The 142,234-nt window shown below is 44.7% G+C and overlaps 2 protein-coding genes across 3 annotated transcripts; one reads left to right on the top strand and one right to left on the bottom strand.

The window, feature by feature from the left end:
- Positions 1–217: 217 nt before the first annotated feature.
- Positions 218–75,598, bottom strand: MARCHF6 (membrane associated ring-CH-type finger 6). Of its 2 annotated transcripts, none has more exons than XM_047094093.1 (26): positions 75,364–75,598; positions 56,052–56,148; positions 55,190–55,263; positions 52,417–52,560; positions 47,639–47,711; positions 43,510–43,678; positions 40,615–40,804; positions 38,937–38,998; positions 38,162–38,194; positions 36,951–37,002; positions 33,744–33,802; positions 32,397–32,477; positions 32,100–32,168; positions 31,946–32,020; positions 30,506–30,640; positions 28,414–28,533; positions 27,531–27,631; positions 24,920–25,057; positions 24,115–24,319; positions 21,030–21,099; positions 18,170–18,351; positions 16,123–16,257; positions 10,940–11,029; positions 8,149–8,281; positions 6,646–6,781; positions 218–3,168 (listed from the first exon to the last, which is right to left on the bottom strand). In XM_047094093.1, exons 1-26 carry the CDS (start codon positions 75,380–75,382, stop codon positions 3,078–3,080), a joined length of 2,733 nt encoding a protein of 910 aa, XP_046950049.1. In that variant the 5' UTR covers positions 75,383–75,598; the 3' UTR covers positions 218–3,077. The 2 variants fall into 2 exon arrangements, with proteins under 2 accessions (XP_046950049.1, XP_046950038.1); XM_047094082.1 differs by having other exon boundaries at positions 18,170–18,366.
- Positions 75,599–128,091: 52,493 nt separating this feature from the next.
- Positions 128,092–139,431, top strand: CMBL (carboxymethylenebutenolidase homolog). Its single transcript, XM_047094103.1, has 5 exons — positions 128,092–128,446; positions 129,610–129,717; positions 135,129–135,271; positions 137,298–137,389; positions 138,681–139,431. Exons 1-5 carry the CDS (start codon positions 128,232–128,234, stop codon positions 138,858–138,860), a joined length of 738 nt encoding a protein of 245 aa, XP_046950059.1. The 5' UTR covers positions 128,092–128,231; the 3' UTR covers positions 138,861–139,431.
- Positions 139,432–142,234: the final 2,803 nt, after the last annotated feature.

Below are 142,234 nucleotides of genomic sequence, written 5' to 3' on the forward strand. Positions count from 1 at the left end.
AGAGCTTAAAATAGTCCTGAAAGTGAGAATGAGTAGCTAACTTGCGAAGTTGACAAAACTGCCAGTGTTCTTAGACCGGCACTACATTCTCGTGTGTGTGTGTGTGTGAGTGTGTGTGTGTGTGTGTGTGTGTGTGTGTGTGTCGGGGGGTAAACACAATACAGTGGAGAAATGTCCAGTGCTTCTTCGTTTTAAAAAGTCATGAATTCAACCTAAATTCAAGAATTACACTTTAATAATAGCATTTGCCAATACAGAAATGACATCTCTAAGACCAAATCATTTAAGAAAAAGTTATTCTCTGTTACTTGAATAAGGGAAAGAAAAAACACAAGGATCCACAGTAATAACAGCTATATTAAATGTTGAAATAAAAATTACTTTTTGTTTACATCTGGAATTGAGATGTCCAATTTCCACGGTTTCTCCAGAGAACTAACAGGAAAAAATCACCTAAAAACATGGAACTTTTTTAAGGCTAGCTATACATAAACCTCACATTGGTATTTTCTTGTTTTCATCTCAACTATTAGCTTCAACAGTTTAAAACTCAAACATAATTTGCTAATAATGACAGATGCACACCTCATAATATGACCATTTGATAACTGATCATGTGAAACTTACTCCCAAATGCTGATTTGTCTTCCATTTATAAACAATTAAAAATAAAGCAAAATGGTCTTCTTTTGTAATTAATTTCCTTGAAGACGGTTTTAGCCCAATGTAAAATGAAGCAAAACTACACTATTTTTTTTTTTTTATTCTACATGAAGGGCAGCAATACTAGAACTTTCTGAACCAGAGGTTTCAAATGTTCATGAGACTATTGGTTAATAATAAAATTCTGGTGCTGCCCATGTAAATGTTATGTCAGCAAACGCTTTCCTTATGAAAGTTTTCATCTTATTAAAAACAGGACAGAGCACAACTGAAAACCAAGAGGAAATCCTTAGATACAACAAGATAAAGTATCTGCCGGTGAAATGGAGGGCAAGATTCTCACCATTTGTATATGTTCATATATATGTATGTTTTTCTTTTCAGTTTTTTTTTTTTACAAAATATCTGATAAGATTCATTTAAAATTTTGTAGAATAACAATTTTTAATTTTTTGTGGTATCTGCCTAGCTCTCTTTCCGATAAAATGGATAAATGTGTTCAATGACTTTATATCAAGATCTATAAATTCTCTGAAAATTTTAAAAAGAAAGCTAAATTAATATAATCAAGTTCTATGCCCAATTGATAATATTTTTCTCCCAAAGAGAACAATTTATATAGACACATACCACGATAGGTGGCAGTACATTTTAAAATGCTCCTAATTTTTTAAAGTAGGATTCCATTTCCACATAAATGCAGGGCTAGCAAAGACCTTATTTCAAATACAAGGGAAAGGACTGCTACAAAGTGCCAGAGGGTGTTCACACTGAACCCCATGTCAAGCTTTTTTTTTTTTTTTTTTGATACTGATGTTTTACACTATATTTTAAGGTAAAGTAATTACCACCTCAGGAAAAACTGTTGAAATGTAAAACAACCAGACTATGTCTGCTTTTGTGGTAGCTTACGTTTGGCTGACTTTCATATTTAAAGAATCTTCAGATTTAAGTCTACAGATTTTAATACTATATGGAAACTCTTTAAGAGTTCCTGAAGACCTCTGCTGCCCATTTTCTCTGACCACATTCAAAACACAAACACCACCCTTACGATATACCATTACCATTAAATACTGGGATCGTGTGTCCAACTGTTGTATTGCTCTAAATACTTCATTCTTGAAGCTTTGGTTCTCAGGGAAAACCAGATCTGTAAGTGTTCAGTATTCTGAGATTTTACAGCACATTTCCAATGAAACACCTTCTTCACTCCTATGTTAAAAAGGCCAGCTCGAGCCAGCTTCCTTCAGGACGAGTAAAATCAAACTGGTTTCATTTGTAGTTTTCTTCTGTAAACAAAAAGCTCTGGAAACTTTGGGATTTACTCATGGAAAACTAGGAGAAACGGACTCCCTAATCCTGACCCAACGGGGTGCCCCAAGCAGCAGGACCAGGTGTTCTAGGCTGCCTTCCCTGGTGCTGCCGATCTAAGACCACAAACGACGTGTGCATTTAGCTAACACCTCAGTGTGTCCTAATTCCAGTATGATGCGGTACTGTTGTTGACAGTATTCTAGAAGACTTGCGATCCGGCATGACTTTTGGCTACTGCTGCCAAAGAGAAAAAAAACGACAGCTGTGTGTGGAAAAGGGGGGCTGGAGAGAACTAAGGAAAACGTTCTTGTGGACTTTTTTTTTTCTCTAAGTATAGACATGCCCCGAACAAGCACAAAAGCCCAACCCCTAATGCTGATCACTAGGAATATTAAATTATCAAAATTAAAAATAATTTCCTCACCTAGCACAAGATACTATACAATATTATAAACACAGACACATGAAAAAAAATCAGGCAGTAGAAAATGTACAACAGCTTTGGTGTTATACAAAATAACTTCCAAAAACGATCGACAGTGAAGCACAAAGTCCATGTTCTCTTACCACAGACACTCCACTGCTGATTTCTACTTGTTTCCTTTCAAGTTCTTGGTAAGGTCTGAACAGCCAAGAAAGACAGAATGCACAGTTTACTTAATAAGAACTGCTAGGAACACCGGGATACCGCGCTCCAAAGGACGTCGTGAAAAAGTTTTGCCTCTGCACTATGGCTCTGTGGCACATTTCCTGTCAAGATCACAGCAGGTCCAAAATAAAGTGACAACTAGATTTAATAAATTAATATACATTTTGTTTAAAGATGTACAATGCACATTCTGTTTAATCCACGGTTTTAGGGTATCCAGGAACTTCTATTTACACATGTACAGACCTCAGACAGCAACGATGGTGGAAGATGCAGGAAGGGCGGCAGGGCCCTGCACGCTGCTTCTCCGAATGCTGAGAACACAAGTCAAATACAGTTAACTTAAAAACAATGCCGAGAGATCACTGGGAAAAGTCTCCCAGAGAGAAGTCCACAAAAAAGGACACGTAAAGGCAAGGGGAAGGGCAAGGTAGCTGAGACAACCACTTTATTCTTGGGACGACTGTGCAGGTGGTGGAGATGTGCCTTGTTTGCCAGATTTCCGTTCGTAATTCACGAGGCGTTGGCCCACAAGGTATCTAGGTTGTAAAAACAGGGTGGTTACTCTCTCATATGATCCCACATATTAAAATATTCTTCCTAAGAGCAGCCAGTGATACATTTTTTGAATGCAAATCAGAGCACTCCCACTTAAAACCCTTCAGTGGTCCGAAGGGGAGCGTAGAATGAACACTGGCAATAGGCACATAAGCAGGCAGCTCACGGCGAGGCGAGAGCAGCAAACGTCGGAAGGCCTCGGATCCCAGGCAATGGCGTGCGTCCTCTGGCCCGAAGGCTGGGGCTCTCGTGCACACGCAGACACTGGGGGGTAAGACACAGTCAACTGACTCAGGGCATTTATCTGTTAGGAATATATTCTAAAACAGCTCAGAAGACAGATCTGAAGAAACAGAAGGCTAGGTAGAGAGGAAAGTGGATCAGAATAGCTCTAGTTCTAGAGAAAAGGAGAAACCCAAGGGCAAGAGTCTCAACGAGGTCAGAGGGGAGAAGGCAGAGAAGTGAGCATGTGCAAGGGACAGAAGGAAGGAGGTTACGGCCCAACGACAGAGCGTTACACGTCCCTGAGTCACGTGCCGCGATGACACGGAGGTCAGGGCAAAGGGTGCAGGGCTACAGCACCAGACACAGAAGTGACCACGGCTGGCGTGACCAGACACCACATCCCCAGGACAACAGCGGCGGTTGTGGAGAAGCAGGGGGGCCTCCTGACCCTGGGGCCCGGGCTGCAGGCTGAGCCTCGGAGGACAGTGGGTGAGAGCCGACTGTGGCCACGAGCGGCAGGAGGCTGGGGCACACGGTGCCCATGTGAAGTCAGCGCTGCAGACCCACGAGTGGCCACTCGGTCCTCAGCCACCTGTGCGAGCACGGGACAGCAAAGCCGGCACGCGACAGGCTGGCCCGGGAGCCGGGTCTCTGAGACCCAATTTACTTACTCGCCAATAAAGCGAGGACAGCAGTACTGTGCCCCGTGACTGCTGTACGAAATAAGAAGCACACAAAAGCCACGGCAACAAAGGCCTGGCATGTGCTGGACTCAGTGTAGTGACTTTCACTTTTCACCATTACTTTTGCTCCTTTGACTTTCACCACTTTTCCACCAACACACACCAGCCTCACTTGAAATTGTGGCAGTTTCTGCCGAGTAGTTTCACGTCACTTTTTAAAGCATTTCACTAATCCTATTGCTTCTTCATCCATGATCCCACGGTATAATCCTCGTTCTTTTTCTCTCACCAATCCTTTTCCTGATGTTAACTACTCCTTTCCCTCACAGTTAGTTCCCCCACCAGTGTATTTTTAACTGTGACGGCTTATCCATGTTTTAAACAATGACAACTGGATGCCAATGTATCCTGACGCTAATGTCAGGCACTGCCTGACACACCCATAATCACAAGATACACCAAGTCATGCCAAAATGGGGTTGACGTTATGGCAATGAAAAAGCAATAAAAAGCAGAGACAACAATGATTTTAATTCATTTGCCCAGGACCAAAAAGGAACTCAGTGCAGAGAAAGGAGACTCTGAGCCCACCGCCCACTCTCCCTAATGACCGAGCGCCCTCTCGTGCCCACAGCCCGCCCCGCACACCCCACGAGTAGAGCCTGCTCCCTTTCCGACGCTGCTGGACCGGCGGAAACCACGGCACCCGAGGTGCGGCCTCAAGGGAGCCTGCCCTTCACAGTTTGCTATGCGAAGAATGAACGTGGGAGAAGAGCGTACTGGGCTGCGGCAAAAGAGCAGAAAATAATGAGTAAGACATGCTCCAAGGTAGGCAGGAGAGACCGCTGGGACAGACGAGCAGGGTGGGGGGACAAGGGTGAGGAAGAAAGCAGCAAAAAGCCGAGGCCATGTCTCGTCTGCACTGTCTGCAGAATGTACTCGTCGGCCTAAACGAGTGAAGTGAGAAAAATGGGACATTCACCATTGAAATCCCCTCTCTGTTCTTTCCCGGTAGACAGAACTTTACAGACTGCCCAAGTATACTTGGGTTTTTTGTCAGTGAATGCTTTGGAAAAGCCTTGAACACCCTAAATTTCATCTTTTTTTTTTTTTTATTCACTTAAATTCAAGTGAGTTAACATACAACGTAGTACTGGTTTCCAGACTAGAGCCCAGTGAGTCATCACTTACATATAACACTCAGTGCCCATCACAACAAGCACCCTCCTTCACACCCATCACCCATTGACTCATCCCACACCTCCCCTCCCCTCCAGCAACCGTCAGTTTGTTCTCTGTATTTAAGAGTCTCTTATGTTTTGTCTCCATCCCTGTTTTTGTCTTATTTTTCCTTCCCTTCCCCTATGTTCATCTGTTTGGTTTCTTAAATTCCATATATGAGTGAAATCATAGGATAATTGTCTTTCTCTGCCTGACTTATTTCGCTTTGCAGAATACACTCTATGTGTCGTTGCAAATGGCAAGACTTTCTTTTTGATGGCTATTATTCCACTGTGTATATGTATGTGTGTATAGACAGACACACACACACACACTCTTTACCCATTCATCAATCGATGGACATCCGGGCTCTCTCCATAATTTGGTGCTGCTATAAACAATGGGGTGCATGTGCCTCTCTGAATTAGCATTTCTGTATCCTTTGGATAAATACCTACTAGTGCAACTGCTAGGTTGTAGGGTAGTTCTATTTTTAATTTTTGGAGGAACCGCCACACTGTTTTCCAGAGTGGCTGCACCAGTTTGCATTCCCACCAACAGCGCAAAAGTGTTCCCCCTTATCCACATCCTTGCCAACATCTGTTTGTTTCCTGAGTTGTTAATTGTAGCCACTTCAACAGGTGTGAGGAGGTATCTCATGTCTAAACGAGAGTGTTGTTAACAATGAAACAAGACAACACGTGTAAACTGGGACTCTTCCTGGCAAACCAGGATGGAATTATATTATAAACTCACTCTCTCTGCCAGCCACCATTTGGCTTTGTTAGGACATGGAAGGTCAGACGGCTGTTATCCCCAGAACGTGTTTTCCTTGGCTGTCCTCAATCTCTCATGGAGCAGAGGTCACAGTTTCCCTCAAACAGAGGCCCTACAGTACTTCTGTAGGAAGCTTACAGCCTCTCTTGGCAATGGTCAGAGTGATCCAGTGGCCCCTGGTTGCAGGTAGAGCTTAGGTGGGCCAAGTCCTCATACAGGCTTATTTTTACCTAAAACTATTTAATGTACCGTCAGACCAAAACATTAGGAAACAGACTAAAAACTATTTAGAATGGGCATTAAAGCCTTCCTCCCTTTACTTGCTTCTCCCAGTCTTGTTCATCTCCAAAAGTGACAGCTCCCTATCCCCAGTGGAATCCTTGATAACACTGTCTTTTACATCTTACATCCAATCTTTTAGCAAATCTTTAATTCTACCTCAAAACGTATCCAGAATCTGAGCACTCTTCTCAACTATGATTTATCACATTAGAAACAAAAATTAAGAGAGACATCTTAAAAACAGTTAGATAAACGGAAATCTAGACTTACTTGTCATTTTTAATATGTTCATAAAGGCGCTTAAACTGGCGGACCTGAAAGGACAAGATCCCCATCAATACCACAACCATCAGTAAAAACGGATAAATTCGCCGATGGACCAAGTTTTGCATTTCTGCAGTAACACCTATAAAACAAAGAAAGGGCAAACTAAGTGTATATGGAATGACCGTGAAATAAAAATATGTCCTTCCCCCGGGAGGCAGGGCTGGGAGGTGCTTAACTGAAGCTGATACTTGCCACGTGAAATGCTTTAAATAAAGGCCATGCTGGGGCGCCTGGGTGGCTCAGTCGGTTAAGCGGCCGACTTTGGCTCAGGTCATGATCTCACGGTCCGTGAGCTCGAGCCCCGCGTCAGGCTGTGCTGACCGCTCAGAGCCTGGACCCTGTTTCAGATTCTGTGTCTCCCTCTCTCTCTGACCCTCCCTCGTTCATGTTCTCTCTCTGTCTCAAAAATAAATAAACGTTAAAAAAAATTTAGAAAAATAAATAAAAAAAATAAAGGCCATGCTGGAACCATCAAGAGGATGTTCACCAGACAGGAACAATGAGACTTATTCTTTTGAAAGGTCATTGTGGCCACAGTGTGGAGAGTGAATTAGTGGCGGTGGCTTCAAATTAGGGAAACCAGACAGGAGGCCACTGAGGTTAAGGTAAGAGCCACAGGGGGCTGGGGCAGCGGGACTTGGGGACCATGTGAGTAGGAAGGTGACACAGATGACCTACAAGGTTTCTGACCCATGCAAATTCTGGATGGTAACACTAAGCACTAAGAGACGGAATTCAGTAGAAAAAAAAGATTTGGAGGGGAAACTTTGTGCTTCTGATTTTGAAAATATGCTGGGTTTAAGGTCCTGTGAGGACCTGTGAGCACGTAATTGACAAGCTAATATCTAGCTGTGGGGCGTCTGGGTGGCTCTGTTGGTTAAGCATCCGACTCTTGATTTCAGCTGAGGTTATGACCTCACAGTTCATGGGTTCAAGCCCTGTGCTGGGCTCTGTGCTGACAGGGCACAGCCTGCTTGGGATCCTCTCTCTCTCTCCCCCTCTCTCTCTCTTTGCCCCTCCCTTGCTAGTGTGCATGTGCGTGCTCTCCCTCTCTCTCTCTCTCTCAAAATAAACTTAAAAAAATAATATCTAGTTACTAATATAACAACACTTCACCTTGATTTTACAAGTATGGGATCACAGCACTTCTAGTCAGGAGAAGACAACCTGAAGGAAAGCTGTACCTATTTTGAGGACAGTGTAAATGTCAATACTTCCTCACTTGCCTAGAGAAAAAACTGACTGTATCAAGGAAGTTTATGATTCCCCAAATCTTGCCCTAAGTAGTCAAATCGAAGAAAAAAAGTCTTGCGAAATCACTGTTTTAGCTGGATTTATATTCACAAATTAATCATCTGGAGCCAGACAGCCTATGGCACTGGAAGTGCCGAGAAAGTAGTGATGTTAACAGGTGCCGTCTCCAGCTCCCTGGCCAGCATTACCCACCTAGTAAAGGAACGACGCCAGACGCGATGACGTAAGGTACGCACAGGGAAAGCAAGAGCACAGAGATCACTGGTGCTGCCAGTTTACGAATGATATAGTGAAGGTCGATGTTCCGGATGCCATTTGCATAAACCTGAAACGTGAGGGAGAAAATTAGAAAAAGGGAGACAAGACAAATTCCCCCAAGTTGACAGAGCAATCTCTACTGAATCCAAGCCACAGGGAGTTGAATCTATTGGCGATTTTTTCCGAAGTCAAGACAAATTCTGAACACAAATGTTAAGTACGGTGCCCACAAGTCGTTACAGAAATGCATTTATTTCCTTACACTTTGAGGTTAACTCTGCAAAGGGATGAAACAATAAAACACTAGTCTAGAATCCTAACTATACTAGCCCTGCACTATACAATACTGGATACACCCAATAATATGAGGTGAAGACCACATCATAACCCCAAACAACTACTCACATATGTGTGTAAGAATGATCTGTGTTATTAATCAAGATTACGTTCGTTTTATCTGAATATGAAAGAAAACATTATAAGCAGGGAACATGTTTCTGATAAGCTTGTATAAATCAAATTTTAACCGAAGATATTTTACGTGAAAATTTAGTAGGAAAGAATTCTATGGTGAATTCTTTTTTTTTATGTCAAGAATTTCTCCAGTATTTTCATTATCTTATCCAGAAAGTTCTAATGAATAGCACTTCAGAGGAAAGGATGAATAGAAGTGGGAAAACCTTGGGAATAACGGAAAATAAAGATGGTGAGCAGAGGGGGACAGAACTGAAGACCTCTGTTCTTGCTTTCTCCCCAGCACCCCGCCTTCTCCTGGCCCGCAGCACACAGTATTGAAGCACACTTCAACCAAGGGCCACAGCGCATGGACATGCTTGACAACAGGCTCAACCCTCCAAAGGCAACCAATCCCGAATGAATCTAAACTGATGCAACAAGACATCCCAGTGTTTCTCAACCATTCTGTTCAAACTTAACACACACAGTATGAAAAAAGGACGTCTCAGAGAGCAAAATATTACAAAGATCAACAATGTTTCACAATGTCCAATTGCGACGAAACCCTCTTCTCCACATTTCTTGGCAAGGGCCAGAGTCACACCTGGAGACTCCAAAGTGGATGCAAACACACGGCCACTTCCTGGCGCTCCTACCCCCACAAATCTCCGGGGCCAGGATTTTTCTGACAATTTTCTTGTGCATACTGAGCTGGGAACTACTGTCTTTATCTCCTATACATCTGTTTCCTGCAACAGAACGCCGAATCTATTTGACGCTGACCTAAGGATAAGAGGATTGTCCACAAGTACGTTTTCTTTTTTTTTTTTTTTAATTTTTTTTTCAACGTTTTTATTTATTTTTGGAACAGAGAGAGACAGAGCATGAACGGGGGAGGGGCAGAGAGAGAGGGAGACACAGAATCGGAAACAGGATCCAGGCTCCGAGCCATCAGCCCAGAGCCCGACGCGGGGCTCGAACCCACGGACCGTGAGATCGTGACCTGGCTGAAGTCGGACGCTCAACCGACTGCGCCACCCAGGTGCCCCCACAAGTACGTTTTCTAGTCAACTAAAATTTAAAGAAATAAGTACCAAAATCTGTTATGTTGGCTATTTTAGATAGAAATCTTCCTAAAGCGAATTCTCATACTTCCCAGCCTTATTACCAGAGTACAGAGGCACAATGTATTTTTTTCAAGGTTATCACCATAATGATCAAGTTATCGGACAGTTCCATAATACGATAATAACCTACATGCTATGTAATAAAATATTCCCTAACAGCTCTGCTTTTTTTTTCATTGTTTTTATTTTGTATTTTAATTATTTTTTTAAGGCTTTAGGACATGTTTTTTAAGTCTTTTTTTTTTTTTAAGTTTATTTATATTGGGGGGGAAGAGAGAGTGAGCCCAACAGTGCACAGGGGCATGTGCAAGCGGGGGAAGGGCAGGAAGAAACGGAGAGACAGAGAATCCCAAGCAGGCTCTGAGCTGTCAGCACAGAGCCCCATGTAAGGCTCGACCCCACGAACTGTGAGGTCATGACCTGAGCTGAAAGATGCTTCATCAACTGAGCCACCCAGGCGCCCCAACGTTTTTATTTTAATTCCAGTTAGTTAACATATAGTGTTATATTAGTTTCAAGTATACAGTATCAGCTTTACTTTTTAAATTATTTTTTCCCCTGCCCTTGATTTACTGTCTTGAACAGTAACCTCTTTATTCGACTACAGATTTAGAAAACTGAGTACCAAGCGTACATCAGAACTTCCCTGAAACAAACCACATGTACTAATTTTTGCCTTTACTTCGGAGCTTTAGGTACTGTAAGCCACTGGTTAAACTTCAGATAAGGGAAATCTTGGGACGCTGGGTGGCTCGGTTAAGTGTCCAACTCTTGATTTTGGCTCAGGTCATGATCTCAGTTTGTGAGATCGAGTTCTGCATGGGGCTGACAGCACAGAGCCTGCTTGAGACTCTCTCTCTCCTCTCTCTGCCCTTCCCACGCACTGGCGTGTATGTGCTCTATCTCTCTCCTTCAAAATAAATACAAAAACATTTTTTAAAAAAAGGAGAAAGTCTTAAGAATGGTTGATGAAAATTCATGGTGATAAAACAGCAAACTGTCTTCTTAGAAAAAAAAAAGTTACATATACTTATTAGAGAAAATGCAGAAAACTCAAAGGTGGAAAATGAAACTGAAGCACCCCAGCAGCCAAGCACCACCCCTGCCCCACCTAGTCTCTCCTGAAAGCGAACTCTGCTCACCTGCTCAATTACTGTCTTTAACCACCACTGAGGGCCCATCAGGGTTATAGCTGCGATGATTTTGGCATGAAGGACTCCAAGTGCCCAGTCCTAGGAAATAAAAACCATTTAAAAGGTGTTTGTTTTCAGCAATAAACCCAGCAGACAGGCTATACATTTTCTTGAATATTTCATTTCAAAACAGAAGTCTTACAGGATTAGTAACAATTTTACAGAAGATGAACATACACTAGAAAAATCCAGGGAAATTTCCCCCTAAGAGCTCAAGTTCAGTCTTTCTAATGAAACTCATTCTATTATCTTTTAGAAACCTACATTATTTCCCCAGGAGAATGAGGAAACGTGTCAACATTAACGGGGATCTCAAAAGCAAGTGAAACAGTGCCATGATTTTACTTCATCAACCGTCTTAAGCTGTTGCCTTCAGCTGAGCTAACACTACATCAAAACAAGCCTGTGGAGCCATGTTTGGCCTGAAGAAACCACCCCGAAGGCTCAGAGAGTTTCCAGCTCTAGTACTGCTGAACTGTTATTAGAGCCTCTACCGCCCATGCCAGCTCTCCACCAGGCCGCCAGAAATATCACCACCCCCATCACAAGTCAGATCACATAAGGACAGTCTCCTGCTTACAACTCGGAAGTCCTCCTGAGCATGGCACATAAAGTCCTTCATAACCCGGTCTCTGGGTTTGTTTTTTTAATGTGTTTTTTAAAAAGTAACACATTAACATTTAGATGTACTCTTACATAAAACCAAAACCTTTGCAGAGAAGGCTGGAGTCCTCTGTGACTACCAGCCCAAAACCCGATCGCTCCCCAGCAATGACCACTGTTAACGTACCCTCCACGTTTTTTCCCCTGTGCGTTTACTTGTATCTATATATCTACGTCCCATAGAAATGATGCAGCATCATTTTTATATGAACTTTGCTCATACTGTTTGTCAGCCCTCTTCACTGTCTACCATCTTCAGGCTGATGTGATTTACTGCTCTGCTTGGTTTGTATTCTGAGCACCTTCTTCAAATGAGGTGAAAGGCTGATGTATGCACTGAATTCTTGCTATCCCAAATATGGCTCTTCACCCTGACAGACAAATGGCTGAATGACATTCTGCCTCGGTACAGGAAGCCTGGTTTTTGTACCTTTTATTGCAATTGTCTATAAATGCTCTTCTGCCGTATGGTTTTGTGTGTTACAGAAAAAAGTCCATTACCAATATGATTTTCTGTTTCGAGGTTTATGATTTCTCTTTACCTTTAGGACTCAGAACTATCTTACCAAGACATGCCCCAAATTTTTCTCATCAATGTCCATTTCACCAAACCTGATGAGCTCTTTTAACCTACAGAATCAGAACTTTCTTCAATTCAGTTAAATTTTTCTATTTCATTATACACCACTCATTTCTGCACTCTGGAGCCCTTATTAGGGGATGTTAGTTTCCCTGGATGTACTCTCCAAGGCCCTTACCTTTACCCTCAACTTCCGACTTGTTCAGTTTGGCTCTGTGCTCTGCAGTGGTCTTCCAGAAACACAGTGTGAACCTCAATGGTGACGACCCACGTCTTCAATTCACCTGCTGAATGTCTGAGATACGTGCTATGTAGCACCACAGTTTCACTTTGTTTTACTGCCACTGTGTGTGCGTCTACACACATACTGCCCTTGATCACCTGTGTTTTTATTCTTCTATTTGGATGCTCAGGGTTTGGCAGGCATGTCACTGGGCACGTGTTCTCATCGCTCTGCCAGACCTTTCTTTCTGTGGTTGCTGTGCACCCCCTTAGATCAAGCATTTGTTATTTTTCTCTGCAGGTTCAATGAGGCTCAGGTCAGACTAAGAATATCCTAAAGGTTACAAAAGGACGTTTTAGCCTTTTAGACGTTCGGATAGCAAGCCCCTAGTCCCCTACTCAGAACATGGTGAAGACTCCTTGCTTCATTCCGGTGCTGTCCCAGGCCCCCAGGCAGGGGAGATTTGACTTGCAAATTCAGCTTTCTCTTGGCCTTTGGAGTCTAGAAGACACCCAGGTGAAGTTCATTTTCACCTGAGGAGGTCCACAGATTGCTGAGGTTCAAGCTCTTTCAAGAGCCACTGATATCCAGTCTTTTCCCCCAGGACAGGACACACACACACACACACACACACACGGGTCCCTCTGCCAGAACTCCAAGGGCCCAGTCTCCCATAAATCTGCAGCCACTTAACACGGGAAAGGCAAGCAGCTTAGAGTCAGCTACGGAGAAAGAGCAAGCTGTTCTTATCCAGAATTTTAAGGACACCATGCTACGCACAGCCATCTACAACTTGTATTTTTCTCCTACTTACAAACATGACTGACAACTCGCTCTAACAAAACACACAACTCTACTTCCCTCTTTTTAACGGCTACGTCAAGTGCCAAGGCAAAAATATATCACATTTTCTTTAGGCATTCTCTGCTGACGGACACGCAGGTTGCTTACGATGTTGGCATGAGAAACAATGACATGGTGGAGACAGCCCGGTCTGTGCCTCCCGCGCATGTCAATGTTCCCTTGCCGCGGATTCCGAAAAGTGAAACCACTGGGTCATAATACGTCAGTATTCCCAAAACCGGAGCGTTTCCAGTCATTCTGCAGACGGACGATGCTGGGTGCCGTCAACACCACAGGGACACACGTGTAACCACGCAAGCTGCATTTACTGCTCGCTGCCGTGAGCGAGGAAGAGCACACCGTCTGGGGAGCGTGGGGCGCTCGGTGAGAGTGCTGGAAGAGCTGACTGTAGGATTTCGGTTGTGTGAAGTGATATGGGGGAAGGAAGGGCACAGGGCTTTGCTCCGTGTCGGATGCTCTTAGAAAGCAGAGGTGATCTATCCTGGGTATCTTAATATATCTTGCCCAGAAGCAGGGACCAACTGAGGCTAAAACTGTAGTTAGTAATGCAGCAGCGGCTAATGACGTTAGCCGGGAACGGGGGATGTTTTCTCATTTTTGTGGTTTGGACAATGCTCACGCTTTGCCCGTGTTCAGACATGGTTTTGAAAGGGTCTTGTTTTTGTCTGGACCCGTCACGGTCACAAAGTGGTCTTGTGTGATGCTGATGTTCTGTGAAACTGTTTCTGCCGGGAGGAGAACAGCAAGGCCCAGCCGATGCCAGGCCAGCACCTGCACGTCAGGGGTAATCTGCTCCGTCTCAGCGCCGCCCACTGAAATCGTACCTGTCTGTGGCATCTGCAGTGATCACTGCGTTAAGGCAGCGTCTGACTGACCCTTCCACAGTAAAGCTGTGTATTTTCCTTCGGGATACCAAGTAACGTGCAAGATGACACTTGGCCACCATTTAAATAACTGCTTCTGCATCGTGGTGGTGTTGAAACACGCCTGCAAATTCTTCTTCCTAGGTGCTAGGGGTCTACGCCGCCTTCCCACGAACCTGGGCCCACCTCCGCGTCTTGCCTGGATCCACTACAACGGAGTGAAAATCAATACCGTGGGAATTCCGAGATGAGCAGCTCCTACCCTGTCTGTTGGGACACTTGTTTCTCTCAAGTAAAAGTAACAGGCCCCACTTCCTGGAGGCTACCCGGCTGTGAGGAAGCCCAGGTACATCCAGAAGCTCCAGCCGACAGCCCAGTTGGGGTAAAACCAACAACCGGCACCAACCCCCACATGTGAGCGATGACCCTTCCAAAGGGTTCCGGCTGCTGCTGTCAAATCACACTCAGCTACTGTCTTCCCAGCCGAGGCCCCACACAACATGGAGCAGAGACCAGCCAATGTGCCCTGTCTTAATTTCTGACCCACAGACTGTGTAGACAAAATAAATGGCTGTTTTAAGCCACACCGTTGTGACATAACTTGCTATGTAGCCGTAGTAACTGAAGACCCATCAACTTTCACTTGACGGGTTCAGCATCCACTAACAGTCTTTGCTGCAATCACCTATTTTGTGAACTACTGCAAAACAGTGATTTTTCTAATTGTTACTTCCTCTACCTTTATTAGCTGGTATTACTCCATAAAAAAAATAGCTTTCCTTCAGTCACTGATGCCATCTGACTACCCTGCAGTACAGACCTCACAGAAAGACGTCACACGTGCTTAACTTTCCCTTTGTTTCCCACTTCTCCAAGTCTAATCTAGAGCACACAGGATTATAGACAGCTCCACACATATGCTCTGTTTCACCACGTGGTCTGCCCAATCCCTCTTTCCTTGAATACACTTCTTCCTTTCTTGGCCACTCCTTTGTACTCTCTTCTAGGTTGTCCTAGACCTTGTCTCGTACAGAAAATCATACGTAACTCCTAAAGCCAGGATAAATACCTCCTACGTGAGGCCACAGCAGCCTGTACTGCCCCAATCACAGTGCGGCCCACCTGGCACCTGTCTCGCCGATCGGACCATGAGGTCCACAAGAAGTTCCTGCATTGGACTCATTTCCATCTGAGTTATATAATACAGGGTTTTAGCACACATTAGAGCACGAAAGTAAGTTATCTGCTGCTAAGTAAAGTTTGTGGAGTCTCTCCATCTGGAAAGTAGAGGAAGGGAAATACATCCTGCATAATTTTCATTTCCAGTAAATCTACTCTCATACACTAAGAGGAAATAGAAACAAGGCTGAAAAGCCTATGAATGACTGAATCAATGCCTAGCTCTTCCCTTATGATCTCTTAAGAACTTGAAGTCTAGGATGCTAATTTCAGGCTCTAAATACTATAGAAAAGTAGTATTTTTCTCCCCCGATAGCTTTAAGACCTTTGCTGTGATCTACATAGGTTCCCTCAGAATGCTCTTTTTAATAAACCTGTGACTTTGTGAGAAAACATGCTGTGAGTATTCAAAAATGTAAGTTACTGCTTAAAGCCTCAAACCTAGAAGAAGCAAGGTATCTCATCTTAGCTAATAAGTGAAAAAACCAACACGTGTTAGTCTGTACCTTTAAAGATCAGGTGAAGCCTAAATAGTGACATTTTAAGCTATAAAGACCTTTTAAAGGAGTTAAATGACCCGTATATTTTGAAAGCAATTAATTAAAATGTCCTATTTAATCAATTTTATAAGGGTTCCCAGAATAGAAAAAATCAGTCTTTCTAAACAAACTACTTAAAATCACTTTAAAAAAAAAAAATCACAAATTTTTCTGATTCCAAATCCATAAAGAAATACCATGAGCAGAAGTCATGCACTTACCTGCCACGGGTAAAAAAGAGGAGTCTGATCCAAGGGAACCCGCAGGGGAGCGACAATAACCAGCTCAAACAGGAGCCCCAGCAGGAGCGGGACAACCCCGGCCAGCAGCACAGCGACTATCAAAGTCTTCATGATCTGCCGGCAAATGAGGCCATGTCACTAGAGAGTCTTTCTGGCTTTTAGCTAAACTCTATTCCACTTGGAACTTTATTTTTCTTCTTTAACCTGATGCCTAACAGAACAAATACATTACCTAAACACCTCACATACATATTATATCATTAAATGAATATGTATATCAAGCTCAAGCTATAATAAAAGCATGAAATTATTATGCATTTTTGCTTATAAATTACAGAAGTCATTATTACATATATTAACCAGGTGGCTGTGCTGTTTTTCTCAAACTCATTCTCAGAAGTAGGCTTTCATTTGTCCAAGAAAAGCTACTGATTATCCCAGGCTCCTAATCCAATGAAGCCAACTCACAGGCTGACCTGTAACCCCGGAGGCGGACGGGTACAGGAGAAGGGCTCTGTAGAAACCCCAGTGAAGGTAATTAAACCCGTTGATCAAACTGGCTCCCTCTAGAATCCTCTGTGGCCCAACAGAACTATGATAACCAAAATGTCCTCTATCTGTGTTGCCAATACAGTAGCCATTAGCTACATGGCTACTCTGTTAGCACAGCTCTAGAATTTGGACAAAGCAACAAAAAAAATGAAGATAAAGTCAACACAGAGAAAACAATAGAGACTATGAAAGCACCACTACAGAATCCTGACAAAGAAATGAGTGCTTAAAGTGGCCCTGATGTCTGATGACCTCCCTTTCTCTTAATGTAGCCTCGGTGAGTACATTTGTTTCAACAAGAGACTAACATGACGTGGGTCATATAAAATGCAGTACTTGCTTTTTTATTTTTTATTTTTTTTTAATTTTTTTTCAACGTTTATTTATTTTTGGGACAGAGAGAGGCAGAGCATGAACGGGGGAGGGGCAGAGAGAGAGGGAGACACAGAATCGGAAACAGGCTCCAGGCTCTGAGCCATCAGCCCAGAGCCTGACGCGGGGCTCGAACTCACGGACCGCGAGATCGTGACCTGGCTGAAGTCGGACGCTTAACCGACTGCGCCACCCAGGCGCCCCAGTACTTGCTTTTTTAAATGGCATATCGATAACAGAAAACAGAAATAGAAAATTACCAAATGAAAACTGGTTATTAGCTGGTTTCCGTATTTTAAATATATTTAAGCGTCTCATTATCTTGTGAAATTAAACAGCAATTAAGCCCCTCCATTCATAATATATAATAAATCTCAAGTTTTTCTTTCAACACTAATATTAACCTTTTAGTGAAATTAAAATCTAGATTCAGATACAAAACTAGGGTTATACAAATGAAGAGGCATAAGCAGTGGCCTACACCTATTTAGCGAGCATAGCCAACATCACAATCAATCAATAAATCATCACACATGGACGGTCATCTTACACTGACGTTTTCCCCCACCTCTGTGCAATTAGGTACTTACTGAGTAATAATTTCCATTACTTACTACACTTTCACATTAGCCAAGACATTCTTGAATCAGCAATAGAAGTGTGTAATTAAAGGAATACCATTTATATGAAAAACACAAACTTAATCCTGAAGTCAAGATTTTTACATATTCAAATAGATCAAAAAATCAAATTTTAGAAAAAATATCTTAAAATGTCTACTTAGACTGATTTTAAATTCTAAAGAATATCTTATACCTTAACATTTCCAAAATAACTTCTAATTACATTACTTACTTAAGGGCCCTACTGGATCATGTAATAATATGATTTTCTTTTGACCCTTGAATTCATCCAACTGTGGTTCTCAGAATGAATCAGAAAGCTAATGTCTTAAAGGAATATCCCTTCTAATTAAAAATAAATCAACTCTCGACACCATATGCATAATGAAGAAACAAAAGTGAAAATATTTAAATAAATGACTAAAAATGTATCCACTACTCCTATCATACACCATCAGTTCTGTAGGAGAAAAACCTACCATGAGGGACCACTCTTTAACCTTCTGGAAGATCACTCTGCGTCCCTGTGGCATCCAGGCCACCAGCACCGTCACTGCCCTTATGGTTAGCCAGCAAACATAGAGACCACAAGCAGCTGTGTAGAGCTCATGAATTTTGGCAGTCCCCGTCCAAAATGACATTAACCAACGGCCAGCAAATACTGAAAACAGAAAGGCTGATAAATGAGATATGTGGCTATCTATGTAAAGAGAACTATAATCTTGATGTCCTTCTGTTAGTATTTTCAATTATTTCAATCATTTTAAGTGATAAGTAAAAAGACATCACATTTTGATATGTCAATGTCTTCATTAAAAATAAGTAACAATAAGCCCCCCACACACACACACTCTAAAGAATGCAATTATTTGATTAAGACACAACTAAAACACAGGAGGAGGTCAGGGGACAAGCTCTCCTGTGACATCTACTCTGCCCGGCCCTGTTGATTACCTACTCTTTCAGAATGAAAACGACTGAGGAGGTTGTTTCCGTTGTTTTTACCACCAAATAAAATCATTACCACATAATATGACAAAAGTGGGGAATTTAGTTATTATTTATGCTGTCAATACCTTCAACATTTAGGAACATTACAAGTAAGTCAGATTAACTTTCTTTCAGTTGGTTTGTCCATCAAGACAGAAAACTAAGCTTATTTTAATATGAAATGGGCATAGTCACATTTTAAAGCACAATAATCAAGGAACATATTAATTCTCTTAGAAAAAAGATCCAAATATTAAACAGATTTGAAAAGTGTCTTAACTTAAACAGATTTGAGAAGTGTCTAAATAACTGCCTCACACAAAGAGTTAATACAAAGAAATTCTGTAACGAACCCATAAAAATCTAACTCAGGCAAGACCATTCCATATGGTAACTTTCTTCACTTGGTTACTTTTCAATAAGGCTAGAAAGAAGAGCAAGGCCCAAACGTCTTGCGTATTTTTCTATGGATCAAGTTCTTGTTAATACAGTGTTATTTGTTATTTTTAAATACCTAAAAGGAGCTAGTAGCTGTGCTGAGCATTCTCCATATATTATCTCAATCCTCCTAAGAACCCCTAAGCAGCCACTATTTCCATTTTGAAGATTAAGAACCTGGCCCAACCAAGGTCCCATGAGGGTGGAGGCTGAATTTGAACTCATGCCTTGACCAATGAACCACAGAGCTCATGCTCTTGACCAATGAAGCACTCTGCCTCCAACTGAACTAAAGCAGCTCAACAACTAAGTCTTACCAGCCACACTGCTGGCACCGACACTTCTCTGCAACCTCACAAAATGGTTTGGATGTGAAGATAAGTTATTGTTAAAGACAAATACACATAAATGTTATGTGAAATAAACACATGTGAATGTTAATTTGAAAAAGATATAAAAATCACTACTGGTAATTCTGTAGAAATGTTTAGTATTTTATACACACACATATATTTACATATATTGCTATCCCAAGGTTTTTTGTAGTTGCTGTGGTTGTTTATAGTTGGGTGGTTTTTAAAAATCTGATGGCCAGTTTCTATTCCATACTTCACACACTTCTACCTAAGTGCTTCTGAGAGGACGGGGTTAAAATTTTTAGTTTGTACTAAGTTATCATCAGCTGAACTGAAGCTACAGAAAACTAACCCAGAGTGAGATTAGATTAACAGGGGAATATTTAGTTAACAATCTTCAGTGAAATTAAAGTACTTTTACTAACAAATTTGGATACTAAAACTAGGTTTCCTTCCTTTAACTTTTCAGTAATTCTGATAAAGACATGAAAATAGAACATTAAAACCACAAATGTAAAACTGTCTGAAGTTCAAAACCCAACTTTTCTCAGCAATGTATTTACTATGTTGCACCCAGCCGTTAATCAAACTTTGTTGAGAGCTGTGATATGAGGAGTAGTGAGCTTCCTACGAGCATAGTTCTAAAGGTCAAAGTTTATTATTCAGAAGCAGTTAAAAAAACAAACAAACCACCTTTATTTTTACCATTTTAAGTTAAATCACAATTCCTACAGATTAGAGAATATTCTCCTTATTTTTAAAAACCTCACTCAAAACTAAATTTCCTACTTGTTCCTTGACCTTAGCCCTCATGGAGAAACTCAAGTATTCAATACAAATCAGATTTAGAACATTACAGAAGCAGTGCTATACTTGAGATACTAAGTCAATACACATTTATGTACTTGTAAGCATGAAAAGCATCTTCCACTTAATGATTATTTAAGTGGCTAACACAGATCAGTAAGAATCAGGATTTTCCGGCTTGCTCTAAACAGTAACTGGGAGGGTGGGGGCAGCAAGCTGTTCCTGAGACTCTGTCACTGGCTCTGGGCTCGACTCCCATTTACTCCTGACCTTTGCAGGGCATGACAAACTACTATATTCATCCACAGCATCTCACTTGTCAGATGAAGAAATGCTGTTAAGCTGAAATTTAAAGATTCGTATTTGTGGACACCAGACAATAAAGGGAACCGGTCTGGCTTCATAAAGGTGTCTAGCAACAAGACGCAGGGGACTGGAAACATACAGTGAAGGCAAACGTGATCAACGTCAAAAGACTGACTTGAAAAAAATGACCTAAGCCACACAGGTGATTTTTTAAAGACTACGTCCAAGAAAACTGAGTGACCATATGTAATTTACTTCTAAAAATGAATCAGAAATTATACCTCGATTTTGTCCCCCTCTCTTCTAAGACAAATGACTCCAAGGAGATGGAGAGTCCTAAAGAGATCAATAGCCCACATTCAATCAAAAACAAGGGGCAAACTATTTCAGGTTTATACCTGATGGAAGATACAAAGCATCTTTTCACGTCATTAGCTCATACCTGGTAAAGTAAGGCAGATGAGGCTGGCAATCAGTAAGGTTATACACATGAAGACAATCAACAAAAATATCTGCAAGGCAAAACATAAGAGGGCATAAGGGATTCAAATGTGCTCAACATATTTTAGGACACCCCTCAATGTGTCAGCATAATCTTCCCAGTAAGAAGAAATGGCTTTTACTCCCAGGTTTCCTTCCATTTCACATAAAAAGATTTTTATTTTAGGTAAATTTACCTCTAATTTCAGCTAAAAGTAAGTGTCTATTTTCAGACAATCAGATACATCAGCAAGTAACAGGGATGTATAATTTGTAATCAGCATAAAGTAAAACACAATCAGCTTACATGTTTCCAAATTAAAACTAAAAACATACAATTTCTTTTAAAAGTTTACTTAGGGGCTCCTAGGTGGCTCAGTCGGTTAAGTGTCCAACTTTGGCTCAGGTCATGATCTTGCGGTCTGTGGGTTCGAGCCCTGTGTTGCGCTCTGTGCTGACAGCTCAGAGCCCGGAGTCTGTTTCGGATTCTGTGCCTCCCTCTCTCCGTCCCTCCCCCACTTGTGTGTGCACGCTCGTTTTTAAAAGTTTACTTATTTTGAGAAAGACACAGAAAAAGAGTGCCCGTACGTGCAGGACAACAAGGTCAGAGGGAGAGAGGCTCCCCAACAGGCCCCACACAGTCAGTGAGCACACAGCCTGACTCAGGGCTCAACCTCCCAAACCTCGAGATTATGACCTGAGCTGAGCTAAAGAGCTGAACACGCAACCGACTGAGCCACCCAGGTGCCCCAACACTCACTTTGTAATCACATTCTCAAAAAACAAGTTTTCGTGAAAAGGAAAGCTTCCTCTCTAACAGCGCTGCCTAATTAGACCTCTGTGACTGATGACGGAACCTGCGCTGGCACAAGCGGCCGAGCACACGCAACGTGGGGTCACCGGGCAGTGACGGCCACACTGTCTTTACTCTGCGTGTGCTGTTACTAGAAATGTACTTTCCCCTCACCGACAAAACCGTGATGTATTTAAAGTGTACAACGTGATTCGCTGTACGTACACATTGTAAAGGGATTCCTACCAGTGAAGTAATTAACACATCCATCACACCACATCCTCACGAGTTGTATTTACTTTTAATTAAGTTTAAATGTGAACTGTCACGTGTAGCGGAGGCTCCTGGACAGACATGTGCGCATGAGAAGCGAGCAGGCTGAGAGGAAAGTGGCTGCCCCCGGGGCAGAAGAGGAGCATCTGCTGCTGGCCTTCTCCCTCACCAGGCCCAGAAGGGAGAGCTCTAGAGGGAAGACGGAGAAGCACCCACCATAACACTCCAAGAGGAGCCTGTCGGCCTTCGTTGCCTGAGAAACTCCTACCGACTGTCTCTCATCTGGGCCGGAAAGTACCTTTTGCCTAAGAGCCTCATCTCTCACGACTCCCCCATCGCTCACGCTCACCTGCATACACCCCACCCTCTGTTTTTTTAAATGCTTATTGACTTATTTTGAGAGAGACAGAGAATCCCCAACAGGCTCCGTGCCATCAGCGCAGAGCCCGACATGGGGATCGATCTCACAAATCCTGAGATCGTGACCTGAGCTGAAATGAAGGCTCAGACACTTAACCAAACTGAGCTACCCAGGCGGCCACCCCCCGCTCCTTTTTTTTTAAGGTAGGCTTTACACCCAGTGCAGAGCCCAACACGGGGCCTGGACTCATGACCCTGGGGTCAAGACCTGAGCAGAGACCAAGAGTCAGACATTTAGGGGTGCCTGGGTGGCTCAGTCGGTTGAGCGTCCGACTTCAGCTCAGGTCACGATCTCACGGTCTGTGAGTTTGAGCCCCGCATTGGGCTCTGTGCTGACGGCTCAGAGCCTGGAGCCTGTTTCGGATTCTGTGTCTCCCTCTCTCTCTGCCCCTCCCCCGCTCTCTCTCTCTTGCTCTGTCTCTATGTCAAAAATAAACAAATATTAAAACAAAAAAACATTAAAACAAAAATTAAAAAAAAAAAAAAAAAGAGTCAGACCGACTCAGACAGACTGAGCCACCCAGGCACCGCCCCCCCCCCCCTCCACCCTCTAGATCCACTTAATTCCCTGCAGTTCTAAACTTACCATGTCTAACCTGCCTCGTGTTTTGGCATGTGCCTGGCATGGCCTTCCACTTCCGATTTTATTCTCTGGCTGGCCTAACTTTAGAGACTTAAAAGCATCACCTCCTCCCTGAAGATTCCTGAAGGCTTTCTGAAAAAGCGTTTTGTGCAGTAAGGACTGACCAAAAGTGCAACACGTTACTTATCCAGCCAGTGAGGTGAGGACCAAGACCTGACCATCAGATTTAACGAAACAAAAGCCACTGCGACCCTTGTCAGGAACAGTTCTGGTGGGGCCTGGGGGAAAGTTTTGCTGGGACAAGACACTTCCTTAACCAATCCGCTCTTTAGTTTCAACAGATGTAAACATGAGATTACTACTCAATCTTGCCATATTAGGAAGAATATTAAATAGGGAAAACATTAAAATGCCCATTTCAGCTCTGACACATAACTGAAATATATCAATAATGTTAATTTCTTATTTTCACCAGGGTCTTTAACACTGCTCCTTTCAAACAGCAGAGGGAGCAGCAGCATAGGGAGTCCCAACACTGTGAGCCACTTATGAGATCTGATCAACTTACCTTAGGTTTACACATATCACGTTGCTAACCAGAGAGCTGGGGGCTCTTTTCAGGAGACTGCGAGATAGTTCTATACAGAGGACTACCTGCTCCTAGCACCAGCCACAGCAGCAAATTTCTCAATAGAAATTGGGGAAAAACTTGACTTCTGGTGAAGTCTTTTTTTAATTTTTTTTTATGTTTTTTTTATTTTTGAGAGACAGAGAGAGACAGACTGTGAGTGAGGGAGAGGCAGAGAGACAAAGAGGGAGACACAGAATCCAAAGCAGGATCCAGGCACTGAGCTGTCGGCACAGAGCCCGACATGGGGCTCAAACTCATGAGCTGCGAGATCATGACCTGAGCCAAAGTCAGATGCTTAACCAACTGAACCACCCAGGCGCCCCATGTCTAAGTCTTCTAGTACCTACCCTGAGTGGAAAATTTAAAGGCCGGCGATAAGGCTGAAAGCCAACAGGCCCCCCCTGCTGCAGTATGGCTTGGTGGGCTGCATGCAGGCCTTCCCCCACCACGGGAATAGCATTGTTGTTTCGAGCGTGCTGATTATTGTTAACTTGTTGGTTTGCACTGTTCTCGTTTTCTTCCTGGTCTCCCAATAAATAGGAATGCAGATCCCTGTGTAAAAATTACATCAATAAAAATTCTCTCTTCAGATCAGAATAAAACAGCAGACAGGAGACGTACGTTCTTATTATTCCTTAAGGTAGAAAACATACAAGCAGAATCCATACACAGCACTATTAATCCCCTCACTGTGGCCTAAACGCTGGTTCCTGCTTTAAATTGAACTTTTCCAAATTTACTATTCATGTCCAAAACACCCTGAAAATTCAGTCCAGTGCCTGTGCCTATTGTGGCAGGGAACTCAACGCGCATCCGTGGCGGCAAAAATGAGATGGCGGAGGCTGCAGGGGACACCTGCTCAATCCGATACAAGCCAGTGCGTACTTCGCAATAAGGAATCAGCAGAATGCCACACATTCTCTGGAAAAACATTTAAATCACAAAGATTCAACTTCAAGAGGGTAAAAATGTGCGTACGTTATCTATAAAAGGATGTACAGTAATGAGAAAAATAAGCAAGACGAGGAATTGAACAAAGTAAGTATCCTATGTACCTGCAGATATCACCAAATGGTCTCTTCTTCAAACTCCGATCTCCTGAGCGGGGCACAGAACGTACTTTGTCAGAAAGGTCATCAAGTGCCTACTTACAGCAAGTACCCAGCGGTTACAGTCCACGCTCGCACGAGCCCCTTCAGCCACTGCCGCGTGTGTCCCTGTTCAAGTAACGCCGGCAAGACCACCTGAAGCAGGAGCAGCTCAAGGGACAGTTCACTCACTGGAGCATCACTAGGACAATGACAAACAGCTGTGATTTACAGCGCGACTCTACTTTCCATCATAACTGTATCATACTAAACATCTGATGGGACGACAGCAAAACTCCTTGACGCTGTCTCTATCACCTCTCCCCCATCCTCCCTTGAATCCTCCAAAACCAGTCCCGACGAGGGTCGCCAGTGACCTCTGTGTTGTTAAATGTGATGGTCAGGTCTGGGTCCCACCTCACTGGCTGTATGGCGTATTACACAACTGGCTACTCCTTGGTCCTCAAAACGCTTTCTCACTGGACGCCCTTCTAGATCTGTTAGCTCAGGGAGCCGGAGACAACGGAGAGCCCCAGGCTCTGTCCTCTCTCATGTGTGCATGCTCTCTGGATGAATGCACACTCGTGTGGCTTAAATTTCTACGTTGCGGTAAATTTCTATGTACCACTCAGACGTCTTCCCTAACTCCTAACTTTGTATCCAAAGTGCAACCTCAACGTCTCCTACAGCCATGAGACGTCTTCAGTTGACCATGACCAAATTCCCACTCTTCCCTTCTAATCCTGCTCCTCCACAGCCTTCCTCATCCCAGTAAATGGCAACTCCATCCTTCCGGGTGCTCAGGTCATTGACTGCCTTTATTTCACTCCAACTCAAACAGCCGGAGTCCTGCTGACTGGATCCTAGCAATGCCCTAAATCTCACCACCTCTCATTACCTCCACTGCTACTTCCTTCACCTCAGCACCAAGGTCACTGCGCCATGCTCCCAGCCGGCTTCCCGCTTCTGTCCTGGCCACCCGACCCAGTCTCTTCTCATCACAGCAGCCACGGTGACGCTTCTTAACTAACCTGTATCAGATCACTCTTCTGGTCAAACCTTTCAAGAACTCCCCAAATCGCTCAAGTTGAATCCAAAATGCTTCCAGTGGCTTACGAGACTCTGTAGGATCTGGTTTTGCATGACTTCTCTGACCTCACAGCCAACCACCATGCTTTCCTTCTTCCACCCCAGCCAGACTGGCCTCCCTGCTGCTCCTCAAACGGACCCCAATGTCACCGCACTTGCCCACCCCCTGCAAGGACACTCTACCTTCAGGAACCCATATGGCTCATCCCTCAGCAGCTCCGACAGGGCTTTCCTGAGCTGTCACCTCTTCAGGTCCTCATCAGTCACTTCTAAATTAAACCCCATCTTGGCCACTCTCTCTATCCCCTTTCTCTGCTTCATCTTCCAAGCCCCTAGTACTGATGACCCCAGATATACTACATATTCTATTTTGAGGGGTGTCTCCCCCTCACTGAAATGTAAGCTCCACAAGAGCAGAGAATTGTCTTGATTCTGTTTGGTTCACTGTTATATACCTAGTGCACAGAAAAGGACCGGACATATAACGGGCCCTTGTTTTGTTTTGTTTTTAATGGAAGAATGGACTAAATACTGCTATACAGGCCCAAAACTGCTAAACTTCGGAGTGTAACTGACTACCAAAATGGGTCTATCCTAACAATATATATAGCCAAAGCCTAAGCTTCCTGGTTCTCACTATAACCAGACCCAAATTCACAATGAGGGAATGAGGGAATGAGGATTTACTCTAGTTAGGGAAAAATTCAGAGAATCAAATCTTAATTTGGATTTTGAGTAAAGATAACAAAAAGGGTTCCAGCTAAACATGAGGAAGAAGGTCATTCTAAACAGAAAGGAAGACAAGGAATAGCTAGGTGTTTTAGGGAGACTGAGCGGAGGGGAGCATGGTTGGAGAGCAGAATTCGAGTCAGACAATGCAGGGACAGGATGCTGGAAAGTCAACATGAGACTATGCCAAGCCTTGCACATGACCCGGACATTATGATGTAGATGATGGAGGAAGAGGCAGGGTGTTAAGTAAGGATGGGCTATAAATGGAGAACAAGAGGAAAGCCTAAACTAAGGAAGTGGTAAATCAAGTTGGATTAGATAAGAGACCTTTAAAAATAAGACTTAACGATATTTAAAGACTAATTAGAAGTCTGAGGAAGAAATCCAATTTCCCAGCAGCCTTCTGTTTAGGTAACTGAAAGGATGATGCAAGTCAATGAAAAAAGGAATGGGGGAGTGGCAGAGACTAAGTTTCCAGGTGACTTAGGCTTTTAAATGAAAAAGATTTTCCATCCATAAGCCTGATTTCTTAATTTTAATCTACGATTAAACATATAACTATGGCTACACATTCCTTATGATGTGCTTTTCATACAAAAATGATGGTGGCTAACATGGTGTCATTAAGTATGGTAAACATTTCAATGCTGAACAAAAGCACACTTGATTTGCATAAAAATAAGTCTTTCTTTGGAAAATGCAACTGCTAAACTAATGTTTATACAATCTAAAATGGCAAAACTCAAGTATCAAATGATTTCCGGTATCTGTTAAGAAATGAATGTTTTAAATGTATACACTCTAGGTTATCAACAAAGCTAAACTAGTAAAGCTTCTAAATTTCAAAAACTCACCTATAGAGCATGACATTATATGGAAGAAAATTAGGCAGCAGACTCTTAATTATACGTATAGGAAGCCAAAGCATCAGGAGAACAATGGAGCCAAAGACAATCTGCAGTTAAGAAAAAAGGCAGAACACCACTGTTAACCATTCCTGTGAGAGACAAACAGACTTCTGAACATACCCAGCCAGGATGCAATCCAAGTGTCTATACCCACCCACGGCCCAGAGTGTTCTCACTCCACAGACTATATACTTGGGTCACTTTGTGGAAAGAATGCATTCCTGGGAAGGGTGCTCCTCTCTCTCTCTCTCTAGGACACAAAGGCTCAAGGAGGAGCCACAAAGGATAATCACTGCACGGTATGTGAAGAGAGGGTCAGAAACTTACAATGAACGATCAGAATCATCTGCAACTTAATAAACCACATGTAAGACGTGACCCATATTAATGGCTACAGAAGTTTCTGGAAGGCACCATGTTGCTTTGTAAATTTTATTTTAAAAAAACTTAGCTTTAACTAGGTAATTTCTTCTTCCAGGTGGGAAACTTCAAGATACTTCTGTTTGGAGTTTTTTGAATTTAAAAACTATTAATGACTCTCCATTGCTCCAATGCAAATGAAGTGTAATTCAAAAGCCATAATTTGGCAACCAATTACACTACTAAAGAACTAGGGAATGTTGTTTTAGTAAACATTTTAATTACTTTATCAAAACAACCAATAGAACAGCTATTTGACAACTAACTTCCACCAACTTAGATAAACATAAATAACTCAACGTATCTACTCTACCAGCCCCTGACTGCACCCCCCGCCGCCAAAAAACCCCCACAAAACAATACAAAAAAAATACACTTTACTCAAAAAACAATAAAAAGGTATGCTTACCACTGACAAAATAAATCTTCGGAGATGCCTATAAATGGGCAAATGGATCATTTCTTGTACTGGATTAAAATCTGGATCATTCAAATTCCTTAGAAACCATAAGACACCAGGTCGAAGTACCTGCAAATATATTTTAAATGCTATGAATACTCACCAATGTCTTCAGACTCTGTAGATGAGCTAAAATATCAACAGAAAAGTAAGCTTTTAAAACTTAATAAAATGGGTCCCAGAAAATTCACATGGCTTTCCTATGAAAAGAAGTTCCTAAATCAGAATCTATATGAAATAAACTATTTTGCTGGATGTCCATTTAATCATTCAATGAAAAAATATGTAGAATTTGTCAAGAAACCTAAATCTCCAAAATAAAAAATAAGTTGTTTTTTTTGTTGTTGTTGTTGTTTTCAAACACTGTCACTATAGGAGCACCTGGGTGGCTCAGTCAGTTGAGAATCCAACTTCAGCTCGGGTCATGATCTCACAGTTCGTGAGTTCGAGCCCTGCACCGGGCTCTCTGCTGTCGGCGTGCAGCCCACTTGGGATCCTCTGTCCCCTCCCTCTCTGCACCTCCCCTGCTCGCTCGCTCACTCTCTCGCTCTCAAAAATAAATCAAAAACATTAAAATAAATAAAATGAAAATTGAAAAATAAAGAACTGTCACTGTATTGTGTCATCCACTGAAAGAATTATGTTGCAATTTATAAATGTTTTAATACAAGATCTGATTTCAGCCTCACACTCCCAAGAGGAGCTAGAAACTCTCAGCATTTTCATTTTACTGTCTACATCCTTTTTCCGTTTCTCAGTGGAAATCATCAACCCAAGAGGCTGTGGGTGGTGGGGCAATGGGCGAGGCTAGGTAGTGGTCTCAGGTGGTCCAAATGCACGGAGTTACCATGTGTAAAGCATTTCAACTGCCCAAACTCTATTTCTCCAACCTCCAAATGAGGGGGTATCTGACCTCTAAGGTTTCATCTGACACCCCAATTCTAGGATTGTGCACCACAAAAACCACCCCACTGAGAAGATGAAAAATTTCAATGTGAAACAGTTTATCACTTAACAGTGTAATTAAGAGGTTCTATATACAGTTTTGAATAGATTAAGTTAGTCTCAATCACTTGCTTCAAAGAAAGAATACAAGTTTTATTTGCAAGTAAGTAGAATTTACTGAACTTACACTATATGATTCAGGAGAACATTTTAACCTCAGCCCCCCTCCTTAATGCCTCAATTTCCCAAAACACAACGTACGCCAGGATAGCATTAAGCCATTCACACTGGATCAGTCGGCCTCCTCCGGCGGCCCTGTGCATCTCCATCACCACTCTCACTGCTGTAAGCGGCCTTGTCAGATGCCTCTCTTCCTTCCCAGGATATAAAATCGGAAAGAGCGGGAATCGTGTCTCTGTTTCTCACTATTACCTCAGCAGTCAGCACCGTGTCTGGCGCAGAGGGACTATGCGGTAATATGTGAGGGACTAATGCACAGCAGCAAGTACGCTTGTCAAAATTACTCACTTTTATACTGCCCACCGCATCAGAACGATTGCACATGACGTATGCTAATCGAATACTGACCCTACTTTCACTCTCTTCAAATCGGGAAAGACCGTATTCTAAAAACAGGACTAGTGAAGGTACTCATCGGCAAGTGAACTGCAGTCATAAACGACCCTCACTGTGATTCCATATTTAAGGTACTTGATTACAAACTCTACATTGTGATCCTGCAAAACCTCTGGGTATTTCCAGCACTATATTTTCTTGAACGAAGTCCAAGTCAGACTCACATCACATAAAATTTCAAGAATTTGTAGGAGAGGATGGCTACAAAAGACACCAAGTAAAACAAGCAGTTTTATCCTCGATCTACTCATCTTTCAAACTCGTTAACTATACGCAGAAATATTAAAATTTATCAATTTTTGAGACAAATGACTGAAAACAGTTTAAAGACATAAAGCTAAATTCCTCTATCAGCTATTCCTTCTTAGACTAAAATCCTTGAGAAAATTAGTCAGGACACGTGGTTAAAACAAAGTCCTTTCCTTAAAGGGACAGTGCTGGTGTCTCCCTGAGAACTTACCTCTCTTAGCAACAGAATGAAGGAGGCAAAGTAGAACACGTACACCATCCCCACCAGCCAGTGCAGAAACATGGTAGTACCTGGCGCTGACTGAAAGCTCAGTTCTCGATCTTTCAAGGTAGCATCAAACATTTCCTAAATCAAAGCAGAACCAGTGAGAGATCTGTACCACTCACATTTGCCAAATTAACATCTCCATCTTCCAGGAAGTGAATATATCACTACGTGTATGGGTTATGACGTTCTAGGACTACCGCTCTTTAAATGTCATTTCATGGTATGACAGAAATATAACTGATGTAAGACAGGATACTATTTCAAAGATAGATAACGACCCTTGAAAGTCTTAAATATTAGAAGGAAGACTGATAAACCAATGGGCGAATAAGAATTTCACTAATGCGGGGGCGCCTGGGTGGCTCAGTCAGTTGAGCGTCCAACTCTTGGTTTCAGCTCAGGTCATGATCTTGTGGTTTTATAGGTTCAAACCCTGTGTCGGGCTCTGCACTGACAGTGCGGAGGCTGCTTGGGATTCCTGCTCTCCCTCTCTCTCTCTCTGTCCCTCCCCCACTCATACTGTCTCTGTCTCTCTCAAAAACAAAACAAAACAAAACAAAACAAAACAAAAAAAACAAAAAAACTTTACTAATGCTGCTACTGTGAAAGACACATTTTTGGTAAACGATACCTTCTTTCCTCGGTTACAGGTCTGCATTCATGACAAGTTTTAATAGTAAGGTATGGGTGCTTTTCTACACACAAAATATTTTTGAAAAGTCAAAATGTGATTATCACTGGCAGCCTTAAAAATTATAATCAAGGAGCACCTGGGTGGCTCAGTCAGTTAAGCCTCCGACTTCAGCTCAGATCATGATCTCACAGTTCATGAGTTCGAGCTCCGCATCGGGCTCTGTGCTGACAGCTCAGAGCCTGGAGTCTGCTTTGGATTCTGTGTCTCCCTCTCTCTCTGCCCCTCCCCTGCTCGCATGTATGCGCTCTCTCTCTCTCTCTCAAAAGTAAATAAACATTAAAAACAACTTTTTTTAATTATAATCAAGACTAAGCATCTTAGTTAAAAGAAATGATTAAAGTTGAATTTATTAAACAAAGACAGTCTTATTAGATTGTTCTCTTTATGTATGTAACGTCTCGGCATTACTGTAAAATTTAGAAGAGTAAAATGGGTACAAAACTTCTCCACTGGTTATTAGAAAGGTTCCAGTCAAAATACTCGGACATCAAAAATCTGCACAAAGCCTCAAATAAAATCAGGTACTCAACAAATACTAGTAACATTAAGACTCCACAATGATTCATTCTCAGAAAAAATAAGCAAATTACTATCCTATTGAGTTTCCTTTAAAAGGAATTCATTTTAAAGACCTCCTTTTTTGAAGCTTTTAAATTATTAGGTCATATGATAATGAATAACAAACTTACCAGGGAACAGATATCCAGCCACCAGCCACAAATGAGAGGGAACACTCCAATTTCTACCACCACTAGCAAAGAGACCTGTGGTAAAAACAAAGATCATCAGTATCATCCCAATGGGGAGAAGCCACTTCCGGTTTTAACTTATAACAGGAATTACCTTAACAACGATATAGCAGACTCCCAGCAAGCGACGAGACCTATGAAATTTAACAAGAGTTGCCAAGCCCTGCAGCATCTCGTCAAGGAAAATCTGAGCATAACAGATACTTATTTAGGCAACACTTAATATTATTTGACAATTTATTTCATACTTTATCTGTCCTCATCCTCACTACATATATCTACAGCTTTTACTGAAAGGACAAGAGAAAAGAAACAGTTTTGTCATTAACAGGAACAACTCTTTGGTACGAATAACATCACTGAATACCCACGTTAGTTAATTAAAGGATACATGACAAATTATCAGTGTTATTGCTAAAAGTATATACCCAACTATGGTTGTGATTAGACCTTCAAAATGAGATGCTTGTACCTGGAAATAAAAATAAACAGAATTTAATTTTACCATACGGTCTACATCCCAGTTTAATAATGTATGAACAATCCAAGCAGACTAAAAGCTGTAGAACAACTATAAAATCCCCTTTGAATGACCTCTCTGCTGGCCAGACTCTCCCACTGCTATATATTATGAAAGGATGAGGTAACATCAAAGAGTAACACTCTACTCAAGCAGACAAAATAAAAGCAGAGTGAATTAAATTTTACAAAATTAACTGCTGCAAAACACTAGTCTCGTCTCTACTCTGGCCTGAGGCGGACTCGCCCAGGGCTGAGCAGAGAAAGCAGCAGCGCGCCACCCAAGCAGCCGGCCGGCCAGGTCCGTCTCAGCCCCTCACCTCCCACCCCGAGGAGCGACTGCGTCCGTTTCCCCTGCTCTCCAAATCCATTCCATTTTCAACTTACAGAGAGCGAAAGTTTGGACAGTGACAAATCTTTTGGGCTCCTGAATTTCAGACAGCAAGTGGTGATAGTTTGGAAAGTCAAATTTATCAAAGCTTTATGTGAACCTGTCAAGTGTGTTCAACTGCGAGAGGCAGAGCTGCAATTAAACACCGAAACACATCTCTTTGCCCTTTCAGAACGCTTCAGAATCTGAGCTCTCCGGATTTACATACACAAATTGAACAGAACGTTCCAGATATGTCAGCTCTTCCTTGAAAGACTAGATCTTTCACAAAAGAGACCCCTACACAAAATAGTCACTAGACCCCACAAAATAGCTGTAGTTGACCATCCAAATATTTATACCTCTAAAAACATGGAGATGTCAAAATTAAAACAAATTCTTTAGAAAACACTATAGCCTATCATTCCAAAACAGACCAATCCTTTTTTTTTTTTTAAGTTGACTGATATGTTGCTACTTTTCTAAATTCACTATGGGAAAGCTAAAGAAAAGGGAGAGAAGGGAGCATACAAGTTAATGGAACAGGTCAAAAATCATCCTGTACGAAAACTTTCCAGTAGCATGCCTTTGGCCCACCCAACAGGAAGAAAGACATGAGTGCATTATGGGATTCAGAGCACATCTTCCTCAGCTGGCAATATTATCTATACTGTCTTGAGCCTCTGTTAGTTTAAAAAAGAAAAAGAATGAGATAATGTTGGATAACTATTCCTTTGTGTAAGGCAAATTGAGAAATGAAGTAACTCTTTACAACACTATCATTTACTCAACAAATATCAAATCTGGGGCAAAATAATGAAAGTAAGCTTGTAAAAGTATTATACTCACGTGTTCTTCAAATCCCAAACCAACAAGGGAGAAATGACCAATATGGTAAGGGCAAAATGCTAAAAAGGGAAGAAAAAAACTCAATGAAAACTTCAAAATCAAAACAACGAACACTCCTAGTGTCAATCCACACTAAAAGGAACCAGAGCTTCTTCGAGAAATGAAAGATTCCAGAACTGGGGTCAAAAATGTACTGCCTAGGACATTCTCTATAACCGGAAAACAACAAAGATATCAAAGTCGAACAGGCTCATGGCAAAAGGACCCAGGAACCATCATGAAGTCTCATGAAAGGACAATATGAGCATCAAAGAATGACCAAACTGATGGAAACACACTGAATGCTTCACAAATACACGAGTTCATACTACCCAAAAAGGGGAAAGCCAAAAACAAAACCGCAAAAGGACAAAAAGCAACAGAAGAAAAAACACTTTCATCACCCATGGAAATAGCACATCAATTCCTTACCCTGAAAACTGATAATTGGAGGGAAAGAACCGCACACCTGTCTGGCTTCTTCTGAACAAACAGCTTCAGGTTAACTATGATGTTACTTAAACGTTCCAGTTTAAAGGAAAAATAGAGACAAAGGAGCAAGGCGGTAGACAGCATACAAGAAACAAATCAGACAAATGTAGATCAAGTGACCTAGTCTGTTCAAGAAATCAATGGCAAAATAGGGTAGAAGTAGCAGAAAGGAGCAAAGAATATTCTAGATCAAAAGGAACTTAAGACTTAACAACCAAAACTAATGTGTAGACCTTATTTTCATCCTCAAACAAACCAACTGTAAAATGACATTTAAGGAGACAATCTAGGAATTTTTAATATGATGGATTGTTAAAAAAAAAAAACCTTAAATTCTGCTAATTTAGTACAGTGTGATAGACACTATGGTTGAATGAGAAAATATCCTTAAAATTTTCATAATAAAAATTTGTATAGCCTCTTTTCCTCAAGTATTTCTTGTCATGTTAATACAATTTTATTTTTCTTAATAAAATGTAATTATATTTTCTTTATGGCAAAATTAATTGAGCAGCACAGATTACTAGGGAAGCCACGAGGGGACTCAGTCATTAAGACAAAAGAGTGAATCTACAGGATCTGGCCACCACACCTCTCTAATCGATTATATTCCATGGGTAGAAATTATTTTGAACAGGTATTCCCAACATATTTAAAATTATAAATCATATACACATTATTTTACTAATATGTGTATTATAAAGCACGAGAAATTCCTATAAGAGTAAGAAAAAACTCTATGCAAAATTTTTCCTATTTTGTTCACACCCAGCTCTGATGATGACTCAAATAGGCTCCTGAGAAGCACCAATTGTTAACAATTTCAATCCAATTACACAGCAACTACCAGATAAATATCCTGAAATTAAGGTCAGTTTCTCAGTATCATTCCCTTCTACTAGGACACAGCTGCATAATAAGGTTATAATTCTGCAAAGTACATGACCATAAGAGTCCAAAAATGGAGGTGGAAAATTCCAACAGAGCAACTAAAGTAGAAAAGAAATAGGAGTGTGCTTAATCCCAATGACCATTCACCTTTAAGGAAAAGTATATTCCTAAGAAAAGGAAAACCTCTTGGTTCATTTCAAAAGATCCTAAGTATAATATATACAGGTTTCATACGAAGACAACTTTTTTTATAGCATAAGCTTAGAGGCTGGATTAAAAAAAAAAATTTACTTAGATTTGCTTTACATAAATGAGTGCTCCCGTTTCTATAATTCATGTTTTCTTTTTAAGTTTATTTATTTATTTTTTAGTCATCTCTATACCCAATGCGGGGCTCAACTCACAACTCCAAGTTTAAGGGTTGCACGCTCCTCTGAAGAAGCCAGCCAGGTGCCCCACTATAATTCATGTTTTAAAGGTGACTTGTTCCTCCAAACATTAATTCAGCATTAAGCTTTTCTTGCAAGAACAAAGACAAAATCTACACATCATTTTTTCTCTCAAAGAATCAGAACAGTTTCACACTCCATGTATGTATCAATTATTTTACATAATGAAGAATGTATGCAGAATAATCTTCATTTTCATGTTTCCACCCCCCCACCCCAACCCTCGCAAAAGGAAACAAAGAATGAGCTTCCTATCAATTTGCACCATCTTAAATAGCTACTAAAAATTAAGAATCAATGGAACTTTTTCAAGATTATTTTGTTTCAACAAGATACCTTTAAATTTTTTTTGTTCTTTCATAGATAATATTCAGAAATTAGTTTTTCGTCTCATTCTCAAGTCTACATATTCAATGTCTTTTTTACAACACTTCAACACTTCCCGTTGAAGGCCTAACTGCTTTCTGAGTCACAACGTGGTTGGCAACCCAAAACGAGTAACTTAGAATAAAGTGCAAGAACACTGGGAAATCTATACTGCCCCTCCTTAGCAGAATTAAGGGGTAACTCACATGCAGAAAGAAGGAATTTCTCAAAGATCAGCCCTATCAAGAGATGTGTAGCCTGAGGTGTCTCTAGGAGACACAAATCAAAGCACAATCTAACAGCCTGATTCTATCAGACTCCACTTCCTTTCCCTTGAGAGGTGCAGGAATTACATCTTTCTCAAAGCAGAAAAACCTGTGAATTCTGTCTCCTCGCCCATCTTCCTTTCTCTAATCACTCCCAACGGGAGGGACTCATGTGTTGTCACAAAATCCTCACAGTTGCAGTTGTCAAAGTGTTTGGAAATGACTTTGCATTTACTGGAATTTGGTTCTAAAGGAAATTCACACTTGGGAAAGGTTCACTTTTCTCCTCAAGCCTATATCCACCTCTGGTGACAGCTCCCAAGCCAGGGTCTCTGGGAAGGCCTTGGATAGGATTCTGAGAGAGGAAACAAGATCTTCTGCCAAAGGGAAGAACACACAGATAATCACCACAAAACTGGTTCCAGAGACAGGATGATGCCTATTCTCAAGTCAGTCTAAAACCAGCTTCTATAAAAAGAGATGGAAATGCCCCAAAGAAGCAGAGATGGTAGGTAACTGTAGTCAATGTCGCTTAGGAAAGAAAAGTTATCTGTATGGGTGGGGCCTTCCGGTACAGGATAACTATCTGAAACCATTTCGTATATCCCTGTGTTTAAAAACAAACAAAAACAAAACCCATAACAAGGCTCCAAAAAAACAACTCCTATCTTATTACCATAAATAACAGTATAAACACCACTTACCAAAAACAAGAATGAAGAGTGTGTTTAAAGACACCACCCAGAAGACATGTTCCTAAAAGAAAAGAGCCATTAATAAAACATACTCAATTCTTACTATATGTCTAACGAGACTACTCCACTTAGTTAGGAGACTGGAATTTTCACTCTAGAATGTTGAGATTTCATTTCAGAAATTATGTGCAACTTATTTTTCATTACATAGCTCATACAATTAAGCCTAATAAGGCTCAAGTTCATAATGTTACATGTTGGGGAAAAAAATCAATCTATAAACATTTCCTCTTCAGAAAGAAGCCACTACAAATTACAGATTCTCACAAAAAATACCCAGATTTCGTTTAAATCAGATGACACTGAAAATTTCCAAATGGAGGAAAATTTAAAAATCACATTAATTCTGAACTTTTTATGAATGTAAACTGCACAGTGCTTCTTTCCACTGCCCATTTTGTTCTCATGGTTTCTGCAAGGTCATTTGATCTTCCTTGGTCCCTTTTTTCCCTATGGCACCCCGGTTTTCTCAGTGGAGGTCTTAGAATACTCATTCCCTCTTGGCCATTCATCCACCCCCACAGTTACTTACTACGTATTATCACCTCCAAGATGACTGTCACCTTACATGATTGTTTGAGGCAGTAGGGAATCTTCCCCATGCAGCTAAAGTCATCTTAATACTCAAAAATCCCAAGTGATTTCATATTACAGAACCTGAAAAGAGCATCACTTCTCCTTTAAGGAACTATTCCTCACCTCTGAGCTGTACTCTTTACCAGTAAGTAAAGAAGATAGGTGAGGTTTGGCAAACAGTGGAAACCTAACATGAAAATGGGCCTCTCACCGGGAACACTGCAAAGCTGCTCTATTTTCACCAGTTCAGGCATGAATTAATATACTGCAAAGTTTAAAAAGACCAAAAAAAAAAAAAAAAAAAAAGATCAAGTTCTTCTTAACTACAATTCTGTATTTCATTTTGTTTTCTAAAAATCAAGTAATCAATAATTACCTTTTTAAATACTATTACCTTTGTTCTTTGCCAATATTTTCAATACACAAAACAGACTTTCTTCAACATATCAAGTAATCAAAAGGCACAGGGCATGCTGACCTTTAGCGTAAAAAGCCAGCACATAATACTGTAAATTTGAAACTGCTGAGTCATTAAGATAATTAAGTCACAACTCTTATTATTGAAAAATATTGGCTTTACTTACTAGAAAAACTAGTGATCCGTCAAGTCCTAGCATCTAAAATAAATAACAATATACATGAATTAAAGATGCAACAGGATATTTTTTCTGTTTATAAAAAAGGCTCATTTTCAATTATCTGTAAACATAATCCTTACCCACTACTTTCTAAAATAGCTTATCATTTTCAGAGTAAAAAACTTACTAGAGTTTTATATCTGGGCCTCCTTTTATTCTAAATCTTATGATTATGAAATGAAAACAATTCCATCTTGGGTTTACTTCTTACATTAGCTATGGAGCCAGTCAAGATTTCAGGACCTATCAACTTGCAGTATCAGAATAATACTTCATTTAAATTGTTACTTCATTTTCCAAAAGTCCACAATGTGTTTGTATTAAAGGCCAAAAAACAGAAAAATAGTCAGTAATAAGATTATATTTTTAATATTTTCACCACAAACAATACATCACTTTTCTCTAGAAATTAAAGTTCACAGTCTCCATCAAATATTGACTACAAAACTAGTGTATAAATATAAAAATGCCTGACTTTAGAACACAGTTTCAGGTTAAAACACTAGAACGCAGGGCACCTCGGTGGCTCAGTCAGTTAAGCTTCCGACTCTTGATCTCAGCTCAGATCACGATCTTACGGTTCGTGAGTTCAAGCCCTGCATTGGGCTCCGCGCTGACAGTGAGGAGCCTGCTTGGGTTCTCTCTCTGCCCCTGCCCTGTGCTCTTTCTCAAATAATTAAAATAATTAAAAACAACACTAGAATGCATGAAAGAATCTTACTCTTTCCCACGTAAGTTCTTCCGCAGCTCGGTCCCACTCTAAAGCATTCCAGTTCATGTCATCTGGAAATATAATTGTCATTTAAAGATTACTGATGGAACCTGAACCACAAACACATTCTTTTAGTTTGGTGTTTTGTAAACCACTGATGAGAAGCTGAACCACATTACTTGCCTGTTAGGCAGGAAGAACACATATAAACAAATGAAACACATACATAGTTGATTCTAGACTGTGGTTAAGTGTTGGAAAGGCAATAAATACGATTATGTGAAAGAGAGGAACTAAACTAGAATGAATCTGGCAAACTTGAGAAAGGTGAGGAAGGCAGGGGACAAGACTTCTTCATGGGGGGAGGGTGGCAGAAGAGACAGTATGAAAGGCAGACAGAGATCCAATCATACAAGCGGGGAAGGTAAAACTGGACTATGTTTTCTTCTTTAGTACAACGGAGAAACCACTACAAGAATTTAAGACAGGAGGCACTAGGAACATTCTGCGCAGTGAGAATACAGTGGGGCGAGAGCAGAGAACAGCAGCTCATTAGGAGCTATTGTGCTGGACGAGAGAGGGAAATGGAGGCTGCATCAGGGCCATATTCTCAGAGCCTTTGAACACACACTCGCCCCTCCCAATGAAGGCCCCTTGCTCCCATGACCCAACTCGCTTCTCATCCTTCGAGGTCCCAGCTGTCACCGACTCTGAGCTACCCGGAGAACCTACTTAAAAAGGGTCTTTCCCAAGAGCATCCTCAGAGCAACCTGCACACTTATCACAATGTGTAACGAGGTTACTTGTTCACTTGGGTATTCCTGCTTCTTCACAGAGACCAGAAATTCCATGAAGGCAGGGACCCGAGTGCCGGCGCCCGGGAGGCACTCTGATGTCAGCAATGTCAAGTGGGCCTAGACACAGTATGGTGCTTGACAGGAAAACTCTGGGGCGAGAGAGGGAAATGGAGGTGGTGAGCTAGCGATATAGCAGGCTGGTGGGCACAGTCTTGGATTTTCTTAACTTTCTGGAGTCACAAACTGCTAGAAAAGAAGAGAAATGGCCTCCTTAATGGCATCTGGCCTGCCGTGTACACCTCAAGAATTCTTCTTTGATATAAAAAGCTGTGCTGACTTAATAGAAATGGAAGGAATAAAATATATCTGTATCAAATTCCTTTAAAAAAAAAAAAAAACCTAGGATCTACTACAACTTACAAGTAACTTCTTCTTATTCATTCTAGAAAAGTCCCATGCAAAGCAGGATTTTAAAACACAGAACGTGAGGCGCCTGCGTGGCTCAGTTGGTAAAGCATCCCACTTGGGCTCAGACCACGATCTCGTGGTTCGTTGAGTTCAAGCCCTGCATCAGGCTTGCTGCTGTCAACACAGAGCCTGCTTCGGATACTCTGTCCCCTTCTCTCTGCCCCTCCCCCGCCTGCACTCACCCCAAAATAAACATTAAATATATAAACAAAACACAAAATGTACCCTGCTTCACAGGAAAAAAAAAAAAATTACAAGTATGTATATCCAGAAATGCAAGTTTGCAAAACAGAGTAAAAACAGGCCGGAAATACAACTCCAAGCCCATAAAATTTTGAAAATTCTAGTCCTTCTCCTCAAGGAAAGCTGGAAGTGGGTTCATGGTCATGGAGGGAGCAGAAGGATGGGCCAGCGGCCATTACCCTGGGCCCCGTTGTTGGCATCGGCTGCATCTTCCCCGCCCGCGTCCTCTTCCTCTTCGTTGTCCTCCTCCTCTTCTTCTGCCTGATCGTCCTGGGCATCAGGGTTTTCTCCCACCACCGCGTTCTCGGCCGGTGGGTTAGCAGGCTGGTCAGGGGCCACATTTTCAGCACCATTGCCTCCCGCTGGAGCCTAAAGTGACACAGAAGCCCAGAAATTTAGCTAACTTGTCTCAGTTTTGCTCTATTTCCAAATAGCACTCTTCCTGCTAAAAAAATAAAACTAATAAACACACACACTGTTAAAATTCCAAAACACACCTCCCAAAGTCACCTTTTCTACAAGTATCTGATTTTGGATCAACTCAGTATATAAGAGCGTGAATTCACGTCACAGTGTCTATATTCATTCAGTACAATTTAGGGATTTCACAAAACAGCACAGGAAATGGGTTAACAAATCTGGCTGGCTATTCTGAACGCACGATTCCATAATCCTTCTTCACCTTTAAACATTTTTTTTTGAGGACCAAACTTTAACATTTCAAGCACATCCCAAATGAGTTATTGGTGTGGTTACAGAAGCTTCTATTCATGCCAGCAAAGCAAGAATGGAGAATTCAGAAAGTTAAAGCAATATTCCCTTTGTATACATAAAAACAGTACGTTAAAACGTGTCACAAAAGGAGGCAAAAAAAGGAGGCATTCAGCAGAGTAAAAATAAGCAGCAGGCTGACTGTCTTAACAACGGGAGAGAGAAACTGCTGGAGTTCACAGTTTCAGGAAACAGAGCTGCATCAGCCAAAAGAGATCCAGACCTGAGTTCTGATTTATTATTACAACTAGTCAAAGGCAAACTCAAGGAAAACCAAGGTTAGACTTCCCACGACTGCAGTCAGATCTTGCAACAAGAGAACTCTGGTTACTTCTCATGCAGGCTGAGCAAGGAGGAGCAATGAGACTCAACCAGGGATTCTGACCCCAGGCTGCCATCCCTGCGACTGCGCTCTGAGCTCCTCGGGCAAGACAACCTGGAATTACTCGTACGCCAGCATCTCCAGTCTGTTCCTCTGTGTAAACACTGGGTCTCAGCCACTGTCCAGCAAGATCCTGGAGAGGTCTGAGGACACCCTTGAGCCCAGCTGCCACCTCTGCCTGGAGGCTACAGGGTTGGGAGGATTCCTTCAACGGAATGATCTCAACGTGTTCCAGTCTTCATCAAGGCCATCCGGGGGAAGCCCCCCCAGAAGGCTCTTGTGGGACCTGGACCTGGGGAGCCATTATTAGGATGACCTCTGGCTCCTGAGCCACCATCTCACTTGGTGGTGACCTTATTTGATCATTCTGAACTTCTCTATTTCTTAGTGTCTTTGGGTACCCTTCCAACTCCATTCTTTACCTCTGGGAAAAGAGAACTCAGAGTCCCCTGGAGGGTGGCGGGGGCAGCTCATGAGGAGACTCAAACCTCACAACCGACTCTGGGAAAGGGTGGCAATTCTTCTTTACTGCCTTCACTGACCATCTCAGGGACGAAAATAGTTTTACTCATTACCTATTCGTTTACACCCGTACAGATACAGAACTTAATTCTCAGTTATCAGTTAAATACTGAGGAAAAGGTGTCTAATTCCTGCTCAGTAGGTGAACCTATCCATATGGACGCTGTCAGTTCCCGCATGCATTCTCCTCTGGCTCTTACTAAGTTCTGCTACTGACCAAATGCAAAGACACAGCTACAGTTAAGGAAAACACTGAACCCCCACGGAGTCAATAAAGATTCTTAAAAAACTGCATTAAATGCTTCAAAATATGAGGTACGACCATAAATGTAGTAATGCTACATAAGAAGTATCTTTTCTTTCTAGTCTCACATCTTGCATGTGTGATTTGCTAAGGAGAAGTTACACTCTTAACTCTGTAAAGAAAAAAGTATGATTGAATTTGGGGGCACCTGGGTGGCTCAACTGGTTGAGCGTCCGACTTTGGTTCAGGTCACGATCTCATAGTTCGTGGGTTCAGGCCACACGTTGGGGTTTGCACTCACAGTGCAGAGCCTGCTTGAGATTCTCTGTCCTCTCTCTCTGCCCCTCCCCTGCTCCTGCATGCTTTCTCTCTCAAAAATAAATGAACGTTAAAAAATTTTTTTAAAAAGAATGTCAGAATTTGAGGAGACCAAGCTACACACTGACACAGCAGAAGGTCCTTAAATGAAAAATTAAGTTGTTAATTATCATTCTGAGTATCTTAGAGTCAGTTTTTCATAATAAAACTGTATGAAGTGTAAGTAGTTTTCGAACGCAAGTAGTTAATATTTTGACATTGTCAGCCCCAAAATTTCTCAGCAAGCAAGACACTAAAAATCATTTACCTTATCCTCTTTCTCTTAATACTTCTAGCAAATGCTCCTGTATCTAACATTAAGCATGGCATCGCTCATCAAGAAACAGCGAAAATGCACCAGACTGTTAACAGGGTTCCGATTTTTCTACTTTTGGTAATGTTGCTACTGGGAGCAGGAAACACAAGCAATTTACATACGAAGAAACTGATGAACCAAGGAGGTATGCAACCTCCTTAGTGCCAGGCGGCACATCAGCATCATATCCAGGAAGTACACATGGTAACTTCCGGGCCAGCGCTAAGCAGTGAATCCAGGCAAAGAGAATGCAAGAGCGCTTCGGTACACCCTCACCATTGTTCCCAATCTCCCTAGAAAATTAAGAGGCAAAGGAAAAGTAGCCTTCTTTTGATTTTTTGCATCTCCCTTAAGCTTCTCCCAAACCTTTTCACTGTCCTGCTTCTGAATGAGGGGCACAGGAGTCAAGGGTTTAGGTCTCAGAAGGGGACAGTAATTCCCACGTCCTACTCAGATAGAATCACCGGGGGCGAGGGAGTTACCTCATTGTGGTGGTGCCCAGCAGCATTGAAGGGTGGGGCAGCATGCTCCAACCAAATCGGTGCCCCCCCGTGGACTATCTGCTCTCGCAACCACACGAGGCTGATGAATGCACACAGCGTGCACGTCACCACGAAACAACCCTGCAAACAATCCGCCAATAAATTGTCCCTATTAAAAAAAAATTATAGATAATTACTCCAAAGAACACTTCAAATTAAGAAAACAAAGGTAACAACATTTCATTTTACACTTAAATGTCAGAAGAATGGCCAGAAAAAGAAGTCATCATTTTCTGGGTGAAATCAGCCTCTGAGAATTACTTCTGAGAATGGTGAAATTCTAACTATCTTATAAGCTGGCCAGATATATTTATTTCTACATTTCTACTATGTGTGTTTTTATTTTAATAAGCAAAGAATAACATAAGAACTACACAGAACTTAGCTACCTAGCCTCTCTATGAACATGGCTTAGAAACAGGGGCAGGCAAAAAGCAAAAAACCAAAAGCAACCGAACGTACATGTAATTTACTAGAGGTGAGTGATTGTCCAACCCTCAGGGAGACTCTCCTTATCCTTACTTTACACACAAGTTTAACAAACTTGGTTGGCTGAGACCCACACACATGAAGATAACCAGTAAAATAGAAAGGGACAGAAGCACCTCCAGAAAGGCCTAATGACAATGCCCAAGAAAGGCCGAGAGATACTCGCTATGCAGTGTATAAGACAAAGTCTGTAACGCACTTTAGACAAATGTCACTTAGAAAGCAGATCGAATTTTGATGGCAACTGCAAACATACCGGTAGTCCCTCAACCAATTCCGAAAGACATTACGGTTCCTTTACAGTCGTACATGAAAATACATTATCATGACACCAAAGACCTTTGTTCTCTCCCTCTCTGAAAGGGCTTGTCCTTCCCCAGCCTACGTCTGATTTCAGAATAATTCAAGGATAACTCAAAAATCTTGGTGGCCTTAGGAAAATCTTCCCTCAGAATGGAATGACTTTTTTCCTCCATGGAAAGTCTGAAGAAGGATCCATTTGAGCAATCTCAGCCTACAAGCTCCAAACTTAAAGAACTGATGTGGCCCACAGATATGATCTGGAATATATCCCAATCAAAAGAGGAATGCTAACCACTCCTGAGCTAAGGAACCCTTCAGATTATTAAAACTTTGATAGCTTGGGACTAAAACACCCCCTTCTCTACTCTCTACTTGTCACCAGCAATAAGAATAACAACTGTGTGACGTCAGTTTTAAACAGTAACAAACCCTCTGTAGGGTTCTTTTCCCTCCTATCTAGAGTCAGGGCTGGTTCTGTGAACTGCCTGGATGAAGGAGAGGCTGTCTGAGTTTAGCGCCTAGAAGACAGCTTGTGAGCTTCCACTTTCACTCTTTTAGAGTGCTGCCCTGGGTCCACCACCTACAGAAGCCCCGCTGGCTTTCTGCGAGATGAGAGGCCACGTGGAAGACCACCAAGGCACCCCAGCCAGAGCCATCCTAGACCATCCAAACCCAGGGCAACACATGAGTAACTGAGGCAAGCCCAACAGATGAACTGATCAGCTGAGCCCAGCTCAAACTGCTGGCCCCCGGAATTATGAGCAAACAAAATTACTGTTGTTTTAAGTCAGTAAGTTTTGGGGGCAGTATGTTTTAAAGCAGTAATTAACCGCTTTAGTATGCTGTGCCTAGAGATGATCTGAAGAACTTAGCTACAGAATATATAAGCAGCAGCTACAATATTAAGAAATTTAAAGTAAAATTGCAAAAATAAAATTAATACTATAGAGAAAATTAAATAATGCTCACTAAAAAAAAAAAAGTAGTTTACCTAAAATTGCTTTCAGGAAAACTGGCTCAATTCTTCAAACTGTAAAAGGCAGCATGGAATTATAAAACCAAACCATGTTTACAATTTCTTTTGACTATCCCCCCCATCCATGCCTTCGGTGTTCTTCCCGTGAATCAGCAGTGTCTCGAAGGCGATTCTGGTGGCTCACCAACCAATCAGGTTAGAAAGAAAAGGGGAGCTTGCCAATGTAAGGCAAGCAACGGCTCTGAGCTTTGGGGATAATTCTGCTATAACACTACCACAAGTACTCAAAATTCACATGGAGTTTTTACGGATATATATGAATTTAATCTTTGAATAGCCCACCCAAATCCCTGAGGCATGATCTTCCTGACTTTACAGATGAGGAAACGGGTTCAGAAATTTCCAGTGATTTGCCCAAGGTCACCAAAAAACTTCCAGCTGCAGACACCGTATTCCAATGCTAGGGTTCCTTCTGTTACAACCAACTACCTCTCTGTATCACCTAAGTGATCACACCTGCCAAATAACCAGCCGTCCAACGGTTCTACCAATAAGAAGTGAAGGTGGCTAGTAAAGTACTACACTTTGTCCGGCATTTTCCCTGACATGGCTTCCATAAACACCTGTTTTTCACATAGCCGAAGCCTCCCAATTCAGGCTTTGGTAAATGTTAACTTAGCCATTAAAACAGAAACCATGAGAAAAATAATGTGTCTCTACTTCATTAAACTGTCCAGATAGGAACTCAAGCCAACTTTTCTAAACAACTGAGATACTGACTGGCCTCTACTACACACTCATAAACTATAATGGTTTACGGAATTTTAGTCCAAACTAAATGCAATAAGCCTTCCCTACGTGAAATGGTTCTTTCATTAGTTTATACCTATTAAAATAAGACTTCCACCCCACTTAGCAGTCACCCCTTGCTTTTTCTGACCTCCCTCACTACTTCTAATATACACCTTTGCTTTGTACACAATTCCTAACTGAAAGTCAGAGGTGAACTATGTCATACACACAAATGACAGCTGAGCCATTTAAGACAGACTTTTTAAACTTCTACACTAAGACCATGTTCTGGACGGCTGAGATAAAAATCTGATGTCCAAAAAAGGGATCACTATCCTGTTGGTTTCTACTGCATCATTTCACAAAAGGCCTGTATTTTTACACAAAGGGTTATCTCCTTACACTAGTTCCAGATTTTCAAGTGTGTTAAATTACTGCTTCCCTGTTTTGTCATGGCCACAGCCATCAGTGCCCTATTTCGAGGCCTTTGTCTACTTCTAAAAATTACTTTATCACAGCTGTTCTTCAACAATGAAAACAAAAAACAATTCTAATGTAAATAAGGCTCAAGCCGAAAACCTTCAATGAAAACCTATTATTCCCTATACTGCCAAAGAAACAGACATAAATGAAGTACCTTGCCTGTTCTATCCTAAAAGGTATAGCCAGCAAGTAGAAAAACCAAGTCACAGACACAACCAATGTTTCTAAATATTTAGAAACCTGATTAGAAGTAATGATGCAGATGCAAGAGACTTCAAAGAATTCCTAATTTCTTTTCTATTGGAAATACAGCTTGCTCTCTCCTTTTGCCCAGTGACTTATTTTTATGGTAATATACTCTGAATAATCTTGTTCACAGAAGGGTTTGATACTGTTCTCTGTTCTCACTGACATAAGGATCAGGAACCTAAGGTCAACTGGGTACAAAAGATTTGGCAAATATAGGTGCAACTTTGGTAGGCTGAATATTCTAGTGATCCTGATAACAGTTAATCATTTACAGCATTTCTAATTCGGACATCAGTAATAAAACACACGTCTTTCCCCCAAAAAACGCTATTACGATGCTTGATGTCAAATTAAGACACAGTAAAACAATGACCACGAACAAGTTTTTTTAGGGTCCATATTCTAATAATCACAAGAAACATTTAAAAAATAAATTTGTATTCAAATGCCTCTGTCATTAAAAACACATGTTTAAATGAACTCTCAGCATAGGAACACAGCAGCATAGATCTCACATTGCATGAGCCTATTTAAGAGGTGCCCCCCCGCCCCCCGGTTACAAAACAGTCCTTTAAAACATATCTGTTTTTAAACAAACATGTACGTGTTGTCAGCCACTTCTTCTGTACCTGTAACTGTCAGACTAAGACACATAAGTTACTTTTTGTCCTCGGAACAAAAGGAATTTTCAAATTGTAAGAAACATAAATGTGTGCAGGAAAAACGAGCACTCTCTGTGCTGTGCAGCCTTCCAGCTTCACAAGGTTCAGTACTCACGTGGACAGCATGTCCAGTGGCAGTGTCAGTAGTGAGCTCACGGAGCCAGTAAACAAGCACTTGTAGATACGGCCTAGCAAAAAGAGCAAGACAGCATGTGGTTATAACGCTGACCATGAACTCAGGGCCTCGATTAAACAGCGGTAAAGTGAAAGCCACTGAAATATTTAGTCTTTGCAAGGCTGTCTTACTACATTAAACACTATACTAGGCAATACAATACAATACTACATCAAAAAAACCCAACGCGGTGAATTAAGCATAAAAATAGTGAGTCAACATCACACACTAATGTTGAGAGCTTAGATTCTCTATAGACTGACTTGTTTCTATTGAATGAGCTTAGATGTTTGAAAAGGAAAAAAATCTACATTAAAGACCTCCAAATTACAACACAGAATTTTTTTGAACTGAGAATGCTAAAATTCATGGAGTCTGCTCACAAAAATAAAAGGTTTCAGTTCCAAGGGTACACAATTTGAAATTAAGAGGACTTTCCAGAAGAGTAAAGGCTCTAATAACACGAATAGCAAACTAACAACCAATTTTGAAACAACACAGACTAAGGGTCTGGCGATGAAGGGAAAAAAAGATCAAGTGTGGGTGAATGCACCGCCATCCCCTCATCCTCTTACTCAGAAAAGTCAAGAACAGAAATGGGGCCCATGAGGAAACAGCCGAGATTTTCCTTCTAACCAGAACTTGTATATTAGTTTAAGCACTCCCTATGGCCTTGTATCAAAAATTTTCAGTGACTTCAACGGCTGTTTTCAAAAGCCAAATCGAAATGAAAAGGTAGGAAAAGATTTCTGTAATAGAAATGACTTCTATACATTTATAAAATATTCCAAGCAAGTATGGTTTTAACAAAGTAAAACTGACAACAGACCAAATGTCTGTAGATAAGAAAATGGATTCATAAATTACAGGTGTCCTCAGTGCAGAGTGCTATGCATCCATTAAAAACTAAGGTAGCTCAACAAGTTCTCACATGGAAAGGTCCCAGGGTACACTGCTAACTTAAAAAAGTTAGACTAAAAAAAAAAAAAAAAAAAAAAAAAAGTTACAGGCCATGTATTTGTGGCAGAACTTAAATTCTGAGTATGAGTGTGTGCGTGTGTGCGTAACAAGTGAGAACAGAGATTCAGCTTGTTGACTGTATTATGTAAATTCTTTAAGTCCCTACTTAATTTATTATTTGATCTACTGCTTTTAGAGAGGTTAGTCTTCCATTTGACTATGAACACTTTACATACTTCGAAGTCCTGTTCTCTGGTGCATAAAAGTTCTTCAATTTTATTTGCTTGGTAGCCTATGCATTTTACTCATACAAAATAAATGCTTTTTACCCATTAAAGTGTTTCATCTTGAATGACATCTGGCTGGTTAATGCTGTTCCTTTGTTTTGTCAGCATTTGCTGACATCCCTCTAGCATTAACCTGGGCTGCTCTGTACTTATCTCTTACAGTGAATCACTTTTCTCTGTACAGAACCATAAGCCCCTATCTTGCAATAGATAAATCTAAAGTCTTAGGATCACAGAAGTTGCAACCTTACCCCTTCCTCTCTTACTTCCCTCCCTCTACCCTCTCTCCCTGTCTTTCCTGTCTTTTGTTGGATTTTCCAAATATTTGCTGTTTCCTACTCCCACTCCCCAGGATAAAAACTCAATCCCACTTCTACTCTTCTGGCACTCAGTTTTAAGTTTCATTTTGTTACTTCTTATTAGGGTAAAATTTACGTGAATCTTAAGTATGTGTCTGGGTGAATTTTTATATATGTACATATATCCAAGAAACTACCACCCAGATCAAGATATTCAGCATTTCTAGCTCCGCGGAAGGCTCCTCGATCCCCTTCCCAGTTGGAATCTCCAGCAAAAGGTAGCTGCTAGTCTGATCTCTATCACCATAGATCAATTTGACCTACTTTAAATTTTTTTTTTAATGCTTATTTATTTTCAAGAGAGAGATACAGAGCGCAAGTGGGAGAGGGGCAGAGAGAAAAGGAGACACAGAATCTGAAGCTGGCTTCAGGCTCCAAGCTGTCAGTACAGAGCCCAACACGGGGCTTGAACTCACCAACTGTGAGATCATGACCTGAGCCAAGTCAGATGCTCAACCAACTGAGCCATCCAGGCACCCCCAATTTGGCCTACTTTAAAATTTCACATAAATGCAATCCACACTCTTTTGTGCCTCGCTTCTTTCTCTCAGAGTAAAATTCATCCATGTTATTCCGCATCACAACAATCACCTATTTTTTCACTGCTAAGTAGTATTCCATTGTATAGATAAACCACAATGCATGCACTCTACTGTTGATAGGTATTTGGTTAGTTCCAGTGAACTCCTATTAGCAAAGCTGCTGTGATCATTCTTACACACGTCTTTTAGAGGACACAGGCTGTAGTTTCTGTAAGCTATATTCCCAGAAATGGAACTTCAGGTTGGATCATAGGTATTTACAATATTTAGCATCTGTCAGATATTGCCACACAGTTTTCTGAAGTAGTTACACCATATATATTCCCTCCACCAACAAAGGCATGTTCCGGATGCTCCACACCCTAAGAAACATTTGGCACTGTCTTGTATTTTAGTTTCAGCCATTTTGCGGAGTATGCAGTAGTATCTTCTTGTGCATTTCCCTGATGACTAATGATGCTGAGCAGCTTTTTGTGTGTTCACTGGCTATTTAGAGCATCTTCTTTCCAGAAACACCTGTTCAAATCTTTTGTCTACTTTTTATTTGGGGTGTCTGCCTTTTTCTTACTGACTTTTAGGAGTTCCCTACATACTGTAGATACAAGTCCTTTGTTTGAAGTATGTATTGCAAATATCTTCTCTCTGTGGCTTGCCTTTCTCAAAGGTATCTAAGCATGAATAAAAGTTCTCAATTTCACTGAAGTCCAATTTATTCAGTATTTTCTTTTATGGTTTTTCTCCCATGTTTTTTTTTTTTTAGAAGTCTTTTGGTTGTAACATGCACATTCAAGATTATGATCCAACTCAAATTAATTTTTGTGTCAGGTGTAAGATAATGACATGGTTCATTTTTCATCTGGCCAGCCAGGTGATGCTGTACCATATATTGAAAGGATCAGCTTTCTTCCACTGAACAGCAGTGGTACCTCTGTTGTGATTCAGGTGATGATGCAGATGTGAGTCTAGTTCTGGGCTCTATTTGCTTACCTCTATTATTTTTAATATGCAGTCACACTATATTTTCCTATCTGTATCTAGAGCACCCACAGTCCCCTCACAAATAAAAATTACCAATCACTATAGATTAAAATTGCTGGTTAGCTGTGAGAAGCACTTGTTTCTTTTTCTTCGTAGCTCATGCCTTTCTGATTTCTTACTCATTTTGGTGAAGTATGCCCTCAAATGCTTTTTTCATAAATAGTTTGAGGTGGCAAGCTTTTCGTGCCTTTGCACTGACTGAAATGTCTGCATTTTGTCCCTTCATCTGAGAATAATTTATGGGTAGATTTCCAGTTCAAAAATTCTGTCAAAATCTGAAGTCTCTGCTGTCTTCTGGCATTCAAAGCTGCTGATTTTAAGTCTAATGCCAGTCTGATTTTCATTACTTTGTAGGACAATCTGAAAATGGACTATCTACCATCCTATTCAGCCCTGGAAGACCAGAATGTCTAGGTTTATGAGTCTCTGTCCTTTATCATGGTCAGCGGTCTTTCAATCGAAAAGAGGCTGGTCATTTCCTCACGTCCAGTATCTCTTTCACCTTTTCAAAGTACTTACTAGACAGATCGTGAAACAACTGGATACAGCCTTTACCTCCTGATTTTTCCCCTCATACTTGCAACTTCTTGTCTCTGAGTTCCATCCTAGAGAACTCCTTGCTCAATCTCCTAGTTCACCACCTCACTCTTCAACAATACTTATTCTGCTATTTGATGTATCCCCAAAGACTTTCATCTTCATGCATGATCAAGTGTATTTTATTCTAAAGAGAAACGACGATATGAATTATGCTTATTTAAAAATCTCATTTGCATCTAATTCCAAAGAATCATATCTGCACACTCTGGAACCATATGCTATCTAACCTTCTGCATGTCTTTAAAAACAAAAAACAGGGGCACCTGGGTGGCTCAGTCGGTTAAATGTCAGACTTTGGCTTGGGTTGTGATTTTTGTAGTTCACATGCTTGAGACCTGCATCGGGCTCACTGCTGTCAGCACGGAGCCCACTTTGGACCCTCTGTCCCCCCCCCCCGCCCCTTCCCTGCTTGTGCATGAACACACACACGCTCTCTCAAAAATGAGTAAACATTTAAATAATAAACACACAAAAAAGTAAAAACACAAAAGGGATCAATTAAGGGTTAGTATACCAACCTCTAGAAAACCTCCTATATCTTGAAAGATAAGCCTCCCAATTATTCAGGACTATAATAATAGATACATGAGTTGTCTTTTAAAAGAGGGAGAAAACCTCAAAATAGTCCATCTTCTGCAATCTTTGAAATTTCTAATATACTTCAGAGAATAAAAATCATGGTCCTTCCAATTATAATTTGCTTTTGCTTCTTCAACTCTTTCATGAACCTTCATTATTAGCCTCTGTATGCTGTGTTTGTCTTTCCCACATTCATTTGATAAAATGATCTGTTGATAACAGTTCTTAATTTAGGTGGATGTTTTCTAAGCGAGGCTTTCCAAATACATGAAATTATAATATCAAATAATTAAACACCATTTGAACACAAATATGATTTAAATTACTCCAACCACGGAGAAGTGAATACTCACATGCTGTAAGAGGAACAACTCCCAACCATGCAAAGGCCACAAGTGTATAATGAAACCAGTATCGTATTGCAGTGCCAATACTTGTAACCAGTCCGGCAAATATGTCTTGGATTGGAAGCCGTGAAGGCATATCTGGAGAATAAACTAGAAGAGAAGAAAAAGTACATAATTTCATGAAGATTTAAAAATAGCTTAATTCATAAATATAAAATAGGCATGTAGTGCTAGCTTAACTTTCAATCTTTGTATTGCACTTATTTTTTCCTATTAAAAAAGGGAATCAAACAGTCACAATGATACCACATTTACCCAGAACTCATTTGAGAGCAAATCACGTGTTAAATGCAGAAGCCAACAAAAAAGGCTTCTGTGCAGGAGAAAAGATTCAAGAGAAGTTCATATTCCCTCAGTCACTACCATGAACTTCATGCATAGCTAATTTATACATATTTTAGCATTCAAACAATATGTGTTCCCAAATTAAAGATCAGATAAAGCAAACAGGAGCAAAAGGTGAAGCTGTTGGCATGTTAAAGAAAACCCTCCTAAGTCAAAACCACAATTAAGACATCACCTTATATCTGTCAAAGGGCTATTATGAAAAAGACAAGGAATAATACGCGTTGGCGAGGATGTGGAGAAAAAGGAACCCTCGTGCACTATGGGTGTGAGAATGTAAATTGGCACAGCCACTGTGGAAAATAGTATGGAGATTCCTCAAAAAATTAAAAACATATAGCATCATACAATCCAGGATTTTCCACTACTGGGTATTCACCCAAGGAAAACAAAAACACTAACTCGAAAAGATATACGCACCCTTATATTTATTGCAGTATTACTTACAATAGCCAAGATATGGAAGCAACCCACCAAGTGTCCACTGGTAGATGAATGGATAAAGAAAAAATACTGCGCGCGCGCACACACACACACACACACACACACACACACACACACACAGGAATATTGCTCAGCCATGAAAAATAATAAGATCCTGCCATTTGTGACAGCAAAGATGGCCTTAGAAGGTATTATACTAAGTGAAATAAGTCAGTAAGTAAAATACAAATGCCATATGATTTTACTCATATATGCAATCTAAAAAACAAAACAAATAAATAAACAAAAAAGCAGTAACAGACCCATAAGTAGAGAGAACAAACTGGTGGTTGCCAAAGGGGAAGGGGGAGGGGGGCAAAATGGGTGAAGGACAGTGGGAGGTATGGGCTTCCAGTTACGGAATAAGTCACGGGGATGAAAAGTATAGCAGAGGGAATAGAGTCAATGGTACAATAATAGCACTGTATGGTGAAAGTTGGGTAGCTACACTTGTGGTGAGCACAACATAACAGAGTTGTGGAATCACTATGCTGTACATCAGAACTAATCTAACACTGTGTCTCAACTATACACCAATTTAAAAAAAAGGAAGAAAGAACCCTCCTCCCAAATACAAGCCTGAAACATAGCACTCAAAAAGTACAATCCACAGTAAAGTCATTTCATGTGGAAGCAAACACCCCGCTGATGTCTGTTAGCCAACTGCCTCTCCCCAATTTCAGCACAATAACTAATATTCCAAACAGTAAATTCAGATCTCCCCACCTCTCTGTAAAATCTGGTTCAACACACTCAGAGGAAGGTTTGGCCATGTTTTAGAAAGATCTCTTTATTTTTTCTAAATGTTTATTTTTTTTTTTTTTAATTTTTTTTTTCAACGTTTATTTATTTTTGGGACAGAGAGAGACAGAGCATGAACGGGGGAGGGGCAGAGAGAGAGGGAGACACAGAATCGGAAACAGGCTCCAGGCTCTGAGCCATCAGCCCAGAGCCTGACGCGGGGCCCGAACTCCCGGACCGCGAGATCGTGACCTGAGCTGAAGTCGGACGCTTAACCGACTGCGCCACCCAGGCGTCCCCTAAATGTTTATTTTTGAGTGAGTGAGTGAGTGAGTGAGTGAGTGAGAGAGAGAGAGAGGGAGGTGAGCAGAGAAACAGAGAATCCCAAGCAGGCTTCAGGCTCTGTGCTGTCTGCACAGAGCCCAATGCGAGGCTTGATCTCACAAACTGCGAGACCACGGCCCTAGCTAAAATTAAGAGCTGAACACCCAACCAACTGAATTGCCCAGATGCCCCTAAAGTTATTGTTTTTAAAAGGAATCCTTATTGTTCAGAGATACATACTAAAATATGTACCAATGAAAATAAATGAGATTTCCTTTAAAAAGGATAGGGAGGTGGGGAACAAGAACACAGGTAAGAAATATCATGTAAAGGCCATGATTTGAAAATGAGTCAAACTAAGAGATATGAACAGGGGGCTTATTATACCTTTTTTTAATGTTTGAATTTGTCCATAATAAAAAATTAAAAAATAAAAAAGGAACATCTCACAAATTAAATCACTCTTTCTCACATACACATGCATTTGTGTGTTGAAAGCTGACATGTAGTTTTAAAAAAGATTTTCCTGGGGCGCCTGGGTGGCTCAGCCAGTTAAGCGTCCGACTTCGGCTCAAGTCATGATCTCATGGCTAGTGAGTCTGAGCCCCGCACTGGGCTCTGTGATGACAGCTCAGAGCCTGAAGCCTGCTTTGGATTCTGTTCTCCCTCTCTCTTTGCCTCTCTCCCGCTCACGCTCTCTCAAAAATAAACAAACATTTAAAAAAACATTTTTTTAATATTTTCCCAAAATTTTATACTTTTATTAAATACCTTTATGTGACCAGTTATAACCCCAAAACGCAATGCAAACTTCTAAAGAACTTACTTGGTGTGAAAGCAAATCTGTGCTTGCATAATTCACAGTATTCTTTTCGACTGTGTTTCAGCCACTGAACTAAGCTGCAATCAAAAATACATTAATAAGCATAGTACTTACAGCAAAGAAACTTTAAGATTTCACTGAAAGCCAACATTCTATTTTATTAAAATTTTATATATCATAGAGCTTTTACAATTCTGACAGGTTCATATTTATAACATTTTTTAGCTTTTTATAACTTCATGCTGACAGTCCAAAACTATAACAAATAAAAATATGTATTTCTATTACTAAAAAAGTTCAATTAACTAAATTGTAATCTCCTCAAAGCTAGCCTTGAATATAAAAGAATCTCCAAGCATCAACATCAGTTCTAACGCTGGTCTGATAATATTGTTACCCTAGGCAGCTAGGTCTGAATCCTGGTTGTCACTAAGTGGTTGGCTGAGTGACCTAGAAAAAGGTACTTAACCTTTCCATGCTCGTTTCCTCATCCGCATAATAATAAAAATATCCCACCTCATGGTTCTAAGAATTAAATGAATTGTGTACAAGCACTGAGTACCACCGGGCACAAAGCACTGCATGAACGTAAGCTATTATCACAACAAGTAGAATCCGAAAACCTCCATACTGCCAATGAACAAAATAAGCTCTCTGTGGCAGAAATAAACAGGTACTCACATGCACCTGGAAAACAATACCCAAATGACAGGGTATGGTAATTATGAATATAGGTAATTTCCAAATTTTCAGAATAAAATTTTTAAAAAATAATTATAGAGAAAGTTCACTGAAATAATCCCCTTTATTATATAAATGACAACACTGAAGCTCAGACATAAAATTTTCTTTAAGGGTGACTCACCATTCTTGATGGATGAACTTAATACTGCCGGTACATACACAAGGATGATAAAGAGGTTTCTCAGGTGTTCCTTCTGACCGACACACTCTACATATGTCTGTGAATGAAAAAGATAAATTGAATTATCTTTCATTATAACTTAAAAAAAAAAACAACAGAACACTTGGCATCCGACTTCAGCTCCGGTCACGATCTTACGGTTCATGGGTTCGAGCCCCGCGTTGGGCTCTGGGCTAACAGCTCAGAGCCTGGAGCCTGCTTCAGAGTCTGTCTCCCTCTCTCTCTCTGCCCCTCCCCCACTCACGCTCTGTCTCCCTCTCTCTCAAAAATAAACTTAGGAAAAAAAAAAACACGCAACCTCAAAGCAAAAATACTGTGTTAAAGCAAGAATCTGTCAGCAGCAGAGATGTAAAAGTGTGACTGTGATAATAAGTATATTCAAAGCTAAAAAATTCCCTAATACATAGAAAGGTGAATTGCCCTTTTGATAAGAACTATTCTCCTAAAACTGCACTCTTCTGTAACTAACAAACGTTAAATAGAAATATGCAAAATCAGGTCACCGCTGGTGTCCTAAGAGTTTTAAACTACAATCCCAACAGTTTCAAGTCCTAAGTCCGGTCCTAACAGTTTAAACTCCACAAAAAACGTATCCAAGGACTTGACACAGTAACAACAGCGGGCAGCATAGGAGACACCCCTTTAGCTTCACGTCACACCATCAGAGGTCTAAGGACATGCACACACACACGATCAGGGTAAGGGGGCACCCCAAAACCACAAAGGTGCCAGGCCAGAGAGAGGCAAGCTAGAAGTCACCTTAAGCAAAAGCCGCCAGAGCCCTGGACTACCTGGTCGGCAGACCTTCACCTGGCCCCACATGGCTCAGAGCACATCTGTCCGTCTTCTTGCCTGGGGCGGCCCCTGGGGTGCAGAGGAAGCGCCTCACGCGAGCAATCTTTCCGGCTCCATAACGCTCCCTCTGCAAGACCACCTATGGAAATTTGGCCGCAACTTTTATTTAGACCATCTTCTCTGAGATCTTCAGGGCCAAGTGCCCACCCCAAGTGGTCGATCTGAAAGGCGACAGGCAGTGTGTACTAGGGGCAGGGACTTAGGCAAACTTTCGACCTACTTTCTCACAGGGAATTTCTCGTGAATGGGGAGTAACTACAATCCAAGCCCGTTATTAATGCATTTAACCAGTCCCCAGCACCCGTGGGACTAGGCTGCACATGAGCTAAGCAGTGTGGTAGTTGGTCCCCAACATTAAAAAGCACCGTGTTGCTCAATCTCGAGTGGCTGAATGCCACTTACCAAATACGAGAGATTCTGAGGACTCAGGCTGGCTAACTGTTCAGCACGCTAATACCCCTGGTTATCAATAAGCCAGACAAATCACTGCCAACACAGAAAGGGCATATACCACCACCCGTGGAAGAGCTTTTGCCGTGCCGATTCTCTCTGCACAGGAGCCGGGAGGGGTTGTCCAGGTTGAGTCAAATCAAGCACACACTCAGGGTTGTGCCTTTCAGCTTCAGCTTCGGAACCACACCCTCCAGCTACCACCACTCAAAGGACTTTGGTTTCCTGGAAGCAGCCTGTGGGGTCATGAGAACAATGCTGGCGATGTGCATCTGTTTACAGCCAGAACTGCACTGGGTACTCGGATCCAAAGCCTCCTCAAACCTCCCACTTTCACCTTCATCCTTGATTAACGAAAACATCTTTGGCAAAAGTTTTCACTCTGGTCTGTCTTGCACCATTCTAAGACTTTGGGCTCTTGCGACAATAGGAATGTTCCAACAATTCTGCCCAATCAGCCACTGCAAAGTTCTGACACAAACAAAATAGAACCACACTAGAATTCCATGATTCCCGGGGCTGTATCCTGGCAGCTCAAGTCTGCTTTGAGTACTCTAATTTTCTCCAAACATACACTTCAGCCTAGGGAAACTAGGCTAAGAGCCAGGAGCTTACTAGAGGCAGGGGGTGGGGACCTGCAAGGACCCTGCGGTAGACCCACAGGGAAGCAGGAGATCCAATATCACACGAACATTTTAAGTACACCGAATTCGGTATCTGCACTGAGGCTGGGATTACTGCAGCTGCCAGCACCAGACTTGCCCTGCGACGGATCCTCCTCAAAGGATCTAAAATGGACTCATTCCAACTATAGGACCTCAAAAGAGACCAGTGTTGTTTTTCATCACTGCTCTCCCTGGTCGCAAGCAGGTCATCTGTGCATCTGTGGTCTTTCTTGGTTGGGGTATTTGACCATCAAGCTACATTTATGGTACCAAGTCTGGATTCCTGGTCGTGATGGTCGCCACTAAAGGCACTGGGACTTCTACCTAAAGTAGTTGACAGGTCCAAGAGACAGGCAACCAATCTGGGTTATCTAGAATCACCAGAGATGCTGGTGCCTATGGGCATCGATTAGTTCCACGATTATCAGAATTATCCAGGTATGAGCAGAATAAGCACTCAAAGCCATATGGAACATGACCACACCAGGCCACAAGTGCTAGGATGCCCGTGGATCGACTTTAGAGATAGGCATGTGCTACAGAGGGATTAATCAGGTAGGGTGGTTTGGGTGCAAATGTGGGTGAGCCAACGCAGACCCGAGGCAAAGCAGTCCCACCTCACCCTGTCTCTGCAGGCAGCTCTCAGGCAGTTGCAGAAGTAGGGCACAGCAGCAAAAGTGTGGCACGGAGTGTAATGCCATCAGGACACAGTGTAAAGGAAAGCAGCGGCAATACTGCTGCACCCACACAAATAAGGGTAGTTATGTCACCCTCCAGAAACAAGGTGACTGAGTAAGGAGTGCCTTTGTGGGCACACTGCTGCCAACAGGATGCAGTGACAACGGGGAAGGGATACTCATGTGTGTGCCAACAGTTGATGCCACTGGGCTCATCCTGCAATGGGGACCAACCCCACAAGGACGGCGCAGCCCCCATGTGGCACGAGGAAGCTATAGGGAGGACCGTGTATTGGCCAGATTGGGTGGGGCTCCTGAAAAGGAGCTGTAGCTCTGCGTTGACAGCGTGCAGCCTGCTTGAGATTCTCTCTTTCCCTCTCTGCCCCTTCCCAGTTCACTTTCTCTCAAAATAAAAACTTAAAAAAATGTAAAATAAAATGTGATAAAACTTTCACTGGCTATATCTTCATCAGGGGAAGAAAGCAGAGTAACATTTAAAAAATATGTCTCAACATTCCTAAAAGCCTATTTCTGTGCACCAACAACCCAATTCTAATTTAAAAACCATTTATTCTAAATGACTTTAATATGGAACTTGGTCCAAAAAATATTACAAATCTCTTCTGCAGTACTGACCCTTTGTTTTCCCACATCATGAAGATGTGACTAAGTTTCGTTCAAAAGCACCTCATGTATAAATATTACCCTAAATGGAAAGGTGAAGATTGCTGGTATAAACTAGAATGGTGATAAGCCCTAGCTATAAAATACTTGTAAGGCCAACATTTGGCAGTTTAGCAGTCCCCAATCCCTGATTAGACTGTGTCATGGGCATAGCCACACCTTATTAGGGAACTGGAAGCTGGGAAAAGCTGCCAACAGAAAGGCTGCACCTGCTCTCACTCTATATCCTCAATTAAATTTCCTTATCCAGTCTGTGTGTGGACTACGAAGGAATGGAAGCTTCTTCCCTGTCAATCCGTGTTCCAGTAAAAAAATCTGAAACAAGGCATAGGTATACAGAGCTAAACATTTTTTCTGGAAGGATACATAAGAATGAAGTCATTAGGAAAATGCAGTTAAAATCATAGTAAGATGGTGACGGCTGCACAACAATTAAATGTGACTATATTTAATTCCAGTGAACTGTACACTTAAAAATGATTAGAATGGTAAATTTTGTATGCATATTTTACTACAAAAAAATTTAAATCACAGTAAGATACCACTACATACCGATTAAAATGACAAAAAGGAAAAAAAATAAAACATTTTTACCATATGACCCAGCAATCCCATTCCTAGGTACTTAATAAAATGAAAATTTATGTTTGCATAAAGACCCACATGAATTTGTACAATGGCTTCATTCATAATTTCCCCTAACTGGAAACAACCAATCCAAGCATTCCGCAATTGGAGAACAGATAAACTGTGGTACATCTGATATTCTTTTCTACAACAGAATACTATTAAGCAATAAACAGGAATGAAATAATGATATATACAACAATGTAAATAAATCTCAAATTAATTATATGTTAAGCAAAAGAAGCCAGACTGAAAAAAGCTCCATACTATATTATTCCATTTATGACATTCTAGAAAAGGTAAAACTAGAGACAGAAACACATCAGTGGTTGCCAGGGTCTCTGGGGATGGGACTGCCCAAAAAAGGGAACAGGAGTATTTTGAGAAGTGGCTGAACTATTCCATACCTTGAATGTGCTAGCTACATGACTGTCTGCATTTGTCAAAAACTCATGGACATTACCATTGATAAATGGATAAAGATGTGCTGTAGGGGCGCATGAGTGGCTCAGTCTGTCGGGCAACTGACTCTTAATTTTGGCTCAGGTCATAATCTCATGGTTTGTGGGTTCGGGCCCTGCGTGGGGTCTGCAATGACAGCGGAGCCTGCTTGGGATTCCCTCCCTCTCTCTCTCTCTCTCTCTCTCTCTCTCTCTCTCCCCCTCAAAAATAAATAAACATTAAAAAAAAAGAGAGAGACATGTTATATACACATACAATGATTGTTATTCAGCCATAAAAAAGAATGAAATCTTGCCATTTGCAACATATGAATGGATCCAGAGAGATTATAGCTAAGTGAAAAAAGTCAGAGAAAAACACATACCATATGATTTAACTCACATGTGGAATTTAAGAAACAAAACAAATGAATAAAGAAAAAAAGAGAGAGACAAACCAAAGACAGCCTCTTAACTACAGAGAATAAACAGGTGGCTACCAGAGGGGAGGTAGGTGGGAGGATGGGTGTTAGGTGAAGGGGATTAACAGTACACTTATCATGATAAGCACTAATATAGGAACCGGTGAATCATTATATTGTATACCTGAAACTAATATAACACTGTATGTTAACTACACTGGAATTAAAAAACTACACACTGACCCAGACCAAAAAAAAAAAAAAAAACAAAAACACAAACAAAAACAAAAAACCCCATGAACATTAAATAGTAAGGTAAATTAAAGTATCGTTTAAATACTTTAATTGAAGAACAAATGGGAAAGGGTAATGACATGAAAAAAAGTTACTGTTCCCTCACTCAAATGTAGTCTGATGAAGTTGCATACTGAAACGTATCCCAACATGCACATTAATTTCATCCAGTCAGACAGGAACTAATGCCATTAGGGACTGTGGAAATCATCAGCACTGGACATTAAATATTTCTGGCATTCCACTTTCTGGATAAATAATAGGACTGCCCTCCCTGCCACTCTGAAATTAGAAATGAAATACAAGCTAGAGTGATGTGTACCACTCCTGGGTAGAAAACTCTAGGAGCTAACGAACACAACTCACCACACTGCATTTTCCTGCCTTAATGACTGTGGAAGCACACTAACATGGAGCTTCCAGCAATCTAGGTTTCCACATGACCACAGGTACCAGGGGCATCTCTCCTCAGCCTGTACCAGACATGATGCTCAGGGAGAAAGAAATCTCTGTCGCTTTAAGCTGCCGTGACTTCTGAGTTGTGCCTAAGACATAAATTAGCCTATCCTATTTCAGAAAGGGTCTTAGCAGCTTCGGGGCAGGGGGGAGCAACTAAAACACAACTACCACCAACACAGAAAGTCAAAGAAAGACTAACCTGTTTTGTATACTAAAATCAATCACACCACCCAACGCCTCAACAGAATAATATGGCCAAGGTTATAAGACAATAAAGTCTGCATAAGGCACAGCCTGAGGCCTTTTAGTAAAACTGAAATAATAAAGTTCTGTGGTAGAACAAGGCTCCCACCGGATTTACATGCAGCAAAACTACAAACCTTGTCAGGCCAAAGTAAAAACATCGCATTTTACTTGTTAGGAATGCAAACCTGCTTAGAAACAGTGAAGAGAAACTCTTCCTGCCTTTTTTTCCCTCCTTCCCTCTCCCCAGGCTCTTGCCGCTTTTCAAAAATAAATTTCTTCTGTTTAATCGTGTGGCAACTTTTGTGGCTTTATTTGAATACCTAATATCTTCACAAAAGCATACCTTTTAATAGCACAGAGCCTAGCTCAATAAATATAAAGGTGCGTTTTTTTGTTTTTTTACTGAAAAACTTCAAATCCTTAGTAACTGAGTATGGAGATGGCCCAGGAAATGAGAGGGAGGGAGAAAAGAACAACCAGTAAGAAGAGTAGGTTACCAAGTTGGAGTCAGCTGTGGAAGTCAACACCCATATTGGTTTGGCCCATCCCATCAATTTTTCTAGCCAATAATCCAGTTCACCAAATGTATCCTAAGCACCTACTACAGAAAAAAGAAGAGCTTTGGGTAGATGTCATTATTTTTAGGCCATCATCTACCTTGAATGTTTTTCCACATAAGATTTTAAAATGTTTGCACAATCCTTCAGGTAATCAACTAATGATAACTCAAAAAGCAAAGGGTTGGTAAATTATTAAAAGATTTTATTTTCCAGAACAAGTTTACATTTACAGAAAATCTGAGAAGACAGCACAGTGTTCTCATACGCACAGCACCTAGTACCACGTTTTTAACACCTTACATTAGGACGGTACTTTTGTTTGAATCTAATGAACTAATATTCACACATTATCATAAACTGAAATCAACAGTTCATTCAGATTTCCTTTCTCTGCACCAAATATCCTTTTTTTTTTTTTGTTCCAAAATCCACCTGACGTTTATTTAGCTGCCATGTCTCCTTAGCTTGGCTAAGAGTTTCTCTTGGCTGTGGCAGTTTCTTAGGCTTTCCTTGTTTCTGATGACTTTGGTTGTTTTAAGGAGTATTGGGTAGGTATGTTGTAGGATGTCTTTTTCAGAATGTCTCATGTTTTGCTCATGATTAGAATATGGAGCTATAGGTCTGAGGGAAGAAAATCACATAGGCAAAGTGCCATTTTCATCACATCATATTAAGGGTATATACCATTAACATGAATTATGATTGTTAATGTTGGCCTTGAGTCATTTGGCTGAAGTAACAAAGGATTTTTAATATCTGATTACCAATAAAATTTTACAATTAGTAGCTATGATCACAGTAGGCAAATATTAATATAGGATTGAAAAATATTACTCAAAATGTCAGTGAATAACCTACATACCCAAAACCAGGGGAATGGGCCTATTAAATTGTGGTACATTCACTACATGGAGTATAGAAAAATGCAAAATGTTAAGTAAACAAAACAGGAATAAAAACTGAAATAAAATACACACTGTACTTCCTACTAGGTAAAAATATCAGAATAGCCTAAAAGAGAAAATACAAAAACAAAACAAAACAAAAAAAAAACCCAACATAGCCATTATAATTGGTTAGATGAGAACACTGGTGATTTTCTTGCCTTCCTTCCCCAAAGTTTCTAGTGCTTCACTGCCACTCTCTACCTGGAAAAGTTTGCCTATAAAAAAATGTACATAATTAGGCCTTGCAAACACAGGATTCAAAATCCTAATTCTACATATACCCCAAGGTTTAGTTATTTTCTCTCTCCAGATTACTTACTACAAAATGAACATTCACCTGTACTGTTGCTCTTGGAAGCCTGAAAACCACATTTTTTTGGCTTCTTTGCTGACTAGGCTTGAGTTGCATTCGGTCAACAAGAAGCACTTTTGCCGGAAAAGGTAAAGCCATTTCCTACTACTGGCTCCAAAAACAGCAGTGGCAGCTACCTGCAGGTGCTGCGGACTCCTGCAGTAGTTAGAGATCCTGGTGGTGATTCTGCCAGCAGCACAGGCAGTGGCTCCAATGGCTTTGGGAGGGGTGGGCCAGGTATCAACGCATTCCCTCTCAGCTCCAGATTCGTTCTTCAGTACCCGTCCAGTGGTAAGAGAATGAATCCTTAAGCCTTTCTTTACACAAACATGTCAGTACAGGGTGCTGGAGGGACAAGGCAAGAAGAAGGAAGTGGTTTTCCGGCTCCTGCTGCACTGTCAGTAGGTCTGTTATAATGTCTACCTTTTCACAATCCTACTGGTAAGAAGAACCCAATACACTCCAGGCCTTGTACCTAACAATGGTATCCAACTTCCTCTGCATGCCCATCCATCAACTCTGGCTTGCCTGCACCCTGGAGGGTTGCTCCCTGCTTGCCCAGAAACTGCAGACCAGCTCTGAACAACTCCACATTTCTCCAATGTCTGAACCACAGACGTGAGGGGGGCCCCACCAATTCAGAATGTGTCCCTACTTGGATAGACTCCCTCTTGCCCAAAGTACCCTTTACAGTATGCTTTACACCTTTATAGCTACGCTCTTACTGTAGCTTAATAATTCTTTCAACTTCCTCTGGCTAAATTACTGTGTGTTTTCTGTCTCCTCACTAGACCAAGACTGCAAAAAACAAACAAACAAACAAACAAAAACAGAAAAAAAAAAAAAGAAAAAGAAGATTTAAAAAACCAAGTGGAAGGTTTAGAATTGGAACATACAGGGAGTGTGGGCTCATCATCCTGGACTTGAGCTCGACAGCAATGGCTACCACAAGAAACAGCACTTGTACAATTCTTTGGACTTGCCAGCTGGACTAGCTGTTTTTTCCTTCCATGGAACATCATGTTGTTTTTTGAAACATCATGTTCACCATGGGTAAAAAAAACTGAGAAAACAAAAACAAAAACAGTTATTCAGGTCTAAGTATTCGGCAGACATTTTATCACAAAAGAATCAAGTGAGCCCAGGAGTGAAGGAAAACAACTAACGATATTTACTGCCAATAATAAAAATCAAACTTTCAGACAAAAATTATGATTTTAGAAAACTTGTATCCATCACAACGAGCATAACAGCCTCTCTAATACCTAAAAGGCTTTTCAAGACGAGCTAGGTGGTGACGTTAGTGAATGGAAGCTTTTCTACTACCATTTGGAAGATATGCAGAACTCAGCGACTATCTACCAAAAGATCAATAATACATCATGCTACAAAACCATGCATGAGTAAAAAAATAACCCAATAGATTTTTAAAAATAGCTTTATTGAGGAATAAGTGACATTCAATAAAATGCGCTTAAATATCACTTGGTACACTTGACAATGATAAAACGGTCACCACAACTGAAATAAGGTATCCATCACCACCAAAATTAACTCAACTTCCTTGATAATCTCACTGTCCCACTCTCCTCTCCGCCCCATTCCTAAGCAAGTACCTATCTGCATTCCAGTACTTCGGATTAACTTGCATTCTCTAGAGTTTTATGTTAGTGGCACATACCCTGGCTTCTTCTTTCACTCATCCTAATTATTTTGAGATTCATCTATGTTGTTACGTGTATCAAAAGTTCATTTCTTTTTAGCACAGACTAGTATTCCACTGTATGGATGTGTTACAATTTGTTTATCCATTCGTCTGTTGATGGGCATTTGGGCTAGTGCAAGTTTTGGGATTTTACAAATAAAACTGCTATGTACGTGCACATACGAGTTTGTAGGCATTCATTTCTCCTAGTAAACCCCTAGGAGTGCTGCGGCTGGATCATGTGTTAAGTGCATGTTTAACTTTCTAAGAAACCGCTACACTGATTTTCAAAGTGGCCGTACCATTTTACATTCCCACCAGCAGTACACGAAAGCGCCGGTTGTTCCACATTCTCACCAACACTTGGTATGGTCGTCCTTTACAATTTCATCCTTTCTAACAGGTACACAATAGAGATATCTCATCGTAGTCTTCTTTTGTTAACAGCTTTATTGAAATACACAAATTATAAAGCTCAACAACTTAAAGTATTCAATCTGATGGTTTTTAATTTATGTACAGAGTTATGCAACCATTACCACAATCTAGTTTTTTAACAACTTCGTCATCCCAAAAAGAAACCTTGTAACAATATATTAACAGTCACTCCTCATTCTTTGTCTTTATATAGATTTGCCTATTGGGGATATTTCACACAATTTGAATCGTATGAAATGTGGTGTTTCAGGACTAGCTTCTTTCACCTAGCATAATGTTTATGAGGTTCAGCCAAGTTGTAATACATACCAGTATTTCATTCCTTTGTATTTCCAAATATTCCATTTTATAGATCTACCACATTTTACTTATCCATTCATCAGACAATAGACAACGGATTGTGACATTTTTAATCCTCTTGGGTATATACCTAGGAATGGAATTGGCAGCTCAGTTTAACTTTTTGAGGTTAATTAGCCACACTATATACATTCTCACCAGAAATGAATGGAAGCTCCAATTTCTCCACAATCCCAACAACACTGATTATCCGTCCCTTTTGATTACACTCATTGCTGTGGGTGTGAATTCTTTCACTGTCATCTTGATTTGCATGTACCTAACGACCAGTGATGCTCTGCATCTTTTTATATGCTTACCAGCCATGTGCATATATCCTCTGGTGAAGTTTCCAAAATCTTTGGGCCATCTCTTAAACTGGCTCATTTGTGGGGCGCCTGGATGGCTCAATTGGCTAAGTGTCTGACTTTGGCTCAGGTCAAGATCTCGAAGTTGGCAAGTTGGAGCCCCTCATCAGGCTCTGTGCTGACAGCTGAGTCTGCAGCCTTCTGATTCTGTGTCTCCCTCTCTCTCTCCCCTCCCCCATTCACACTCAGTATCTCTCAAAAATAAACATTAAAAAAAATTTTTTTTAATTGGGTCATTTGTTTTCTTCTTAATTGAGTTTTGAGAGTTTCTTATATACTCCAGTAAGTCCTTTTATCAGATATATGTTTTGCAAACATTTTCTGTGGCATGTCCTCATTCTCTAAATAGTGATGAATTTTGATGCCATCCAATTTAACAATTTCTTCTTTTAGGGATCATGCTTTTAGTGTTGTACCTAAGAAATCTTAGCAGACTAACCCAAGATCACAAAGATTTTCTCCTATGTTCTTCTAAAACTTTCACAGTTAGGTTTTTCATTTAGATCTAACATCCCTTTGGGCTAATTCTGGTACATGGTCCAAGGAATGCCTCAAACTTCATTTTCTGCTTTTGGACAGTCAATTATTCCAGCACCATTTGTTGAAAAACTATACTTTCTCCACCGAAATGCTTTTGTATCTTTTTTCTTTTCCTTTTTTTTTGGGGGGGGGAGGGGGAGAGAGAAAGAGAGTAAGGAAGTTTAAGCAGGGCAGAGGGGAAGAGGGAGAGAGAGAATCCCAAGCAGGCTCCAGGCTCAGCACAGAGCCCGACACAGGGCTCGATCCCATGACCCTGAGACCATGACCTGAGCCAGACGCTCAACAGATGGAGCCACCAGGCACCCCTGCTTTTGTATCTGGATTAGTCAAAAATCAACTGTCCATATACGTATGAGTCTATTCCTGGACTATCCTGAGCCATCAGACCAATGGATTTTAATTTAAGTTGATTTAATTTTTAAAAGGTGAGATATACGTTTTCAGATGTAATACTGCTTAAAGAAACTACTACTTGTCAACTTTTGGCATACTATCAAAGGATATCAAAAATTACCTGAAAATATACCTCCCTTTTCAAATTACCTGCGTGAAGCCGAATTTTCTTCATACACTTTAACCAAAACATATGGCAAGAGGAACTACAGAGGCAGAGATGTGAATCCGATTGTCTTGTAAGAATCCAGGCATAAAAGAGATTGGCAAAAAATTCAAACAATGATACTCTTCTCACTGAGGTTTTTGTCTTGGAAAATACATTTATCATAAAGTTATTTTTGTTAACATGTATTGTATTTAAAGTTCTGTTTTCATTTCTTTTTTTAATTTTTTTTTTTCAACGTTTATTTATTTTTGGGACAGAGAGAGACAGAGCATGAACGGGGGAGGGGCAGAGAGAGAGGGAGACACAGAATCGGAAACAGGCTCCAGGCTCCGGGCCATCAGCCCAGAGCCCGACGCGGGGCTCAAACTCACGGACCGCGAGATCGTGACCTGGCTGAAGTCGGACGCTTAACCGACTGCGCCACCCAGGTGCCCCTGTTTTCATTTCTAATAGAGTAAAAAGATAACCCCTATATAAACAAAAGTCCTGGGGCACCTGGGTGGCTCAGTCGGCTGAGCGTCCAACTTCAGCTCAGGTCACGATCTTGCGGTCTGTGAGTTCGAGCCCCACGTCAGGCTCTGGGCTGATGGCTCAGAGCCTGGAGCCTGCTTCCGATTCTGTGTCTCCCTCTCTCTCTGCCCCTCCCCCGCTCATGCTCTGCCTCTCTGTGTCTCAAAAATAAATAAATGTTAATAAAAAAATTAAAAAATAAATAAAAAATAAATAAACAAAAGTCCTATGGGTCCTCAGTATTTAAAAGTGTAAAAGGAAGGGCACCTGGGTGGTTCAGTCAGTTAAGCGTTCAACTCTTGATTTCGCTCAGGTCATGATTCCAGGTCATGGGATTGAGCCTCTGCTTAAGATTCTCTCTCTCATGGGGCACCTGGATGGCTCAGTCGATTAAGCGTCCGACTTCGGCTCAGGTCATGATCTCGAAGTTCACAAGTTCGAGCCCGGCATCAGGCTCTGTGCTGACAGCTCAAAGCCTACAGCCTGCTTCTGATTCTGTGTCTCCTTCTCTCTCTGCCCTTCCCTGCTTGTGCTCTTGCTCCCTCTCTCTCTCTCTCTCAAAAATACATAAAAACATTAAAAACACACACATACACTCTCTCTCTCTGTCCCTCTCTCCTGATCACTCTCTCTAAAATTAAAAAAAAAAAAAAAGTGTAAAGGAATCCTAAGTCCAATGGTCTACAAACTGTTCCATTTCCGAACTTTGAAATGGCTAAGAATGGGGGAATTCAATATTTGATAAATGGGGAAGAAAGAGACAAGGAACCTCCAAATCTTCTATCTCAAAAGTGCTATAATAGAATTACACACCAAAAATACTAAATTTGATTGTATACAAATTATACCTTATTAACCTATCAGTACAGAATACACAAGTGGAAGCAGGGAAGTGAGAGAAAAGTAAAAAAGACATTGTAATTAAGTTCAGTTATAAGAAATAAGTGTACAGAAAATGTTCCATGTCTTCCAAGCCTTCAAGAATTTATGCCTGTTATGGACTCAATTGTGTTGTTTCCACCAGCTCTACCAAAATTCATAAACTGACATCCTAATACCTAGAACCTCAGAATGACTGTATTTCTAGACAGGGTATTTAAGGAGATAATTAAGTTAAAAAATAAGATCATTCGGATGGGCCCTAAGTCAACATGAGTGGTGCCTCTGTAAAAACAAGATTAGGGCACAAACATGCAAAGAGAGAAAACCATACAGAAGGCACAAGAAGACACAAATCTGCAAGCAAGGAGAGAAGCCTCAGAAGAAACCAGCCCTGCAGACACCTTGGTATCAAACTTCTGGTCTCCAGAACTGTGAGAAAATAACCCTCTATTAAGTCACCCAGTCTGTGATCCTTTGTTATGGCACCTGTTGAAAATACAATATCCAAAACTGAATTCGTCTCTTCCCATTCAGAGCTAATGAAACTACACCAGAAATCATTCTTAAATCTTCCTTCCTATATCACCTCATCAATCACTATTTTCTATTAATTCTACCCTGATCTGTTTCTTCTTTCTCATTCTTTCCATTTCCACTGCCTGAATTTAAACCCCTATATAATATCTTGCCCAGCCCACTGCAATAGCATTCTAAAATATAGTCTGAATTAATCAGTTTTCCCTTGGGGTCTTACTTCCTGTTACCTTTTTAAGAACACTCTCCATTCTACCTGTATTATACTAAAAATTAGCAATCTTCATGTCCTTACAGGAGAGAAGTAAAGCCCAACTAAAATAAGCCTGGTCTGGAAGAGGATACCCAGGTAGTTCAACATTAATCACTCACAGCATTCCAGCCCAGAAGATATTCTAGCTCAACAATGGAGGAAACAACTTTTGGGATGTCTGCCCTGAATCGAGAATGGACACTGACAGCCATGACTTTTATTCTTTTCCTTTTTATTGAACTATAACTGACATACAACATTACTTTTGAGTGTATGACATATTCAATATATGTAACATGTGAAATGACCACAGTAACTCTAGTTAAGTCCATCACTACACGTAATTTTTTTCTTGTGATAAGAACTTTTAAGATCTACTCTGTTAACAACTTTCACATATATAACATAGTACTGACTCTTGTTATGGGGCTGTATACTACATCTCCAGGACTTGTAACTGCTGGTTTGTAGCTTTTGGCATGATTTTTACTTTTCCGTCATCTTTCCCACCGTCACACAGCCACCTGGATCATGGGTAGGCACCTGATCCCACACGGGCCAATCAGATTCTAGCTCCCAGAAATTTGGATTTAAGATTAAGTTGATGAGGAAAGAGATCTATTCACGGAAATAGCCATGGACACAATGGCAAGACAATTTATGCCTCACCTCTGCTCAAAACCCTCCCTATCTCACAACAGTAGAAGTAAAGTCCTACATACCCGTTCTGCTTCTACACTGGTCCCATGATCTCTGACCTCATATTTTACTTACTCTTCCCCCAACTCATTCACTCCATTGTAGCTACACTGGTCTCCTGACACACTCCCATCTTAGAGAGTTCACACTGGCTATTCTCTCTGCCTAGAATTCTCTGTGCACAGAGTATCTGCGTATCCAACTCCCTCTCTTCGCTCCTTCTCAGTGAGGCCTTCCTTCACTGCCATAGTTAACACTGAAATCCCGTCCTCCCACCCTGGCACACCTTATTCCCTCCAGATTTACTCTTCTCCACAACATTTATAACCTTCCAGCTATGCCATATAATTTATTTTCTGTCATCCCTTCCTCCCCTACCAAGCCAAAAGCAAGAATGTAAACTCTATGAAATGAGGGATTTTGTCTATTTTGTTCTCTGCCTAGCCCAAGCGCATAAAACAGTGCCTGGCTTCTAACAGGTGCTCAAATAAACATTTGTCAAATAAGTGCATGTCTGCTTGGTGATAAGCCTGCCAATGCAGTGAAAGCTGATCTGTGGTGAGAAGAATGAAGCAGACTTGTCTGGAAGCAGAGATGAAAGACCATGTGGTTCTAGAAAGATGGTAACTAGCTGTCTGGTTCTGACAACTTCCCATACTTCTAACTCCTTTCTTCCAAATCTATGTCATCTCAAGTTTTTGCCATAGTAAATATATAACACGATCGACTGCAATACACTTTCAAATTTATACCCTCCCAATGTTTCACAAAGCATATAAAATAATTGCTTTGGCATTCCATAAACAAATTGCTTATAAGATTTTGAACTGTGTTCTGCTAGCGTAAGTAGTAATTTAGCAAAATAAAAAAATCGGGTCTGTATCACTGGACCGAAATGATAACAATGTATTTAGTATCTTTATGAGGGTTTCATACATCAATACTTGCTTCCAACATCCATTCCAACAGTGTGGTGTTTTTCCTTTTAAGAAATGTATATCCTTGAGGGGCCGTGTCAGTTAAGTGTGCAACTTTGGCTCATGTCATGATCTCATGGGTTCATGAATTCGAGCCCTGTATCAGGCTCTCTGATGTCAGCGTGGACACCGCTTTGGATACTCTGCCCCTTCTCTTCTCTCTCTGCCCCTCCCCCGCTGGTTCTCTCTCTCTAAATAAACAAACATTTTTTTTTTAATGTATATCCTTGAGCAAAAGACATATATACATTTTTTGAAACCAAAAAATCTCAGTGCATTGCAGGATCAGACTCCTAATCCAAAAATGAGGAAGCTGTGTATCTAAGGTATCCTCTTACATTTAAAGACTCGATGATAGCAGTTTACATAACGTATCTCCACTCATACAAAATACATACAAAAAACAATATGAATGAGTCACACATCCTCTGTTATGAAACTAGATCATAAACCTGTTGATTTTACAAAAACAAAATTTAATACCCCAAACACTTTTTAGAGATCTTTAAAATCTAGCAAACACTTATTATGAAGGGCCAAAATCCATCTAGCAAATTATCAGTTTTCTAACAGACTTTAGTACTGTTTACCACAAATACAAAACATTCTGAGCATTACAACATCATCTGTGATACCCTAGAGGAAAGCGACATGCCTTTTTAAAAATTTTTTCAACGTTTATTTATTTTTGGGACAGAGAGAGACAGAGCATGAACAGGGGAGGGGCAGAGAGAGAGGGAGACACAGAATCCGAAACAGGCTCCAGGCTCTGAGCAGTCAGCACAGAGCCCAACGCGGGGCTAGAACTCACGGACCGTGAGATCGTGACCTGAGCCAAAGTCGGATGCTTAACCAACCAAGCCACCCAGGCACCCCTCGACATGCCATTTTTAAAGGAGGGAAGAGTTACACACTGTATAGTTGGTATTTTAATTACATTCTTCATCTTTGCTCAGATTAACATACTAAAAATAGAAAAGTAAACATTATCAGTATTTTTAATAATAAATGACAATTTTTAGGGGCGCCTGGGTGGCGCAGTCAGTTAAGCGTCCGACTTCAGCCAGGTCACGATCTCGCGGTCCGTGAGTTCGAGCCCCGCGTCGGGCTCTGGGCTGATGGCTCAGAGCCTGGAGCCTGTTTCCGACTCTGTGACTCCCTCTCTCTCTGCCCCTCCCCCGTTCATGCTCTGTCTCTCTCTGTCCCAAAAATAAATAAACGTTGAAAAAAAAATTAAAAAAAAAATGACAATTTTTAAAAATTTAATTTTCTTTACATTTTTTTGGTCATTTTCTTCCATTTTTACTGTGTCCTACAGAAAAACTGTTTCTTTTATAGTCAGATAAAAAAAAAAAAACCCAAATGCATTTTAAGAAATAATCTGTAATAACTAGTTTAGCAAATAGAGCAGTTGTTTCCAAGCTTTTTTTCACTTTATCATGAAATAATTCTCTATAACCCTCTCTTTCCTTTCAATGTTGTTCCAAGTTAAATTTAAATTAATTTTGAAAATTTCAGAAGATTTCTGATTTGGAATTTAGCAAAGTGAGCAGAAGTACTAAAATTCACTTTCATTTCATGACTAATAGCTTCATAAAACAAATGCCCAAAAAAAGGTTCTGTCAAAATATGTAAATGATTCATCCTATAAAGGGAGTGACAAAAATAAGTTATTTATTATCTATTTTAACCACAGGGTCTAACAGACCTGAGTCTGAATCTTACCTCTGATATGCACTATCTAGATGACCCTGGGCAAGTCATGTAATCATACCAACCCAACCCCTCACCTCAAACCCTCCCCCCACACTCCCCCTTTCCTCTCTGTAAAGAGTGGATACCCTAAAAATGTGGAGAGAATTAAAGAAGATGTGTATAAAGTGTTCAGTAAACACATGCCACACACACGTACTCAATACTAGTTATTTTAATAAGAAACAGTGTTCAAGTCAGTAAATAAAAATCATTTATGCCTTACCCTGATTATAATTTTACAAGGAAAAACAATGTTGAAGCACTAGAAGTACGTTGAAAATCATCCTTTCATGATTCCATATAAACCTCCAGATTCTGCAATTCCTGATTTACCACTAACTACAGCACCCTAAGAGTAGGCAAGTACTAAGCGCCCAGGCTCAAAGAATGGAATTTAGGGTTGCCAGCACACATCGAGTGATAAATAAATACGTGCCTTACTAGATTGAGTCATTAAAATGTGAATCCGAAATGACGTAAAATCTTTGCAGATGGAAATTCACACACAAGGACCATCTGTCAAAAACAAAGTAATTCCTAACCTCTCAGCAGCTTTACTATTTTTTTCCAAGGGAATCTCCTGTGGCGACTAGCTTCACTCACTGGGTGTAATAAACACAACGGAGACATAATGGAAGGAAACGTCTATTGGTAATCAGAATATCTGGGCTAAAAATCTCTTACAAGTGTGTGAAACGTGGACCAGCTGTTAAAACAACTAAGCCTGAATTTCCACACCTATACCTACCTACTCCACCGGACACTATGAGGATCAAACGTAAAGGCACGTGGGTGTGCTCCGTAAGCCATCATACACAAATGTCATTACAGCCTAGGTTCTTATTATCCAATGAAAGATTTATTTAAGAAATGATAAGTCAAGTTCAACCAATTCTTCACATACACGAAGATCTTAAACTTTTTATCACTATTGCATGCCATGGCAGTGCTCCACGATTTTCATCTAAAACCACCCAAATCGCAATCCATTAAGGCTGCAAGACATGTCCCCACATAAAGCCACTCAACGCATCAGGGCATCTTCACTGATAACCAAACCATCAAGAAACAGGATAATGTAGTAATTTCCTCTACAGACACACTAAATTATTTGGTCGATTCTAAAAAGATAAAACCGCTTGAACGTGAACCCACCCTACCCTTCGGTGGATAAGCAAACGCATTTCCATACCCCTAGATGTCTATACCTTATGTATTCAGTTTACACGGGTTAACAAACAGCCGTATCCCAAACACACACTCACAAAACAAAGCACACAAACCCCCGCTTGCTAGTGTCAGGGATTGGACACAAAATAAACTACACCGAAACAAAAGAATTCCAAACAATCTCCCTCCTCCTAATAACCTCGCTGGACCTTACTCTTCCACGTTTAGTAAACAAATTATTTGGGGGCAGGGACGCACAGGGCAAGGTTCTAAAATAGGGGTCAGTCAACCGCACTCAGCCGTCACCTGGCGGGGCATTTTTCGCGAAGTTTCAGAGTCAACAAAGAAGTTTTGTCGTCAGGGGATAGGGCCTGTACAGCAATAGGCGAAACGACAATAAGGAAGACAAAACCGAGTGGGGGATGGGCGTGGAATACGCCCCCGTACTTCGGGCGGCGACCACTGCAGGTCCCCAGGGGACGTGGGGGGGGGGATGGAGGGGCAGGGAGGCCGCGCCAGCCCGGAGCCCCGCAGCCCCGCGCCCCCGGCGGGTTCCCGCCCCCCGCGCGCACGGGCGGGAAACGGTGGGGGGCGCCGAGGGGTCACCTTCGGCTCCCCCCCCGCCCCCCCCCGCTCCGCGCGGTCCACCGCCCCTCGAGCCGGCTCCTCAGCGGGCAAACGGCCCGGGCGCTGGCCCCGCCGGTCACCGCGCTCCCCCGCCCCGAGGGGAGGCGCCCCCGCCGCGCCGCCCGGGCCCGTCGCCCGTCTCGGGCGCCGCGGCCAGAGCGCGGGCCTGGCCCGAACCCAGACGCCGGTGCAAGGGCGCGGGCGCCGCCGCTTACCTTCCTCGGCGGTGTCCATCTTGTCTGGGGGGGCGGCGGTGACGCAGCCGCGAGGCACCCGCGGCCGGGGCCGGAGCCTTCCGGCCCGGGCGGGGAGGGAGGGAGGGAGGGGGAGGAGGGAGGAGGGAGCGGAGCCGGGCCGGGCAGGTGCGTGTGCTCAGGTGCGAGAGAGGAAACGAGAGGAAGGAGAGAGGGGGAGAGGGAGAGGGAGACAGGCTGACAGAAAGCGGCCGCGAGAGGGGAGGGGGAGGGGCGGGGAGATCGGGGCGGAGAGGCCTGGGCGGGGCGCCGGGCGGAAGGGGCGGGAGCGCCCCCCCAAAGACGCGCGCCGTCACTTCCGCCGGCGGAGGCCTCCGGGACGGTGAGGGTCGGGCGCGGGCGGGGCTGCGACTGCCCGGGCTCCGGGCCACCTGGGTCTCGTCGTGGGCGGCGTGGCTGAAACCTAAGCAGGAGTCGAACTCTGGTGGCACCGAGGGCGGCGACAAAAAAGGAACAGAGCCGGGGGGGCGGGGCAGCGTGAGCGAGCGCAGCGCGGACCGGACCGCGGTGCACAACAGAGGCTCGTTTCTGGGTGGCTTAAGGATCCTCTGGGTGAAAGAAAACACAGGTTCTGCGCCCCCTCTCCCGCCACGAGACTCTAGTGCCGTGTGTCTGGAGTGGGCCCAGGAGATGCACTTTTGTTCGGCACCCGGGTGGCTGTGATGCACGTTTTGAGGAAACGGTGCAACATCACTGAAATGTGAGAAGACGCTCGCTAACTTTACCAAAATTCCCCCCGGGGAGACTCATGCATTTTGGTTGGAAGGACTTCAATAACCCACTGAGGCTGAGGATTGAGACATCCGCCTCTAATAGAGATCGGTTCGGATGCGAACAGGCCTTCCTGTGCGGAGTTCAGGACGCCTACCGGGCCGGAGCCGAACTGTCTCGGCCTTAGGAGCGGCTGACCTCTGCCTCCGTCAGTACTCCACACCATGAGCTTGCCTTTTTCTTTAAGTGAAGCTCTACTTACAAAATACAGATTAGAAAGGCCAGTGCCTTAGGATCGCCTGAGTAGAAGCAGAGATGCCTCTAACCCCAAAGAAAAACATTTTAAACAATATACAGATGATTTGCAGAAATAGATTCAAGAATGCTAGCAATCTCTTTTACATCTGCGTGACTGAAGGCATTGGGAAGACCTCCCCCCCCCCACTTTCTGAATCAGAATGAGATTTAGAGTAAAAATAGTGAAATGGAGTCCTCCAAAAAGAGAACAACCCTTAAAGACCGATGTCACTGATTTGACTGATTTTACTCATGTTACCCAATGTAGGAAAGCGAATTCTTGACACCATAATGGAGACCCGCTGATTTCAAGGACTGAGCTTGAGAACTGATCCCATTTAAGTCTTTCTTTAACTATGTTTTGACTATCTCCCAAGAAACTGAATTTGAAGGAGGCTCATTCCCCAGCCCCTATCCCTCACCTAACCCTAATATGAGCTCACGTGCCTGTAAGGCCTGTAGCAGAGCACTTCTCACTAAGCTGAGACCGGAGGCCCAGTTCAGGATCACCAAACCCAGTCTTGCGTTGTATGGCAAGGGTTCTGTGAGACAGACATTGAGACTTGCTCACAGAAGTACGGGTTATGTACTGCAGTGAAGGCATCTGCATGACCAGATGGTCGGGGTGGTTAGCATCACCAGTGATGGGACAGGTGGACATGATGAAAAATCAAAACCTGCCGACAAGGCACGCCTGCATCTGGGCATGAGGAAACACCAGACGAACCCAGGCTGAGGGGCATCCTACAGAATCTAAGGCCTATACTGTCAGGACAAGAAAATGACTGAGGAGACGTTTCAGATTGGAGGAGACCAAAGAGACACGACAACTACATGCAATGTGTGTTTCTGGATGAGGTCCCACACCAGAAAACGCAAAAAGATATTTTGGGGACAATTGGCAAAATTGAAAGTTGAGTAAGGTCTTTGGAGGTTAGTGTTGCATCCGTGTTGATTTCCCGACTTTTTCAGAGATCTGTGTTTAGGGAAATACACACTAGAGCATTTAGGTTTGAGGTAGGATTAGGTTTGAAGCTTATAGTCAAATCGTTTAGAAAAAAAGACTGTATATCCGTGTAAGTGTGTGTGTGTGTGCGCGCATGGATGTGCACGTGCATACGTGCACACGTGTGTATGGAGAGAAAGCAGGTGTGTGTGTATCCGAGAGAAAGGGAGAAGTTAAAAGTTGCTGAAGCTGGGTGAAGTTAATATGAAAGTTGTACTGCATTTGCAACTTTTCTGTGACTTTGAAATTATTCTGAAATCATTTTTTAAAGGCAAAATTGGTAAGTGCAGATGGAACTCCAGAGCAGCAGTTCTCAAATTTGGGGATCGGTCATAAACACTTCTGACAACCTGATAAAATCTATGGACTTTTTTCCCGGAAAAATTCCACAGGCGCAAAACATTGCATAAAATTTCAGGGCGTAGTTCATGGATGCCTTCAAGTCCATGCATAAATTCCTGGTTAAAATAACCTCTCAGTTAGGGGCACCTGGGTGGCTTAGTCAGTTGGGCGTCTGACTTCATTCAGCTCAGGTCATGATCTCACAGTTTGTGAGTTCAAGCCCCGCACTGGGCTCTGTGCTGACAGCTCAGAGCCTGGAGCCTGCTTTGGATTCTGTGTCTCCTCCTTTCTCTGCCCTTCCCCCACTCACACTTTGTCTCTTTCTCTCTCTCTTTCAAAAATAAATAAACATTAAAAAAAATTTTTTTTAATAACCTCAGTTAAAGTATTGAGAAAAATAATAACATCCATTTCATTTTCCGAGGATATAGCAGGCTAGGTTATTTAAGCCAACAGTTGAAAATGCTAGATAAAAATATAAAAGACATATTCTTACATGTTGAGTAAAACAGTAAAGCAATTACTGGACCAAAATCTGAGGAGAGGAGGAAAATGGAACCTGGAAATTGCTTTTGCTCTGCTGAGCCAGGCAGATACGAATTTGTGTTTTGACAGCAAGAAGAATAATTTTGGAAGCCCAGAACCTGACCAGCATGAGGCTCTGTTAAGGGACCTTCCACCAGGATTCTCCCCAAGGCCCATAGGGCTGCTGTCTCTGGGGAACAGTGGGCCAGAAATAAATCTGAATCCTCTCTAAGACATCTAGGAAAAGTTGTCTGCTGATGATACCCATGAACCAACCCCGGCATGGATTGCACCCCAAACTCCCATCACCCCAGTGACCAAATAATCTCTGATAGTGAATTCAGTTCAAAATGGTCTTGGACCACTGGGAGCCCTAAGCACCTGAAAGAAGTAAATGCCGATTCTTCTAGGGGAATGCACTGCTTCCTAGCTGTCTTGGTCGGCTAGGACTCCCATAAAAGAAGACCACAGATGGGGTAGCTTAAACAACCGAAATTTACTCTGTCATGGTCCTGGAGGCTGAGAGTACAAGGTCAAGATGCCATCAAGTTTGGTTTCTCCGGAGGCCTCTCCCCTTGGCTTGCAGACAGACGCCTTCTTGTTGGGTCCTTACACGGCCTTGTTTCTGTGTGTGCACACCCCTGGTGTGTCTTCCCCTTCCTACAAGGACTGGGGTCCTATTCGATTAGGGGCCTTCCCTTCTGACACCATTCAATCTCAATTACCTCCTCAAAACCTCTGTCTCCTAATACCGTCACACCGAGAGCTAGGGTTTCAAAAGTGAACCTTAGAAGGACACGGTTCCGTCCATAACGTCATCCTTCAAAGAACGTCCACGAGTAAATGTACAAGGACAACGAACTGCACACAGTAAACATAACCAAATATTTGTGTGTGTAGCTATACATACATATGTCACAAGATACCTTGAGCAAGAATTTATGTGACAGCAGAAACCACTCTGCAAACACCTCGGGTATGGAAATCCCTAGATGCACAGATTACAAAGAAACTACACTTACTATGGCATTCTGAAAAGAGTGATAAAACACTGTTATTTTAAAATGTTAATTTTATAGTGCCTGGGTGGTTCAGTCGGTTAAGCGTCTGACTCTTGATTTCAGCTCAGGCCGTGATCTCACGGTCTGTGAGTCTGAGCCCTGTGTCGGGCTCCGTGCTGAGGGTGCAGACCCTCTTTGGGATTCTCCCTCTCCCTCTCTCTCTGCCTCTCCTCTGCTCATGCGCTCGCTCGCTCTCGCTCTCTCTCTCTCAAAAAGTAAATAAATGAACTTTAAACAAATAAAATAAAATGTTAATGCTATAACAGAATTACATCTTTTGCCACCATTTAAACCTAAACTGATAATGTTTATTTATTGAGAAATAAAGGTACACATAATTTTTTAGGATGTGCGCAAGCAAAATCTTTAGAGAACTCTGCACTCGTGTATGAATGAGGCTACATCTGTCCTTGTGCACATGGAGGTCTGTCACCTGTGGTCCTTCACAGTTGTGGTCTCCTTTCATTCACTGATGTATCCCTGAGGTCAATACAGGCCTCGACATGTAGCAACATGTCAATAAATATTGGCTGAATAAATTAAGCATAAATTTCCAGGACATCCTTTGGATGCTGGAATAGTACATGTGTATTAAGGCCTTTCTTAGGAAGAGATAAGTTCATATCATAGCCACAATATTAAATGAGAAACAATGATACATTACATTTAGTGTGTCCGTACCTTTTTTTTTTAATTTTTTTTAATGTTTATTTATTTTTGAGACAGAGAGAGACAGAGCATGAACGGGGGAGGGTCAGAGAGAGAGGGAGACACAGAATCTGAAACAGGCTCCAGGCTCTGAGCTGTCAGCACAGAGCCTGACGCGGGGCTCGAACTCACGGACCGCGAGATCATGACCTGAGCCGAGGTCGGCCGCTTAACCGACTGAACCACCCAGGCACCCCAGTGTGTCCGTACCTTTATGTCTGGATTTCTTGGTTGTAATAAATTTGACTTCAATACCTCATGCAGCTGTTCTCAATGAGGATATACATTGAGTTGAATCAACTCATCAAAATGGCGGGCACCTGGGTGGCTCAGTCGGTTGAGCATCTGACTCTTGATTTCAGCTTGGGTCATGATTCCAGGGTCATGCTTGCGCTCCCTGCTTGCGCTCTCTCTCTACAATTAAAAAAAATTTTACATATATTTTAAAAAATCATCAAAATGGAGTACCAAGTGTTTCTTATTCATGGCATGTTTGGACACAAAAATCACTTACGATTTAAGTCAGAAGTTTGCTGAGATGAAGGCCTTCAAGATCACATTTCCTTTTTTCTCCACTCTTTCATTATGAAAATTTTCAAACATACAGAAAAGGTGAAGAAATAGCACAATGAACAGCTATATATCCTGTTTGAACAACTTTGTCTGAACAACTCTGCCCCTGAGCATGTTAGGACTGTATCTTCTAGAGTTAGGATAGTCTCCTTTAGGGGCACCTGGGTGGTTCAGTCGGTTAAGCGTCTGACTTCAGCTCAGGTCATGATCTCATGGATCGTGAGTTCGAGCCTCACATTGAGCTGACAACTGAGGCTGGAGCCTGCTTCACATTCTGTCTCCCTCCCCCTGCTTGTGCTCTGTCTCTCTCTTTCTCTCTCTCTCAAATATAAATAAACATTAAAAAAAAAGAAAAAGAAGAATCTCTTTTAAAACCATTAGCACCCCATAATAATACCTAGAACCTGAAGGTTCTGTAATTGTCCCAGGAATGTCTTTTACAGTTTTGCTTTGAAAAAAAAAAAGTGTGTAACATAAGCATCCAATCCAGCCTCCTTCATTGCCACAGGTTTAAGTCTGTGTGGTCATCGCCCTTATTCTAAAACAGTCCTGTACGCTTTGTTTTCTGACGACATGTCTGTTGGCAGATCATAGGACAGCTGTTAATACAAAGTCTCTCATTCTAGATTTGTCTGATTGCTTCTGGCTGTCATGTAATCTGTTCCGCTAGGCTGTCTGTATCACATAAACTGGAAGTTAGCCTAGAGGCTTGATTTGATCCGGGATAAACATTTCTTTAAAAAGAATATTTGATAGGTGGTGTGGCAGCACACAGGGAGGCCAGAAAGTCAGGTTGAACCACTACCAATGTTGCTGAGTTTGATCACTTCATTAAGGTGATGGCTAAGTCTCACCATCTACTCATGATCTGTTGAGCAATGCTTGAAAGTCACAGGCCTTCAGATCCTTTCATTCATATCTTCCTACTAAGTGGGACAGCTAGGTTTTAAAATTCTTTTTAAATTTGAAATTGCATGTTATCATTAAAAACATTGATATTCAGGGGTGCCTGGGGTGGCTCAGTCGGTTAAGCATCTGACTCTTGGTTTCAGCTCAGGTTACGATCTCACAGTTTTGTAGTTCGAGCCCTGCGTCTGGCTCTGTGCTGGCAGCCCAGAGCCTGTTTGGGCTTCTCTCTCTCTCCTTCTCTCTCTACCCCTTTCCCACTCACGCTGTCTCTGTCTCTCTCAAATAAATAAATAAAGTTTAAAAAAATGAAAACATTGATGTTCATAATAACAAGTGTATTTTACAAACCTTCTAGGCTCTTTATCACAAAATTCTCCCTTGATTTTTCCCGTGAAATAAAACCTTGTTCTAATTGTGTCAATCTCCTAATTCTTGCAAAAAAAAAAAAAGAAAGAAAGAAAGAAAGAGGTGTGGGGTGGGGAGAGAGAGGGAGGGCAGAAGAAACAGAGGAAAGGAAAGAAAGAAAGGGAAAGATCACTGTTGACTCCTACTGGTCTTCCTGAGTGTGTCAGGGCCCTGAGTGCTCATCCGTGTGAAATAGGCTGGGCCTAGAGAGTTCCTCCTGCAGAAACCAAAGGAGGGAAAGAAGCTAGGAACCCCTTCTGAGCCACTTAGAAATTCAGATTGAGTTGCCGCATTTCTGACCTTACTACTCAATAAAGCCAGACAAAAGAAACCTTTTATTTAATGCCCATGGACACAAAAGATCACCCATAAACAAGGCAAGTTCCCAATTATTGTGAAAGGGAAGGGCATGGGAAGGGCCGTAGCGACTCAGCACAACCAAGGATTCTGTATCTCTGCTGCGACATCAAAGGAAGATCAGTAAGTCCTGGGCAACACGGCTGAATTCTGGGCTGAAGTAAAACATCAGCGGATGAGAGGATGCCTAGCAGGGATCAGAGCCCATTAGAGTCAGCAGTTGGCCCCAGCCCTGGGATTGCAAATAGGGTCAGAAATGAAGAATAATCTGGCATCGGCTCACCCTGCCAACCAGAGGAAACACAGTGCAAACACATACCCTCCAACTCCTGTGTAATAGATCTCTTTCCCAGAGGAAAGCGTGAGCTGTAAAAGGGTTGCAGGCAAGTTGGGAAGTATTAGACTTCTCTACTGTCGGATTTCTGGGTGACTTTAATCTATGAAAGCGTGTTGAGGATTTACAAAAAGGGAATGTCACCAGTGATGTCCACATATCCTTGGCCATGAACCCTTCCCTAAAAGGCCATCTCATGTGGCTAGAGTACCCGAGTATGCACTCTGCAAAATGCTGAACCACAAAAGTCCGAGGGACCCCAAGGATAAATGAAGCAAGATATCCACCCTTGAGGGTAGAAAAGCATCTAAGTTAGCTATGGAACCTTCCACTTCCAGAGGATCCTATAGCTCACAAATTCTTTGAAACTGTGTTGGATTTCCCTGGTTAAGGCAGATCACCCCACGCTGGAAATAAATCCCACCTCCAAGGATGGATGCTGGGTTGCCCTGTGTGAGCTCATGAGTCAGTCAGTCCCAGAAGGTCATGGGACAGTTAACAAGCATTTCCAGGAGTGGACTATGAACTTCTTCTTCATGTTCTTACCTTTGGGATGTGGAATCACCGGCTAAATGGTGGCCCCCCAAAAAGATATGTCCATGCCTTAATCCCTGGAACCTGTGAATGTTACCTTATTTGGAAAAACAACCTTTGCAGGTGTGATTCGGGTAAGGCTCTTGAGATGAGAAGATCATCCTGCATTATCTGGGTAGACCAGAAATGCAATGACAGGTGTCCTTAGGGGCACAGAGAATCGGGGCGCCTTGCTGGCTCACCCGGAGGAGCATGTTGCTCTTGACCTCAGGGTCATGAGTTCGAGACCCACGCTGGGTGTAGCGAATATTGCCACGCTCAGCCACGTGTAGCATTCAGGGGCCACTCCCCAGGCTCCAGAGGAGTCTCTCTCTGCCTCCTCTCTTGCAACGCACATTTTAATCTGTTTGGCTTCTAACCTGAAATCGTGTAGCTGCCCTAAACGGAGGGTCTCCCTTAGAAATTTCATCTTAGCTGTATGGCACCCAAAGGAATCTTTAGGGATTAACTAGCACCTCTCCCTCCTGTATTTATTAAAATCCAAAGCTGCATTTCTTCTGTATCTCGTGGGTCTCCATTACCATCAAGCATTTACTGAGTGGTTTTTCTGTGGAATATGCTATGTTAGACCCTGGAGATAAGCAGGTCAGGCAGATCAAAGACATAGTTCCTGTCCCTGAAGAAGGTTACCACTGAATTCAGGACTGCTTTCTAGGTTTCCTGGGAAAGAATCTTTTCTTTACAACTTCCCTTAGGGAAGCCACATAATGATCACCATTCTGACTGCTTAGATGCAATCTCGAAGTCTAACTAGAATTTCTCAGTTTCTTAGGTTTAAATATTCTTTTTGAGCACAAACCGTTGAAGTGTACGACATGTTATTTTTGTTTGTGAAGTTCTCCTTCCTCCTTGTCTCCTGGTAACAAGATCTGCTTCTCTGTCTCTCTCTGTCTCTCTCTTTTTAAGGAAGCTGTACACCCAATGTGGGGCTTGAACTCACGACCAGGAGATGAAGAGTCACACGCTCTACTTACGGAGTCAGCCAGGCGCCCCGATCTGTCTCTCTTTTAGAGAACTGCTCCTGTGTCACTCCAGAGTTCTGGAGTCTCCCCACTGGCCCATCACCCCTTTCCTCCTCCGTCCCTGGAGAGGGCTTCCAGTGTAGCCTGGACAAATGTATACACTTGGCGCCCACGATGCTGCGTCTCTCCCACTAACCCCTTCAGTCCACTCATCATCCCTCTCACCCTACTCTGACTCCAGGTTTCTGACACGTTAGTTTCCAGTTACATCTACAGACTTTGGAGAGTGATCCTCATAGTATTCTGAATTTAAATTTTTGAGCAACCATTCAGAAGCTCTAAATAACATCTAGCATCGACTGAGCACGTGCTGAGTGCCAGGCCCTGCCCAATGGACCTGATGCATTGTAACTGGTCCAAATCTCAACACTCTTATGCGGTAGGAGCTGGAGAGACGAACTCTCAGACTCCATGCGTTACTCCCATCTGACACTCTCAGAAGTGGCGCCCTCAGTGTCTGAATCCAGGGCCTGAGCAAGGAAACACATCCCGGGCTCACAGGAGACCCTGAGTCCCCATCAGAGGTGCCTCCTGGTCCCCATAACTGCTGAGTCTACACAGGTGTTTAATCCCGTCCTGGTCTCTTCCTTTCCTCCCTGTGATGCTCCATGTTCCGCTTCTCCTGGGGTGACCTTCACAGCTGTGCCTCTGTCGTACACAGTGCCTCACCTCCTGGTCAATACGACCGTGGGGACCACTCTCTTGACCCGTCAAACTTCTAGGCATTCACTGAGGGACTGAACACACAAATGGACCCTGACCTGACCATGCACGACAGCAGAACTCTACCCCACAGTCTGCTGCCACCGGCCCAGGAAGCCAAGCTTCAAGCCCTGCGGCATTCGCCTGGAACTTCATCAGTAGCTGTCAACTTCTCTACCTCGTGGTCCCGCTTCCAATTTAGGACCGACGAGAGAAAGCCAAACACGCATCTGTAACGGCTCACACAGGACACCCCGCTTCGGGTTCCCCGTGCCAACAGTCTGCAAACAGAGCGCATCTGAAACCTTCCCTTCTTCCGTTATAAAGCTTCCCCCCTCCTGTGCCCGCCTTTGAGGGTCTGCCAAACACGGGAGGGGGGCTGACTCCTCTTGTATAGTAAGCTCTGAATGACTAGGCTTTGCTTTTCTCATTTGGGTGGTCTTTGTTTATTTCCACATCATTTGCGTTTTAACTGGTTGTAGGTCTTTCTGTTTTGGTGCCCTGCCCACCCCTGCCCTGCAGAAAACCTTCACCACTCTCTCTGGCCTGGCCCTGGCCTCAAATCCGTCCCCTTTTGACACGAATGACCCTAAGCCTCAGCCTTTTCTTGCAGTGACTCATCAGTTTCTTCATCAGGCTACTCAGTTTCATGGCAGGTGAGACCTCCAATCACTGCCTGACACCCGCCGGGGCTCATTTTAGCCCCGGTGCTGCGAAGCGGTTGCCATGGCGATAGATGCACAGGCAGGAGGGAGAGTGGCTCCAAGCAGCGAGGGCCTGAGCTTGCGGCCTGGTCGGCCCTGCTCAATCCCATCCTCACCTCCTCCCACCCCACCCCCACGCCGCCACCCAGAGCAACAAGGGGGTGGGAGTGGCGATTGTCCATGTTGGTCCCTCTTGGATCCTCCTCCAGCACACCCCCCACGTTGGCTCTTAATCATTGGCGTCACTTGGTCGTGCAGCTTCGACCGCGTTGCTTAGCAACGAAATAACAAACAAGGTAAATCGAATCTCCATTGAATCTGCGTGAAAGCCTGGTTAACATGGACGCATCGTCAGTGCTGCAGTGCCAAGGTGGGGGTGGGGCTGACTCGTCTTAAACGGAGGATTAACACAGTAGAAAGTGGGCAAAGCTTAAGTGCACATTCTTGATAAATTGCAACCAACACCCAGAACAGGATATAGAGTATTTCCAGGGCCGTGCAGAATTCCCTCCTGCCCTTCCCACGACCCCCGCCCCCCCAGGGACATGCATGTGACTTCCATCACCATCAATTTGTTCTGCTTTTGAACTTCAGATGAATGGAATCAGACCTCGTGGACCATTTGCGGCTGACTTATTTCGCTCATCATGAAGGGAGTGAGATTTCCCCATTGTGTGTGTGGCTGGAAGAGGAGGATTCCCTCTCCCCACCCCCCCCCCCCCCGCAATAGAACGGTCAGGGCTTTGAACTTGATCAGCCTCCTGGCTTCTCTGCCTCACCTTCCACTGAAACTCCTGGTGGATGTCCACTTGAACCAAACCCCAGCTCACCAAGGCTCTTCGCAAATTGGCTCATCTCTGCAAGTGGCTGGAGCTGCCCCAGCCTCCATTCCAAGGGCTCCTGGACTGTTTTTTCCCCATTAGTCAGGGTGGTAGGGTACCTGAGCACACACTGCTTCCCTTGTTCCTGAGCCACCTGAATTAGGGCGTCACAGAGCCCCGGCGGCCAAGACAGCCTGAGGCATTAGAATCCTCTTCCCTCCAGACAGTCTCATTCCTTTCCAGTTATTTGGACTTCTCCTATTTAAAAAAAATTTTTTTAAGTTTGTTTATTTATTTTGAGAGAGTGAGAGGGCGCACAAGCGGGGGAGGGGCAGAGAGAAAGAAAGAATCCCAAACAGGCTCCATACCATCAACGCAGAGCCTGAGGCAGGGTGCCAACTGTGAGATCATGACCTGAGCCAAGGTCAAGAGTCAGATGCTTAACCGTCTGCGCCACCCAGGTACCCGGAACTTCCTCTACTTTTTAAAACTGCATATTTTGAAATGATTTTACAGAAAAGTTGCAACAGTAGTACAGACTCTTTAGTACATTTCATCCACCTTCCCCAAATAGTAATGTTTTGCACACTTGCTCTACCATTTTTTCTATCCTTATATGAATTATTTGTGTACGTTTTTTCTAAACTGTTTGAGGGGCGCCTGGGTGGCGCAGTCGGTTAGGCGTCCGACTTCAGCCAGGTCACGATCTCGCGGTCCGTGAGTTCGAGCCCCGCGTCAGGCTCTGGGCTGATGGCTCAGAGCCTGGAGCCTGCTTCGGATTCTGTGTCTCCCTCTCTCTCTGCCCCTCCCCCGTTCATGCTCTGTCTCTCTCTGTCCCCAAAATAAATAAACGTTGAAAAAAAAAATTAAATTGTTTGAGAGTGTATTGTAGGCATCATACCTCTTTGCCCCTAAATACCTCGCTATGTATTTCTATTTTTTCAAAAGGACATTTTCTTACATAACCACAGTACGTTTATTAAAATGAGGAAATTAACATTGGCACGCCAGTGTTATACAACTCCCGACCTTATGCAGATTCTGCCCATCAGCCAGTAATGAGTTTGTTTGTGAGAGTTGCGGGACTTTTCAAATTATTTTTTTATTATAGTAACATATATACAGCATAGAACTTGCTATTTTCACCTTAATTTAGCATTTTTTAAATTTTTTTAAAGTTTTTGTTTTAATTCCAGGTAGTTAACATACAGTGTTATATTAGTTTTTGCTGTGCCATATAGTGATTCAACAATCCCATACATCCCTTGGTGCTTGTCACAAGTGCACTCCTTTACCCCCATCTCCTATTTTACCCACCCCCCAACCCCCTCCCCTCTGTTTCCATCAGTTTGTTCTCCATAGCTAAAAGACTGTTTCTTGCTTTGCCTCTCTCTCTCTCTTTTTTTCCCTTTGTTCACTTCTTTGGTTTCTTAAATCCCACGCATGAGTGAAATCCTATGGTATTTGTCTTTCTCTGACTGACATATTTTGCTTAGTGTGATAATCTCTAGCTCCATCCATGTCATTGCAAATGGCAAGGTTTCATTCTTTTTTATGGCTGAATAATATTCCATTGTGTAGATGCCACAACTTCCTTCTTTTTCTTAAAGATTTAATTTTTTTAAGTAATCTCTACACCCAACGTAGAGCTCAAACTCATGACCCCAAGATCAAGAGTCACACACTCCACTGACTGAGCCAGCCAGGTGCCCCAGATACCACATCTTCTTTATCCATTTGATGAGAGAGTAGGGGGCAAGTTGAGGGCAAAGTACAGGCTAACAGCACCCCTCCTCCAGGTAGGATAGGTTGTGATATTCTTTGGACACTCCTGGATACCCAAGAACCAAGGAGAGGGGTTTAAGTGCTTGCTATGGTGGTGTGGGAAACTAAGGCAAATGAAAAATTAAATTCCCTTACTGCCTGCAGCCCATTGACAAGTCCTTGAAACGGGCTGAGTGACCTCCCTTTAGGAGCTCAGCTGCCTTGATGACGACACTTTGCTAGGGGCAAAAGAGAATCTTGGCTTAACCTTGACGCCCCAGGAACCTGTAAGTCTACTTGAACATACAAAAATTCCTTTGGAAACTTTCTTTATCTCAACTCCACCAAGATACATGCAGGCAATCATACTCCAAGCTTATGGCCCCCCGATACACATCTGAAGGGTCTCATGACTGAGGTTTTACCAAACAGTAATAAAATGCGTTTCCCTAGCAACACCTAGCCCCTCAAGGTCCTAGAAACCTTGCTTCCAAAATTCCTTAGAGACTTACTCTATCCCTAACCCCCTCTCAACCTGAGGATATATAATCAGTTACCCGTCAGGACCCCAGTGCAGCTCTTGTGCCCACGGGTCCTGTCCCTGTGCTTTAATAAAATCACCTTTTTGCACCAAAGACGTCTTCAAGAATTCTTTCTTGACCATCGGCTCCAGACCCCTCTACCAAAACCCCAAAACTTCACCACTTTCATCAATTGATGGATATTTTGGCTGCTTCCCTATCTTGACTGTTGTAAATAATGCTGCTATAAACATAGGGGTGCATGTTTGTCTTTGAATCACTGTTTTCGTATTCTTTGGGTAAATATCCAGTAGTGGATCATAGGGTAGTTCTATTTTTAACTTTTTGAGGACCCTCCGTACTGTTTTCCACAGTGGCTACACCAGTTTGCATTGCCACTAACAGTGCATGAGCGTTCCTTTTTCTCCACGTCCTTGCCAACACCTGTTGTCTATTTCAACCATTTTTCAGTGTACAATCCATGGCATTAAGTACATTCATAATGTTGTGCAACCTTATCACCATCTTAGTCCATTTGGGCTGCTATGACAAAAATACCATAGAGCAGGTGACCTATAAACAACAGACACTTATTTCTTGAAGTTCTGGAGGTCCAAGATCAAGGTGCCAGCAGATGAGGTGTCTGGGGGAGGATGTTTCCTGGTTCATAGATGGCAATCTCTAACTGTGTCCTTGCATGTCAGAAGGACAGGGGAGCTCTCTGGGGTCTTTCTTTTAGAAAAAAAAAATTTTTTTAAATGTTTATTTATTCTTGAGAGAGAGAGACAGAGAGACAGAGTGTGAGCCGGGGAGGGACAGAGGGAGAGGGAGACACAGAATCAGAAACAGGCTCCAGGCTCTGGGCTGTCAGCATAGAGCCTGACAGGGGGCTCAAACTCACAAACTGCAAGATCATGACCTGAGCCGAAGTCAGATGCTTCACCACCCAGGCACTCTGGGGTCTCTTTTTATTTATTTATTTATTTATTTATTTATTTATTTATTTAACGTTTATTTATTTTTGAGACAGAGAGAGACAGAGCATGAACGGGGGAGGGTCAGAGAGAGGGAGACACAGAATCCGAAACAGGCTCCAGGCTCTGAGCTGTCAGCACAGAGCCCGACACGGGGCTCGAACTCACGGACCGCAAGATCATGACACGGGGCTCGAACTCACGGACCGCAAGATCATGACCTGAGCGGAAGTCGGCCGCTTAACTGACTGAGCCACCCAGGCGCCCCTGGGGTCTCTTTTTACAAGACTACTAATCTCATCCACAAAGGCTCTGCCCTCATGACCTAATCATCTCTCAAAGGCTCCACCTCCAAATACCCTACTGGGGATTGTTTCAGTATATGAATTTTTGGAGACACAAACATCCAGTCTATGGCGACCACTATCGGTTTGCGGTACGGTCCCATCATCTCAAACGAACTGAGTACTCAGCGCACAATAATTCCCCATCCCCCCCTCCCCTCAGCCCCTGGAAACTACTATGTATTCTATCTCTGAATTTGACTATTTTAAGAACTTCATAAAGGTGGAACCACACGATATTTGTCTCTTTTGATTGGATTATTTCGCTTGGCATAATGTCCTCAAGGTTCATCCACCTTGTAGCATGACCGATGTCCTTTATAAGGAAAAGGGGGAAACGCCATTTTTCCTGGTCCAGGATCCGATCCCAAATCCAGAGTGCATTTAGGTGCCATGCTTCTTTAGTCCCCTGTAATAAGGAACAATTTCTTAATCTTCCTGCGTTGTTCATGAGCTTGGCTTTTTTGTAGGGTACAGGCCAAACGTAAAATACGTTTCAGTGTGGTTTGATATTCCCTTACAAATTCAAGTTATGAATTTTGGGCATGAGCAGCACCGAAGTGATGTGCCCTTGTTGCATTGTATCAGAGGCTCCTGTTGTCATTTTGTCCAGTTACTGATGATGTTAATTTTGATCACTTGGTTAAGATGGCTGCCAGATTTTTCTCCACCGTAAAGTTGCTATTTTACCTTTGATAGTTAGTATCCTGTGAGGGAAGACTGAGACCGTATACAAATCTCATTTCTCGTTAACCTTTCACCCCCTGTTTTAGTATTCATTGATGATTCTCTCCGACACAGTTATTACTATGGTGGCTCCTGATGGTATTTCCGATTCCGTTACTCCTTCAACATTTACTAGTTGATATTCTACCATAGGAAGACCTTTCTCTTCTCTCCATTTGGTTTTTTTTTCACTTACATAATTGGATCTGTAGGCACTTGTGGATTTTTACTTGAGACCATGATTATAATAGAATAAAGTAAGAATAGTTGTAACACAGTACCATCATTACTGTTGGGCAAATTATTCCAGATTTGTCCAAAGAGAGCTCCTTCAAGCTAACTTCCTTTCGTTCTTTTGATAAGTTTGCGTCATTCTTTGCGCACTTCCTCACTGTGTGGCAGAATACTGTGATCTGGCGTCATCTTGTATCTTTCCTATCTGAACCCTGAAATTAACCAGTCGGCCATGGGGCTCTGGTGTCTCTGGGTGGAGAATGGGATTCAGAAACCCGGATCTGGGCATTGGGTGAGCTTCGAGACCCTCTTAGCTGGTAGAATTACTGGGGTGTCTTGCCCTGGACAGGCCAGCATAGCTACACGACACTTTCGCTCTTTGCGAGCACCTTCACCTATCAGTTCTCGTTCTCAGTTGACTGCTAAATCATAGACGTTAAAAACTGTGATCTTGGGGCGCCTGGGTGGCGGAGTCGGTTAAGCGTCCGACTTCAGCCAGGTCACGATCTCGCGGTCCGTGAGTTCGAGCCCCGCGTCAGGCTCTGGGCTGATGGCTCCGAGCCTGGAGCCTGTTTCCGATTCTGTGTCTCCCTCTCTCTCTGCCCCTCCCCCGTTCGTGCTCTGTCTCTCTCTGTTCCAAAAATAAATAAAAACGTTGAAAAAAAATTTAAAAAACAACAACAAAAAAAAAAACAACTGTGATCTTATTCTGGGTGGTAGATCACCACTGATTTTATTTTCTGTTTTTAGACATACATATTCAGGTATTGATTTCCTGTTGCTGCTATAACAAATTATCGCAAACTTAGAAGCTTGAAACGGTACCCATTTATTGTCTTACAGACATCAGGAGTCTGAGATGGGTTTCACTGCCCTGTCCTGGAATTGGAGTGTTTGCAGGACTGAGTTCCTCGTGGGGGCTCCAGGGCAGAAACTCCTTCTTTGCCTCTTTCCACCTTCTGGAAGCTGCCGGCGTTCACCAACTCGCGTCCCTTTGTCCATCTTCAAAGTCAGCAATTGCATTGCTGGGACCTCTGTTTCTGGGGTTCTCCTCTTGACTCCACCCTTTGTGCCTCCCTCTTCCCTGTGATTATACTGGGCCCACCCAGGTGATCCAGGATAATCTTCTACCTCCAGAGCCTTAATCTAATCACCCCCACTTTGTGTGCGTGGGTGTGCCACATGTTTACAGGTTCTAGGGATTAGGAGGTGGACGTCTGTGGAGAGCCTTATGCCATCATAATGTGTTTTACGTATTGTTAAATAATGAGCATTAACTATGTTGGTGATAACGGAAATAAGAAGGCCCAGAGGCACAGCCGCCCTCTGGCTCACCCCTGGGACTCTTGCTGGCCTGAGCCACCAGCTCCTGTGGCTTCCCTGGCATTTGGCTGGAAGGCAGCAGAGGTAGGAACTTGGGACAAGGTGATCTGAGCTAGCCTCAAAGGCAAGGCCCCAGGCCAATGGCTCCAGACTGGTCAGGGGCTCTCCTTCCAACCTGCAGGCGTATTCCCCTCCCCCACCCCCCCCAACTTTCCTTGTCTCTGAGATCCCTCCAGCTGTCTCGCATTTTAGAGACGATACCAGAACACCATGAGGCGCCTGGGGTTTCCATTAGAGTAGATGGGCTGCAAGCAGACACGGTGGGGGGAGGGGGGGGAGTGGGGGGGGGATTCTTTAACTCGCCTCTTGCATCTTATGGTCTCGGTGTCTACACCGCCATCACCCACCCACACGGCTTGGCTTCTTTGACCACGCTCAGCCCGCCCTGCCCTGTCCACGCCGCCCACGGAGCTGGACAGGGGTCCCACGTGTCTCCAGAGCGCCCTCGCCACACACACTCGTTCTTGGCCGCCTGGTTTCTGCTTTCCCCCGTGACCCCCACTCCCAATTCCGACTGCGAGGACACTTTTATGTGCCTTTCTCCCCTAGTACAAATATTGCTGTTTTTCAAACCTCCCGCCCCCTGCTGTCCCTTTGATTCTGAGCCAGTTCTCTCTAAGGCCGGATTCCGCTGACTCGGCACCGGGTATTCGTGCTCCCCGACCTCTCCTCGCCCCCCCTCTCCAATCTCGGACGTTCCCTGGGGGGGCATCGCACCCAAGGACACCAGTCCTCTCGTCCCCTGGCGGCGCCCGCGGTTCCTCCCCGATCCTGGCCGTCTGAGGTCGGCAACGACCCGGGAGGGACGGATCCAGGTACCCCCGCTCCCACGGCAGTCCGGTTAAGGTTGGTCTGGGGGTCCGTTGAGGAGGCTGGGTGCACCCGGCGCGGAACAGCTCGGTTAGTGTCGGGTGTCATCCTTTTCCGGACCGCAGTCCTGGGGGGTGGGGGTGCTGGGCAGGCGTGTCTGCGTAGGCTCCGTCCATGTGCACCTGCAGGGCCCGCCTCCCCCCAGGCAGCCTTCCTCCTGCATCTGCAGGTAGGGGCCCCCCTCCTGCCCTCTGCGGCTCTAACCACCGGCCCGCCCCGTGCGAGGGGGAAAGAAGAGGAAAGGGATCGTGGAGCCTGGAGAAAAGTTAACGGGGGCCAAGAGCCAGAAGAGCTTTCCCAAACCACTTTTCTTGGGCTTAGTACAGAAGCGATATACAATACACAGCCCTGTAAGAACTGGAACGGTACCCCCTTGACCGTGCTCAAAAGACAATCCTTTTTAGCCTCTTTATTGAGACATAAGTCACAGGTACCATTCACCCACGTAAACACGTACAAGTCAACCGTTTGGTATGTTCACTCGCTGAGCCCTGCAGTCGTCACCACCATCCACCCTGGAATGTTTTCCTCTCTGTAAAAAGAAACCTGTATCCATCGGCAGTCACCCTCTGTTCCTCCCCCCCTCCCCAGCCCCTGGCAAACTTTACCCTTTCTGTCTCTATAGATTTCCTCTAAATGTGTGATCTTTTCTGTCTGGCATCTTTCACTTAGCATAATGTCTTCAAGGTTCATCCACGTGGTAATGGGTGTCAGAGCTTCGTTCTCTTTTTATAGCCAAATACTATTCCATTGAATAGATATAGCACATTTTACTTCTCCATCCATTAGCTGATGGACATTTGGTTGGGTTGTTTCTGCTTTTTGGCTACTATGAATAAAGCTGCTATGAACACGTAGGTATACAAACGCATGTTTTCAATTCCGTTGGCCCTCTACCTGGGAGCGGGATCGCTGGGTTAACATTTCAGGGAACCCTCAAAGACCTGGTTTTAGCTCTTTTGGGAAGAGGAAGGTGGGGCCAGTTCAAAAAGTAGTTGAATAGGTCTGCAACAGCGCTGGGTAAATCACCTCCCATGTGTTGACAGAGAACCTTGTCTACAGAAAACCTGCTGCGTGGAGAGGAATCGCTCGCTGGATAGTGTGGAGGAAGACGGAGCTCGGGGAGGGCAGGATCCAGTGAAGACACCCTCCTCCTGGACAGGAGGGAGACAGACATCCCAGCTGCCAGCTGTCAGCCACCACAGGGGTGTAACACACAGCGCACAGAACTCTGCAGGCACGGCCAGCAGTGACTGCTTGGGGTGGGAGCTCTGGGAAGGCCATGGGGAGGAGGGCAGCCTTACAGCTGAAATAATATTTGCCTCTACCTCCAAGAGAGTTTGCAGGGAGGGCAGAACAGCATGGATTAAAGCCCAGCAGCATGAGAGTGCCTGATGCACTCAGCCCCGGTGAAAGGAAGACAGGAGTGGGGGGCACTGGAGGGGTGCGGGGATAAACTGAGGCCCGACATCAATGAGTTTGAACTTGAACCTTTAGGCTCCGGGAGCTGTCCCAGGACTGGGGGCTGGATAGGGCGGTCAGCCCAGGTCCCGGAGCCATGAGCTTTCTGGAGGGGGGAGCGGGAGGCCTGAGGATGGGGATCTGGGCAGAGGCTGCCATCAGGAGGTGCTGGGGGTGAGGGGGGAAGGGAGGAGGGGGCCAGTGGGGGATATCCACAGGAGTGCATGAAAGGTGGGAGGCGGGTGGTCAGTTGTGTTTTTCTGGAGAGAAAGAATGGCTTTGATGTTTCAGCACCCTGAGGCACACACAGCTGCTAAATGCTTTGACCGCACGTCTCACCCTGTTGAATCCCCGCAGGAAAATAAGCTCACATGAAAACTCAGAATTTTTAGAGAGGCTTGCAGATCCTTTCGGTTTGGGACAAAGCCTTCCCTATCTGTCTCTAGCAGGTGGGCGTGTGAGTGCCCATGACATGGAGCCCCCCTCCTTGGCACACACCGCCCAACCCCACGCCCAGCCCCACATTACAAACCCCTCCAGGCCCCTCCTCCCTGGCAATTTGAGTCCCACCCCAGGGTCAGCAGAAGCGTGAAAAGGAAATTCTCTCCAGAGCCGTCCTTTTTCCTCCTCCTTTCCTGGTTTCTCTGCTTCCCAGGTTCTCCTCCCTACTCCCCCACTCTTCTGTAAGAACCTGGAACGCCCCAGCTGCCCACTGTCTCTGCGGGAGCCCCAGGGTGGTGGGATTTCTTTTCCAGCAATAAGGCCCTGGGCTCAGGCACGGGCAGGGAGGAGAAGTGTGGGGGGATGGGAGTGGGGAGGAGTTGCAGAAAGGGCCCCCACCCCCCACCATAAGGGTCAGAGGGAAAAACATCCCCTAGGGCAGGATAGAGGCCCCAGATCTGGCCTTGGAGCAACAGAAGGGCAAGCCAGGGCACTTTGCGGGTGCCAAATCCCCACCTTTGATTTCTACTCCACTTCATTACTTACCCTGGGGAATCAAGTTCACGGTCAGGGAGGGCTGCTAGGACAAAGGCTTTGAAGCAGGAAAGAGCATGACGAATTTGGTGAGGCTGAGTAATTGGGGCAGGTGTGTGGGCAGTTTCCTGACCTTGATATACTTCGCATGATACCTTCCCCCCCCCCCCCCGCGAATTGCTGGAATTAGCCCAGACTACAGAGGGGGTGAGATGTTGGCGTAGCCCTGGTTCCCGTGTGAGCATCGCTCCTTATTGCCAGAAAGGTGACAGGTTTGGCAGCCTGTGCTGACAGAGGGCTAAGTCTGAACTGCACGCACGAGGATTATTCTGGTCTTCCTCTGTGCCTTCTGCCCCAGAGACCTACCAGCAGTCCACTCTGGTTCATGGGTATGCTCAGATTTGCCCACATCCTTTGGGGGAATTGGATCCTTTCATCATCCTACAACATTATGAAATGTTTAGACATTAGGACACCTAGGGGAGCTGACACACGATTAGATAATAATAGTGTATTTTACAACAGCTGATGGATTCCACGTTACTCTTCCGTTAGTTGATGGTTAAAATCCCCCTAAAAACCGCAGGGTCGGGTTTCTCTGAATCATCTCTAAGTGGTTTCTGATGGTTTTAAAATGAGGCTTAACCACATCAAAGCTGGCGTGAATGCGAGCTTCTAACCCAAAACATATCTTTAGCCTAATTTCATCCAGATTCAGATCCAAGGACTAATGGAATTAATATTTATATGAGCTTTAAACGCTATTAACGGGAGTGTGGTGCGCTGTTCCAGTCACCGTCTCCCTGTGTCCTTGACTGCTCTGCCGTGTGACTAGGCTGTGTCTCCTTAAATCAAGAGGTAGGACCTGTTTCTCCAACCCTTGGCCCTGGGCTGCCCTGGGCTTGCTTTGATCAACAGAATGCAGCAGGAATGACGGAGTGCAACCTGGAGGACTAGACCTCAAGAGATATTAAGTTCTCTTGTCAATCAATCTCTTGGAACCCGAGGAGACACAGGCCCAGCCAACGCCATCCCAAGGCCCCAGGCACGTGAGCGAGGCCACGTTGGACTCCAGCCCCACCATTTCCACCAGCTGTCTGAACCCGGGGGTGGCCAGCAGAAACTTGAGAAGCCATGCATTGTTGCTTAAAGCACTCATTTTTTTTTTTTAAGTTTATTTATTTTGAAAGAGAAAGAGAGAGAGAGAGAGAGAACACAAGCAGGGGACGGACAGAGAGAGGGAGAGACAGAATCCCAAGCAGGCTGTCAACGTGGAGTCCAACCTGGGGTTCAAGGTAGGGCTTGAACTCACTAACCGTGAGATCATGACCTGAGCCGAGATCAAGAGTCAGACGCTTAGTCAACTGAGCCACCGGTGCCTCTGAAGCCGCTAAATGTTAAGGACGTTTGTAATGCAGCAAGAGATAACTACTACAAACAATGCCCTAAATGGTGACGGAATGGTGTCCTTTTTCTACAAAAACCGATCTGCTCTCTGAAAACAAATGAGAAAGTTTCCCACTTTCCAGAATAGTGAAGTAGAGTTTCTGCCTTTGAAAAAAGGAAAAAGGAAGCAGAATTGTTCAAGAATGTCTGGGAATTTAGATTTGAAGGCCAAAATATCATAATGCTTACCCATGAAAAAAAAAAACACCTGAGTTGTTTTATTATTTAGACCAAGAGCCAGTTAGGGAGAAAGTGAAAGAAATTGACAAACGGGGGCTAGTGATTGCCTCTCATTTTCTCCTCACTGGTGTTTTGCTCGCTTCCAGCCCAGAGGAGCTGGGGCCTGCCATCCTTCACACGTGGCATTGAATTAGCAACATTGTGGTCTTCCTTTCTGTCCCTTTTCCAACGTTGACATTTCATGGCATCTCTCGCACTGGCGTCTCAACCCTTTTCTCGTGCAGGGATTTAAATGGAAACTCCTCTCCCAAGACCAGGATTTCAGAAAGGACCTCTCTGCTGCCTTGTTGAAAAAGAAACACATTCTGACGACTCCTTTCATGGGGTTCTCTTGAGATTAAGGGATCTGACGCCAGAATTTAGTTCTCTGTTCGCCAGAATACTGAGCACCAAATACCCAGAGAAAAAGAGCGAGTTAAGGAATTACTGTTCAGACTTTCTCATATGTGCCCCTTTATGTATCTTGACTTATTTTAGATGTACATACCATCAAATAGGCATTGGGTTCTGGCGCATAGTTCTGTACGTTTTAAACACGGGCAGGTATATGTTTGTCCACCACCACCGTCAGTGCCCAGAATACTGCCATCATCCAGGAAACTGCCTCGTGGGCCCTTTTCCTGTCAAGCCCTCTCGTGACCCCCAGCCCCTGGCAAGCACAGATCTGTTCTTTCTTCCTCCAGTTTTGCCTTTTCAGAATGCTGTATGAATGGAACCATGTGGTATGTAACCTTTTGGGACCAGCTTCTTTTACTTACCCATCTGTGTTTTTGGGTGTATGAATCATTTGTTCCTTTTTCATCTGAGGAACATTCCATGGCATAGATACATCACGGTTTGTTCATCAGTTCACTCATTGAGAGATGTTTGGGTTGTTTCTTGTTTGGGGCAATTATGAAGAGAGCTGCTACAAATGTCTCTTCATTTTATCTATCTATCTATCATCTATCTATCTATCTAGTCTCTACACCCAATGTGGGGCTCGAACTCATAGCCCTGAGATCAAGAGTTGCATGCTTCTCCGACTAAGACAGCCAGGAGCCCCACTGTCTCCTCATTTTATTTAAAAAAATTTTTTTTTAAGTTTATTTATTTTTGAGAGACAGAGCGTGAGCAGGAGAGAGGCAGAGAGAAACGGAGACACAGAATCCGAAGCAGGCTCCAGGCTCCGAGCTGCCAGCACAGAGCCCGACGTGGGGCTCGAACACATGAAACCTGAGATCATGACCTGAGCCAAAGTTGGACGCTCAACCAACTGAGCCACCCAGGCGCCCCTCCTCATTTTAATTCATGAAACTATAATGCTATTTATTTCAAAACTACTTTCTCAGAGAAATATTAAACCGTAGTTTATGATACCTTGATTTTTATTTGAAGTGTTCATTCTAGTAGTTTGGGGGTGTTAAATGAGCATCTCCTTTGGGTAATCACTACTATTTAAATAAATACATTTTTATTAAATAACTACCATAACTTAATATGCACCTACACATTTTATTTCATTTTAATTCATGTCATTAAACATGCAGTGTTATATTAGTTTCAGGTGCACAACCCAGTGATTCAACACTTCCGTATATTACTTGGTGCTCGTCAAGATAAGTGTACTCTTTTTTTTCTCAATGATTATCATTTCTTTTCAAATCTAATTAATTTTTAAAAAATTACTTATTTATTTTGAGAGAGTGCGTGCATGCACACAGGGGAGGGTCAGAGAGAGAGAGAAGGAGAGAGAGAGAATCCCAAGCAGGCTCCTTACTGTCAGGCTGTGAGCACAGAGCCCAGTGCGGGGCTCAATCTCACGAACGATGAGATCGTGACCTGAGCCCAAACCAAGAGTCAGACGCTTCACCGACGGAGCCACCCCGGCGCCCCTAGATAAGTATACTCTTAATTCCCGTCCTCTATTTCACCCATCCCCCTCCCCGCCTCCCCTCTGGTGACCATCTATTTGTTCTCCATAGCTAAGAGTCTGGTTTTTTTGGTTTGTGTCTGTCTCCCCCCCCCCCTTTGTGTGTTTGTCTTGTTTCTTAAATTCCACATATGAGTGAAGTCAGATGGTATCTGTCTCTCTCTGACTAACTTATTTCACTTAGCACGGTCCTCCGTAGCTCCATCAATGGTGTTACAAATATGCCCCCACAAATTTTGATGACCCAAAGCCAAGTAAGGTCAAGTCCACATAATGGATACAAATACAGTGAAATGGTTGGTGGTTTGCAGCGGGGCAATTTTACATGTGATCTGAAGGTGGAGAGATAGAAACAGAACTTTTTTTTTTTTTTTTAATTTGGTGCACTTTGGACTTAAGAAAGCACTCAATACTGACCGCCAGAAATGGACAGGGGATGGCATGGATTGTTGATATGCGGGTTTGGGCGTCCTTGAGGGTAGATTTTAGGCACAGAAAGAACTGTGCAGGTGTTCACTTTGGCTTTTTACATTTTAATGTTCAGTATATGAAGATTGCAAATCCTCAATTGTTATTCTTTCCATATGAAAGCTTAGGGTACAGATCTCATTTTTCCCATTACACATCCAACAAATTTGAGGCGTCAGTTCTAAGAAGTCTTTGGAAAATACTTGGTCCTATTTACTAACTTAATTAGCCATCTTCAAACTTTTTTTTTTAAATATGAGCAAGTATAAAGGTATCGTAACTGGAATACAATTAAAATCAGAACCGCCCTCCTACAGTAAATCTAAAAGTCACAAATGGTGGGGAAAAGATAAACTTCATAAGAAGAAAAAAACACTATTTTTTTCCTGGATTCAAAGCTAAAGCAATAGTCATGACTCACAGCGTTTTAAAATTGTTTCATTTTTTTACGGATTTCATTTTTAAGTAATCTCTACACCCCACATGGGGCTTGAACTCACAATCCTGACCGAGATCAAGAGTCACACGTTCCGCTGACTGAGCCAGCCAGGAGCCCCATGACTCATACTTTTATGATAACACCCTTAAAGATGTTTTCACACATGTGCCTTATTTCATCCTTACTGGAACTCTAAAATAGCTGAAATACTGCCTTCCCAAAGCTTTTAGCTCAAGGGATTCTTATTCCTCTTGTGATGGGGGCATAAACAGAACGGGCATACAATGTGCGTGTCTACTCCTATGTACCTCTCCAGCCTAAGATTACATAATTTTCTGACTTCCTTAAGTCAATTGTCCTCCTTAGTCACCAAGACTTTCTATGCATGGTTTTCTCAACATCAAATGCCCCGTTTTTATCTCGTTGGCTGACTTATTCAAGATGTATGATGGTTTGATTTGCATATGCTGTGAGATGATTATTACAATAGGTTTAGTTAACACATCACCTCATACAGATATAATAAAAAGAAAAGGAAAAAATTTTTTTCTCCTGGAGTGAGAACCTTTAGGATCTACTCCCCTAACTCTCCTCTATACCCTAGAGCAGCATGAACTGAAGACCTCCTGGTGTACATGACATCGTTAGTACTTATTTATCTTATAACTGGAAGATTGTGCCCTTGACCCCCTTCCTCTTATCCCCCCCCCCTCAGATCTTTTAAGCTGCATTTTTATTTTATTAAAAAAATTTTTTTTAATGTTTATTTTTGAGAGAGAGGCAGAGACAGAGCGTGAGCGGGGGAGGAACAGAGTGAGAGGGAGACACAGAATCCAAAGCAGGCTCCAGGCTCCCAGCTGTCGGCACAGAGCCCGACACGGGGCTCGAACCCACCAACAGTAAGCCATGAGCCTGAGCCGAAGTCGGGCGCCCAAACAAACTGAGCCACCCAAGTGCCCCATTAATTTTATCTTATTAAAAATTTTTTTTAAAATATTTATTTATTTTTGAGAGAGAGAGAGAGAGTGTGTGTGAGCAGGGGAGGGGCAGAGAGAGAGGGAGACAGAATCTGAAGCAGGCTCCAGGATCGGAGCTATCTGCACAGAGCCAGACGTGGGACTCAAACCCATGAACTGTGAGATCACGACCTGAGCCAAGTCAGATGCTTAATTGACTGAGCCACCCAGGCACCCTAACTGCAATTTTAAACGCAATATAACTGATTTCCTTTTAGAGTGTTTTTGTTGTTTGAATGAACAATAAAAGATTCCCGGGGCACCTGGCTAGCTCTGTAGATAGAGCATGTGATGCTTGATCTCGGGGTTGTAAGTTCAAGCCCCACGTTGGGTGTAGAGATTACTTAAAAGTGAAAAAATCTTGGGGTGCCTGGGTGGCTCAGTAGGTTAAGCATCTGATGACTCTTGATCCTGGCTCAGGTCGTGATCTCACGGTTTGTGAGTTCAAGCCCCACATTGGGCTCTGTGCCGATGGCATGGAGCCTGCTTGGGATTCTGTCTCTCCTTCTCTCTGCCCCTCACCTGCCTGTGCTCTGTCTCTCAAAAAAATAAATAAACTTAAAAAAAAGTAAAAAAAAAAAAAAACTTAAAAAAACCCCAGATTCTTGAGTACTAAATAATTATAGGAAATCCAACAAATTAAAGTTACAAAGTAAACAAAACTTAAGTTCTCTGAGTTGTTTCAACATAGTAAATAAATCTGGTAAAACTTCACCCCCCAATCCCGAGTCCAGTTAATGATTTAGTTGGACACTTTATTTTTTATTACTTTGAGAGAGAGAGAGAGAGAGAGAGAGAGTGCAAGCAGGGGAGGGGCAGAGAAAGAAGGAGAGAGTTTCAAGGAGGCTCTGCACCGTCAGCACAGAGCCTGACATGGGGCTTGAGCCCGTGAACCGTGAGATCATGACCTAAGCTAAAATCAAGATTCAACTGCTTAACTGACTGAGCCACCCAGGTACCTCTTGTTGCACATTTTAAATTGGTGTAATGCGGCTGACCTTCCCACAGGTCAAAATCTCTTAAGTATCCCAAGAGTATCAAATATCAAACAGGTGCATAACAACCTAACACATTTCATTTTAATACAATGGTTTTGAGGGGCACCTGGCTGGCTCAGTCGGTGAAGCATACGCGTCTTGATCTCGGAGTTGTGAGTTCGAGCCCCATGTTGGGTGTAGAGATAACTTAAAAAAAATACGATGGGTTTTGAGGCTCAAAACGTTTTCGATACTTAATTTTAAATCTTCCCAGGGGCGCCTGGGTGGCTCAGTGGGTTAAGCGTCCGACTTCGGCCCAGGTCATGATCTCGCAGTTCGTGGGTTCAAGCCCCACGTTGGATTCTGTGCTGACAACTCAGAACCTGGAGCCTGCTTCGGATTCTGTGTCTCCCTCTCTCTCTCTCTGCCCCTACCCTACTTGTGCTGCCTCTCTCTCTCTCTCAAATAAATAAACATTTAAAAAAAAACTTCTGTTAATTCTAAATCTTCCCAGACTGAAAGATATTTGTGCACAGGAAGGGATAAATGGTAACCCAGCTAACCAAGGCTACTGCGGCCCAGGGTTCCAGGCCAGTACGAGCCGGAATGCTGCAGAGACTCGGAACGGGCCGTCTCCCTGCCTGGCAGCCGTGTGGGGAAGCCCTGTCTGCAGTGGTTGTGCGAGTGACTCCAGACCCTCAACAAGATGTGTGAGTGTAGACCGAATTCCTGCGCTCAGGTTATACGTGCCCCTTAATTCAAACACCTTTGACTTTAACAGGGATCCTAAAATATGTAAGCATCTGTTCCTTTCGACATGAAAGCATTTAAAATTCTTTAAAAGATTCTTGGAAGCTTCCTTCCTCTTATTTTTTCAGACTGCACACAAGTCCCATAGATATGTAAAATGCGATCCCGGTGAATTCTGTAGGTCACACATAAATGGCCAATTTATGAGGTTCCAGTTGGTGTTATTTGCTGCGGCCGCCCCAGGAAACGCATGCAGGTATGTTCCGGGCACACCTGCTGAGGCAGGTGTCAGCACGTGTGTTAAGGGGCTTTTAGGGGCGCCTGGGTGGCTCAGTCAGTTGAGCATCTCGGCTCGGGTCATGATCTCTCAGTTCGTGGGTTTGAACCCCTCGTCGGGCTCTGTGCTGACAGCTCAGAGCCTGGAGCCTGCTTCGGATTCTGTGTCTCCCTCTCACTCTGCCCCTCCCCTGCTTGTGGTCTGTCTCTCTCAAAAATAAACACTAAAAAAGTTAAAAAAAAAAAAAAAGAATCTTTTGAGGGGGCGCCTGAGTGGCTCAGGGGGTTGAGCGTCTGACTCTTGATTTCAGCTCAGGTAATAATCGCGGTTCATGGGTTCAAGCCCCACGTGGGGCTCTGTGCTGAGCACGGAGCCTGCTTGGGATCCTCTCTCCCTCTCTCTCTTCGCCCTGCCTCCGCTTGTGCATGTGCACACGCGCTCTCTCTCTCAAAATAAATAAATAAACATGTTTTAAAAAGACTTTTTTTTTTTAAAGTTATTTATTTTGAGAGAGAGCAAGCGCAGGTGGGGAAGGGGCAGAGAGAAGGAGAGAGAGAATTCCAGGCAGACTCTGTGCTGTCAGTTCAGAGCTCTAGGCAGGCTTGTACCCATGAACTGCGAGATCAGGACCTGAACCGAAACCAAGAGTCAGACGCTCAACTCACTGAGCCACCCAGGCGTCCCAAGGCTCTCTGAGTTGCAAGTTTGGAAACCCAGTGACGCCACCCTATTCATAAACGAGGCACTTGTAAGGACCTGGTTTACTAGAACTGAAGGTCAAGAAAGGATCTGGGCCTCAGAAAGGGATGAGAAGCAGGACATAGAATGAGGGCAGGACCCTGTTTATCTTTGCGTCTGCTTCATTGTTTTTTTCTCCCGGCCACCCAGCTTCCATGTGGAATGTGGCCACCCCGCAGCTCCTGTAGGTATATGTTACTATTCCAGCCACACAGAGAGACTAGTTAGTCGCATTCACCCCCAAACCAACTTGAGTAGCCCAGGTTCCCAGCTGAGTTTGATCCACCAACCTTGGGGGCAAGATTCACCATCTAAACATGGCTGCCGGGTACCTATGTCTGTAGGTCAGGAGGCTGATTCTCCGAGAAAAGCAGGTGTTGAACAGCGTACCTGTAGCACCTGTCTTGTTGCTCTGTGTTGTGTATTAGTTGGCTACTGCCCCGTCCCACAATGTTGTCTAAAAAACCCCAAATAATTACTTATATTCACAGCCCTGCAGGGCAGCTGATCTAGGCTGGGCTTGGCTGGACAGTCCTGGAGCTCAGGCTCAGGGGATGACAGCCACCAGGGAACAGCTCTTCTTGTGGTGATGGCATAGGTACAGGAGGGCAAGCCCCAAATGGCAAGCACGCTCCAAGCCCAGGCTTGCCTCACATGCGCCAACACCCTATTGGCCAAAGCGTCACGTAGCTGGATTGGTGGGGCGAGGAAGTACACTCCTCTAATGGTGTTTAGGTGGGTGGGAGAGGATTTGGGAGTAATAATCGAATCTATCACACGGTACAGGGTTTTTAGTAATGGAACAAAATGACCAAATGTGACGTGGCTCATAGTGGGACACCTGCCATTATGTACCTCCTGACGTAGTAGAACGTGAAGTTCTTAAAATAACCTATCAAGGCTCCTGCCAAACACGTTTGAATTGAACCTCGTTAAGCCTCTAAACTGAACTTCCAGTACGTGGGAAATACACGGAGTGGTAGAGGGATGGGTTGAACGGATCCTGTATTCGTTATCAATTGCTGAGGAACAGATAACCCCCCAAACTGAGCTACGTGAGCGATGAACAGCATCTCACACGACGGTACGAGAGGAAGGAAGGAGAGAGCCAGGTGTGACCTAGTGTCAGGAGGCATAAGCTGTCACTTCTGCCACATTCCGTTTGTTAGGAATGACTCAGGATGTGGCTGACCCTCAAGAGGAAGTTCTGTCTTTTGAGTCAGGAGAGTCAAAGAATTTGTGGACATATTTAAAAATCACCACTGGAGTGATTCAAAGGAACCAAAAGCAATGTTTCACATTTCTGACTGGATCCTGGATTTCTTTAAAAAAAAAAAAAAAGCCATCCAAGTAATTTTGGGGGACAGTTGGGGAACTTGGATATGAAAAAAGTATCAGATGCATGAGGGAATGATTGATAATTTCCGCAGGTGTGATAAAGGCGTTGTGGTGATGTGGAGGAAGCTCCTTATCCTTAGAGGATACAAGTGGAAGCCTTTAGGGACGCCTGGGTGGCTCAGTCGGTTAAGTGGCCGACTTCGGCTCAGGTCATGATCTCGCGGTCCGTGGGTTCGAGCCCCGCGTCGGGCTCTGTGCTGACAGCTCAGAGCCTGGAGCCTGCTAAGGATTCTGTGTCTCCCTCTCTCTCTGCCCCTCCCCCGTTCATGCTCTGTCTCTGTCTGTCTCAAAAATAAATAAACGTTAAAAAAAAAAAAAGGAAGCCTTTAGCAGTGAAATGGCATGATGTCTGCCGTCTGCCATTTATTTTCAAACAGGTCAAAGGAAAAAGAGATAAAGCAAAAGAGGCAAAATATTAACACTTGAATCTCAGCGGAGAGTACGTATGTGTTCATCGTACTCGTTCTTGACTTTTTATACTTCCAAAATTTTCACAATTAAAAGTAGACAAATGCAATAGGATGGCTTGGGTGAAGTTCAGAGTGAAGTTCTCCAGCTCAAGGCTGAGGAATCAGGCTGTCATCCTTGGCTTGCTTGCCCATAAGGAAACTGAGAACTTTTGCTTTTAAGTAAATGTTCTTCCTTCACCCACTATTTCTCGCAAATGGGGGCCTCATCGGCTTGAAAGAGACCCAGGAAGGAATCGCTGGTACCTGGGTGACGCCTCCCGCTGCTAAACCAGGCAAAGAAGCCACAATGAAGATATTAAAGACACGTAGGACCCGCAGGACAAACCGCAAACAGGTGCCGAGGAGCAAAGTCAATGTGCTTTACAGAGAACAGAAGTTGCAGGACCTTCGGTGACCAGCTGAGATAAGGAATAGGGGTGGGGAAGACGACGCCCTCAAACTTGCAGCCCGTGTTTCAAAGGCAACCACCAGGAAGTCTCTGTTAGGCACCGAGGACTCCTTGGAGGAAGAGGAACGAGGTCAAACAAAGGCCTCAGGACAATGCCTCCAAAACAAGCCCACAGTCTCCACTTGAGAGTGCTTAAAGAGAATCCTACGCACTCGAACTTGGGGTCAACGAGAAAGTGAATAAATTCATAAAACCTGAGTTCAACCTCCTGTAATAGTTTAAGAACTCACTGACAGAAACACCATCTCATCCATTCAGTGCCGTGCGTTTTTCTTACAACCAGGCATTGATTTTCAAATCCCATTTGATCGAAGTACTGATAGGAAGCACATAAAATCAGAATGTAGGAGCTTTCTGCAGGGTAACAGCCTAACAGGGAGATGACTCTAGATTAAAAGAGCTTTAAGAGAAAAGGAAATCTCTGGGGTGCCCGGGTGGGTCAGTCGTTTAAGCGTCCGACTCTTGATCTCAACTCAGGTCATGATCTCACGGTTCGAGGGTTCGTGGGTTCAAGCCTGCATTGGGCTTTGAGCTGACTGTGCAGACCCTGCTTGGGATTCTCTCTCTCCCTCTCTCTCTCTGTCCCCCCACCGCCCCTGCTTGTGCACATGTGCTCTCTCTCTTTCTCCTTCTCTCAAAATAAATAAACTTAAAAAGTTTTTAAAAAACAAAGACAATCTCAAAACTTGGAAATGGAAAACGGAGGGCTTAATGTCCTTGCCTTCCAATGTCGGTGTCATGCTGGGGCTCTAACCCTCGGGGTGCAGGCTGGGGACAGGGGACACCTTCATTTCATTGAGATATTTGGCAATTCTGTGAGGGGAAGGGGATGATGTGCAAAACCCAGTGACGTCAATGATTCTTATGTGACAGCAGCTGAGGTTAATTTCGTCTGCTAGGGATGCAAATGATTCCTGTCTGGTTGCAAAGATAATCGACACTGTCTGGATGATCAGTTTTATTGCCTGGGAGGTTGTTGACCAGGTTTCTGCCCACCTATCTTAGCAATCCTTCTCCAGTGCTTTGGTCTCTCAAAGGGTCTCTCATACCCTTTTTTTTTTTTTTTCCAACGTTTATTTATTTTTGAGACAGAGAGAGACAGAGCATGAACGGGGGAGGGTCAGAGAGAGGGGGAGACACAGAATCGGAAACAGGCTCCAGGCTCCGAGCCATCAGCCCAGAGCCCGACGCGGGGCTCGAACTCCCGGACCGCGAGATCGTGACCTGGCTGAAGTCGGACGCTTAACCGACTGCGCCACCCAGGCGCCCCACATACCCTTTTTTTTTAACTGGTGCCATCATCCTAGTTCATGTATGTTAATAGGAGACTTGTGGTTTTGCCTTTTTGAAAATTCTACTTTGAAAAGAGACGCATAAAATATGTGGACCTTATTTGGATCCCGTTTCCCAGAAAGCCAGTTGTAAAGGTATTTTTAGGGAGACGGAGGGCATTTACCGGTGGGTCCAGGTATTAGATGACTTATATTAAGAAATAATTTTAACTTTCTCAGATGTGAAGATGGCGTTGTGGTATGAAGGCCAATGATAATCTACTGTGTGTGACAAATTACCCAAACCATAGTATTTTATTTTATTTATTTTATTTTATTAACTAAGTTCTACGCCCAACGTGGAGCCTGAATCAACAACTCTGAGATCAAGAGTGACAATGCCCCACTGACTGAGCCAACCAGGCGTCCCCAAATGATAGTATCTTAAACGTAGGCTTCTTGTTATTTAGGTGCGGCAAAGTCAACAGATCGGGAGGTGACCGCCATTGGGAAGGCAGTTTGTTATACATCCCCAAAGAAGGGGGTATATCACGCCTCAGGTGGGCCACATGGGGAAGTATCAGGGTCATCCAGGAGGCAGAGGGAGTGGGAGAGAATATGGGCCAGGGCCTTTACTGGGGTTTCCACAGGAAGGAATGGGCAAGACACAGAAAGCAAGTTGAAGATTGGCCAGTCTGAATGGTTTCGATGCGCTCTGGGGCCTGGGGATACCTCTAGTTGTGTGACACTGGCCCTGGGGTGATGAGTGCAGGTGGACAGTGACCCAGAGTGTCGGGGCCCCGGGAGAGTCCAACAGGGAAGTGACTGGAGCATAGGCTCTGGGTCGGTTGGTTTGCATAGGAAAGGCCTGCACTGTCTCTGGGAATTGGCTTAGGCCTGGAAAGGACACTCTCTCCAGGGTCAGCAAGCCTCCGCATGTCGAAGTATCAGGGACGGATGATTAATACACACAGTGATTTAAAGTTATTTTTCGTATTTCATACAGTTTCTAAGGGTCAGGATCTGGGAGTGGCATAGCCAGGTGGTTCCGGCTCCAAGGTCTCTTAGGAGGTTACCATCAGGATGCTGGCCAGAACCACGGTCATCTGAAACCCGCCTGGGGCTGGACGGTCTGTGTCCAAGGTGGCCTAGGCATATGGCGTTGGAAGGAAGCGTTGGCTCACGGCTGGTTTTGGCCAGCAGCCTCGGTTCTTCACCACGCGCGCCTCTCGATGGGACTGTCGGCTTCTGTCACAGACAGAGAAACACAGAGAGAGCGAACGAGAGAGGGGTAAGCCACACTTACAGAAATACATTAACATCAGCAGAACTGTCACTCCTGTCGTGTGCTACGGGTCACGCAGACTAACTGTGGTGCGCTTGTGGGGGAACACGAGTCCTGGGAGGCGTGGGTCAGTGCCAGCCGACTCACAGACGGCGGCAGTCCGCGAAGATTCACACCCTCCCCGTGTGCAAATAAGTCAGTCCCTTCCAGAGTCCCCGGAAGTGTCATGTTCTTATAGCATCTAGCTCCACGTCCAGAATCTCATCATCTAACTCAGGTCTGGGTGTGATTATCTCCCCTTAGATACGCTTCCTCCAATACAGGTCTTCTCGATAAATTGTCTGTCCCATCCCCTGTGTATTAGTCAGAATGGGCTGCTATAACAAAATACCACAGACTCGGGGTGGGGGGTGGGTGGGTTGTAAACAACAGGCACTTCTTTCTTGCAGTTCTGGAGCCCGGGGCGCCCAAGATCGGGGTTCCATCTTGCTCAAGTGTTGGTGAGGACTCGCTTCCTGGCTTGGAGCTGGCTGCCTTCGTGATATATTTTTACACAGCAGACAGAGATAAAGAGCTAGCTCTCTGGTCTCTTCTTCGTCTTCTTTTTTGTTTTTTTTTACTTTTAATGTTGGTTTATTTTTGAAAGAGAGTGAGCACAAGCAGGGAAGGGGCAGAGAGAAAGGGAGACACAGAACTTGAGGCAGGCTCTGGGCTCTGAGCTGTCAGCACAGAGCCTGACACGGGGCTCAGACTCACAGACTGTGAGACCATGACCTGAGCTGAAGTCGGACGCTCAACCGACTGAGCCACCCAGGTGCTCCTCTGGTCTCTTCTTACAAGGGCACTGATCCTACCAGGAGGACCCCACTCTCCTCGTCCCATGGAAACCTAATTACCTCTAAAGGTTCCCTCTCCACACACCATCACATTGACGGGGTAGGGCTCCAACATGAGTCTTGAGGAGACACATTCAGTCCATAACACCCTTCCCACTGAATATATAATGGGACAGACATAGAGTAACCATTTCAGATGCTCTTGCTCGGAAAGGGGGAAAATGAGAGCCAGGAAGAAGTCGCTGGTCCACATAGATTCTAGAAGCTAGTCAGGCAAACATTGTAAATTCCTTAATTACGTCTCAAGGCTTAGGAGCTATACTCCCAGGCCCTGGACTCTGCCCTCTGGGCTCCTGGTTCTTCCCTGCGAGTCGTCCTTCCTTCCTGGAAGGTATCATGTATTTGCCGCTGAATGATATTCTCAGCCTGCCTCTTGCCACTAGACTTTTGAGGGTCCGAAGGCCTCTTTGTACTGTCTCTGCCCTTTCAGTCTGTGGTGGTGATATTCCTATACATGTAGTTCTCTTAAAGACTACGAGTTTTCTGTGAATCTCACTACTATCCACTCCATTAGTCCAAGACAGCACCCACAGGCCTCTCTGAGATGAGCCCTTCTCCACCTTGGGCTTCTGCAAACAGCTGAGGGTCAGCATGGCCACATGTCCCAGGAGCACCGTCCTCCGACTGAGAGGCTCTGTGCGTGTCCTAGTCTATACGGGCTGCTGTAACAAAACACCACAGACTGCGTGGTTTATAACCAACAGATAATTTGTTTCTTCCAGCCTCGGAGGCTGGAGACGTGAGATCAGGGTGCTGCACGGTGGGCTGAGGGTCCTCTTTGAGGATGCAGACTTCTCTGTGTGTCCTCACATGGTGGCAGGGGCCAGGCAGCTCTGAGGGTCTCTTTTGTAAGACTCTAATCTCATTCAGAGGGATCTACCCTTGTGACTTAACCACCCCCTCAGGCCCATCTCCTAATACCACTGCACTGGGGATTAGGATTTCATTTTTTTTTTTAAGTTTATTTATTTATTGTGGGGGAGGGGAGGGAGAGAATGAGCAGTGGAGGGGTAGAGAGAGGGAGAGAGTTGTCAGTGCAGAGCCTGAGTTGTCAGTGCAGAGCCTGAGTTGTCAGTGCAGAGCCTGATGCGGGTCTCGACCTCACAAACCGTGAGATCGTGACCTGAGCTGAAATCGAGAGTCGGATGCTTAACTGACTGAGCCACCCAGGCACTCCGGGGATTAGGATTTCAAAACATGAGTTAGGAAGGGACACAAACATTCAGACACCTTTAATCTCTTTAGAGGGCCTGTTGTCTGAGAACAGAGCTCTGGAGTGCTACCGTATATCGTTCTGAACGCTCTCTCTTTTTAAACAATGTTTATTTATTTATTTTGAGAGAGAGAGTGTGAGAAAGAGAGAGAGAGAGAGAGAGCGAGCACAAGCAGGGGAAGGGCAGAGAGAGAAAAGGATAAAGAGAATCCTAAGCAGGCTCCATGCTGGCAGCACAGAGCCTGACTTGGGGCTCGAACCCATGACCTGAACCTTGAGACCATGACCTGAGGTGGAATTGGGAGTTGGAGGCTAAACCGAGCCACTCAGGCACCCCTATCGGTGCCGTTTTAATTAAGAGGTTAATTAAAATCCTATTAGGTGTTTTTCGTGGAAATGGACACCAAGATTCCAAAATTAGGATAGCAAAGTGAGGGAAGAGCTTCACTATCTGTTATAAAACTGTGATATCGAAATCAACATGATATTGGCACACCGAACATTTGAGAATAACAATAAAAGCCCCCAAAACACATGTGGGGCGATATTTGAAAAAAAAAAAAAAAAAAAAGGTATGTATGAACTATCTATTGCTATGTAACAATTTAGCCCCAAGCTTAGCAGCTGAAAACAATAGAGCTTATTTCGGTGCAGTATCTGAGGGTCAGGAATCTGGGAGTAGCTTAGCCAGCTGGTTCTGGTACAGGGTTCTCTCGGGAGGTTACCGTCAGGATGTTGGCTTGGGTTGTGGTCATCTGAAACTTGACTGGAGCTGGGGGACTCGCGTCCGCCATGGCCCAGGCAGGTGGCTGTAGATCAAGGGCTCTCTTTGCCACATGGGTCTCTCCACGTGCTCCTCAGTAACGTGGCAGCCTGCTTCCCCCAGAGAAAGCGATCCCAGAGAGAGCTAGAATGCAAGATGGAAGTCGGCTGTCTTTTGTCGCCGAATACCAGAAGAGACATCCCATCCCTATTTCTGTCTCCTCTGACCCTGGCATCACGTGGGAGGAGATTGCACCAAGGCATGAATTCCCAGAGGCACGGGAGCATTGTGGGTCATCTTGGAGGCCGACTACCACAACATTTTTGAGGGGCCAAACGTCATGTTGTTTATCGTTTACAAACTTCAGCAAAAAAAAAAAAAAAAAAAAAAAAAAAAAGAGACTGATGAAGCAAACTGAGCAAAATTTAGGCTTTCTCTCTGGGGGTGACAAGATGGCTTACTGGCCCAAGCATCCTCTAGAAGCCAGTTACTCTCTTTTCTACCCAGACTCCTGACTTGCCCCGCACCAGCACACGGCGCTCTCCCAGCTGGCTACCAATAAATACAGCTGCATTCAGGGGGTGGGGGACTGAGTCAGCAGCGCGGCCCCATAAATGCTACCAGATGAACCCGAATGTGTTCTCCCTCAGGTCTTATTCTGAGATGTTCTGAAACACACCAGCACTTTTTCTCATTTTGTTCCAAAATGTCTCTGGAGGAACAGTGCCACGGAATACTTGTTGTGGCCTTGCCTTCCAGGTCAGTGTTAACCATGGGGTTTTAGCAGAGTCAGCGGTCTTGTTGAACTTTGCCTTAGCCCCGACTGTGAATTCAGCTTGGGCTCATTCGGTCCCTGGAGTGTAGTTCCTTATTTTATCATGAAAAATAAAACAGCTTTGGAAGATAACCAGCTGTGCCTGCTGGGCCACAGTTCTTTAATGTATGAAGGAACTCCATGAAATCCTAGTGTTCACTTACACGAAGTATTTCTATAAGAATGTAATTAAAAAATTTTTTTCTAAAGCCTGGGTTAAATGTTAACTCGTGTGATGAATTTTCCAGAGGAATTGGGAACTAAAATTGGGGAAGCTGAAAAACTGCCATTTTGGGTGTTGTAAGAAATTTGTAGGGCGCCTGGGTGCCTCAGTCGGTTGAGTGTCTGACTCTTGGTTTTGGCTCAGGTCACGATCCCAGGGTCGTGGGATCGAGCCCTGTGTCAGGCTCCCTGATGAGCGTGGGAGCCTGCTTAGGATTCTCTCTCTACTTCTGCCCCTCTCCCCTGCTCACGATTTCTCTCTCTTTCTCAAAAACGAAAAGACCAAAACAAAACAAAAACTTGTGCATTTTAGGATAGAAATAAAAATTTATATTTAGGGCTGTCCCTCAATTTGTTTTTGGAGATAACACTTTGGCGGACTGCTTTTAATTATTCAGATGTTAAAAAAAATACCTCCCCGTTATTTTGGAGAAGTCCCAACGTAGTAAAATAATTAGATCCTACATATTTCAGACTGGGATATGAAGGGATATGTGTGATGCTAAGTCAGTGTATCTCTAGCAGGATAACAGTGGGGAGGACAGGAAGAGTAACCACCATGGTGTGGTGGTCTGGCGATGTGTTCTCTTGGCTAGACTAAGCACTTTCCCCAGAAATCCCTTCTTGTACGTTTCCAGTTTGAGCTACAGGGGTATTCCAGCTTGAGTCGCACCTGCCTTTCACCAGCTGGGATTTTCTTGCTGAATCTTTCAACCTAAAACCGTGGAAGGCTGATACTGACATGACTTGTACAGATTATCTAGTTCAATTGGGTTCTAAATTTCGTCCATTCTAAGAGTCACCTGGGAAGCTTTTTTGAAATACAAATTCCCCGGTGCCACTTATGAAGATTCTGGTTCAGCAGGTCTGGGCCTGGGACATCTGAGTTTCCTTTACAAGTTTCTTAAGTGGTTTTGATGATAGGTCAACAAGTGGTTTTGCTGCCCACTTGATTCTCATTTTATAGTTAGGGCGACCAAATCCAAAGAGAAGGGACATGTCTTTGGGTTAAGGAAAATGACAGGAGGGGCAAGCAGAGCCTGTGTCTTGATAAACTTCTGGTTGCTACATTTACGTAAACAAGGCTTTCTCCAGCTAGACGGTGATGCTTGACCAGTGACTGTGTTTGTGGTACAAAATGCCGAAGGAATAGTTCTTGAGAAATGCAGAGGAGAGAATGTTAAAAGAGTTGCAGCACTGAAGCAAACTTCCTGGAGAAGAGTTCTAAGAACTGGGGATGATTTGCATAAATGGGAAGACAGAGGGCAGCCTTCTCCCCAAGGTGGGAAAGCCGTAAGAAGGTAGGGGTCCACCCCGGCTCAAGCAGAAGGTGTAACTTAAGACAATGAGTAGAGTGTAGGAAGGATCTGCTAGGTACCTTTAGGAAAATAGGCAAGATGGTAGGAATAAATTGCTTTTAAATGCTGTGGCAGAGGCATGTTTCATAATAGAGGGGTGGCTCATAAAATTTGAATGTACAGCACATTTTGCCAATTGAGACTGATTGGGAGGAAACTTTTTTTTTTTTTTAGCGTTAAAGTACATGAATAAATTTCACCCTGAGCCAGCAAATTCTAGCAAGGCACAGAGTCTTGCAATGATGAACTGTCTCATTTTTTTTTTTATTATTTTTTTAAAAAAAAAATTTTTTTTTTCAACGTTTATTTATTTTTGGGACAGAGAGAGACAGAGCATGAACGGGGGAGGGGCAGAGAGAGAGGGAGACACAGAATCGGAAACAGGCTCCAGGCTCTGAGCCATCAGCCCAGAGCCCGACGTGGGGCTCGAACTCCCGGACCGCGAGATCGTGACCTGGCCAAAGTCGGACGCTTAACCGACTGCGCCACCCAGGCGCCCCTGAACTGTCTCATTTTAACAACAGTGTTATTAAATAAGAAGTTAGTAACGATGCTTGGGGAAACTAAATTAGCAAATAGAGAAAAATGACATGTAATTAGTCGTAGCTAGTCTTTCCATGTAAATAGCACTTCCAAGATGCTGGAAGATGCTTAAAAACAGTCTTATAGAAACAATTTTGTGTTTTGATGGAAAACTATGCTTGTCGAGAAGATGCCTTCCAGGCTGATTCTCATCTTTCAATGTCTTGGAGACATTTGACACTCGTGTAATTACGGGTGAATAGATGAGCAGGCTGTGTCCTGTGTCATTGTCCTTCTTCCCCATCCTGTGGAAAAAAGCCAATTTGCTTTCCTTTGCACTTGCCTTTCAACATTTTTTAAAACTCCATATAGATGTGTGTGCTTTGACTTTTTTAAAAAAAGGTTTTTATTTTTTTATTATTTTTTATGAATATCATTTATTGTCAAGTTGGCTTACATACAACACCCGTTGACTCTTTTTTTGAACTGGTTTTAATATCTGTCTTCCTCATTAATTAATGAGTAGCACAAAATCTGTAACACGTCATTTTTACATCTGTGTGACATCATGATTTCACCCGTCTGAAAATGACCCTTGAACAGTCCTATTGTCTGTTCACAAACCTTACTCCTGTTGTCTTTTTATCTTACCGATTTGCCATCTTTCTGATGGGAAAGATCTAAGTCATCTTTTATCTGGATTCGCACATTTTCCAATTAGAAGCATCTAAATTAATAAGGTTCTATGTTCCGGGTCTTAAGATTTGTGGTCAAATTCTTGTGGCCTCAGGAAGCTGGTATTTTCTCCACCGTCACTTATTTTCCAAATGCACATTTCTTCCTGTTTCTTTAACCTTCTTTGGAGCCAGCTGAATTGGTTATGATCTTTAGATGACCAGATATAACACAGTGGGGGCAACTATAAGTATGCAACAACTTATTTTTATTTTAATTAAAACAATTTTTAAATGTTTATTTAATTTTGAGAGAGAGAGACAGAGACAGAGTAGGAGTTGGGGAGGGGCAGAGAGAGAGAGAGGGAGACACAGAATCCTTAGCAGGCTCTGGGCTCTGAGCTGTCAGCACAGAGCCCGATGTGGGGCTGGAATCCACGAACTGCAAGATCATGACCTGAGCCGAAGTCGGACGCTTAACCGACTGAGCCACCCAGGCGCCGCTATTTTATTTTTTTTAATGTTTCTTTATTTTGGGGGGGGGGCTAGGGAGGACAGCGAGAGAGAGGGGAGGACAGAGGGTCTGAAGCAGGCTCTATGCTGAGAGCACAGAGCCCAATGCAGGTCTCGAACTCACGAACTGTGAGACCATGACCTGAGCCTACGTCCCATAAAGTGGGCCACACACCAACTGAGCCGCCCAGGCGCCCGGTAACGACTTATTTTTAAAAACAGCCTAACTTAGATTTACAACAGGGAAGTCCCAGGCCCTTGGAGCCAGGCACTCTCGTAAATTTCACAGGCCGGCTGTCTCCCTGCTTTTGGCTTTCCTCCCCCGCCCCCGCCTCCTCCTCCCCCTCTTCCCTCCCGCACCTCCCCCCCTGCCCTCCCCGCCTCCCTCCCCCACCCCCGTACGCTCCGAGCCTCCCCTCCCCCGCCCGGCCTTCCCGGGAGGCCTGGAATCCCGGGCAGCCACTGGCCCGTGGGGATCCGCCGCCCTCCGTCACCGCGCGTCCACTTCCGTCCCGGCGGGAGGCGCCTCCCCTCCGCCTGCCCCGACCGTCCCCGGGCCCGGCGGGCAGCCTCGGCGCGGGGAGAACCCAGGCTTCCGGCGGCGGACAGGTAGGTGCGCTCCGCGGGCGCGCGGGAACGCGCGCGGCCCGGCGCCGCGCTAACTCGGCGCGAGTGTTTGCAGCAGCTCGAGCAAGTCCGCCCTGCGCACAGGTCCTGAGCCGACCAAAAAGTCCTTTTCCCAAAGCAGCAGTACATTATCACCGCAGAAAAGCAACCTGGGCCGGCCCACTTGGGTATGTTTTCCTGTCCTGTTCAGCCACCTCTGTAAAAAACGTAGCTGCAATCGTGCTGTGCAGAAACTCGTTATTTATTTTTTCCATAGAACGCTGTGTCCGGAGCCTTTCTTCCATGCCTTCGAATGGAATACTGTTTGTAATTATTGTCCTACAAGTTGGGCATTTCAGTTGTGTGGTTTTTGCCAGTATAAACCCGTGGGAAAGATGAGCCTATTTGCATCAAAATGTAACCAAACCAAAGGAGAGTTTGTCCCCCCCCCCCCCTTTCCAAGTGCTGCAAGCCAGTGCGAATTGACATCAAGCTTTTGCAGAGGAGAAAAATAGGCGATTTATTGGTGTGGCCCCCCAGGAGACCGGGGGGAGCTAATGCTCAAAAGTCCAGAACTCTCGGATGGCTTGCATGAGGGTTTTTAAGGGCAAAATTTGGGGGAAGAGGTCTTGTGAGAAGGTGGACGCCTTTGATTAGAGGCCCATGAGGTCCTACTAGCAGGTGACCTGGTGCCACTTCATCTGGTGCCCTGGAGGTCTTTTCCATTTCAAGGGGCTTGGAATCTGGAAACTATCTTTATTTCTTATGTTAGAAATTGAAGCAAGCATTCGTATCCCTTGAGCCTAGGCCTTTTTGTTCCTTGGCTGGTCTGGCTGTGCCTTGGGTAGATATGACCTCTGGTGTTTCATCCTTTCATCTGAACTGACAAGAGGGATGCGGGCTTCACAAAATCATTATGGGGGGCACCTGGGTGACTCAGTTGGTTAAATGTCGGACTCTTGATTTCAGCTCAGGTCATGATCTCGAGGTTCGTGAGGTCAAGCCCCGCATCGGGCTCTGCGCTGACACTGTGGAGCCTGCTTGGGATTTTCTCTCTCTTCCTCTCTCTGCCCCTGCCCCTGCTGTGTGTGCTCTCTCTCTCGCTTTCTCTCTGTCTCCAAAAAAAAAAAAAAAAAAAAAATTATTATCCCCATTTGGCAGTATTTCCTTAGGGTGGGTACTACTGGGTCTAGAGAGGAGACCGTGGGTCTAGCATCATGGCATCTTTGGTGCTCGGTACCCGGTGCGTGTTGCCAAGAAGGACCGCACGGGTCACCCACTCAGCCGTGTGGGTTGGCAGGCGAAAGTGTCTCCTCTCCTAGGCCTTGCTGACATAGGGGACTGCGATCAGGCCTCCTTGCTAATGGAAGATATAAGCTGATGTTTTCAAAGCCCATTTCAAATAAGGTGGTCAGAAGTGAGCCCCACAGGTGTCTGGGGACATGCTGTCCAGGCCTCAGAACAGCCTGAGAGATGCCAAAGGCAGCCATGTGATTGGCTTGTTTGCAGGCCGGTGGGTCCTCATCACATCTACCTTTCTGATCAATGCTGTCTAGACCTGTCCCCTATGGAAAATAGAAGCATGACTGAGGACAAATAGATCTGGAGTTGTTGAAGTTGGTAGAATCATCTGTGGGTAAGTAGGGCCCTGCTTTCCCAGCTGCAAGATCAAAACTCAGTTGCCAAGCAAGTTCCTGCAGTGTTTACCCAGTGAAGGGAAAACACTGAGCCTTCCCCTTTAGCCACTGCCTTCCCCTGTTACCTTTCAGCCTTTGTTTGCTTGCTGATGGTTTCCAAATCTCTGAAGCTTCTAGAAATTTCTTCCTGGACTTCTTTGCTTGTTGCAGTCCCACCTACGCCAATTCCCTTGGCTCGTTGAAATCTGTTTTCTCTGTTTCTGCTGGAGAACTTCACTGCACCGGGAAGTCTGACTTCTGAGCTATTTACGTCCCTGAGGGTATGAGAGTAGGAAAACCCCATCCTCTGGGCCATACGTCACCATCCATTTCTCACCGTTTTGACTTCTGGAGAGAAAAGGGGAATGTTATTCAATAGCGTTGTTAAAAGATCATTTTCAGGGGAAGGTGAGAGCGTGACTCTCAAACAGACAGAAAAATGAGCACATGTTGGGGTGCCTGGCCGGCTCAGTCGGTAGAGCATGCAACTCTTGATCTCGGGCTTGTGAGTTCGAGTCCCACGTTGGATGTAGAGAGATTACTTAACATTTTTTTTTTTTAAATGAGCATGTGTTAAAGATTCTATTTTATTTATTAAAGAAGGAACCAGGCAGCTTTTATAACTGATTCAAAAGAGGAATCAAGAAGGACAGGTATATATGGGGCAAAGGAATGCCTCAGGAAGGTTCATGTTAGGGGAAGGGGCGGGAGCTTTTATCCTGATGGGGTCCCAATAGTTCATTTTTGCTTTTATTTCCCTCGCCCCTGGAGACACGGCAAGTAAGCAGCTGCTGCGGCCAAGGTTAAAGAGGTTGCTACCTGTTTTCTCTCGTAGGGTTTTGTTGGTTTCCTGTCTCACATTGAGGGCTTTCATCCATTTTGAGTTTATTTTTGTGTCTGGTGTAAGAAAGTGGTCCGGTTCTCCCAGCACCATTTGCTGAAATGGGTGATGGGCATTCAGGAGGGCACTTTTAGGGATGAGCACTGGGTGTCCTATGTAAGCGATGAATCACTGGGTTCTACTCCTGAAACCAAGACTACATCGTATGTTAACTCACTTAAAAAAAAAAAAAAAAAGAAATGGAAAAAAAAAAGGGGATAAGGCAGGACATGTTAGCTCCTTGAAATTGGCATCAAACAGGCACCAGTGATCCCCATGGGTCTTGACTTGTGATATTGTGGAGGTGCTTGGTGCGTGAAGCAGGGCTGCGGGGGGCTGAAGAACAAATCATTCATTCATGGCGTTTGTCAAGGAACGGAAGGCAGACCTTATTCAGGACCTTTGGGATAGGTGTAGGGCCCACCGCAGTGGGGTTTTACAGTGGGGGAGAGAGATTGGGCTCAACCTTGGAAATAGCAAAGAAAAGTGAGGATTTATAGCCAGGGAGTGGGGTGGTGGGGGTCAGTGGATGGAAAATGACTAAGAGGAAACATCACAGGGGATGGGAGTTCTGGATAAACCGACCTAACAGGGTTCTTGCAGAAGACAAGCCAGAGAGATCAGACATCGCCTGGGGGTGAGGGGGTGGACGGTGAGCAACCAGATCAGAGGTCAAGGGTCAGGGATTCTGTGAAACTGACTTAACGGGATTCTTACTGAAACTAGGCACAGCAGAGGTGCATCCAGAAGCCCCACACAGGCCTGTTTGAGAAGAGAGGTCAGCGGAGCTTGGTGAGGGAGAGAAGGTTGGTTAAGGGACCGTAAAAGTCCCTGTGGGAGAGTGAGCCTTGAGATCAGTCACATGTTGGTGGCATCTTGGGTGAATGTCATGGGCGGATCATGAGCATTAGCGCTGCCGGCCAGTGTGGCCTCGCCAAAGAAGGTGCGAGTCAGGCTCTCCTGTGCAGGGGTGCGTCTCAGTTATCCTTGGCACCATGAGGAGGGTTCTGAGTTCAGAGGCTTCCCTAGTGGAGACCACGGATCTGGTCTCGAGGTGGCCGGTGAGTTTTGCCAAGCCCACCTGTCATGATGCAGGAAAGCTCTTCCTCTCCTCCTCCTTCCTCCTTCCTCCTTCCTCCTTCCTCCTTCCTCCTTCCTCCTCCCTCCGTCCTCCGTCCTCCTTCCTCCGTCCTCTGTCCTCCTTCCTCCTTCTTCTAAGATTTTATTTCTAAGTTATCTCTACACCAGCATGGGGCTCAAACTCACAACCCCGAGGCCAAGAGTCGTGTTCTCCATGACAGAGCCAGCCAGGCGCCCCAGAAAAGCCCTTCTTGACACATTTTATAAGCCCCCCCACCGTCCACGTCAGACCCCCTGTCCCGTCCCTAAGTAGGTGGAAAGCGCAGCACCGTCGCTCATGCAGAATGACCTCACGGTGAAGGTCATGCAGAAGGAACTTCGTGTTTCTGTAGAAAACCTCGGTCATCCGTGGGGCATCCTTCCCGGCCCGTGGTCTTTGAGCCGCTGCAACTCTTTCTTTGTAAGTGGCCGGTAACCAACAAGTTAGTAAATTCTGTCCTGTGTGGTGGGATTCATGGCTTCCTCCCTCCTGCGGAAAACTCCGTTTTCTGTCCTTCTGCAATTTCAGCTGTGCTGTCGTCCGTATACATTTGCGTTCTTTTCTTTTTTCCTTCGAACCAGTTCTCACATCTGCCTCGTTCCTTCTTCTTAGAGAAGTAAAATCCTTCACGTGTTCATTTTTGTAAATCTGCATGAGAGTCATGGTTTTCCTTTCCTTGTGAAAATTATCCTTTAACAAATGTATCATTGGGGGAGGGAGGGGGCAGAGGCAGAATCCTGGAAGGGCTGTAGAGGAATTTTAGTGTCCTCCTGTCAGTAGGGCCCGCCTGGGTGTGCTCCCCCAGGCGCTTTCCCTGGGAGCCACAGGGAGGCCACAGGGGGGCCACAGTGGGGCTGTCCATGGAAACCAGCTTCCCTGCCCTGTGGCCTTGGCCCAGGACACACAGTGCACTACTCTGCTACATGAGGGGTCTGGCCAGAGTCCTGCCTTCCACACCCAGGCCTCTCCCTGCCGCTGTCTGCTTGCGTAGGATGCATCCAGACAGTGGCTCTCCTGGCCATAAACATTCCTTCTGGAAAGTGGGTATCACTTGGGGGCGCCTGGGTGGCTCAGTCAGTTGTGTGTGACTCCTGATTTCAGCTCAGGTCATGATCTCACCGTTTGTGAGTTCAAGCCCTGCATCGGGCTCTGCGCTGAGGAGTGGAGCCTGCTTGGGATTCTCTGTCTCCCTCGGTCTCTCTCCCCCCCCCGCCCCCACTTGCTCTCTGTCTCTCTCAAAATACATAAAAATAAACTTAAAAAAGAAAAGTGGGTATCAATTGAAGATAAAGTAAAAAGATTCAGGCTCGAGGCCCCTTTGGAACGGCTAGGATTTTTCGTGGTCTCCACGTCCCCATAGGACAATCCAGGTAAGCAATCAGCGTAAAGAATCAGCTGTCAACAAATAGTGCATTGGATGTAAAATTTACTGCTCTTGGTGCTGGATTGTTGTGACTTCTCTTGCTAATAATAGTTTCATAACATAGCTTGTGAAAACAAACCCGTGGGGAATAGATTCAAATCTTCTTTGAGCAAAAGACCAGCTCTTAATATGTGTTTCCTTAAAATGTAAGTTATTTGCCTTCCAGAATATTCTGGAAAGTATAGGAAATAATCTAACAGCCACCCATATTCATGTGACCCACGCAAAACAATTGGAACATTTTGTCCTTAATCAAAACTTTCTGGGACTCCTGGCTGTCTTAGTCGGTAGAGCATATGACTCTTGGTCTTGGGGTTTTAAGTTTGAGCCCCATGTTGGGTGTAGGGATTACTCAAAAATAAAAATCTTAAAAAAAAACAAAAAACAACTTTCTTAGGAAGTTAAATGTAACAAATGCGGTTAAAGCCAGCTGTCCCCATCCTTTCTCCCTTGCTAGTAACCACTGGCTAATCGTGGTGTGTTTTATTCCCATGCATCACACTTTTACTACAGTATATTTATTAATAAAATAAGTACTATTTTGGGTTCTTAGTCTTTAGCATCAAAAAGGACATTGTCTTTTTATGTAGCATTATGTTTCTAAGATTTATATCGGTAAATACACGTGTAGTTTATTCACGGAGTGGTTATGAATCTATTTGTTTCCTGGGGTGGCCGTAACAAATTACCACAAACTGGGTCACTTAAGACAACAGAATATTTTTCTAAAGTTTTTTTTTTTTTTATTCTTAAGCCATCTCTACGTCCAGCATGGGGCTCGAACTCACAATGCCGAGAGTGAAAGTTGCACGGTCTACACACTGAGCCAGCCAGGTGTCCCAGGACAACAGAAATTTATTCTCTCACGGTTCTGGAGGCCAGAAGTCTGCAGTGAAGGTGTCAGCGGGGCTGTGCTTTCTATGGACCTACAGAGGGGGATCCTTCCTTGCTTCTCTCCCAACTTCTGATGGTGCCCGGCCATCCTTGGTGTTGCTTGGCTGGTAAATACTCCAGTCTCCACCTATGTCTCCATGGGGCCTTCTCCGCTGTGTGTTGCTGTATCCAAATTTCCAAAATTAGGGGCAGTGGCCACCCTAATCCAGTATGACCTCATCTTAACTTGATTACCTCTACAAAGCTCTATTTCCAAATAAGGGCACATTCATAAGTTCTGGGAGTTAGAACTTGAACATATCTTTTTGGGGGACACAACTCAGCCCACAGTAACGACTAAATCGCAGTTGACCCTGTTTTCCTCCTGAAGGTCAATTCGATTGCTTCCGGTTATTGCCGCCAGGAACACGCCTTCTGTCCTCACCACGCGCTCATACACACAGGTGTAAATCTCTCTAGGGAGTACACCCAGCTGTGGCATTTCTGGGTTGCAGGTGTCTTTATCTTTGACTTTGCCAGACCTTACCAGACCAAAGTAGTCTGTCTCGCCAGAGTTTGTATTTTGAGTTTGTATCAGCTCACATTCCTTCCTCTTTCCCTGTATGGTCACCAACTCTTGGTGTTAACAGACCTTGTTGCCAAGCTGATGCAAAATAGCGTCTTTCTTAGGTACAAAATAGTATTATAATTTCTTAAATACCAGTGAGGTTGAATGTCTTTTCAGAGGTCTGGGTGCCACTGAGGGGTACCGTTTTGTGAGTTGCCTGTTCAGGTCTTTGGAGCATTTATCTCTTGGGTTTGTCTTTTCCTTGTTGATTTATACGGATTTTCCCTATATGTTATCTGGATACTAAATCTTCTGCTTTGAGAATAATATCTCAAATAATAATATCTCTTCCCCACCTCCACCACCCCCTGGGCTGTTTTGAAGCACATCCTAGATGTCTGGCTGTTTCATCTGTATATACATCAGCAGGTGGCTATAAAAGATACACATACACACACACAAAACCATCACTTTGATAGTCGTATCTGGCCCTTGCCCACCAGTCCGTTAACAGTAACTCTCAATATCATGAGACATCCAACCAGTTCAGTCTCCCCCAGTTGTCTTATAAGTGGTTCTTACAGTCACCTACCGCTGTGGATTGCATTGTGTGTCCCCAGAGTTCACAGGTGGATGCCCTAACCCCCAATGTGACGGTATTTGCAGGTGGGGCCTTGGCCGATCAGGTTGAGATGAGGTCATGAGGGTGGGGCCCCATGGCGGGGATTCGTGCTCTTCTAAGAAGAGGCCAGAAAGCTTGCGTGTGAGGACACAGCGAGAAGGCGGCTGTCCGCAAGTGAGGAGAGTCCCCCTCAGAGCCCCACCTTGCTGGCACCCTGACCTTTGACATCCAGCCCCCGGAACGGTGAGAAACACATTTCTGTTGTGTCAGCTGCCCGGCCTGTGGTATTTTGTTACGCAGCTCGAGCAGACTGATGCGTACTTAATGAAATTTATTAATCTTTTTCTTTATGGTTCATGGTTTTGGGTCTCATGTAAGAAATGCTGCCTTGCTCCAAGATTCAAGGAAAAGGTGTTCCCCTTTATTTTCTTCCAACAGATGACTTTCGCTTTTCTACTCAGGTTTCTAACCATCTGCAGGGCAGCGACGTGGCAGGGGTAGGGATCCACTGTGATCTCGTCGCACCTTACGCCCCTTCGTTGGCCAGTCCGTCTTTCCACCTCGGCTCTGCCTGTTCACCGTGGATCCGCCTGCCCCGTAGTGACCTCCAGAGCCTGGTCTGTTCTACTGCCTCTCGCTGCCAGCCTCAAACCACCATCCCGGACCTGGCTGGGGGCACATGGCCTCAAGGACCGTGTACAGTTCCCTGGTCCTTCATCTTCCCACTTCTTCTGTCCTCTCCAGCCTCCCCCCCTGCTCTCACCCTGACTGTCGACCCTGCTCTCAGTTTTCTGAGCACATGTGCGGAGCGTCCTCGGCCCCCTGCCCCGATGTCATCCACCCCTCCTCCGCCTCCCCTCCTGGGACCCAGGAGGACCCGTCCACGCTTCCAAGGAAGGTGGGTGGTCTCCTCCCTGGGCTGACCCCAGCCCCCCTCCCCTAGCTCACCTAGCTCTAGGGTTTGTGAGCAAACAGCTAAGAAAGAATTTTGGTGCATAAAGGTGATCTTATTATAGCACAGGGACAGGCCCTGTGGGCAGAAAGAGCTGCCCTGGGGTTGTGAGGAGGGACTGGTTGTGTACTTTTTAATTAGTGGTAGTTAGGGAGAGCGAAAGTCCCTAAGGAACTTGGAATCAAGGCTTTCAGGACCTTGAGGGGCTAGCTGCTGTTAAGATAAGGTTACTTTTAGGCTTTTTGTTTTTTTATGTTTATTCATTTATTTTGAGAGAGAGAGACAGCACACGCAGGGGAGGGGCAGAGAGAGAGAGAGAGAGAGAGAGAGAGAGAGAGTCAGTGCAGAGCCCAACGCGGGGCTCGAACTCGCACACTGTGAGATCATATGACCTGAGCTCAAAGCAAGAGTCAGACGCTTAACCAACTGAGCCACCCAGGCGCCCCAAGGTCACTTTTAGTCTTTAATTAAAGTGAACATTAAGGCACTAAGGCAGCGGTGAGTTCCTTGAGGAAGGTCACGCTCTTACGTGTCAGGTGTCAGTGGGCTGCAAGCTGTCAGGAAATTTAATTTAAGCTACGTTTCTCTTGCCTTTGTGTCCCTCATCACCTGGCACCGTGGGTTGGGCTGGTTCTGCTTTGTTTTCCTCTGTGAGGCACCCGTTCTCATCCACCTGTAAATGTACTAACATTTCTTCCGTTAAAAAATAAAAAGACCTGTTGCTCTCCCTTCCCTCCGTCTGCTCGCTCTCTTTGCCCCTCTTTCTGGTAAAAGCCTTGAAGAACTTCTGTGTTCACGCTGTCAGGTGCTCTCCTCTCATTTTCCCCCAAGCCCGCTTGCCGTCATGGCCACCAGACCTGTTCTCGTGGAGACCACCCTGACGTGCACGCTGCTGCAGAATGCCTGTGTCTACAGTCTCCCTCCTTGAAAACTTGTCTTCATGTAGCTCCAGGCTCGTGAATGGGGGGTTCCTCCCTTCTGACTGTTTATTCTCAGGCTCACTCTTTCCCCAAAGCTTTTAATGGTGAAGGCCCCAGGGCTCGCTCGCTTTTCTAGATCCTTCTTCTTCCTTGTCTCTTCTTATCTAATCATTCCTTTAATCATGCCATGCACGCCCGAGGTTTCCAATAGTATGTACTGCTGATTCTTATTATTTACAGTATAGTTGACTTTGAACCACATCGGAGGGGGGGGGGCGGTTAGGGGCATGGACCCCTGTGCAGTCAAAAAATCTGCATGTAACTTTTGACCCCCTCAGAAATGTAGTTCCTTACAGTCTGCTGTTGATCGGAAGCTTTTCTGGTAACATAAACGGTTGATGAACACAGAGGGTGCATGCTCTGTGCGTTATACACTGTAGTCTTACAATGAAGTGAGCTAGTGAAAAGAAAATGGTAAAAACATCATAAAAAAAGAGAAAATACATTTGCAGTCCTGTGCTGAATTTATTGGAAAAAAAAAAAAATCCACGTGTAAGTGGACCGTGCAGTTCAAACCTGTGTGGTTCGAGGGCCAGCCGTAGAACGTGGTTACGTTATTTAAAGTCACAGGGACACTGAACTAGCAAATACTGAACCATGGCTCCAAGAGGAAATACAGGTAGGGTTCTATGAGCCTCTGGTCATGTTTCTGTCGACTGATCAGTGCATAACCTAGTTTTTTGTGTGTTTCTGTGTAGAGACACCTCATTTGATACATAGGTGATTCATTAACATTGAACTCGCAGTCCACAGGTGTAATGTGTGCCTGAACTAAGCTTGTCTACTGCACACGTTATCTTTGTAGGCACATCATAGCCTTCGTGCCCTATTACCAGACAGCTCTTCACTACTGTGCATGGAGTCCATTCTTTAAACACCGCAGTCACCACCAAAAAGCACAAAAATGCAAAAGATGTGGCGCTAAATAGAAAGCGAAAAGGATACTTGTTTACAGCGTGAGGGCTGATATGGGAAGGCGGGGCGTTGCCTTGTTCGACCTTGGCCGGGACGTGCATGTGGGTGACTCAGATTTTTCAGTGCTTTACAGAAGTCCGTGGATGGTCGCAGTATTACTGCAAGTATTGATTTTGGAGTTGCAAATAAGTTTTGTGACTAGGCAACTTCACGTGCATGGAAGCGGCAAAAAATGAGGCTTGGCTGTGTAGGCTGACCATACTGTATCAAGTTTGTACTTCCGGCCTGGACCCCTGCCCCAAACTTGCTGTTCTTCTCGGTCCACGGAGCTTGTGGAGCAGACATTTCAGACTTCCCGGGCTCCGCATTTAAGTCCTGACCTCTTCAAACCTGCTCTTCCCAAGTGTCCTTCTCATTTAAAGACAGTTGCTCAGGCAAAAACCCTCATCCTCCTGTCTCCTCTTTGCCTCAGTTGGCTTTCCCTGCAAATTCTATCCAGACCCTAGCCACTGTCAGGGCCTTTATTGTCCCTCTTCAGTGGGTGGTGTTTTTTTTTTGTTTTGTTTTGTTTTAATGTTTATTTATTTTTGAGAGAGAGAGAGAGAGAGCGCACACAAGCAGGGGAGGGGCAGAGAGAGGGAGACAGAGGTTCCAAAGCAGGCTCTGTGCTGACAGCAGCAAGCCCGATGTGGGGCTTGAACCCACGAACCGCAAGATCATGACCTGAGCCGAAGCCTGACGCTCGACAGCCACCCAGCCGCCCCAGTGGGTGGCGTTTTTTGTCCTGGATTGGGAACGTCTTGCTCTGAGTAGATTGGCTTCTGCTTCTGCTGGTGCCCAGGGATTTCACTGCCCAGGGTCAGTTATTGGGTTAAATGTCATAGTCTAGGTATTCCTACTTTGAAAGGACAGTGGACATTTGGGGGGTTATTTTTACCTTCTCTGGGTTTTCTAATCACAGTCTTAGTCCTGGTTGGTAGAATTTTCTTTTTTTTCTTTTGTTATTGTTTTTTGTTTTTACGTTCCCCACTAAATATAAACCTTTTGGGGCTCTGACACTGCATGGGCTGTCAGCCATGGGTCCCTATCTTGTGGGGTCCAGAGGCCTCACTGGACACATCCTAAGCATCGGGTGGTGTTAGAGCTCGTTCCTGGGTTTAGCCTTCTCCCCAGTATCTCTGGGCTCCCTCAGGGTCTGCTCATGCCAAGCCGATCCTGGCTTCAGGTCTCCTCTCCAATCCTGGCTAATCCAATCCTCTCCAATCCCTTCTTTTCCTATGAGTTCCCCATTTTAATTTTTATCCGTTGGTTACATTTACTTAGGTATTTTGAGTGTTTGTAATGGGAGTGGATTCCTGTTAGCTCTCATCTGCCACGCTGCTAAAATCCCAGGTTATCAGTGATTTATTTCCTCCATAAATACACGATATGTAGAGTTAAACTTAATTATTTTTTGTACTCTTTTTTTTAATGTTTATCTTATTTTTGAGAGAGAGAGAGCGAGAGAGCGAGCAGGGGAGAGGCAGAGAGAGCCAGAGACAGAATCCGAAGTGGGCTCCAGGCTCCGAGCTGTCAGCACAGAACCCAACGCGGGCCTTGAACCCACGAACCGCGAGATCGTGACCTGAGCTGAAGTCGGCCGCTTAACCGACTGAGCCACCCAGGCGCCTCATTTTTTGTGCTCGTGATTTTAATTTACTTACTGCTTACAATCTTTGGATTTGCACCATTCAGAGCCTAATGCATGTTTCTCTCTCAGTAGCCCAACTTAAATATCTCCAATGGCTAACGAGGCTCATCCTTGTCCGTGTGACATTGGCCATAAGATAGAGTATGGAGGGATGGGGCGCGAAGTTCAAGTCGAGCACATCAAGGCTTATGTCACCAAACCCCCCTTCGACACGGGCAAGGCTGTGATCGTCATTCAAGACATATTTGGCTGGCAGTTGCCCAATAGCAGATACATGACTGACATGATCGCAGGAAATGGATACACGTATGTATGCAGTTCTGTTTCTTCACTTCATGGAAACCTCTGTGATCTATCTTGATCCCTTCAGGGAAAACAACACCACAACACCCTGACCGTGCGCTAAGCTGTCGACGTCCTTGTCTCGCTGGGCACAGGTAGATGGGGAATGTGAATCACACGAACCTAAAACAGCACCTGGAGGCCACCGCTCCCACCGCTCCCAGCCCAGTCCAGCCAGCAGGCTGCCCGGGGCTGGGGTTTCTGTTGCCCAACGGGGTCCTTTGGGTGGAGACAGAACACGAAAAATGAGCAAAGCCGCCCGTGATCTACAAAGCCCCCTCACAGGCGTACAAGTCCTCTCTCCTTCAAAACGACCCCCTGAGGTTGGGCAGAGCAGGGTGCAGTCTCTTCTTCAGGTCAAGAAAATGAGGCTAAAAGTGGGTAAGCGACCTGTTAAGGTTACAGGGCCGACTGGGACCTGAACTTGGATTCTTCTGACCCAGGCTTCAGGGTTCCTTCCACGCCGGGAAGGAAGAGCTGTGCTCCTCCGTCCCTGGCGATGACCTTTATTTTCGGAAGCAGGTCTCTGGCCAAAGCCGTGCTGACCCACCCTCCGGGGTTGACAGGATGGGAGGGGGGGTGTTCGCGGACGCAGTGGACTGGCTTGTTTTCTCTGCGCGGCCCATTTCAGAACGTGCAGTAGACCTGCCCCTCCGGGCAGGGGGCAGGGGAAAACTGCTTAGTCATGGTGACTGGACATGCTCCCCAGATGTACCCTCTGACCGGAGGCTAACTCGAAAGGCCAGCTGAGCGTTGCGACTCCTCCAGGGGGTCGGGGACACCCCTGCGCTCACCACCCCGCCCCTCCCGGGCCCATGCCTCCCGGGTCTCCATCCTGTGCCATCAGTCTCGTGGGGAGGGCGCCCTGTCCGATTGCCTCGTCATCTCGGATGGGCTGGGCTGCAGGCGGCCGTCAGAGGCCGTGCACCTACGCTTGTGAAATCCGAAGTGGTGTGGCCCGGTGCCAGCTGGCCTCTCGGATGTGATCAAAGCTGGCTCTCGTGGGCACCACTTTTCTTTTCCTCTGAAGCAGAATCTCCCTCGTAGCCCGGGTCTTAATGAGCGTAAGCAAATACCGAGTGCCGCCAGCTCCAAAGTGAAGGTCAGTTGACGTCCCTTTTTTGCAGAGCCATCCTTCCAGACTTCTTTGTGGGGCAAGAACCCTGGCAGCCTTCTGGGGACTGGTCCACCTTCCCGGACTGGTTGAAAACAAGAGACGCCCGAAAGATCGACAGGTAAGTTATCACCCGTGTTTGTGCTCCCCCTCCTCCCCGCCCCAGGGCCCCTGGAGAGCAGAGAAGCGCGTGTGACATCACCACTTGGGCACCCACCCTCCCTCCCCTGTGGCAGGACTTCCATGGACACATGCTTTCGTGCAGCACAGAGTGTGTCCCTGGAGGTGAGGTCCCGGCAAGGGCTCCTGCGGTGCCAGCAGGCTCGTCTGCTTCCCCCTTCCAGAAACTTCATGGCACTGATGCCAGGGGAACTTTGCGGAGGTGCTGCTTTGCGGGCGGTACGATTTCCCTTGACAAGGGGGCTTTCGGGGTCCACAGGGTGGACATTCCTTCCTTCCTGTCCTGGCTGCAGAACCAGTTGAGACAACGGGGAGAGAAAAGACGCCAGAGCCAACACCAGCCCCGGCTCCGTTACCGCTCAGCTGGTTGGAAACCCGAAGGGCCGTCCCCTCCCCCCAGCCGAGACCTGTCCCTGCTTCCCCCCTCCACCCCCGCCCCGAGACTTTGGGTCTTTACGCCAGGGCTAGACTGCCATCGTGCCAGGACCCGGGGAGCATTGAGAGGAAAAGTGGGGGATCCCCCAGGATCTCAGCCTTTTAGGAAATTAGCTCCAGGAGTCCAGAAGCAAGGACCAGACCTCCCAGCTGCCAGTCACACACCCTCTTCTGTCTGGCCTCAGTGTGGAGGGGGAGAGGGGCAGGATTGTTCTCTGATGCCCAGTTCCTCCTGAGCAAGTAAACGTGAGCCCAAGGCAAAGGAACTTCCCCGCCACCAGCCTTGACTCTCACCTTGCCCACTTGTCCTGAAAGCTGTCCTTCCCTGTCACCTGACTTTCTCCCACCATGCACCTGAGCCTTGTTTTTTTTTTTTTTTAATTTTTTTTAATGTTTGTTTATTTTTGAGAGAGACAGAGACAGAATGCGAGTGGGTTAGAGGCAGAGAGAGAGGGAGACACAGAATCCGAAGCAGGCTCCAGGCTCCGAGCTGTCAGCACAGAGCCCGACGTGGGGCTCAAACTCACGAGCTGTGAGATCATGACCTGAGCCGAAGTCGGACGCTCAACCGACTGAGCCACCCAGGCACCCCGAGCTTTGGTTTTGATAAGCTGCTCCCCCAGCCCAGCTTGGCGGCACTGCTCATAATGTGGTCCCCTGCCTGTGGCCGCTGGGTCCCTGGGACTGTCTGTTCTTTTCTTCTATCACCAGAGTGCCCTCCAGAGCTGGCCCCTCCTTCCACTGGGCTGGTGGACCCCAAGCAGACCTGTGCCCCTAGCCCCAAGGGGCCTTGGGTCCTGTTGAGTGCCCCTTCCTGCTTCCCCGGCCCTGCCTCACTCCCTGCACTCACTGGGCCACCTTCTTTTAGGGGCCTGTGCAGGGTGGCAGCGCGTTGTGGCTCAGGCCAGGGTCATCCTAGGGTCTCTGTGCAGCTTGTGGGGCGTGGGGGGTTGCTGCCCGCTGCCTTGGGAGCTCCCGGCAGGCGTGGCCGAGCACCCAGGGCTGTGTTAACAAAGTCGTCGCCCAGTCCCTCACTGTCCTTGGGATGGCCTCCGGATGTCAGCCGCCTTGTCTTTCTCTGCCCCATCCTGAGGAGTCTCCCTGGGATGAAGGCCTGGCTCCCCCACCTCAAGTCAGGGGCACCTCCAGGGCCAGGGCGCTCCAGGCTCCCCTAGGGAACTGTCCGAGGCCTGCGTGGAGATTGCCACTGCTAGGTTCTCCCGAGCAGACCCCACTTCCTTCCCTCCTCTCCCGCAGTGCTGGCCCTGAGACTCCTGGAATAACTCCCCTGCATGCTTACCTTTCCCAAGTCCCTCCTGGGGGACCTGCAACCTCAGCCTGAAACCCCAAGAAAGACAAAAGGAAGCAAGAAGTTCAGAGCAAAGGAGAAGTAGAAGCACGAGAGGCCGGGATGTGAATGCAGAAGTTCAGCTTTGCATGTGGGGCCGGGGTGGGGGAGGGTCGCTGCGCGGGCCTGCCTTCCGTTCGTGAGCACAAAGCGGAGGGGTCGTTTCTGGCAGGTGTGGGAGCAGGCCAGTGGGACTCTGCCACAGGGGAAAAGGAGAGCTATGCACTTAAAAAAAAATTTTTTTTTTTAAATGTTTATTTCGAGAGAGAGAGACAGAGTGCGAGCAGGGGAGGGGCAGAGAGAGAGGGAGACACAGAATCCGAAGCAGGCTCCAGGCTCTGAGCTGTCAGCGCAGAGCCTGATGTGGGGCTCGAACCTATGAGCAGTGAGACCATGACCTGAGCTGAAGTGGGATGCTTAACTGGCTGAGCCACCCAGGCGCCCCTAAAATTTTTTTGTTTTAATGTTTAGTCTTTGAGAGAGAAAGAGAGAGCACAAGCAGGGGAGGGGCAGAGAGAGAGAGGGAGACACAGAATCCGAAGCAGGCTCCAGGCTCTTGAGCTGTCAGCACAGGGCCTGACGTGGCTTGAATTCACGAGAGCTGTGAGATCATGACCTGAGCTGAAGTCGGATGCTTAATCGACTAAGCCACCCAGGCGCCCAATATTTATTTTTGAGAGAGAGAGAGAGTGAGCGAGCAGGGGAGGGGCAGAGAGGGAGGGAGACACAGAATCCGAAGCAGGCTCCAGGCTCTGAGCTGTCAGCGCAGAGCCTGATGTGGGGCTCGAACCTATGAGCAGTGAGACCATGACCTGAGCTGAAGTCAGATGCTTAACTGGCTGAGCCACCCAGGCGCCCCTAAAATTTTTTTGTTTTAATGTTTAGTCTTTGAGAGAGAAAGAGAGAGCACAAGCAGGGGAGGGGCAGAGAGAGAGAGGGAGACACAGAATCCGAAGCAGGCTCCAGGCTCTTGAGCTGTCAGCACAGGGCCTGACGTGGCTTGAATTCACGAGAGCTGTGAGATCATGACCTGAGCTGAAGTCGGATGCTTAATCGACTAAGCCACCCAGGCGCCCAATATTTATTTTTGAGAGAGAGAGTGAGCGAGCAGGGGAGGGGCAGAGAGGGAGGGAGACACAGAATCCGAAGCAGGCTCCAGGCTCCGAGCTGTCAGCACAGGGCTTGATGTGGGGCTCAAACTCATGAACTATGAGATCATGACCTGAGCTGAAGTGGGATGCTTAACCGACTAAGCCAGCCAGGTGCCCCTAAATAAAAATGAGACATTAAACAGAAACACCGACTTTGAAAGGAGACTGAAACCCTTGTGTCTGGTCAAGTGTCTTTTGTTTGCAAGTAACAGAAAACCCATCTTGAATGCTTACTGTTTACATAGTCATGGGATATTTTGGTTTATAGAACTGAGAAGAGGTCGTTTCTGGCTTCAAGCAGGGGTTGGTTCGCAGTGCAGAAAGTATCCCCAGGACTTGCCTTCCCAACGTGTCTCCACTCCACATCCTGTGCACTGGCTTCATTCTCAGGAAGCTTTTGCCTCTGGGTGGCAAGATGGCTGCCGCAGTTCCGGCCCCTCCATTGGTCTCTTTTCCCCCAAGCCAGTAAAATTCTCATTTTGCCCTGATGGTTATGACTCAGTCACAGGTCCATCCTTCAACCAATCACTGTGGCCAGGAGATTGCTATACTCTGGTGGTCAGCTTGACCCACATACTTCACTCCTGGAACCTAGGGCAGAGTTCCCAAGGTATAAGAATCAAGCATGGGTTGGGGGGAGAGGTTAAACTTTGGTGCTAGCACCAAAAACTTTGGTTTAGCACCAAGGCTAAACTTTGGTGCTCCCAGAAAAGTAGGGAACACATTCAGAGCAGCGCGAGCAAAGGCCTGTTCACTCGAGTTACAGTATTTTTATGGAAATGGCCTCTTTCTTGTTCCCTCCAATGAAGGCAGTTATTTTTTTTTTTTTATCATTATTGTTTATTTAATTTTGAGAGAGAGAGTGTGAGCTGAGAAGGGGCAGAGGGAGACACACACACACAGAATCTGAAGCAGGCTCCAGGCTCTGAGCTGTCAGCACAGAGCCTGACGCGCGGGGCTCCAACCCACCGACTGAGAGATCATGACCTGAGCTGAAGTTGGACGCTTAACTGAGTCACCCACGCGCCCCAAGGCAGTTATTCTTGCGATCAAAGCATTGAAGGAAAACCTAAAGCCCCAAATGTCAAAAACCATTGCTTGTTCCATTTCAGTTTGCAGAACTACTTAATTACTGCTAACATTATGAAAAAAACTGCACGCAGTGGTATGATACACGTATTTAAATGTGCTCAAGGATATGCTGTGATTAAAGGAGAAAGGAAGGAGGAAGTGCAGTGGGATGGCTTTCTTTTTCTTTTTCTAACTTGTAAACCACAATTCTTCCTTATCAGATCAAGCAGGACTTTCTGGCTGGCCTCGCAGCCCTGCCTCCGTTTGGGTGTGTTGCTTTTAGTTGAAAACGCAGAGTTCCAAACAATCAATTTGCAAATGAGCCATTTACCAGACTGGGCCACTGTTCTTGGTCCTCTCCTGGCTTAAATAGTCCTGGTGGCTTTCCAAATCCCCCCTCTGCTCTTTGGGGACACCGGAGGGAGGAGTCCGGAGGTGCTGAGTTGGGATGTTAGCTGAAGGGGTGAACGTGCCAAGTTAGAGAGTTAGGGGAGCCGCCCAGTTGCGGCCGGTGCCTGCCAGAGGAGGGCGGGCCGGGGTGCTCGCTGGGGGTGGATCTTGGGATCAGGCCTTAGGAGTGGTGCTTTGGCCTTTGGCCTTTATCCGGAGGCTGCGGAAAGCCAGAACTCTGCTTCCAGCTGGCATGCGAGCTGGTCTGATGTGTGGTTTGCTGAGAGCCCTCCGGCAGCCCTGACAGGTGGTTGGAGGAGGCTGGGCTCGGAAGGGAGACCCATGGGGAGACGGGTGGGGGGATGTGCGTCACTCAGGCAGGACGAAAGTAAGAAATCTCAGAACGTCAAGGAACAGCGGATGCCGAAGCCCCTGTTACTGTTGGTACAGCACTTGCTGTCCAGCTCACTCCCCAGGGGGCTCACAAAATCCCTCTTGATTGGGTGTGTGTGTGTGTGTTTCGCTGTTGCCTCCCCCGCCACCATCCCGCCCCTATTTTATTGAAATATAATTGACACATAATGTTGTATAAGTTTAAGGTGTACAATGTGCTCATTTAGTACATTTATATACTGCAAAAGGATCGGCATCATAGCCTTAGCCCACACCCGGTCCTGTCACATAGTTGCCGTTTCTTTTTCATGGTGAGAACATTTAAGGTCTACCCTTTTAGCAGCCTTCAAGTCTATCACACAGTATAGACTGAGGTCACCGGCTGCACCTTACACCCCCAGGCTTGTTAATCTTCTAACTGGAAGTTAATGTCGTCTGTCCAGTCTCTCCCCCACGCCTCACCTCCGGTACCCACTCTGCTCTCTGTTTCTCTGAGTTTGGCTTTTTAGATTCCACGTATAAGTGATCCGAATCTGTTGATTCTTGGATAACTTTCTGTTCTAGAGAGGTCGATGCTGTCTTGAGGTTTCTGAAACAGCAGTGTCACGCTCAGAAAATCGGCGTCGTGGGATTCTGCTGGGGCGGAGTGGCTGTCCATCACGTGATGATGAAATACCCAGAATTCAGGGCAGGGGTGTCCGTCTACGGTAAATCTGCCTTGTGCATTTTACGCGATGGAAACAGGAGTGGTTGAGGGACACCCGGGAGCCTCTTCCCAAACTAACGGTTCGGGGAGCAGCATAGACCCAGCTGTGCAGAGATGGCCCGTCTTGAGGGAATTGGCTTTAAAAATGTGAGCGTGGAGGTGGAGGTTGGTAATGCAGTAACCAGAGGAGTCACCTAACCCGAGGTCTCAATTTCTTCACCGAGGATGAAGGGGGTCACATTTATTTCTGTGATAATGGTGAATATCAAACAATATTCTTTACGAGGAACATCTGTGAAGGTATTTTTCCAAGATAGCAGTTATTTTCAACCACACACACACACACACACACACACACACAGGCACACCATATAAAGGAAGGAAAGAAAAGGAAAAGCGATTCTAAAATGTAAGTAGCAGCATAAACATTGTAGCCAAACCAACTGCACGTATGATAGCAATGAGATAAGAACATTCCATCTCTATATAGAAATGGCATACTAAGTTCACAGTGTAGAAGCATTCGGACCATAAAAATGTTAAAAAAAGAAAAAAAGATGTGGAAGGCAATTTGGCTTTCTTTCATGATAGTATATTGTACAGTTACACAAAGGATTCTTATTTGGATTAATGGTTTCTTGCTGTGGCATTTTTGCTTTTAGCAAGAAAAAAAAACCCCTTTAAATAGTAACTTACCCCAAAGTTAATAGTCAGTTGTCAGCTGCCGCTGTGCAGAGGGGGCTGGCTGTTCCGGGCCATTCGGTGCCCTGGTGTGAAATAGCCTGGTGGACGCCTCGCCAGCACCCCCTGCTGGCCGCTGTTGCACACTGCACGAGCTGCAGAGCCCGGCGGGACTCCAGGGCGTCAAACCTCGGTCCAGCCACACAGTGTGGCCTTAACAGAGCGTGGCCATCTGTCCTGTGGCTCCCTGCTTCTAGAGACGAGTTCCAGGTTGAGGGGAGGCTCTCTGGGCTCCCGCAGGAAATGGAAACAAAAGATTTCCATTATTTTCTCCCTACTGACTGGGACCCTGTCCGGCACCAAACTCGAGTCAGGCTCCACGGTGAGTCTTCCTTCCGAGGAGGCCCCGACTGGGCTCTGACATTGGCCCATTGGGGCAGTTCAGAGAGAACCCCCTACTTTTGATGTCTGTCCAAGTTCTTCACACCCCGCCTTCCGTCTCTTGTCAGCAAGAACCCTGTCCTATCACCTGGCCAGAATCCGTCTTACCCCAGTGTTTCCTCTTCGTAATTTTCTGCCCACTGCCCCCCACCCCGCTCCTTGGCCGTAAATCCCCACTTGTCCTTGTATTTGGGTGGAGGGATCTCTCTCCCCTCACACCCTCCTGTGCGGTGGTCCCCTTTGAATACAGCCTCCTTACCAAGAGTCAGAGTAATCTTTCCTTTAACACTACGGTTCTTCTTAGAGGGGCAACATATGGTACCTCTCTTGCTTATTTTCCTGTAGGAGTGGGCACACCCACGGTGGTTGTCCCCAAGGCAGGACAGGCTTCTGACCAAATGCTCTGTGATTCTGAAGGATGAAAGGTAACTTTTGCAGACGGACCAGGTGGCACATCTGAGACTTCACACTCGTCGTCTGGTCTGGGCACGGTTACCCCGTGGAACACTGTATGAACGAGGCCCCTCGGCATACTGAGGCCAGAAGCCGTGGGGCTTGTGTGGACCTTGAGAAACTTCTAGAACAGTGGTGGTCAGAAGGTGCAGATGGAGAGTCGTCACTTTTCTTTGTAAATGAAGGCGTGCCCCACGAGGAGCGTTTTCGGGGCTGCTTCTGTATCTTTGCGTGCAAAGCAGCTGCAAGGTCTAATTCCGTTATTTGTGGCCCGACCCAGTGAAGGAGGTGGAGAGCAGGAAAGTCCGGCCACTTGCGTGGAATTGCTAGAAAGAAAATAAAACCCCAAAGCACAGATTTTACTTTGAAAAAAAAATCAAGCCAAACCCACATGGTTTTCTGAGGCGCGTGTGTGGAAATCCTACCCCCGTGTCCCTGTCCCCATTTTCCAGGCATCATCAAGGATTCTGAAGATGTGCACAGTTTGAAGAACCCCACGTTGTTCATTTTTGCCGAAAATGATGCTGTGATTCCTCTTGAGCAAGTAAGTTGGTATCTTTTCTCATTTCTTTCTTTTTTGCTTATTTTCCTGTAGGAGTGGGCACACCCACAGTTGTTTCGATTTTTACTTTTTGAGGGAGAGAGAGAGCGAGTGAGCTCGGGGGAGGGGGAGAGAGAATCCCAAACAGGCTCACACTCAGCACGGAGCCCGACACGGGGCTCAATCCCACAACCCTGAGATCATGACCTGAGCCGAAATCGAGAGTCTGATGCTTAACTGACCGAGCCACCCAGGTGTCCCTCACCTCTGTATTTAATGACATGATTTGACCTTTCGGGGAAAATGTCTGAAAGGGTTCATTTGTTCCTCCAAACATTTTCAACATGAAAAATTTTTTTTTTTTTAAATTTTTTTTCAACGTTTATTTTTTGGGGGACAGAGAGAAACAGAGCATGAACGGGGGAGGGGCAGAGAGAGAGGGAGACACAGAATCGGAAACAGGCTCCAGGCTCTAAGCCATGAGCCCAGAGCCTGACGCGGGGCTCGAACTCCCGGACCGCGAGATCGTGACCTGGCTGAAGTCGGACGCTTAACCGACTGCGCCACCCAGGCGCCCCCAACATGAAAAATTTAAAGATGGGTTTTATTGGGGAATTTAGGGATTGTAATCCTCCGAATGTGCTCTTGGTGGGGCCTGGTTACTGGGCATAGAAGCTCGGCCTCCCCATCTTCCCACATGGAACCCAGGAGTTCAGATAAAGTGTGTTCTTAAAGACATGAGCGTGTTGGGGATCCCGGCTGGCTCGGTCGGTGGAGCATGCGACTCTTGATCTCGGGGTCGTGAGTTCGAGCCCCATGTTGGGGATAGAGTTTACTTAGAAAAAAAAAAAAAAGAAAAAACCATGGGTGTGTTAAACCCAGTATGTTGATAAGAAAAAAGCAGAAAATTGTGGTTCAAAAGCAGTCGCTTAGAAATTATTATTCACTACTAATACACTATATTAATATAAACTTAAAACAATTTATACTTGACTATATTGAGTATTTTGTTATATATCGAATGAGTATTATATATTGAATGATACACAAAAGATACTAATTTAATTTCAAGAAATTGATATTGCATCGAATTTTTACATTGCTTGGGATGCTCTCCTTTGCCAGAGCCGAGGACTCTTAGTTGTCAAATTAAAAGTAACAAATTCACAGTAGCTACGGAACTTAAGGCACCGATGTTAGACTTCTTTTATGAGCATTCAGAGAGGATTTGGAGAATGGAAAATATTACCAGATTGTTAAAGTCATACTGTCATGAAATCTTCCGCGTTATCAGGTCTCTTTGCTGACCCAGAAGTTGAAAAAACACTGCAAAGTGGAATATCAAATTAAAACATTTTCTGGGCAAACCCATGGCTTCGTGCATCGAAAGAGAGAAGATTGTTCAGCCGAGGACAAGCCCTATGTTGACGAGGCAAGAAGGAATTTAATTGAGTGGCTGCACAAGTACGTTTAGCAGGGGCCAAGGGTACACTTTCTCAGAATAGTTTGCATCCAGAAAATTGCTTTGGGATACTTGGGTCGTTTAATTTTTACTATCTTGATATAAAATAAATCCAGGAATCCTGAAATTCATTATTCCATCTCAAACATAAATGCAGTAGGAAATGTTAATGCATGATACAATTTAATTTTGAACACATACACTAAGGGAAAAACAGGTCAGTACCTGAAGAATTCGAATGGTAGAGTTAATATTCTGTTAGCAAAAACCTAGGGCTGTTTATGGACCAGCTGACAGCTCAGCCATGGACTTCGTGGTTCTTCATTAAGTACATTCTTTAAAACGATGGGTGTGGCAGAGCCATGAAGAGCATGAATTGTAAACTCAGATTCAAAGCCCAGCTTCCTTGGGCATTTGTCTGTCTTAATACGGATGAGTCGGTCATGTTCATGGATTGCACTGTGAGAAATACTGAAGCTAAAATAGGGTTTCGTTGACCTAATTATATTGAGCCAATAAACTTACTTTCTGAACGTGTGGCTTTTTCTAAAAGCTAATAAAGAACAATGGATTAGAGTGACTATCTGGCCGTCTCCCAAGGAAGTGATTTTCCAGAACGTGGGCATCTTCGGGGCCCAGGGCCTGGGATTGCGTCAGGAATCACTTGTGCATTCAGTTGAAGGGTGGTGGCATACAGGGTCACGCTTCAGTTTGTATATATTTTAATTGATTTATATTAAATCGCACGAACATTTCAGCTCCTCGGCATTCCTGGCCACATGCCGTGCGCAGCGTGGCGGTAGGAGCTACATAGGGCAGAGCCAGTCGGCACCAGTAAAGGCCCTGCCTTCTTCTAGCCGCGCCGTTGACTTTCCTTTAACCCGGTTACCCTCCCCCCACCCACCCCGTGACAGTCCCGCACTTGGTGTTCTTCTGTGCCAGCTGAGAGTTCTGCTTTGCAAACTAAGCAAGCCTCGGCTAGATGGCTGTGCACTCCCACTGGCTCCCATGAGTCTGCAGATCCAGAAGGGTCACCTCGTGTCCCCTCACACCCCGGCCCCGGCCCTGCCACAGGTGCCCTCCATCGGGTGGGACCAGGGGGAGGGCATTTTCCTTGGGTCCTGGGTTGAGGGCGGGGCTCTGGGTGGAGAGGGGAACTCATGGCACTTCCACCCTGGAAGCCAGGGACGAGAAGGGTGTCTGCGGCTTCCAGCATCCACACGCACCCCTTCCTTTCTTCCATCGCTGGGCTTTTGGAGTCCCATGTGACTGATGGCTTTACTTTTTTCCGTGACAGCAGAGGGGTGACGAGAAAAAGGGAGGAGTGATGTGGACCTCACCCCTGCAGGAAAATGGAGAGGAGGGGAGGGATCCCAGAGCACTTAGAAGAGAACTGGGAGGGCAGACACAGTGACCCGTCCGAGGTCTGTGTAGAGCTTATGATGGACAGGGAATCCGGGAAGAGAAGCAGGGCCATCTGGAACATCAGGTTTCTCGGGCTGCGAACAACAGAGAACCTAACACTGGCTCAGAGAAGAACACTCCTAACAGGGGCCGAGAGTGGTTCAGGGCCGGGCCCTCTCCTCACGGGCGCACTGTAGGCCTCTGCCTCACAGAACACCTGCCAGAGCCGGGGGGGGGGGGGCAGGGACTGTCTGTACCTATTCTTATGAGGGAGGGAACTCCTTCCCAAGAACCCCCCTTAGTCTTGGGCTCCCAGCTTCCAGAACAGTGAGAAAGAAACACTGAAGCCACCGTTTATGGGATTTTTGCTCTAGGAGCCGGGACAGGACCGTTACCTATGGAAGTTTCGGGCTTACTCTATCATTTTTGAGAGGTCTGTCATATATCCAATTCCACACAGTTCAAAGGTCATTCCTTCAATGGTGTTCCAGGATAAGGGGGCTAGTGCAGCGGACAGAACCACGCTTGTTACACGGACCTGCTTTACACACTTACTGTCGCAGAACGTTAGCCGTGAGCTCAAGGCTGAGAGCTGGTGCTTCATCAAGGCCCTCCCTCAGGGAGAGCGGCTTGCTTCTGCTGTGGTGGCAAATGACTCTTGTCAGCAGTGGAAAAAGCAAGTAAGCTTAGTATAAAAATACCGTTGACCTCTTGGCCCCTTGAGACGGTCCAGGACCCCGTCTGGGACCACACATTACAACACCGCCAGTGTGTGTTAAACATTTACAACAGCACTTGGGACACCACAAATACCTCACACACACCTTCCCTACTGCCTCCCTGCTTTTGCCGACCTTGAACACATTTTCTAAGTAGCCGTCTCGCCTCTGGTGCTTTAGGTGGGGCCTCTATTGTGCAGGTTGCCTCCAAGAAGCACCTCAAATGCCTGCAGTTCCGTCACCCCTTTAGTACCACACTTTGCTCGCCCCTGGCCCCAAACTCCTGATCCTTTAGTGGAGCTGGTTCGCCAAGAACAGAAAAGAAAGGAAAAAGGATAACGAAATCATCACATGTGACACACCAGCCTCTCAGCCCTTCCAGAAGCATCTGTACTTGAGTGGTTGGTATTATAACCGAAAGCCAGACCATTTAACGAACATCGAGTAAGTCCAGCAAGTGTGGGAGTTGGGAACCAACAAGAGTGCTGTCCTGCGTGGGAATCTGGCCTTGGGGTCATGGTCAGCGGAAGCACAAGGGACTGGTCTTGCACATCACGAGACAGCTCTCTGGGGTCCCCATTCGGCTGTCAGATTAGGAAGGTGGGCCCGGAGGGAAGGCTCGTTTGAAAAGCCCACCGAAGCGTCAGGTGGAGACTTCACGACCTCAGCTACCGAAGACTCTGGATCCTAGTTGACAGACTGTCCTTTACCCAGGGTCCTAATCCTCTTCTAGCGCAGAGGTAAGTATTTTGCGTTATAAAAAAAAGTCGGGGTGAGGACACACATAGCTTCACGAGGGATTTGCAACTAGAACGTGAAGGTCACGGGTCACCTCGGAGAGGCCCTCTAACGAAGCAAAACCACGCCTCCAGGCTTTCCTGTTCGCAGGCCGCGTGCTTTCTCTGCCCCAGACCCACCGGGAACGCGCGAGGCCCACTTTGGAGCGGGGGGGTGATGTGGCGGCTCTTCACGCGACCATGGACCCCTTCAGGCGAGCCTGTGTTGTCTGGAGTCCGGAATCAGTCCCCACGAAGCGTGTCAGAGTCTAGACTACGGATGCACGTGGACGCTGCACCCACAAGCACACGACAGATCATAGTGGTGCCGATGCACAGCACACGTTAGAGGGACGTCCATGCTAGCTTGGGTTGAGTAGTTTTTAAGCTTTCAAAACCCGATGGTCTATTCCAGAACTTCCTGAGACGGGTGCGTGCTTAGCCAAACCACCAGTGCAGCCAGAGAAAAGACGACCAGCACGTTAGG

The sequence above is a fragment of the Lynx rufus genome, unplaced genomic scaffold, assembly GCF_022079265.1.
Source record: "Lynx rufus isolate CCGP_SWC_20201006 ecotype Redwood Valley unplaced genomic scaffold, mLynRuf1.p SCAF_1, whole genome shotgun sequence".
Taxonomy (NCBI): domain Eukaryota; kingdom Metazoa; phylum Chordata; class Mammalia; order Carnivora; family Felidae; genus Lynx; species Lynx rufus.

Coding starts and splice junctions, on each gene's coding strand:
- MARCHF6 (XM_047094082.1), bottom strand. Junction 40,805..43,509: donor CTGGGCACCACCACAATGAG/GTAACTCCCTCG, acceptor GTGTCACTTTAG/GCTCCAGCGGGAGGCAATGG. Junction 3,169..6,645: donor GAACATATTAAAAATGACAA/GTAAGTCTAGAT, acceptor TTTACAACCTAG/ATACCTTGTGGGCCAACGCC.
- CMBL (XM_047094103.1), top strand. CDS start 128,232: ATGGCTAACGAGGCTCATCCTTGTCCGTGTGACATTGGCCATAAGATA. Junction 135,272..137,297: donor GGCAGGGGTGTCCGTCTACG/GTAAATCTGCCT, acceptor CCCATTTTCCAG/GCATCATCAAGGATTCTGAA. Junction 137,390..138,680: donor CTGTGATTCCTCTTGAGCAA/GTAAGTTGGTAT, acceptor CCGCGTTATCAG/GTCTCTTTGCTGACCCAGAA.